The sequence below is a fragment of the Somniosus microcephalus genome, chromosome 5 (genome assembly GCF_052327205.1).
Source record: "Somniosus microcephalus isolate GS21.2 chromosome 5, FLI_Smic_1.0, whole genome shotgun sequence".
Taxonomy (NCBI): domain Eukaryota; kingdom Metazoa; phylum Chordata; class Chondrichthyes; order Squaliformes; family Somniosidae; genus Somniosus; species Somniosus microcephalus.
Genome location: NC_140991.1, coordinates 73148418 through 73292596, shown reverse-complemented (window position 1 = coordinate 73292596; position 144179 = coordinate 73148418).

Sequence of the window (144179 nt, the reverse complement as noted above, 5' to 3'; positions counted from 1 at the left end):
AGCTCATCTGCTGCTGAAACCCTCATCCAAGCCTTTGTTGCCTCTAGACTTGACTATTCCAACGCACTCCTGGTTGGCCTCCCACGTTCTACCCTACATAAACTTGAGGTCATCCAAAACTCGGCTGCCCGTGTCCTAACTCGCACCAAGTCCCATTCACCCATCACCCCTGTGCTCACTGACCTACATTGGCTCCCAGTTAAGCAACACCTCGACTTTAAAATTCACATCCTTGTTTTCAAATCCCTCCATGGCCTCTCCCCTCTCTATCTCTGTAATCTCCTTCAGCCCCACAACTATCCGAGATAGCTGCACTCCTCTAATTCTGGCCTCTTGAACATCCTCAATTTTAATCGATCAACCATTGGTGGTCATGCCTTCAGCTGCCAAGGCCCTCAGCTCTGGAATTCCCTATCTAAACTTCTCCGCCTCTCTTCCCTCCTTTAAGACGCTCCTTAAAACCTACCTCTTTGACCAAACTTTTGGCCATCTGCCCTAATTTCTCCTTATGTGGCTCAGTGTCAAATTTTGTTTTATAACAGTCCTGTGAAGCGCCTTGGGACATTTTACTACGTTAAAGGCACTATGTAAATACAAGTCCCAGACCTGAAACATTGACTCTGTTTCTCTCTCCACGGATGTTGCCTGGCCTGCTGAGTTTTTCCAGCGTATTCTGTTGTTATTATGTAAATACAAGTTGTTGTTGTATATCTTAAATATGTAAATGGCCAAAGATAAATGCTTAATAAAGAACTGCCACACCTTACGGCAAGGTTACTAAGTTTGTTTCTAGAGTATCACTGCCTTAGTTAAGTATGCTCATTGCAAGAGATTAGAATCACAATAATAACGATACATCACTTAAGGTATTTTTTGTTGGGCTGTATTGGTAAGGCTCGTCATTGTCCACACACCAAACAGAAATCAATATTTACTCACGCATTGCAATAAGGTTTCTTTTCGTATCCTTTGTACATTTTCATATTTAGGGTAATTCTGCAGCTCTCACAGTGGAAACATGCTTTGTGCCAGGCAAGAATTTCCAATATTTTGCATGACCAGAAATTCCAGTTGGAACACAGAGTCCAGCAATAATGCCAGTTACGAGCTGCACTCAGGAGTGGCAGTAAGGAGACCATCAGTGATTGGAGCCATAATATCTCCTGGGCAGATTTTTTCAGGCAGCAAACCAGCTGTTGCAGCATAAACGCACACTTCATCAGCTGATTTGCTCCCTGAGGGGTAAAACAGTATGTATTTGTGCACATCTTAAAGGAACGGTAGCGTGGTGGTAATATCACTGGGCTAGTAATCCAGAGGCCTGGATTAATGATCCAGACACAGCAATGGCACACCCAGCCCATTCGACCCTGCAAAGTCCTCCTCACCAACATCTGGGGACTTGTGCCAAAATTGGGAGTGCTGTCCCACAGACTAGTCAAGCAACAGCCTGAGATAGTCACACTCACAGAATCATACCTTTCAGCCAATGTCCCGAACTCCTCCATCACCATCCCTGGGTATGTCCTGTCCCACCGGCAGAACAGGCCCACCAGGGGTTGTGGCACAGTGGTATACAGTCGGGAAGGAGTGGCCCTGGGAGTCCTCAACATTGATTCCGGACCCCATGAAGTCTCATGGCTTCAGGTCAAGCATAGGCAAGGAAACCTGCTGATTACCAGCAACCGCCCTCCCTCAGCTGATGAATCAGTACTCCTCCATGTTGAACACCACTTGGAAGAAGCACTGAGAGTAGCAAGGGCACAGAATGTACTCTGGGTTGGGGACTTCAATGTCCATCACCAAGAGTGGCTTGGTCGCACCACTACTGACCGAGCTGGCCGAGTCCTGAAGAACATAACTGCTAGTCTAGGCCTGCGACAGGTGGTGAGAGAACCAACGAGGGAAAAACCTACTTGACCTCGTCCTCACCAATCTACCTGTCGCAGATGCATCTGTCCATGAGAGTATTGGTAGCAGTGACCACCACACAGTGATTGTGGAGACGAAGTCCCATCTTGACACGGAGCACACCCTCCATCGTGTTGTGTGGCACTACCACCATGCTAAATGGGATAGATTCAGAACAGACCTAGTAGCTCAAAACTGGGCATCCATGAGGCGCTATGGGCCATTATCAGCAGCAAAATTGTATTCCACCACAATCTGTAACCTCATGGCCTGGCATATCCCTCACTCAACCATTACCATTAAGCCAGGGGACCAACCCTGGTTCAATAAAGAGTGTAGAAGAGCATGCCAGGAGCAGCACCAGGCATACCTAAAAATGAGGTGCCAACCTGGGGAAGCTGCAACACAGGACTACATGCATGCTAGAAAGCGGAAGCAGCATGCTATAGACAAGGCTAAGCGATACCACAATCAACGGATCAGATCAAAGCTCTGCAGTCCTGCCACATCCAGTCGAGAATGGTGGTGGACCATTAAACAACTAACAGGAGGAGGAGGCTTCATGAATATCCCCATCCTCAATGATGGTGGAGCCCAGCACGTGAGTGCAAAAGACAAGGCGGAAGCGTTTGTAACCATCTTCAGCCAGAAGTACAGAGTGGATGATCCATATCGGCTTACTCCCGAGGGCCCCACCATCACAGAGGCCAGTCTTCAGCCAATTCGATTCACTCCACGTGATATCAAGAAATGGCTGAGCGCACTGGATACAGCAAAGGCTATGGGCCCCAACAACATCCCGGCTATCATGCTGAAGACTTGTGTTCCAGAACTAGCCGCGCCTCAAGCCAAGCTGTTCCAGTACAGCTACAACACTGGCATCTATCCAACAATGTGAAAAACTGCCCAGGTATGTCCTATCCACAAAAAGCAGGACAAATCCTATCCGGCCAATTACCGCCCCTTCACTCTACTCTCGATCATCAGCAAAGTGATGGAAGGTGTCATCGACAGTGCTATCAAGCGACACTTACTCACCAATAACCTGCTCACTGATGCCCAGTTTGGGTTCCGCCAAAGCCACTCTGCTCCCAACCTCATTACAGCCTTGGTCCAAACATGGACAAAGGAGCTGCATGCCAGAGATAAGATGATGGTCAAATGCTGCCTTGATGTCAAGGGCAGTCACTGAGTGTGGCATAAAGGAACCCCAGAAAAACTGAAGTCAATGGGAATTGGGGGGGGGGAACTTTCTACTGGCTGGAGTCATACCTAGCACAAAGGAAGATAGTTGTGGTGGTTGAAGGTCAATCATCACAGCCCCAGGACATCGCTACAGGAGTCCCTCAGGGCAGTGTCCTAGGCCCAACCATCTTCAGCTGCTTCATCAATGACCTTCCCTCCAACATAAGGTCAGAAATGGAGATGTTCGCTGATGACTGCACAGTGTTCAGCTCCATTCACAACTCCTCAGATAATGATGCAGTCCATGCCTGCATGCAACAAGACCTGGACGACGTTCAGGCTTGGGCTGATAAGTGGCAGATAACATTCGCGTCACAGAAGTGCCAGGCAATGACTATCTCCAACAAGCGAGAGTCTAACCATCGCCCCTTGACATTCAACGGCATTACCATCGCCGAATCCCCCACCATCAACATCCTGGGGATCACCATTGACCAGAAACTTAACTGGACCAGCCACATAAATACTGTAGCAACAAGAGCAGGTCAGAGGCTAGGTATTCTGCGGCGAGTGTCTCACCTCCTGACTCCCCAAAGCCTTTCCATCATCTACAAGGTACAAGTAAGGAGTGTGATGGAATGCTCTCCAGTTGCCTGGCTGAGTGCAGCTCCAACAACACTCAAGAAGCTCAACATCATCCAGGACAAAGCAGCCCGCTTGATTGGCACCCCATCCACCACCTTAAACATTCACTCCCTCCACCACCGGCATATCGTGGCTGCAGTGTGTACCATTTACAAGATGCACTGCAGCAACTCGCCAAGGCTTCTTCGGCAGCACCTCCCAAACCCGTGACCTTTTCCACCTAAAAGGACTAGGGCAGCAGGCGCATGGGAACACCGCCACCTCCAAGTTCCCCTCCAAGTTACACACCATCCTGACTTAGTATATCACCGATCCTTCATTGTTGCTGGATCAAAATCCTGGAACTCCCTACCTAACAGTATTGTAGGAGTACCTTCACCACAAGGACCGCAGCGGTTCAAGAAGGCGGCTCACCACCACCTTCTCAAAGGCAATTAGGGATGGGCAATAAATGCTGGCCTTGCCAGCAACGCCCACATCCCATAAACGATTAAAAAGAAAAGTTGCTGCTCTGGACTTGCTTATGTTTCTCATTTATAATTACTGTTCATAATTTACAGGTGCATTAACAAATGCAAGGTATTGCAAGATTACCTATTTTGCAATTAGTCTATGTCACAATGAACAGATAAGTTCACTATTTGCAACATATTTATTAATTATGAAAATTTGTTAGGGCATTAGCTTACCATCTGCTGTACAAAACTCTTAATTAGAGCAGGAAACAGACATCCCAAAGTAGAAGATTATCACATAGGAAAAAATCTTACACAACTTCTTTCATTTCCACCTAAGAATGGGAACAGCCATCAGGCTGCAATGTCCCCAAGAAGTAAATGACAGAAGAGTGGAAAACTGGCATTAGCAAGCCACTTTTTAACATTTAAACTGTGGGAACATTTGCCGCCATCCCATAATGCTAATTGGAGCTTCACATGAGGCAGCAAGTCACTTCACACATTCATTGAAAAAGTATTTAAAAAGTCACCCTAAACACAATATTCAGGGCACATTTTTCTGATCAGAGTTGGATTTTCGGATAACATAGGTATCTATGTAAAGCATCGCAGGAAGTGATTGAGGGTAAAATCAACTTGAGATTTCAACATGTTAGACAATCTCGTAAAATTCAAAAATCTCAAGATATTGAAGTTTAAATGGACTGAGCTTGCTTATTTTCTGTGGTGGAAGTCTCAGCAACCTTTTGCTCTTGTTTTTATTTCCCTCCTCCACATGGCATGGCTTGTTAATTTTATTTGCCTCGCACTCTCTCCTTTATTGTATGCAATATAGGAACATAGGAACAAGAGTAGGCCATTCAGCCCCTAGAGCCTGTTCTGCCATTTAATTTGGAGCGAGTTCCAGATTTCCACTACTCTTTGTGTGAAAAAATGCTTGCAGATTTCACTTCTGAATGGCTTAGCTCTGATTTTAAGATTATGCCCTTTAGTTCTGGATTCCTCCACCAAAGGAAATTGTTTCTCTATATCTACACTATTGAATCTCTTTTTCATTTTAAATACATGGATTAGATCACCCCTCAACCTTCAAAACTCAAGGAACGATGGGCTGAATGGCCTCCTCCTTCTGTGCCATAAATTTATATTATGATTCTATAAGGGAATACAAACCAAGTTTATGCAACCTCATAATTTAATCCTTTAAGCCCTAATGACATTCTGGTGAATCTGCACTGTAACTTTTCCAAGGCCAATATATCTTTCCAGATGTATATCCTTCCCGAGGTTCTTCAGGAATCTGAACGCAGTACTTCAGATGGGATCTGACCAAGGATCTGTACAACTGAAGCATCACTTGTTCACTTTTGAATTCCAAACCTCTTGAAATAAAGGCCAATATTCCATTAGCCTATTTGATTGCTTTTTGTACCCGTGCACTAACTTTTAAAGGAAGGACAGGACTTCCATTCATGTAACAACTTTTACATCCTCAGGATGCCCCAAAGCAGTATACAGCCAATTGAAGTACTTTTGAAGTGTAGTCCCTGTTGTAATCTAGGGAAACGCAGCAGGCAACCTGCGCACAACAAAGACCCACAAACAACAACCTACTTGACCTTGTGCTCACCAATCTACTTGTCGCAGATGCATCTGTCCATGATAGTATTGGTAGGAGTGACCACCGCACAGTCCTTTTGGAGACCAAGTCCCATCTTTACACAGTCCTTGTGGAGACCAAGTCCCATCTTCATACTGAGGACCACCTCCATCATATAGTTTGGCACTACCACTGTGCTAAGTGGGATAAATTAAGAACAGATCTGGCAGCTCAAAACTGAGCAGCCATGAGGTGCTGTGGGCCATCAGGAGCAGCAGCATTGTATTCCATCACAATCTGTAACCTCATGGCCGGGCCTATCACTCACTCTACCACCATCATCAAGCCAGATAATCAACCCTGATTCAATGAGGAGTGTATCATAGCATGCCAGGACCAGCACCAGGCTTACCTGAAAATTAAGTGCCAACCTGGTGAAGCTACAACACAGGACTACATACATGTTAAACAGCAAAAGCAGCATGCTATAGAGAGAGCTAAGCAAACCAACAACTAATAGATCAAGTTAAAGCACTGCAGTCCTGCCACATCCAGTAACAAATGGTGGTGGTCAATTAAGCAGCTAATGGAAGCAGGAAGATCCATGAACATCCCTGTCCTCAATGATGGCGGAACCCAGCAAGTAAGTGGAAAAGACAAGGCTGAAGCGTTCGCTAACATCTTCTTCTGAGTGAGTGATCCTTCTTGGCCTTCTTCTGAGATCCCCACCATCACAGATGCCGGTCTTTAGCCAACTCGATTCTCTCGACGTGAAATCAACAAGCGGTTGTGTGCATTGGATACAGCAAAGGTTGTAGGCCCCAACAACATCCCAGCTGCAGTGATAAAGACATGTGCCACAGAGCTAGTCTCTAGCCAAACTGTTCCACTACAGCAACAACACTGGCATCTACCCAACAATGTGAAAAATTGCCCAGGTATATCCTGTCCACCAAAAGCAGGCCGGTTTCTGTGCTGTACATTCTATGTAAATCCAACCCAGCTAATTACCATCCTATCAGCCTAATCTCAATCATCAGCAAAGTGATGGAGGAAGGAGTCATCAACAGTGCCATCAAGCAGCACTTACTCACCAATAACCTGCTCACTGGTGTTCAGTTTGAGTTTTGCCAGGACCACTCAGCTCCAGACCTTATGACAGCCTTGGTCCAAAGCTGAATTCCAGAGGTGAGGTGAGAGTGACAGGCCTTGACATCAAAGCAGCAGTTGACCAAGTGTGGCATCAAGGAGCCCGAGTAAAACTGAAGTCATTAGGAATCAGCGGGAAAACTCTCCAGTGGCTGGAGGCATACCAGGCACAAAGGAAGATGGTTGTGATTGTTGCAGGCCAATCATCTCAGCCTAAGACACCGCTGCAGGAGTTCCTCAGGACAGCATCCTAGGCCCAAGTAACTTCAGCTGCTTCATCAATGACCTTTCCTCCATCATAAGGTCAGAAGTGGGGATGTTCGCTGATGATTGCACAGGATTCTGCTCCATTTGCAATTCCTCAGATAATGAAGCAGTCCATGCCCGCATGCAGTAAGACCTGGAAAACATCCAGGCTTCAGCTTTTTTTTTTATTTGTTCCTGGGATGTGGGTGTCACTGGCAAGCCCAGCATTTACTGCCCATCCTTAATTGCCCTTGAGAAGGTGCTGGTGAGCCGCCTTCTTGAACCGCTGCAGTCCGTGTGGTGAAGGTACTCCCACAGTGCTGTTAGGGAGGGAGTACCAGGATTATGACCCAGCAACGATGAAGGATCGGCGATATATTTCTAAGTCAGGATGGTGTGCGACTTGGAGAGGAACTTGAAGGTGGTGGTGTTCCCATGCGCCTGCTGCCCTTGTCCTTCTAGGTGGAAGAGGTCGTGGGTTTGGGAGGTGCAGCAGAAGAAGCCTTGGCAAGTTGCTGCAGTGCATCTTGTAGATGGTATACACTGCAGCCATGGTGCACTGGCGGTGGAGGGAGTAAACGTTTAAAGTGGAAGATGGGGTGCCAATCAAGCGAGCTGCTTTGTCCTAGATGGTGTCAAGCTTCTTGAGTGTTGTTGGAGCTGCACTCATCCAAGCAAGTGGAGAGTATTCCATCACACTCCTTACTTGTACCTTATAGCTGGTGGAAAAGCTTTGGAGAGTCAGGAGGTGAGACTCTCGCCACAGAATACCCAGCTGACGCCCTCTTGTTGCCACAGTATTTATATAGCTGGTCCAGTTAAGTTTCTGGTCAATGGTGACCCCCCCCCGGATGTTGATGGTAATGCCGTTGAAAGTCAAGGGGCCGTAGCCATGGATTGGCGGGTAGCTAATGTTACCCCACTGTTCAAAAAGGGTGGTAGAGAGAAAACGGGGAATTACAGACCGGTAAGCCTGACATCGGTAGTGGGGAAAATGCTCAAGTCCATTATAAAGGATGTAATAACAGAGCACCTGGAAAAAAGTCAACATGGCTTTACAAAAGGTAAATTCTACTGGAATTTTTTGAGGATGTAACTGGTAAAATAGATAAGGGCGAACCAGTGGATGTGGTGTATTTGGATTTTCAAAAGGCTTTCGATAAGGTCCCGCATAAGAGATTAGTGTGTAAAATTAAGGCACATGGGATTGGGGGCAAGGTATTGACTTGGATAGAGAGCTGGTTGGCAGACAGAAAGCAAAGAGTTGGAATAAATGGCTCTTTTTCCGAGTGGCAGGCAGTGACTAGTGGGGTACCGCAGGGATCGGTCCTTGGACCCCAGCTATTCACAATATATATTAATGATCTGGACGAGGGAACTAGATGTAATATCTCCAAGTTCGCAGACCACACAAAGCTGGGTGGGCGTGTGTGCTGCGAGGAGGATGCCGAGAAACTCCAGTATGATTTGGAGAGGTTGGGTGATTGGGCAGAAGCATAGCAGATGCAATATAACGTGGATAAATGTGAGGTTATCCACTTTGGTGTCAAAAACAGGAAGGCAGATTATTATCTAAATGGCAATAGATTGGGAGAAGGGGAAGTGCAACGAGACCTGGGCGTCCTTGTGCACCAGTTGCTGAAAGTAAGCATGCAGGTGCAGCAGGCGGTTAAGAAGGCAAATGGTATGTTGGCCTTCGTAGCGAGAGGGTTTGAGTACAGGAACAAGGATGTCTTGCTGCAGTTGTACAGGGCCTTGGTGAGGCCACATCTTGAGTATTGTGTGCAGTTTTGGTCGCCTTATCTGAGGAAGGATGTTCTTGCCATGGAAGGAGTGCAGCGAAGATTCACCAGGCTGATACCTGGGATGGCAGGAATGACGTATGAGGAGAGATTGGGTTGATTGGGCTTATACTCGCTGGAGTTTAGAAGAATGAGAGGGGATCTCATTGAAACTTATAAAATTCTAACAGGACTAGACAGACTAGATGCTGGAAGGATGTTCCCGATGGCCGGGGAGTCCAGAACCAGGGGTCACAGTCTAAGGATAAGGGGTAAGCCATTTAGGACAGAGATGAGGAGGAATTTCTTCACCCAGAGAGTGGTGAACCTGTGGAATTCGCTGCCAAAGAAGGCAGTAGAGGCCAATTCATCAAATATATTCAAGAAGGCAGCACAGTGGCATAGTGGTTAGCACTGTTGCCTCACAGCGCCAGGGACCCGGGTTCGAATCCAGCCTTGGGTGACTGTCTATGTGGAGTTTGCACATTCTCCCCGTGTTTGCGTGGGTTTCCTCCGGGTGCTCCGGTTTCCTCCCACAGTCCAAAGATGTGCAGGTTAGGTTGATTGGCTATGATAAATTGACCCTTAGTGTTAGGGGGATTAAATACGTGGGGTTACGGGGATAGGGTGGGATATGTGTTGGTGTAGGGGTTACAGGGATCGGGTGGGATATGTGTCGGTGCAGGCTCGATGGGCCGAAATGGCCTCTATCTGCATTGTGGGGTTTCTGTGATTCTGTGAAGGAGTTGGATATATTTCTTAAGGCTAAAGGGATCAAGGGATATGGAGAGAAGGCAGGAACATGGTACTGAATTTGGATGATCAGCCATGATCTCATTGAATGGCGGAGCAGGCTCGAGGGGCTGAATGGCCTTCTCCTGCTCCTATCTTCTATGTTTCTATGTAGTTAGACACTTGTGTGGCACAAATGTTACTTGCCACTTATCAGCCCAAGCCTGAATGTTGTCCAGGTCTTGCTGGACTGCTTCATTATTTGAGAAGTTGCGAATGGAACTGAACACTGTGCAATCATCAGTGAACATCCCCACTTCTGACCTTATAATGGAGGGAAGGTTATTGATGAAACAGCTGAAGATTGTTGGACCTAGGACACTGCCCTGAGGAACTCCTGCAGCGATGTCCTGGGGCTGAGATGATTGACCTCCAACAACCACAACCATCTTCCTTTATGCTAGGTTTGACTCCAGCCAGTGGAGAGTTTTCCCCCAGATTCCCATTGACTTCAATTTTGCTAGGGCTCCTTGATGCCTGACTCGGTGAAATGCTTGGAATTATAGAGTCAGAGTGACAGGAGGCAGAGGGTGATGGTCGAAGGTTATTTTTGTGACTGGAATCCTGTGCCTAGTGGTGTACCGCAGGGATTGGTGCTGGGTCCTTTGCTGTTTGTAGTGTACATTAATGATTTAGATATGAATGTAGGAGGTATGATCAGTAAGTTTGCAGATGACACGAAAATTGGTGGAGTGGTAAATAGCGAGGAGGGAAGCCTCAGGCTACAGGACGATATAGACGGGATGGTTAGCTGGGCAGAACAGTGGCAAATGGAATTTAACCCTGAAAAGTGTGAGGTGATGCATTTTGGGAGGACTAACAAGGCAAGGGAATACACAGTGAATGGTAGGATCCTAGGAAGGACAGAGGATCAGAGGGATCTTGGTGTGCATGTACATAGATCCCTGAAGACAGCAAGACAGGTAGATAAGGTGGTTAAAAAGGCATATGGGATACTTGCCTTCATTAGCCGAGGCATAGAATATAAGAGCAGGGAGGTTATGATGGAGCTGTACCAAACGCTAGTTAGGCCACAGCTGGAATACTGTGTGCAGTTCTGGTCGGCACACTATAGGAGTGATGTGATTGCATTGGAGAGGGTGCAGAGGAGATTCACCAGGATGTTACCTGGGATGGAGCGCCTCAGCTATGAAGAAAGACTAAACAGGCTGGGGTTGTTTTCCTTAGAGCAGAGAAGGCTGAGGGGGGACCTGATTGAGGTGTACAAAATTATGAGGGGCATAGGGTAGATAGAAAGGAACTTTTCCCCTTAGTAGAGGGGTCAATAACCAGGGTGCATAGCTTTAAGGTAAGGGGCAGGAGGTTTAGAGGGGATGTGAGGAAAAACTTTCACCCAGAGGGTGGTTGGAATCTGGAACTCACTGCCTGAAAGGGTGGTAGTGGCAGGAACCCTCACAACATTCAAGAAGCATTTATGTGAGCACTTGAAACGCCACAGCATACAAGGCTATGGACCAAGTGCTGGAACATGGGATTAGAATAGACAGGGCTTGATGGCCGGTGCGGACACGATGGGCCGAAGGGCCTCTTTCTGTGCTGTATAACTCTATGACCCTATACTCCCTTGATGCCAAAGGCAGTCACTCTCACCTCACCTCTGGAATTCAGCTCTTTTGTCCATGTTTGGACCAAGGCTGTAATGAGGTCTGGAGCCGAGTGGTCCTGGCAGAACCCAAACTGAGCATTGGTGGGCAGGTTATTGGTGAGTAAGTGCCACTTGATGGCACTGTCAATGACACCTTCCATCACTTTGTTGATGATCGAGAGTAGACTGATGGAGCGGTAATTGGTCGGATTGGATTTGTCCTGCTTTTTGTGGCCAGGACATACCTGGGCAGTTTTCCACATTGTTGGGTAGATGCCAGTGTTGTAGCTGTACTGGAACAGCTTGGCTAGAGGCACAGCTAATTCTGGAGCACGAGTCTTCAGTACAACAGCCAGGATGTTGTCGGGGCCCATAACCTTTGCTGTATCCAGTGCGCTCAGCCATTTCTTGATATCACATGGGGTGAATCGAATTGGCGGAAGACGGGCTTCTGTGAGAAGGCGGCCGATATGGATCATCCACTCGGCACATCTGGCTGATGATAGTTGCAAATGCTTCAGCCCTGTCTTTTGCACTTGCGTGCTGGGCTTCGCCATCATTAAGGATGGGGATATTCATGAAGCCTCCTCCTCCCCCCATTAGTTGTTTGATTGTCCATCACCATTCACGACTGGATGTGACAGGACTGCAGAGCTTTGATCTGATCCGTTGATTGTGGGATCGTTTAGCGCTGTCTAGGGCATGCTGCTTTCGCTGTTTAGCATGCATGTACTCCTGTGTTGCAGCTTCCCCAGGTTGGCACTTCATTTTTAGGTACGCCTAGTGCTGCTCCTGGCATGCTTTTATGTACTCCTCATTGAATCCTTCGTAAACTTGAGGTGATCCAAAACTCGGCTGCCTGTGTCCTAACTCGCACCAAGTCACGTTCACCCATCATCCCTGTGCTTGCTGATCTACATTGGCTCCCGGTTAAGCAACGCCTCGATTTCAAAATTCTCATCCATGTTTTCAAATCCCTCCCTACCTCTGTAATCTCCTTCAGCCCCACAACCACCCCCCCCTGCGCTCCTCTAATTCTGCCCTCTTGAGCATCCCTGATTATAATCACTCAACCATTGGTGGCTGTGCCTTCTGTTGCCTAGGCCTGAAGCTCTGGAATTCCCTGCCTAAACCCCCTGCCTTGCTACCTCTCTTTCCTCCTTTAAGACACTCCTTAAAATCTAGCTCTTTGACCAAGCTTTTGGTCACCTGCCCCAATTTCTCCTTATGTGGCTCGATGTCAAATTTCTTTGTCTTTTAATACTCCTGTGAAGCGCCTTGGGGCATTTTACTACGTTAAAGGTGCCATATAAATACAAGTTGTTGTTGTTGTTGAACCAGGGTTGGTCCCCTGGCTTGATGGTAATGTGAGGGATATGTCGAGCCATGAGGTTGCAGATTGTGGTGGAATACAATTCTGCTGCTGCTGATGGCCCACAGCACCTCATGGATGCCCAGTTTTGAGCTGCTAGATCTGTTCTGAATCTATCCCATTCAGCACAGTGGTAGTGCCACACAACATAATGGACAGTGTCCTCAGTGTGAAGACGGGACTTCATCTCCACAAGGACTGTGTGGTGGTCACTGCTACCAATTCTGTCATGGTGCATCTGCAACAGGTAGATTGGTGAGGACGAGGTCAAGTAGGTTTTTCTCTGATGTTGGTTCTCTCACTATCTGCCCAGTCTGGCAGTTATGTCCTTCAGGACTCGGCCAGCTCGGTCAGTAGTGGTGCTACCGAGCCACTCTTGGTGATGGACATTGAAGTCCCCAACCCAGAGTACATTCTGTGCCCTTGCTACCCTCAATGCCAAGTAACATTTGCACCACACAAGTGTCAGGCAATGACCATCTTCAACAAGAGAGAGTCGAACCACTTCCCCTTGACATTCAATGGCATTGCTATCACCAAATTACCCACTGCCAATATCCTGGGGGTCGCCTTTGACCAGAAACTCAATTGGACCAGCCACATAAATGCTGTGGCTACTAGAGCAAGGCAGAGGCTGGATATTCTGCAGCGAGTGGCTCACCCCGACTCACTAAAGCCTGTCCACAAACTACAAGGCACAAGTCAAGAATGGGGTGGAATACTATCCACTTGCATTAAATGCTACGATTCTTGGTGCGCATTACAGACCACCAAACAGTGGAGATGAGATAGAAGGGTAGATTAGCAGACAATTTAGAAACAAATGTAAAAACAATAAGGCAATAATTTTGGCTGATTTTAACTATCCACGGGATAGACTGGAGTAAAGGTGATGCATATGGTCAAAATGGAGAACACTTTTTTAGAATGCAAACAGGACTGTTTCTTAGGCCAGTATATTTTTAGTCCAGCAAGGGAAGTAGAATTGCTTGATTTCATTCTTGGAAATAAGTGCAACAATTAACTGATGTGAGAGTAGGAGAATAATTTGGAAATAGTTATCATAACATAATCACACCCAGCTGACTTCCATGTCTCATAGATAGATAGAGAGAAAATTCCTTGCAAGCTAAGATTGGGAAAATAAAATGTAAGAGCTAATGACCATAACACTGATTACCAGTGTGGAAGGCCAACTTGGTTGTAGAGGTTTCTCTCCTGGCCAATAGTCTTTCCTCAACCAACACCAGTAAACACAGATTAACTGGTTGTGAATTTCATTGCAGTTTCTGGAACACTGCTGTGCACAAAATGGCTTCCATATTTGCTTTCATAATAATTGTGACTGAACTTCAAAGCAATTCATTCTTTGGAACATATTGAGGAACACTATAATGCACGTCCTTTCTTTCTCTGCAACATGTACACATGCAAATATTGGGAATAGAAGCTACTATTTGATTGAATGGCTTAAATTTCAGCTGACATTGGCCCAGAAATTCAGGTCGGGGGCTTCCCGCGGGTGCAAGCCCCCGACCTGCACTTACCTTGCGCGCCGGCCGTTGAGCTGTGGGCCCCGTGGAAATCCGATCCGGGGCCTGGTCCAGCTGCCGGCGCGCAGTGCTTGCGTATCCCAGGGGCGCAGTTAGTTCTATGCATCCCCTGGGATCACATGGGCCATGGGGAGCCAATTGGAGCAGGAAATGCTCCATTCATAAGTCTTGACAGGAAGTGCTGTCAAGACTTATAAATACTACGGCCCCAAAATAGCACTAAACCTTCAAATAAATTTTAAAAAACATCACATTTTTTAAATAAACTATAAATTACATGAAATAACTATTTTAAACAAGAATTTAAATTTTTGAAATTTTTTTTTTATATTCTAACGGGGCTAAAAATAAACTTACCTTGCTTTAAAGTATTTAAAAATAATAAACTTGTGGAAAAAATGTTTTAATTTTAATTAATTCACCACTTACCTTGTAAAAAGCAGGCCTTACGTCTGCTTTTTACATTTCTAAATTCTGTAGACTTACCCTCACGGAAAAACCTGTAAAAAAAAAACTAAGTTTGATGTGCACACGCAGCCTCCCCCGCGCACGCGTTCGACCTCTGAACCTCTTCGTTCAGAGGAACGGAAGTGCCGGTTTCCCGCGCATGCGCAGTGCATGCAGGAAACCGGCACTTCCATCGGGCCTACGGGTGAGTACCCCATGCGTACTCACCCGTGGAGACCCGAATTTCTGGGCCAATGTGACGAAATCCACAGACACTTAAACAGTGTTATCAATTCATCATGAATTAAACAGTTAAAAATGCCTCAAATCCGATAATTTAATCATTCAAAGATATAACATTTCTCTATGAGCCCAAACAGCTTGCAGAACTGGTTTAGACTTGTGAGAACTGTTTTGCATACTTCTGATGGCGCTGGAATGACTTTGTTGCTTTATTAATGCCCAAACTCTCGTATGCTGACCTACCATTTGACGGTTACTTTCTTCAAAAACTCTCTTGCCATATCAAGACTTAACTTTGCTTGGCATCCACTCCTCTTTCTACTTGTCTGACACTCTCATTTTTCTTGGAACAGGTTGCTGCTGGTGATCCAGCTTCATTGTACAAAAGAGCCCAATTTGGATTAAAGCAGCTCATAACCATAAACCAAGATCCCAATGCTGAACTCCAGTACCAACAACATTAAACATTCTACCTCAGTGTCACATGAGTCATCATCTCAGATTATGAGGATGTAACTGGTAGAATAGATAAGGGAGAACCAGTGAATGTGGTGTATTTGGACTTTCAGAAGGCTTTCGATAAGGTCCCGCATAAGAGATTGGCATGCAAAGTTAAAGCACATAGGATTGGGGGTAAGCTACTGACGTGGATAGAGAACTGGTTGGCAGACAGGAAACAAAGAGTTGGAATAAACAGGTCTTTTTCCGAGTGGCAGGCAGTGACTAGTGGGGTACCGCAGGGATCGGTGCTAGGACCCCAGCTATTCACAATATATATTAATGATGATCTAGACCAGCGAACTAGATGTAATTTCTCCAAGTTTGTAGATGACAGCGTGTGCGCTGTGAGGAGGATGCAGAGAAACAGAAGGAGATATCAAAAGCTTGGTCAATGAGGTAGGTTTTAAGGAACATCTTAAAGGAGGAGAGCGGGGTAGAAAGGCAGAGAAGTTTAGGTAGGGAATTCCAGAGCTTAGGGCCTAGGCTGTTGAAAGCACAGCTGCCAGTGGTGGAGCGATTAAAATCGGGGATGCGCAAGAGGCCAGAATTGGAGGAGCACAGAGATCTCGGAGGCTTTTAGATCAATAAAATACTATGAAAGATCAGGAACCGACAGAAATGGCAGCCTTAGCGCAGTGGTAGCCCTCTTGCCTCTGAGCCAGAAGGTCATGGAATCAAGTCCCACTCCAGAGAGTTGAGTGTATTATCTAGGCTGATACTTCAGTGCAGTATTGAGCAAGTGCTTATACTGTCAGAAATGCTGGCACTGATTTTAACTCCCTCCACCAGGTGGAATTCAGGCAGGGAATGGGGGTGGGTGGCAGTTAAAATGGACTGGGGGACTTACCAACTCCGTTCCCGCCCCGATCTGGCTGCCTGTAATGTTAAATTGCAGGCGGCAAGGACACTCGCTACAAGCAAGTGGGGTCCTCTATAAATATTCAGATCAAGTTCAATCATGTCATCAGGGCCTGATGTGCTATTTTAACTGGAGGCCTGAGCGGGAGAGCAACAGTTGTCTCCCCACCAGGCTAAACCTGCCAGGAGCAACATCGAGGGACAGAAGAGGCCCAGAAAGGTAAGTTTAAAAAACATTATTTTTAGTTTCCTTATAGTCCAGGAGGAGCAGGACTTCTCCAAACACTACAAGGAAACCTTGGGCCTCCCTTGCCATGGGCATGTCCCCCTCCTCCCGATTGCATAGTTCGGCAACTATACTGGTAATACAGGTCAACTATCCCTTATCCGCAATTCCGAAATTCGAAAATTTCGTGGAGCGTCACTCAGTGGGGAGATACTTAAACGGATGAGATTTCTTGTGCTTTAAAAAAACTGACCCTTAAATGTTCACAATACTTGTTGTATTCATACTTTGTATAAATTGTTGCAGTGAAATATTGTATATTTTTGATGAGTAAATTAGGTCAACAGTAAATCTGACTTTACAACGTTCTCCGTGAGCTGCATTGTTCGATGTGGCTTGTTTCTTTCAATGCACGGTATTTCCAGTGCAAAAGCTTGAGCAGCTTGCACGGGAGTTTGCAGATTACTGCGTGGCCGTGTGCAACTTTGAGGAAACATTGCTGTTAACTATTTCTTTATAGTAATCTGGTTACCTAGCCAGGTTTGCATCCAACACTAGTGGTGTAGTTGTAGGGTAAACCCGACGGCTGCCTCTTGTCCATTTACAAGCATCATCCGTTCTGAAATCCGAAAAATTCCGAATTCCGAAACACAGCTGGCCCCAAGGGTTTCGGATAAGGGATCTGTAGTGTCCGAGGATCAATAATACTCAGACTGCAGGAGAACAATAAAACAGGTATTTACTGAACAGAGAGTAATTCAAGACTGAAATACAGAAGCCTGCTATGGCTTTATATACAGGGGTGGTCACTGCCGGTACTGCAGTATAGAATCAGTTCTTCTCTTAAAGGCACATACACAACAATTCCCCCCCTTTTAGATAAACAGTACATAACATTCATTTAACAACTAAATAATAACCAATTACAATTACAATTTTCTCTGTACTATATACATCAACTGAAATAATCATTTATAAGTTCAGTCTTTGAGGAGGCTTCCTGATCCTGACTGGATAGCGCCTTTCTCGAGTATCCTGTTCTTGCGGCGGAGTTGATTCTGGTTCATTGTCATTGGTTGGTTCGTCAGCTTCCAATACCACTGCTTCAGAGGTAGACGCAATCTGTACTTCGGGTTGATTACCAGGTGCCCCTGCTCGTGGTATGGGTTTGGCTTGTTCCTGTGACTCTAGAATCTGGTCAGCATGGCGTCTCACGATGCTCTCTCCAACGTCCACTGTGTACATTAGTGGTCCCTGCTGTGTGCATATCGTTCCTGGCTGCCATTTTTCTGCTCGGTAGTCGCAGGCCAAGACTGGTTGCCCCATCTTGAAGCTCCTGGTTGGCTTCTCATTTATGTGCTGGAATTGCTTATCCTCAACATCTCGTCTTATGTTTGGTTTGAGCAAATCCAGGCGACATCTTAGCCTTCGGTTGAAGAACATTATGGCTGGAGCTTGGTTGGTGACTGCATGTGTCGCATTCTGGTAAGCAAACAAGAAATTACCCACCTTGTGTTGTAGTGGTATGTCGTCATTATGCATTGCCTTTATGGCCTTTTTAAAGGTCTGAACAAACCTCTCAGCCAATCCATTTGGTGGCTGGATGATATGGGGCAGATGTCTAATGTTTCACCCCATTATTCCTCAGAAACCTCCGGAAATCCTCGGACACAAACTGTGGCCCATTGTCGGAGCAAATCTGTTCTGACAAGCCATTCCTGGCGAAGATGGTCCGTAGGACTGCAATAGTTTTCTCCGTGGTGGTGGAGGACATTTTGATGACCTCTGGCCATTTCGAATGGGCGTCCACAGCGATTAGGAACATTGAGTCCATAAATGGACCAGCAAAATCAATGTGTATCCGTTGCCATGGAGATGAGGGCCACTCCCATGGATGTGGCGGGGCCTGTGGTGGAGCGTTTTGGACCTTCTGGCATCCTGTGCATCTCTTGGTCATATCCTCGATTTCTTTATCGATTCCCGGCCACCACACAAACGCCCTGGCTAGGCTCTTCATTTTTACCCCTCCCAGATGACCCTCATGAAGCTCATTGAGCACTCTATCTCTCAACTTGGGTGGAATTACCACTCGGGATCCACACATCAAGGTCCCCCGGCACACTGACAGCTGTTCTCTCCTTGGCGAGAATGCTGGCAACAGTGAGTCGTCATGTGCTGGCCATCCCTTCACCGTCAAATCATAGACCCGAGAGTGTGTCAGGTCATTTCGGGTTTCCTTCTCTATACTTGAGTTTGTAACAGGTAGACATTCGACTATGGTCGCATGGAATATCTCAACAGGGTCCACTGCAGGTGCGTCCTCTACCGTAGGCAACGGTAGGCGCGACAGCCCATCAGCGTTTCCATGCTGTTTCGTACCCTTGTACTCTATGTCGTACTGATGTGCCCCTAGAAAAAGTGACCATCTTTGCAGCCGTTGCGCCGTCATCACCGGAACGCCCTTCTTTGGGTTAAAAATGGAGACCAGGGGCTGATGATCAGTCAGTGGGGTGAATTTCTGCCCGTGCAGATAGTGATTGAACTTCTTCACCCCCCACACCAGGCTGAGGGCCTCCCTGTCAATCTGGGCGTAGTTATGCTCGGCTGAGGTTAACGAGCGCGACGCAAAGGCTATTGGCCTCTCTGAACCGTCAGGGAATTTGTGTGACAGCACCGCTCCGATGCCGTAGGGAGACACACCACATGCTAACCGAATCAGTAGTGTTGGATTGTAGTGGGCCAATACTTCTTTTGAAGTGATTAGGCATTTACATTTCTGAAAGGCACGCTTACACTCATCACTCCATTTCCATGTTACTCCAGTTTGCAGCAGGGCGTTCAGTGGGTGCAGAATTGTAGATAAATTCGGCAAGAACTTATGGTAGTAGTTCACCAACCCGAGGAACGACCTCAGTTGCGACACATTTTCCGGTGCTGGAGCCTTGACTACAGCCTCAATCTTGTCCGGCGACTTATGCAACCCTTCCTCATCAATCATGTGGCCACAATACGAGATTTGTCTCCTGAAGAACTCGCATTTGGGGTGGTTGGCTCGTAGCCCATATTCCTCTAAACTCGTGAGCACCTGCTCCAGGTTGGCAAGGTGTTCACTGTCATTTTCGCCCGTAACCAGGATGTCGTCCAAATAACACTGGGTCCCCGGGATCCCTTGCAGGACTTGTTCCATCGCCCTCTGCCAAATAGCCGGGGCTGATGCTACCCCGAATACCAGTCGATTGTACTGGTAAAGGCCTTTGTGAGTGTTTATCTTGAGGTATTTCCTAGATGCTTCTTCCACCTCCATTTGTAGATACGCTTGGGCCAGATCAATCTTTGTAAAGCGTTTCCCTCCAGATAGTGAGGCGAAAATATCTTCTATCCGTGGAAGTGGATATTGTACTGTGTGCAGGACTGGGTTCATAGTTACCTTGAAGTCCCCACAGATGCGAACCTTCTTTGGTTCCCCAGGCGTGCTGCTCAATGATTTCTTCATTACAGGAACAATGGGTGTGGCCCACTCGCTCCAGTCCACCTTGGACAGCACACCCGAACGCTCCAGGCTCTCCAGCTCTGCTTCAATGGCTGGGCGGATCGCGGAAGGCGGCCTGGCCTTAAAAAATTTTGGGTTTGCGTTATCTTTGATTTTTATCGTTGCCGTTACTCCTTTTAGAGTCCCAAGTCCTTGTTGGAACACCTCTTTCATGTCAGTTAGAATCTTTGACAGTCGTCCAGGTGTGACATCATCATCCTTTTTATCAGTCACAGTTAGCGCCTGAATGGAATGCCAATCCAATTGTATTTTTCGGATCCATTCACGTCCCAATAATGGTGGTCCTCCATCTGGTAGTATATATAGATACAGTTTCTGTGTTTCCTTGCCGTTGTATTCAACTGGCACCCTTATTTTTCCTCTGGGGTAGACTTTTTTGCCCCGTGTATGTCTTCAATACAATGGACGTGTCCTTCAAGGGTATGTGTGGGAATAGCCGCTCATAGTCTCGTCGATTCATGACAGTTAGGGCTGATCCTGTATCCAATTCCATCTTTACTTGGGACCCTGCTATCATGAGGGTGACCCAAATGGTTCGGTTATCCTCCTTTGCGATCACGTTGTGTAACTTTAGACAACTTAGTCTCCTGCTCCCGGAGTCATTATCACTCTCCTGATCTTCCGAACTACTGTCTGTAATTTTTTTTACTTTCTTGTACTTTTCCTTAGTAGTTCTTGTAGTGTTGGTTTTCTTTCCCGACCTGCAGACTCTTGCTATATGTCCCATTTTCCCGCATTGCCTGCATACTTTGTCCTTAAACCAGCAGTCCTTCTGATCATGGGTTGTTCTGCCGCAACAATAGCACTTTTCTGCTCCATACGCCATTTCGTTAGCGCTGTATTCTTGTGGTTTCTGTTGTATTTCTGCAGCTCCCCGTGCTGCTGCTTCGTAGGATACTGCCACGCTGAAAGCCTGTTCTAGCGTCAGGTCCTTTTCCGAAAGTAGTCGTTTCTGGGTTCCTTCACTCTGGAGCCCGCAGACAAACTTATCCCGTAAGGTGTCTGCCAGTCCTGCTCCGAACTGGCAGTGCTTCGATAACTTGCGTAGTTCCGTAAGATAGTCAGCATTGTTCTCATCTTTGTGCTGGTTTCTTTTATGGAACTTGAATCTTTCTGCTATCAGCAGCGGTGTAGGGTTTAGGTGTTCCTGTAAGATATTAACAATCTCTTCAAAACTTTTCTCCATTGGTTTAGCTGGGGTAATTAAATTCCGCAATAGGCCGTACGTTCTCGCGCCCATCAAATTTAATAATACTGACGCCTTCTTTCCATTGGCCACCTCATTGGCATTGCAGTACACTTCAATTCTTTCCACATACGTGGTCCAGTCTTCTACCTCGTTGTCGAAAGCAGTGATACTGCCACTCTTCGGCATCTTGGGTGATTTAAAATGGCGCCTCCCGCGCTTTTTCTTCTTCCCCAATGTAATAAAATGGCGCCTCCCGCGCTTTTCCTTCTTCCCCAATGGAATAAAATGGTGCCTCCCGCGCTTTTCCTTCTTCCCCTTGCTGCCACACTGCTCCTAGCGTTCTACAGGGTAATGACGGCGACCCGCGGCTTCGGCGCGTCTCACTTTTCCTTCCCCGCGTTCTATCCTCTCCACGCTGCCCTGTTCTTGAGCACCGACCGCGCCCTGTGTGCTCCACCCTCTCTCTCTCTCTTTTCCTCCCGACGACGCTGCACGGCCCCTTTGCAGAGTTGCTCGATCGAGCCCGAGCCCACCGCAGTCCAGAAGGGTCAGCGCACTACCTGCTACCAGCACGACTTGCTGGAACACCTCGACTGGGGAGCCAGGCCCAGCTCTCCACAGCCTCCCCTGCAACTCTCCGATGGATCCCTGGGCGGTTGCCCGCGGTCGACGCCCGCCGTTCTGACTTCAACCTCCACGAAGCTTCTCTTCAGGGAAAAGATCCCCGTGAGGTGATGCAGTACTGCAGGTGAGTTCAAACCTGCCCGTCGCCAGTGTAGTGTCCGAGGATCAATAAGACTCAGACTGCAGGAGAACAATAAAACAGGTATTTACTGAACAGAGAGTAATTCAAGACTGACGTACAGAAGCCTGCTATGGCTGTATATACAGGGGTGGTCACTGCCGGTACTGCAGTATAGAATCAGTTCTTCTCTTAAAGGTACATACACAACAGGATCGTGCACCTGTAATGTGAATAGTGTCACAACTTTCCTCTGCAACACCCTTTAGTTCCCTTTCCAGATCAAATAAGATGCCTTTCTCCTCCTTGTATAAACAGAGGTATAAAGCTTACTTACCACTTTTGCAGCTTGTGTAGCATCAATAGTGTTGCCTGCACCTGATCCCACTTTCAGTGGCCCCACTCCAACCCTTGTTTTTCTTTTTTCTCTTACTATAACTAAAAAACTTATTTATCTCTTGCCATATTCAAATCAATTTTTTTCTGCCATTCTATTGCCTTTTTTACATTCCTGGTGGATGGCTGTGGTTTGGTTGGCTGATGGTAGTGGTGGATAGTTGGCTTTTAGTAGCTGGTTGTCAATGTATAGATTGTACTGACTGGCTGTTGGTGATTTCTGTTTGGCTTCTGTTAGCTGTCTAACTTCTGATGGCTGGCTGACTAGCTGTGGTTTAACTGGCTGTGGTATTGCTGACTGATGGTGGATGGTGTAGTGTATGTACCTTTAAGGGGAGAACTACTTTTTACAGCTCCTGTATACTGTAGTACCGGCAGTGACCACACCTGTATATAAACCTTGAGTAGGGATCTGTATAGTTAGTTTTAGAGTAACCCTCATCCAGTAAACACCTGTTGATTGTTCCCTGCAGTCTCTTGTCTAATTATTGAAGGACACACAACATCAAAATACACGGATCTAACAGATGGATAGTTTCTTATAGCTGGCTGAAGGTTATGGAGGGTCACTTCTAGTGGCAGGCTGCTGCTGATAGATAGATGGGCCACAATTTTCAGGTAGCGCCCAAAACGATCATGAAGTCAGCAGGGCAGGTGTAAAGTTGGCAGAGCAGTAGTTCCGCCGGCCCATTCATGCTTGCAAGAGGCCCGAGCCATTTTAAGAACCAGGCCTCATCAGCATGCTACCAGTAGGTGCCCCTCTGTAACTTACTGTGACGACAGGATATCAACCAGCTCTTACGCTGAAAAAGCCAGCAAGTCGGGCCTATGTGGGAGGCTATCCGGGGGGTGGGGGTGGCCTCAATAGGGCTGGCAGCAGGCCGGAGTTTTTCGGGAGCCCAGCGAAGATAAATTGGAAAGTTTCTTGGGCCATTTTGTGAGCTGTCTCCATGGTCCTTTTAAGGGCAACTAGTTAGGCCACTCAATACCTGGTAGAAATGGGCGGAGTGTGCACTGACTCTGCCTATTTCTACTTGAAAATTGCAATCAGGGTCCTACAATGAGCGTAGGAGCCCGATTTGCATATTTAAGCTGCCTTCCACCTGCTTAAGGCGGGCTGCTCGGCCAATTATAGGCACACCTGAAATTTGCATCAGCCGGGCTTTGGGCGTCAATGGGGTAGCCGAGATGTATCAACTTTTTCCTGAGGGGGACAACAACTTCGTATATTTATTTGGCACTTTTTAATGTAGTAAAATGTTCCAAGGCCGCATAAGGAGCTATTAGGACAGATGACCAACAACTTGGTCAAAAAGCTAGGTTTTAAAGAGCATCTTAAAAGAGGAGAGGTAGGGAGACAAAGGTTTACTGCGAGAATTCCAGGTCTTAGGACCTAGGCAGCTGAAGGCACGGCCGCCAATGGTGGAGCGATTAAAATCGGGGATGTGCAAGAAACCAGAATTGAACGAGTGCAGAGATCTCGAAGCGTTGTAGGACTGGAGGAGGTTACAGAGTTAGGGAGGGGCGAGGCCACAGAGGGATTTGAAAATATGGATGAGAATTTTAAAATAGAGGCGTTGCCGGACCGGGAGTCAATGTAGGACAGCAAGCACTGGGGTGATTGATGAACAAGACTTGGTGCAAGTTAGAATATGGGGAGCAGAGTTTTGGATGAGCACAAGTTTATGGAGGGTGCAAGGTGGGAGGCCAACCAGGAGAACATTGGAATAGTCAAGTCTAGAGGTAACAAAGGCATGGATGAGGGTTTCAGCAGCAGATGAGCTGAGGCAGGGGCGGAGACGGTCGATTGTTATGGAGATGTAATAGGCAGTATTGATGATGGAGCAAATATGGGGTCGGATGTTCATCTCGGGATCAAATAGGACATCAAAGTTACAAACAGTCTCGTTCATCCTCAGACAGTGCCCAGGGAGAGGGATGGAGTCAGTGACTAGGGAACAAAGTTTGTGGCAGGGACTGAAGACAATGGCTTTGGTCTTCCCAATAATTAGTTGGAGGAAATTTCTGCTCATCCAATGCTGGATGTTGGACAAGCAGCGTGACAAATCAGAGGCAGTGGATAGGTCGAGAGCGGTAGTGGTGAGGCGTAGCTGCATGTCATCAGTGTACATGTAGAACCTGACATTGTGTTTTTGAATGATGTCATCCAGGAGCAGCATGTTAATGAGAAATAGGATGGAGCCAAGGATCGATCCGTGGGGGACTCCAGAGGTAACAGTGCAGGAGCGGGAAAAGAAGTCATTGCAGGAGACTCTTGACGTAATAAAGGCTCACTACGCACTTGGTTGTACATAAAGCAAGGCTTTAATCGACTTGTAACAAAACATGGAGGTCTAGTTAGTAGTCACTAGCTTCCTGTTTCCAGATTGTCTCTGGCCAAGTTGGGCCCACGCCCGAGTATTTATACTCCTCGGACGGCGCCCTCAGCTGGCCGTCCAGTAGTACTTCCTGAGTTACTTCTTGTAGCAGTTGCGATTTATGGCATTCTTCTTCCCTAAAAGTCTTCCTTTAACGGACTAGGCGGACCAAAAATAGCCGTAGTCATTTAGCTTTCTGCTTGTGACCGGAAGGCACGTCTCCTGGTCCCTGGGTCGCTTGGCCCGTACCGGTAAATCGGTAGAGTCCGTGTCATCTTGATTGTCCTGTGGAGGTCTGGGAATATCATGACTCCGGGTGCGGGTCCCCACAGGCGCAGAGCTGGTCTCATCCTGGGTCGTAGCCAGAGATTGTCCGGCATCCTGGTTTTGGGCGGCCATCCTACGGGGAGCGTTCGGCTCCCTGAGTTGATCTGGTAGCACTGCCGGCAGATACCTCGATGTCCCAGGTAGGGCGTCAACTTCATAGGGGTACGGAATGTTGACATCATCGTCGTGGGATCCTTCATCATTCGGGCCCGTGTGACCGGTTGGGCAGGGAGCCAGATCTCTGAGCGAGACAGTGGACTCCCAGCCATCTGGGTACCGCACATGCGCATACGTGGGGTTTACCTCCGTTAACTCCACCTCATCAATGAGAGGGTTGTTCTTGGCAGACCGGACGAACCTCCGGAGTAGCACAGGGTCTGGAGCCACCAACCATGACGGTAGAGATGTCCCATGTGTGGAGCGACGCCGGAACTTGAAGAATCGCTCATGAGGCGTGACATTAGTGGATGTGGAGAGAAGAGACCTGATAGAGTGTAACACGTCGGGGAGCACAGTTTCCCACTGCTGGTCTGGTAGGTTGCGTGACCTCAGTGCCAGACGGACAGCGTTCCAGATGATGGCATTGTATCGTTCAACCTGTCCGTTGCCGATTGGGTGATATGGTGTCGTCTTACTCGAGGTGATTCCCCGTTGGGAGAGATAACCTTTACGTTCACTCGACATAAAGGAGGGCCCCCGATCTGTGTGGATAAAATTGGCTGTCCCGCAAAGGGAAAAGACCTGATCGAGGCATTTAATTACCGTAGAGGTAAGCATATTAGGACAGGGGAAGGCAAAGGGAAAGCGTGAATACTCGTCTACCATCGTAAGTAGGTAGGTGTTCCGTGTCGACGAAGGCAATGGTCCTTTAAAGTCTATGCTGAGCCTCTGCATAGGCTGCATTGCATGTATGAGTAAGCCATCTGATGGGCAGAAGAATTGAAGAGCAAAATGCCCGTGTGAAGGTATCTGGGGCCACATTCTGCTTGCCGGGTCGGTAACGGATAGTATATCCAAAGGCGGCCAGCTCCATCCTCCAGAGTTGAATCTTACTATTTTTGATTTTCGTGCGCTACCGGTTATCCAACATGAAGGCCACGGAGCGCTGGTCAGTTATGAGCGTGAAATGACGCCGAGCAAGAAAATGACTCCATTGGCGTACAGCCTCGATGATGGCTGTAGCCTCCTTCTCGACGGGGGGGGGTAATGGAGCTCGCTACCCTGCAAGGTTCTGGATAGGAATGCCACGGGTCGACCACCTTGATTGAAGGTAGCCAAGATCGCCACCTCCGATGCATCGCATTCAACCACAAAAGGAAGGTTTTCATCAATGGAGCGAAGCGTGGCCTTCTTCAGCTGTCGTTTGAGGTGGTTGAAGGCAGAAATAGCCGTTGCTTCCAATGGAAAAGACTTTGCATGAAGCAGGGGCTGTATTTTATCGGAGAATTGAGGTATCCACTTTGCGTAATAAGCAAACATGCCAAGTGCCCGACGAAGAGAGCCGAGATTTGTAGGGGGAGGGAGCTCCTGAAGTGGACGAAGTCGCTCTGGGTCCGGTTTAATAACACCGTTGCCCACCCAGTAGCCAAGAATGTTCACCGATGGCACTGATTTGGATTCGTTTAACGTTAAGTGGCGACGACGGAGAATGTCAAAAAATCTCTGAAGATTGGCATCATGCTCCTTTTGATCATGGCCGGCAAGTGATATTGTCTAAATACGGAAAGGTATCCGTCAAGTTCTCTTGCCGAACTAGGCCATCCATTGCCCGTTGGAAGATGGCCACCCCATTGGTGACCCCAAATGGAAGGCGACGAAACTGATAAAGCCGACCATTGGCCTCAAAGACCGTATACTTTTTGTCAGAGTCTTTCAGCGGTACCTAATAGTATGCGTTCTTTAAATCGAAGGTTGAAAATACCTTGTATTTGGCAAGGTTGTTGACCATGTCATCTATGCGTGGTAGCGGGTAGGCACCCAGATCGGTATATTGATTAATAGTCTGCGAATAATCAATACACAGACGTTTCTTATGTTGTTTTAAAGGGTTTTTCACAACGACGACTTGAGCCCGCCAGGGAGATGAACACGGCTCGATAATACCGTCAGCTAAAAGGCGAGAGATTTCTGCCTCGATAAATGCTCGGTCGTCTTGGCTAAAGCGCCGCGATTTGGTAGCTATGGGTTTACAACGGGGGGAAGAGATTGGCAAACAGGGAGGGCTCACTGAGTAAGGTCGCCGAGAGCGCACAAAACGGCACCTTAGAAATGGTAAGCTCCGGCTTCGACCCTCCAAACTCAAAAGTGAGTCTTTTGTGCTGCTTCTGGAAGTTCTGTCCCAGAAGCACATCGCTGCATAAGTTTTCGAGTACTCCGAGCTGGGTGGAGAGATAAGTGCGGCCATTGAGGATGAGGTTGACAAGACAGAAGCCAGAAGAATTGGTGGTCAGAGTCGTCAGAGCCATTGCAATCTCCCTGTCCGAGGGATAAATGTGCAGTTTTAACCTGCTGACAGCCCGCTTACTGATGAAGCTGTCAGAGCTGCAGGAGTCGATTAACGCGCTTAGAGTGTGCCCATTTACTGAAACCTTCGTGGCTGCATGGGACAAACTTTAGGGAAAAACAGCTGTGATGGGAGATGGGGCAATTTTTCCTTTTGCAGCTGTAGCCTTAGCAGTGGTTCTTGGGGGAGGAGCAGTTCCATAGATAGCAGCTGTGAAGCTAACAGGAGCTCTTGACCGGTATACTTTAGAGGAGCAGCCTTTCTTGTTAGCAGAGGCCCATGACTGGCATACCTTGGAAAAGTGTCCTTTCTTGCCGCAATGATTGCAGGTCGCATTACGAGCCGGGCAAAATTTTCTGTAATGGAACATACCTCCACAAAAGAAACACTTTCTTCCTGATTGCCAGGATGCTGCTAGGGCGGGGTTGTCATCAGCAAAGGCCTCTAGGGTAGGGTTGTCGCCCGTTAGAGTAGAGTCATCATCAGCGGGGGAATCCGCCCGAGACCTATTGAAAGACTCATTAAAGGTGATAGCCGCCGCCCGTGCACGTGGCGGGAGATAAGTGGCTGCATTCTTCCTGGCCAAGTCCAGGGAACACACCTGGTCATAAGCAGCCCATAAATTGAGAGTTTTATTTTCCAGCAGGCGCTGACGTATAAAAGGGGACGCAATCCCATTGATAAAGGAATCGCGGATTAGTTCCTCTTGATACTGTTCAGCTGTAACCACTTTAAGGTTACAATCTTTGCTGAGCCTGCAAAGTTTCTGGAGGAATTCATCGAGTGATTCCCCAGGCTGCTGCCGAGTTGTGGCCAGTAGGTGTCGAGCAAAGATTTCATTCAGGGACTTGACATATAGCTGCTGTAAAATTTGGATAGCAGCATTGTAGTCTATACAGTCCTCAATATAATCATACACATGAGGGGATACGTAGTTAATAAGCATTCATAACTTATTAGGGGCATCCGCCCCACATTCTTCAAGAAAGTTGCTAAAGGTACGAAACCAATGCTTCCATACCTTCGCTGCCGCAGGTGCATTCGGGTCCAGGTCGAGACGAGCGGGTCTAAGGAGTTTTTCCATGATGGATCAGTTTCTTGCCCAAGTTCCTTTCTGCGGTTCGAGTTGCAGTTAGTTGTTCCGAATCACCCAAAGCGTGGAGACGATAACAAGTCGATTAAATTGACGTAATAAAGACTCACTACGCACTTGGTTGTACATAAAGCAAGGCTTTAATCGACTTGTAACAAAACATGGAGGTCTAGTTAGTAGTCACTAGCTTCCTGTTTCCAGATTGTCTCCGGCCAAGTTGGGCCCACACCCAAGTATTTATACTCCTCGGACGGCGCCCTCAGCTGGCCGTCCAGTAGTACTTCCTGAGTTACTTCTTGTAGAAGTTGCGATTTATGACAATTCTCTTGCTACAATTGGATAGCGAGGAATAGAACCCAGCGAGAGCAGTCCCACCCAGCTGGACGACGGAGGAGAGGCGTTGGAGGAGGATGGTGTGGGCAACCACATCAAAGGCTGCAGACAGGTCGAGGAGGGATAGTTTGCCACGATCACAGTCACGTAGGATGTCATTTGTGACTCTGATAAGGGTTGTTTCAGTGCTGTGACAAAGGTGGAAACCCGATTTGGAGGGGTTCAAACATGGAATTGTGGGAAAGATGGGCATGGATTTGGGAGGCGACAACATGACACAGAGTGGAACCATGCTACAGAGTCCCCTGGAATGTTATTCTTGGCCATGATGTACAGTATATCCACTTCTACAGTTATCATTACACCACTGCCTCAAAGTCAAAGCTCTGGAGAGAATATTTTCTGTTGAACTAGAGCAACACCTACCTGCCAAATTAATTTTACCTGGTTCTTTGCCCAGATTATTTTCTTGGAACTGGCAAGAGTGATTTATTTTGATATTCAAATCCTGCTGGTGGTTGTTGTGCTTGCTGTGCTACACTTGCCCTGGAAGTGCCTGAAAGTGGCACAATCCAGCATTCCACCATGGGGATCAGCACCCACGGGAATGTATCCAGGTAAATTGCTGGTGCTCAGCCCATCACTTTGAAGACTAAGTTAATTGAATTTTTTTTGATGAAATCACAGAGGTAATTCAAGAGATGTTTTATATATGGATCTTCAGAATGTGTCTGATAAGGTGCCACATATCAGGCTTACTGCAAAAATTAGACAACATGAATTAACAGCAATGTAGCTGAATGGTGAGAGAGATGGCTAGGGGGCAGAAAGCAAAGTCAGGATAAATGGATCATTATGAATTGATAGTATTACCCCAGGGATCTGCGCTGGGTGCTATTTTGTTTGCCATTATATATAACTGAATTGGACCTCGGCTCAAAAGGTTGGATATTGAAATTGCTGATGATACCAAATAGGAGTGCATGCCAAAGTTTAAAGAATGCAGCAGATTGCAGGGGCCATAGATGGGTTAGTGTCATGGGAAGACGGGTGGCAGGTCCACTTAAATGCAGAGCAATGGGATTTAATGCATTTTAAGAAACAAAAAGTGTAGGGCAGATTTTGTTCTTTGCCCTTAACATAGCAACATAGGAAGCATAATAACAGGAGCAGACCATTCAGCCCCTCGAGCCTGCTCTGCCATTCAATTAGATCATGGCTGATCTGCACACATCTCCATATCCTCGCCTTTGATCTGTCAATTTCAGTTTTGAAAATTTCAATTGACCCGGCATCCACAGCCTTTTCAGGAGAGAATCTCAGATTTCCACTAACCTTTTTGTGAAAAAGTGCTTCCTGATTTCACTCCTGAATGGCCTAGCTCTAATTCTAAGGAGAACAACCCCAGCTTCTCCAGTCTATCCACGTAACTGAGATCCCTCATCCCTGGAACCATTCTTGTCAATCTTTTCTGCACCCTCTCTAAGGCCTTCACATCCTTCCTAAAGTGCAGTGCCCAGAATTGGACACAACACTCCAGTTGTGGACGAACCAGTGTTTTATAAAGGTTCATCATTACTTCCTTGCTTTGGTACTCTATGCCACTATTTATAAAGCCAAGCATCCCATACACTTTTTTTTTTTAAACAGCTTTCTCAACCTGTCCTGCTACCTTCAACAATTTGTGCACATATATCCCCAGGTCTCTCTGTTCCTGCACCCCCTTTAGAATTATACCCTTTACTTTATATTGCCTCTCCTCGTTCTTCCTACCAAAATGTATCACTTCACACTTTTCTGTGTTAAACTTCATCTGCCACGAGTTCACCCATTCCACCAGCCTGTCTATGTCCTCTTGAAGTCTATCCCTATCCTCCTCACTGTTCACTAAAATTCCAAGTTTCGTGTCATCCGCAAATTGAGTTAGTGCTCTGTACACCTAAGTCCAAATCATTAATTAATATAAATAAATCAAGAGAAGCAGTGAACCTAGTACCGACCCCTGGGGAACACCACTGTATACCTTCCTCCAATCCGAAAAACAACCGTCCACCATTACTCTCTGTTTCCTGTCACTTAGCCAATTTTGTATCCATGCTGCCACTGTCCTTTTTGTTCCATGGGCTTCAACTTTGCTGGCAAGCCTATTATGTGGCACTTTATCAAACACCTTTTGGAAGTCCATGTACACCACATCAACCCTCTCAAAAAAATTCAATCAAGTTAGTTAAATACGATTTACCTTTAACAAATCCGTGCTGGCTTCCCTTAATTAATCCACACTTGTCTAAGTGACTGTTAATTTTGTATCTAAAAGATTCCCCACCACCGAGGTTAAACTGACTGGCCTGTAGTTGCTGGATTTATCCTTGCACCCTTTTTTGAACAAGGGTGTAACATTTGCAATTCTCCAGTCCTCTGGCACCACCCTGTATCCAAGGAGGATTGGAAGATTATGGCCAGTACCTCCGCAATTTCCACCTTTACTTCCCTCAGCATCTGGTCCTGATCACATCTCTACTTTAAGTACAGCTAGCCTTTCTAGTACCTCCTTTATAAGAACATAACATAAGAAATAGGAGCAGGAGTAGGCCATTTGGCCCCTCGAGCCTGCTCCGCCATTCAATAAGATCATGACTGATCTTCTACCTCAACTCCACTTTCCTGCACTATTCCCATATCCCTTGATTCCCTTAATAGCCAAAAATCTATCGATCTCTGTCTTGAATATCTTCTTCTCTTCTTAGGCAGTCCCTCAGAACCGAGGATGACTTGCTTCCGCATTAAAAATGAGTTCGCAAGTGACTGATGAGTTCAATGCGGGACCTACAGTCTCTGACACAGGTGGGGCAGACGGTGGTTGAAGGGGCGGGTGGGTGAGATGCTTGGGTTGATGTGCGCTGCTTGCGCTTGGCTTCCGCTTGCTCCTGGCGAAGAGACTCGAGGTGTTCGGCGCCTTCCCGGATGCTTCTCCTCCACTTTGTGCGGACTTGGGCCAGGGATTCCCAGGTGTCAGTGGGGATGTTGCACTTTTTCAAGGAGGCTTAACTTATCTGGAAGGAGAGCATGCAAGGGGATCTCAGAGACGCCGTAATTGTGACCATCTTCAAGAAAGGTGACAAGTCTGATTGCGGTAATTACAGAGGAGTTTCCCTGCTGTGTGCCAAAGGGAAAGTCATCGCAAGAATCCTTCTCAATCGCCTTCTCCCAGTGGCTGAAGAGCTCCTCCCAGAGTTGCAATGCAGATTCCGCCCACTAAGGAGCACAATGGACATGATCTTCACCGCGCAAAAAATTACAAGAGAAATGCAGGGAACAGCAGCAACCACTGTACATGGCCTTCTTTGATCTCACAAAGGCCTTCAACACTGTCAACCATGAGGGATTATAGAGTGTCCTCCTCAAATTCGGCTGCCCCCAAAAGTTTGTCACCATCCTCTGCCTGCTTCACGACGACATGCAAGCCGTGATCCTGACCAACGGCTCCACCACAGACCCAATTCACGTACGGACCGGGGTCAAGCAAGGCTGTGTCATCGCACCAATGCTCTTCTCGATCTTCCTTGCTGCAATGCTCCATCTCACCCTCAATAAGCTCCCTGCTGGAGTGGAGCTAATTTACAGAACAAATGGGAAACTGTTCAACCTCCGTCAGCTCCAGCCCAAATCCAAGGTTGTCGAATAACAGTGTGCAGACAACACTTGCGTCTGCGCTCACTCGGAGGTCAAACTCCAAACCATCGTCAACACCTTCACCGAAGCGTACAAGAGCATGAGCCTTACACTAAACATCCAAAAGACAAAGATCCTCTACCAACCTGCCCCCGCCACACAGTACTGCCCCCCCGATTATCAAAATCCACGACAATGCCTTGGACAACGTGGACCACTTTCCATACCTTGGGAGCCTACTGTCAACAAGGGCAGACGTCGATGACGAAAACCAACACCGCCTTCAGTGTGCCAGTGCAGCCCTCGGTCACCTGAGGAAGAGAGTGTTTGAAGACCAGGACCTCAAACCCGGCACTAAGCTCATGGTCTACAGAGCAGCAGTGATACCTGCCCTGCTGTATGCCTCAGAGACCATGTACAGCAGGCACCTCAAAGCACTGGAGTAGTACCACCAACGCTGCCTCTGCAAGGTCCTGAAAATCCATTGGCAGGATAGGTGCACCGACGTCAGTGTTCTCGCCCAGGTCAACATCCCCAGCATCGAAGCATTGACCACGCTCGATCAGCTCCGATGGGTGGGACACATCGTCCGCATGCCCGACATGAGACTCCCAAAACAAGCGCTCTATTCGGAGCTCTGACACGGCAAGAGAGCCCCAGGTGGGTAGAGGAAACGCTTCAAGGACACCCTCAAAGCCTCCTTGTCTTGAATATACTCAACGACTGAGCCTCCACAGCCCTCTGGGGTAGAGAATTCCAAAGATTCACCACCCTCTGAGTGAAGAAATTTCTCCTCATCTCAGTCCTAAATGGCCGACCCCTTATTCTGAGACCGTGACCCCTGGTTCTAGACTCCCCGACCAGGGGAAACATCCTCCCTGCATCTACCCTGTCAAGCTCTGTAAGAATTTTGTATGTTTCAATGAGATCACCTCTCATTCTTCTAAACTCTAGAGAATATAGGCCTAGTCTACTCAATCTCTCCTCATAGGACAATCCCCCATCCCAGGAACCAGTCTGGTGAACCTTCGTTGCACTCCCTCTATGGCAAGTATATCCTTCCTTAGGTAAGGAGACCAAAACTGTACACAATGCTCCAGGTGTGGTCTCACCAGGGCCCTATATAATTGCAGTAAGACGTCTTTACTCTTACACTCAAATCCTCTTGTAATAAAGCCCAACATACCATTTGCTTTCCTAATTGCTTACTGTACCTGTATGTTAACCTTCAGTGATTCGTGTACAAGGACACCCAGGTCACTCTGAACAACATTTCCCAATCTCTCACCATTTAAAAAATACTCTGCTTTTCTATTTTTCCTACCAAAGTGGATAACTTCACATTTCTCCACATTATATTCCGTTTGCCATGATCTTGCCCACTCACTTGGCTTGTCTATATCCCCTTGAAGCCTCTTTGAATCCTCCTCACAACTTACATTCCCACCCAGCTTTGTATCATCAGCAAACTTGGATATATTACATTTGGTCCCCTCATCCAAATCATTGACATAGATTGTGAATAGCTGAGGCCCAAGCACTGAACCTTGCGGTACCCCATTAGTTGCAGCGTGCCAACCCGAAAATGACCCATCTATTCCTAATCTTTGTTTTCTGTCCGTTAACCAATCCTCAATCCATGCTAGTATATTACCCCGAATCCCATGAGCCCTAATCCAAATACACCACATCCACTGGTTCCCCTTTATCTATTCTGCTAGTTACAATCTCAAAAAACAATTTGTCAAACACGATTTCCCTTTCATAAATCCGTGTTGACTCTGCCCAATCCTATTATTATTTTCTAAGTGCCCTTTTACCACATCCTTAATAATAGATTCAAGCATTTTCCCTACTATTGATGTCAGGCTAACTGGTCCGCAGTTTCCCGTTTTCTCTCTCCCTCCTTTCTTAAATAGTAGGGTTACATTTGCTTCCTTCCAATCCACGGGAAGTGTTCCAGAATCTATGGAATTTTGGGAAATGACAACCAATGCATCCACTATCTCTATAGCCAGCTCTTTCAAAATTCTAGGATGTAGGCCATCAGATCCAGGGGGTATTTCGGCTTTCAATCCCATTAATTTCTCCAGTACTATTTTTTTTACGAATACTAATTTCTTTCAGTTATTCATTCTCGCTAGACCCTTAGGGGGAAAAATTCGGTATCGCCCATTTTGGGGCGCTAATATCGGCCGGGCGCAAAGTTTAGCGCCCGGCGCTAATTATCACCTCCGACTGCAAAATTCACCTCTATCGCCCCTGGAGGTGATTTGAGCACTAAATCAGGCGCTACACACCTCTCTTAAGGTGCAAACGTCAGGGAGCAAGGCGCTACCTCAGAACGCTACCGAAGCTCAGGCGATGCCAATTACCATAGAAACCAGACACACTGGTGCCATCCAGTTCTTAAAGGGGAGGGGCCATCTTGCTGGCCAGCCACACCCTGCTCATTGCGGCCTTGAATCTCGGCCTGGAGAGACCTCAAAAGCAATTGTATTGGAAGCACTAATGGATAGGCCCAGGGAAAGAGCTCGGCGCTTAGGAACCTCAAAAGTGGTGCGGAGGGTCAAAACTCCTTAGGACAGCGTTAAAACCAAAAGTTTTGCTGACAAGCAAAGGCAGGAAGCACCCGCCTTTAAAGAGCGCTCCCCCAGCCCCTACCCAACTTGAAAACGTTCCCCTCTACCCGTCGTTCCTAGCGGCAGGCTCTAAGGCAGGGGGTGCGACTCAATATCCGGTCCGGGGCACTACCGTTGCACGCTTGACTGACGTCACGATCTGCGGGCGCAGGAGATCATGGTGGTGGTGTTTAGCGCCGCCGCAAAACGACTGGTCAATTTAGCGAGCAGCGCTAAAATCGCCGCGCTTGGGCGTTAAGTTCCTAGCGCCCCGTTAGTGCCCCTCGGAGATGCTAGCAGGTGCCGCTAACCAACCGAATTTTTCCCCCTTGGTTTTCCACTATTTCCCGGAAGTTTTTTGCGTCTTCTTCCGTGAAGACAGACACAAAAGGGGTGATTTTGCCAGCCCTGGGGAGGTGGGTATGGAGGCGGGACTGCCGGGAAAATGGCAGAATCTGGGGGCGGGTACCCATCCCGCCTCAGTGCCATCTTCCCAGGAGGCGGGTACCCGACCCTTGCCAGGACCCGTCACCTTGAGGCGGGAAGGGGATTACAGTCACTTAACTGCCTGTTAACAGGTAGTTAACAGACAGTTAAGAGGAATATCCCCATTTTTCCAACAGAAGTGCGGGCTTCCCGACATCGGGAAACCCCGCCAGGGTCAGCGAGGCAATCAGTGGGTCTGCAGGGGTGAGAGGGGCCAAAAAGTGCGCTGTAGAGGTGAGTGATGGGTGCAAGTGTGGAGAGGTAGTATGTGAGGTGAGTGAAAAGTCTTAGAAAAAGTTTCCTTGCCTTTGTTTCTTCCTGCAGGCTTCAATCGTTGGGGATCCGAAGGCTCCGGCATCTCCACGACAGAGAAGCCAGAATGGCTGCTGCATTCTCTGATGCAACAGCCATCTGCTTTCTGCTCAGGAAATAGGTTTGGTGAGCCTTGAGTACAAGAACTCACCAAACAACAGAGACTGTCACTGTTTGAAAGCTGTCAAACGATGACAATTCTTGACAGATGAAACGTCATACGTTGACTTTCTCTGTCACTGACTTTCCCTTAATTGGCCTGCTAAGCCCACTGGGTGGGCTTAACAAGGTCAATCAAGGGAAAATAGCGTGCGTTGGCCAGACGTCGATGGAGGTGGGACCAAAACCCGACAAGCAGCAGTCCCGCCTCCAACGCGCCCCATTGGCAAATTAATTTGTTTAATTTCTCTGCCATTTCTTTATTCCCCGTTATAATTTCTAGAGAGCCCCAGGTGGGCAGAGGAAACGCTTCAAGGACACCCTCAAAGCCTCCTTGAAAAAGTGCAACATCCCCACTGACACCTGGGAATCCCTGGCCCAAGACCGCACAAAGTGAAGGAGAAACAGTCGGGAAGGTGCCGAACACCTCGAGTCTCTTCGCCAGGAGCAAGCGGAAGGCAAGCGCAAGGAGCGCACGTCAACCCAAGTACCCCACCCAACCCCCCCTTCAACCACCATCTGCCCCACCTTTGACAGAGATTGTAGGTCCCGCATTGGACTCATCAGTCACCTGAGAACTCATTTTTAATGTGGAAGCAAGTCATCCTCGGTTCCGAGGGACTGCCTAAGAGGAGATAGATTATAATTTCTCCTGTCTCAGCCTGTAAGGGACCCACATTTACTTTCACTAATCTTTTCCTTTTTACATACCTATAGAAGCTTTTACAGTCTGTTTATGTCTCTCGCTAGTTTACTCTCATTCTATTTTCCCTTTCTTTATCAATTTCTTGGTCCTCCTTTGCTGAATTCTAATATATTCCAATCCTCAGGCTTACTACTCTTTTTGGCAACATTATAAGCCTCTTTCTTTGACCTAATAGTATCTTTAACTTCTCTTGTTAGCCACAGTTGGAACACTTTTCCTGTGGGGTTTTTGTGCCTTAAAGGAATGTATATTTGTTGTAAATTATGTATTAAATGCTAGCCATTGCTTGTCTACCATCATACCTTTTAATGTAGTTTCCCAATCTACCTTAGCCAACTCGCCCCTCATACCTACGTAGTTTGCTGTGTTTGGATTTAAGATCCTAGTTTCGGATTTAACTAAATCACTTTCAATTCTGGGTGTTATGCATAGGGATTGAATATAAAAGCAAGGAAGCATATTTGAATTTGTACAAGAATGCCTGGACAATGGTTGCAGAACATTATTGCTTGCAGTTCTGGGCATCCATTTACAGGAAAGACATTAGGAACATGGAAAGGGTTCAGTGAAAGGTTGTTTCCACTGGCTGGTAAATCATTAGCAAAGCTAAGGATTATCACTAGAAAAATGAAAGAGGGAGTTTTTTTTTACAAAGAGGATTATTAGAACATGGAAAGCCTTACCAGAGCTACCTATTGAGACAGAGACTACAGGGCAGATTCTGCTGCCCTTTCCTCAGCGCCAGCAGGAAACCCGAAGTGTGACACCCTAAGTGTGACATTCCTATTCAGCCCCAGGAACACAGGGATATCCTGTCCTGGACCACTTACATGTCTTTGAGTGCCCTGGTGCAGGCCCGCCCCCTATAAGAACATAAGAAATAGGAGCAGGAGTAGGCCAATCGGCCCCTCGAGCCTGCTCCGCCATTCAATAAGATCATGGCTGATCTGATCCTAACCACCAATCCACTATCATAGAACCATCTCCCGAATCTAACAGAATTAGACACACGAAATAGGAGCAGGATCAGGCTACACGGCCCCTGGGCCCGCTCCGCTACCCACAGGGCCATGACCGATCCGAACCTGGACTCATGTCCAAATTCCTGCCCGCTCCCCGTAACCCTTAATTCCCTTTACTTCTAGGAAACTGTCTATTTCTGTTTTAAATTTATGTAATGATGTAGCTTCTACAGCTTTTTGGGGCAGCATATTCCATGGACCTACCACCCTCTGAGTGAAGTAGTTCCTCCTCATCTCAGTTTTGAAAGAGCAGCCCCTTATTCTAAGACTATGCCCCCTAGTTCTAGTTTCACCCATCATCGGGAACATCCTCCCCACACCCACCCGATCCAACCCCTTCATAATCTTATATGTTTCAATAAGATCGCCTGGCGGGGCCCTGCAGTCATGAAAGTGGCAGAAAATTGAGCTTTAGCTGCAGGATCTTAGGCCTACAGCTGTGTCTTGGGGCTCAAAGTCGGAACCTTTTGACTGCCGATCTCCACTGACAGTTGGAACATCCTGACTGGATTTTAAAATTCCAGGGACAATTTTAAAATGTCAGTGCAATCCTGAACTGGAAATCTTCAGCCTGCCCCAGGACTCCCACAGATCCCATTGATCAGCAGGAATCTGGGGCATGCCCTTTGGGTGTCCTCTCTGTAACATTTGCATACTGAATTATCATTGGCCCGCCGGCATCTGTAAGGAATACCTATTATATTCACATGTGATCACATGCTGAGTTGTCATTGGCCTGCAGGCATCTGTAAGGACTGCTATTGTTTAGAAGACACAGGGGGTCCTAACTTCATCTTGTCCACACGGTGCTGTACTGTTGTGAGTCAGATCAGACCTGATGCTTCATTAAAAGAGTTTAAACTGTAATACTCCGTTGTCCTGCAATTTATTATTTTTGTACAAAGTGTGCAAAACAAGACATGGCGTCAGAACAGGGATTTGAAATGGACGTCGTTGGAGCTCCCACACCTCAAATGAATTGGGAATCTTTGAACTTACATAGAGAACGGAGCAAGTTCAAGCAACACGTGCAGTTGATGTTTTCGGGTCCACTGAAAAGCAAAGGGGAGGAAGAAAGATGCAGCTACCTACTCCTGTGGATCGAAGAAAAAGGGAGAGACATTTTTAACACATGGTCTCTCACCGCGGATGAAGCAAAGGTACTGAAAAGTTATTTTGACCGTTTTGAATCATACGTGATGCCCAAGACAAATACGATATTCGCTAGGTACAAGTTTCAGGAGAAAGTACAAGGAGCTAGTGAGCCGTTTGAACAGTTCGTGACTGAGTTAAAACTGCTGGTAAAAGACTGTGAATATGCCGATAAAGATGAGATGGTCAGAGACCGCATCGTGTTTGGAATACATTCAGCTAAAGTGAGAGAGAAACTTTTGAATGTTGGGTCCGGGCTAATGCTGGACAAAGCTATAGACATAGCTAGACCGCACGAGATAGCCCAAGCACAGTTGAAAACCATAACCGGCGCCACGAGCAGCTCGAGTGAACAGACAGTGCACACACCAAAGAACACTGCCCAGACAGCGTATTTCAGAACAGAAAGAACAGCGAGAGTTCTAAAAATGGGCGACACAGACATAAAATGCTTCAAAAACTGTGGATATTGTGGAAACAACTGGCATGGAGAAAAGGAGTACTGCCCTGCCAAAGGAAGGCAATGTACTAAGTGTGGTAAACGGAACCACTTTGCTAAAGTTTGCAAGACTGTTTGGAAAAGCAGTACACACAGTGAGTGACAGCCAAATGCCAGATAGAGAGCCAAATGCAGAGGAACTGTTTATTGATTCTGTGTCACAGAAAAAACAGATTTCAGAGACTGAGCAAGCTTATGCCGATATTGAGATAGGAAAACAGGGCAAAGAGCTTAAGTTTAAACTAGACACTGGATCTCAGGTTAATGTAATTCCTCTGAGTATCACAGCTTGAAGGATGAGTGTGAGTTACAGCCCACCTCACGCAGACTGACCGGCTATGGGGGTGAGCAGCTCATTGTAAAAGGCACATGCGTGATAAAATGCAAGTACAAAGAAAGCGACATGATGCTGGACTTTTACATTATTGACACTCAAGCACCTCCAGTGCTAGGTCTAAAGGCATGTTTAGACATGGACCTCGTCAAGCTAGTGCTATCATTGACAGCACCAGTTGATAAACAGACAGTCATGGAGGAGTTTGCTGACGTCTTCAAAGGAATCGGACTATTCCCAGGTGAATGCACTATTCACCTTGACCCAGCAGCAACCCCTGTGGTTTGCCCACTGAGAAGGATACCCCTTGCTCTACATAGTCGCCTGAAGGAGGAGCTGCAGAGCATGGAGAATACAAAAATCATCGTCCGGGAAACAGAACCGACAGAGTGGGTCAATGCGTTAGTAGTGGTTGAGAAACCACGTACAGGCAAGCTCAGAGTCTGTCTCGACCCCAGAGATTTGAACAAGGCTATCAAACGCCCTCACTACCCTCTACCAACGCTAGATGACATCACACCCAAGCTAGTGGGAGCACGTTACTTCAGTGTAATGGACGCACAATCAGGATACTGAACTATCAAGCTCACGGAAAAGTCATCTAAGCTAACAACGTTCAACACACCATTTGGACGCTACTGATTTCTGCCTTTACCATTTGGTCTTATCTCAGCTCAGGATGAATTCCAGCGGAAGATCGACGAAACCTATGAAGGCCTCGATGGAGTAGTTGCAATCGTAGACGACATCCTCATCTATGGCAGGAATAGAGAGGAACATGACAGGAACCTCCGTGCAATGCTACAAAGATCACGGGAGAAAGGTTCAACCCCGAGAAAAGCATAATCGGATCCACCGAGATCAGTTATTTCGGGCATCGCCTCTCAACTGATGGCATTAAGCCGGATCCAGAGAAAATCTCCGCCATCAAGAAGATGGAGCCGCCGAAGAACCGCGCAGAGCTAGAGACAGTACTAGGCATGGTTAACTACTTAGCCAAGTTTGCCCCGAGCCTCTCCGAAATCAACGCACCCATGCGTCAGTTGCTCAAACAATCCAATGAGTTCCTGTGGGACAAACAACATGACACAGCATTTCAGAAAATGAAAGACCTAATCACCAGAGAACAAGGACCAGTTCTTGCCTACTTCGACCCCAACAAAGAGCTCAGACTACAAGTGGACACGTCAAAGTACGGACTAGGCGCAGTATTACTGCAAGAAGGAAAGCCCATCGGCTACGCTTCCAGATCTCTCACAGACAGTGAAATCAACTATGCTCAAATCGAGAAAGAGCTATATGCAATTCTGTTTGGATGCAAGCATTTCCACCAATACATCTATGGCCGACAAGTCATTGTGGAATCCGACCACAAGCCCCTCGAGTCAATCATGAGGAAACCACTAGCCGCAGCCCCACCAAGGCTACAGAGAATGATCCTTCAGCTACAGAAGTATGACTTCACAATCATTCACCGTCCAGGCAAAGGCATTCCTGTCGCTGACACGCTCTCCAGAAAGTCTCTTAGCTACCAGGACAGCAGCCTCAGTGAAGGCATGGATGTGCAGGTGCACATGGTGTACAACAGCTTACCTGTGAGTGACTCAAAGCTGAAGGAGATCTGAGCAGAAACAGAGAAAGATGCACAACTCACACTGCTGAGCAAAGTCATACATGAAGGATGGCCTGAGGAAAGGAGGAAATGCCCTCAGAGCATATCTGAATTCTGGAACCACAGAGACGAAATGTCACAAATCAACAGAATCGTCTTCAAAGGGGAGAAAATCATCATTCCTACCAGTCTCAGAGAAGAGATGTTGACAAAAATTCACGCTGGACATATGGGCATGGAAAAATGCAAACAAAGAGCACGTGACATTATGTTTTGGCCCGGAATGTGCAAACACATTGAGGACATTGTCGGAAAATGTTCCATTTGTCTAGAACGCCGCCCATCAAATGTCAAAGAGCCCATGATACCTCACCGTATCCCAGACAGGCCCTGGCAGGTCGTCAGCTGCAAGCAAGTGCAGGCAAAACGTGTACAGAGACAGCAACACCAAAAGAGATACTATGACAGGTCAGCTAGACTACTGCCGCCGCTGCACAATAGAGTTATCCTTGACTTGTGAACTGTCAAAGGGTGTAGGCGGATCGCTGCCCTAAATAAAACTGTACATCGTTATTGAAACATTGAGATGTTTTCAGTGCTAGTTAAATGTTGAGTTTACTTATATGTTGATGCTACTGAGAACATTATGTCGAAGAAAGGTTCAAAAGTAATGCATAACATTTTTCTTTTAAAAGAAAGGGGACGTAACATTTGCATACTGAATTATCATTGGCCCGCAGGCATCTGTAAGGAATACCTATTATATTCACATGTGATCACATGCTGAGTTGTCATTGGCCTGCAGGCATCTGTAAGGGCTGCTATTGTTTAGAAGACCCAGGGGGTCCTAACTCCATCTTGTCCACACGGTGCTGTACTGCTGTGAGTCAGATCACGGACCTGATGCTTCATTAAAAGAGTTTAAACTGTAATACTCCGTTGTCCTGCAATTTATTATTTTTGTACAAAGTGTGCAAAACAAGACGCTCTCCTGGACCACCCAACCAGAAAATGAATCATAGAAAGGGCAGATGCTGGAAATGTCCCTCCGCCTCATCAACATTGCTGTATCAGGCTTGTGACCACTTCCCAGTCCTGCCCTGCCCCCCCCTCCCCTCCCCCCCCCCCCCCCCACAAAACAGGAAAGCCCCGTAAATCCTATGGCAATGATAAAGGGGAAGCGACCCAGTGCTTTTAGTCTCCATCTATTTTTCCTGATCTTTGCACCCGGGCAACTGAGCATTCCCTGGGGGCAAGGTTCAGCAAAATGGGTGTTTATATCATTATTTAATAGAGAAATGGATAAAGATTTGAATGGAAATAATATTAAAAGCAAAAGGGAAAGAAGGAAGCATTACAATAGATAGCCTCACTGAATGAGCTGGAACTTGCACAAGTGTGATGAACCAAATGTCCTTCTACTGTGCTGTAATTTCTATGATTCTTTATCTATAATACTGTAGTACATCCATGTAAATAATATTTATGCTTCGTCACTGTGAGTACAAAGTTAGTAAGAGCAAATAAAAAATAAGCTGCAGAAAAATAGTGGATGTTATTTTTAGCCTGTGATTGGAGGATATATAGACACCTGCAAACACTGAACTCCATTTATATATTTTTTGTACTGACGCCACCTAACTGTGTGCATAACTATTACAGGTTGTTTTATTTCACCCAGAGTTGGGTGTATTTTAATATTACATTTTCAATAGTTCAATACTAATTATAGCACTGCTTAGATGTCAAGTACATAGGAAAACAAGTGAAGTAACTGCTGCAAAAAAAATGTGGAAATTACAATTACTATTTTAAGCAAAGAGTTTTGTTAAGCTTAGATTACAAGAATTTTTAGGGGGAAAAAAGACATTAGACCAAACCAGCTTCCATTTTTTAATACATCTCAGTATCACCGTCTGACCGTATTCCTTAATTTCCTCTCTCTTGAGATTTCAACCATTGATGCTCTCAGTTTAATGGTTTTCCTCTGCAATGAATCTCATCTAATACATATTTTTGCCTTTTGTGCAAGAAGTTATGCCTGACTCCCTGGGTCGATCTTGACTTTGTGCGATCGTATAAAACGGGCGTTAGCAAATCAGCAGGCCCCGTTTTTGCATCTTTCCAGATATTTATTTGCATTGACTTCAAATTAAATAAAAATTGGGAGAGATATAGGCCAGAATACAGATGGGTTTGGAGCGTGGGGGCAGTTAAATTGTTAAAAATGGGATTCCTGACCTCATCCCGCCCACTTCCGGTTTTAACAAGCGAGATGGGGGGGGCAAGCGACCAACCAGCTCCCAGGGGGCGGTACGTCAATTTAAATATTACAATGAGGCTGGAAGCCTCTTTTTTAACCTCCATTTTGAATTCAACTGCATGTGGACGGGTTTCACACAATTCGTAAACCCAGCAGTTAAACAGAGGCGAGGTCTGCTGCATCCAGGAGGTAAGTGGCTTAATACCTACCTCCTGGATCCAGGGTCCCTGCCTAACCCATCCTCAATGGTCGGAGACCCCACCGCAATCCCCAACTGAGCCCCTGGCGATCCCTCCCCCAGACCGACCCCTCACTCTCTCTTTGCATCGGCAGGCCTACCCGCCTGCAGTCAGCCAGCCTTTCAATCTGGCTGGCTGCGGGGCAGGAAACCGAGGCCTCACATGCAAATCAGGCCCTGCTGTTAAAGTCAGCAGGGCCTGTGGGAAACTCAGCCTCCCAGGTTTCCCGCCCGCCTCGGAGGCACCCCGGCCCCAGCCCGCCTCCCTGGAGAAAATTCCAGCCATAAAATGAGCTACTGACTTGTTATCACCTGTTTTTACACCATTGCACAACGTCAAGACCTACCCCATGCTACAATTTTGGGTCTGTCTTAGATATTTTCTCAGGTCCAGTGGTGCTGGTCACTCTCAGAAGTGATCCCCATGTCTTAACTTCAGGACTGTGCGTGTACTGGCAGATACCACTGCATAACCTGAGGGCATAACAATGGTACCCCCTTGTAATCTGAACTGAATGTTGTGTCTTTCATGCATGCACTCGTGCACTTTTCCAATCTTTCAGTAGGTGGACTGAAACACTTTAGTGAGACGAGGACAGATACGAATCATTAAACAGCTTTCATTTTTTTACAGAAACAAGTGAATGTACATGGACAGTTATAATGAAAACGCACTTACTTCACTTAACTTCGAACCCCTCCTCCTGAATAAGAAAAATAAGAAGCCATGCCACACGATCCCACAGCAGTGAGCCAGCTTAACTCTTCCTGGTCAGCCTTCTGGTTCTGACCGTTTCAGTACTTAACATGAGCGAGTTTTCCCTTGCTAGCATGGCTTCTTTCTCACTGGACTCACTGATCTTGAATATGGATCTTTCTTTTGTTGCTAACCCTCCAGGAATTAAAGATGAATCTCCTGGACACTGCAACGATCAACACAGGAGAAAAATCATAGGGGCATTTAAAAAAGTTGTGTTTTTTTTTCATTGAATACTTTTGTTTATTAGTTGGAGGTGGGGGGGGGGGAAAGGCTATTTGATTGGGCGGGGCAGCTAGAGACTAGAGGTCATGTGATAATCTCCAGGAATACGTCCAATGTTGGCAACCGTGAGTCTGAGCTCAGGAAGTGGGTGGGCGGTCCCTGTGACTTCTTTCCCATTCAGTGATTGACCAGCAGACATGTCAGTAAAGCTGGTTACCTCCCCACTACAAGAGTGGATTTTCAGCACAGACCCCATATTGGGCTGTAATGAATAAGTTATCCCAATGATAATAGATCCAAATGTTCATAGGAACCTGTGATGAAATAACAAGTTAACCAGTGTCCCTGATCATGGTGTAAACACATCTTTGATGCCTAGCTCATTAACAGAAACACTCCTCTTTGACTCAGTGGTATAGCAGATTTTAAATCTGTGTGAAACCTTAATTTAAAGCACAGCACTAAAATGTATCTCATTTCCAATCCTTTCTGTGGAAAAATGCTCAAAAAACTCAATTTCACACTTCCATTCTTGTTCCTAACTTGTGATAGGGGACAGTATAGTTAGGGGGATAAATACTGTTCTCTGCAGCCGAGAGCGTGAGTCCCGAAGGCTATGTTGCCTGCCCGGTGCCAGGGTTAAGGACATCTCCTCTGGGCTGGAGAGAAACTTGGAGTGGGAGGGGGAGAATCCAGTTGTCATGGGCCACGTAGGCACCAATGACATAGGTAGGACAAAGAAAGAGGTTCTGCTGAGAGAGTATGAGCAGCTAGGGGCTAAATTAAAAAGCAGAACCACAAAAGTAATAATCTCTGGATTACTACCTGAGCCACGAGCGAATTTGCATAGGGTAAATAAGATCAGAGAAATGAACGAGTGGCTCAAAGACTGGTGTGGGAGAAATGGGTTTCGATTTGTGGGGCACTGGCACCAGTACTGGGATAAGAGGGAGCTGTTCCGTTTGGACAGGCTTCACTTGAACCATGCTGGGGCTAGAGTCCTGGCGAATCAAATAACTGGGGCTGTAGAAAGGGCTTTAAACTAAATAGTTGGGGGGGGTGGGGAGGATCCAGGTGAGCAGGACTTTAAAAAGTCAATGAGAAATGAGAAAACAATAGAGCAGGATAGAGATGGGGGAAATAATAACCAGAGTGTGACAAGAAGGGACAGAATGTTTAAAAATAAGAGTGTAACAGAAAATGGGGCCAAAACAAGGAGAAATGGTAAAAAGACAAAGTTAAAAACTCTATATCTGAATGCACGCAGCATTCGTAACAAGATAGATGGGTTGACGGCACAAATAGATGTATCTGATCGCCATTATAGAGACGTGGTTGCAAGGTGATCAGGGCTGGGAACTGAATATTCCAGGGTATCTGACAATTCGGAAGGACAATCAGAAAGGAAAGGGAGGTGGGGTGGCTTTGTTGGTAAAGGATGGGATCAGTGCAGTGGTGAGAAGTGATATTGGATCAGAAGATCAAGATTGTAAGCGGTTTTTGATCCTAGCCCAATTGCTAGACGGACAGTTCGAATCGCCCCCGCTTTACGAAAGTTCTATACCTGGGAATTATTATTCAGAGTGTAAATGAAATAAGTCATGGACAGGAATGTTCGGTGAAAAATCAAACTTATATTTATTTGGTCTAACATACACTGGCTAAAACATGCACTACTAAACGAAATCACTCTCTGTGGAGAATAAAATCGAGGTTACAAACAACATACATACAGTACAAAACTGGGCACTATAACAAGCAGTAATTCCCTTGTTGCTATGGTGGACTCTAATTCCACCCCGACCAACGAATTACCCAGTCGCATAAGCCCCTTCGCCTGGCTGAACCAAACAAAGCTCCCACCCCAGAATAGCCCAAAAACTTCACTTCTGAGAAAACTCTGAGCCCTTACAGCTCACGGGTTACCGGCTTGGGACACTCGAGACTGTGCTTACCCCCACACATGGTCGGTTTCGATCGCTCCACTCGTCAGCTTCTCTGGTACTTCTTGTTAGTTCGATCTTGTTGGAGCAGGGAGCGAGAGAGAGAGAGAGAGAGAGAGAGAGAAAGAATGGTGGAAGAGAATCTATCTTTTATAGGAGTCTGGCTACCCTTATCTTTCCCGCCAATCTTTGAAATCCTTTTGTTTCTTAGCACTCCGGTGCTTAATCAGTGATGAGTCGTCCTCGGACCCATGAGTATTGGATTAATGGCCCTATGTCTGGGACATATCTTTCGGTCTTTGTGTTGGGAAAAAAAAACTGGCTCCTTTTCGGCTGGCTGAGGCCAGTGGGTTCATTGTTCTGCTTCTCTTCTGAGATGGAGGTGAGAAGTGCTTTTGCATATTAGAGTGGCTTTCTAATAAGTTCAAGTTCAACAGCCCCCTTCCTTTTTCCAGGACTGTCAGGCGAACCCATACATTCTGGATGACTGACAGTTCTTTTGTCACAGCCAACTGCCATGCGTTCCCTGGAGTTTTAACAAACCAGTCCCCCACGCATTTGCACAGGGCAATCCCACCACAGGGAAAACACCCTCAGCCCATAAAGTCCACAAAAAAATTCTTGACCGAGTCCATTCTTCAAACAGAGACTTTGCGATCTCTTCAAGATGTAGAATCGGTTTGGGTGAAGATAAAAATAATAAAGGGAAAAAGTCTCTGGTGGGCGTAGTCTACAGGCCCCGAACAGTAGCAATACTGTTGAACAGAGTATAAATCAACAAATAATGGAGGCCTGTAAAAAAGGTACGGTAATAATCATGGGTGACTTTAATCTCCATATTGATTGGACAAATCAAATTGGCCATGGTAGTCTTGAGGAGGAGTTCATAGAGTGCATCCGGGATGGTTTCCTAGAACAGTATGTAATGGAACCAAACAGGGAGCAGGCTATCTTGGATCTGGTACTGTGTAATGAGACAGAATTAATAAATTATCTCATAGTAAAGGATCCTCTAGGAAAGAGTGATCATAACATGGTTGAATTTCAAATTCAGTTGGCGGGTGAGAAAGTTGTTTCTCAAACCAGTGTCCTGATCTTAAACAAAGGCAACTACAATGGCATGAGGGCAGAACTGGCTAAAGTGGACTGGAAACATAACTTAAAGGGTAAGACAGTTGAAATGCAGTGGCGGACATTTAAGGAGATATTTCATAACTCTCAACAAAAATATATTCCAGTGAGAAAGAAAGATTTTAAGAGAAGGGAGCACCATCCGTGGCTAACTAAGGAAGTAAAGAGTGGCATCAAATTGAAAACGAAGGCATACAATGTTGCCAAGATTGGTGGGAGACCAGAGGATTGGGAAATATTTAAAAACCTGCAAAGGATGACTAAAAAAATAAAGAGAGAGAAGATGAATTATGAGAGAAAACTGGCAAGAAACATTAAAACAGATAGTAAGAGCTTCTACAGGTATATAAAAAGGAAGAGGGTAGCTAAAGTAAACATTGGTCCCTTAGAGGATGAGACTGGAGAATTAACAATGGAGAACAGGGAAATGGCAGAGACTCTGAACAAATATTTTGTATCTGTCTTCATGGTAGAAGACACCAACAACATCACAAAAATGGATAATCAAGGGGCCACAGGGAGGGGGGAACTAAAGACAATCACTATCACTAAGGAAATAGGGATTAAAAGATGACAAGTCCCCTGGACCAGATGGCCTGCATCCCAGGGTCTTAAAAGAAGTGGCTGCAGAGATAGTGAATGCATTGTTTGCAATATACCAAAATTCCCTGGACTCTGGAGAGGTCCCAGCGGATTGGAAAACCCCGATTTAAGAAAGGATAAAGACAGAAAGCAGGAAGCTATAGACCAATTAGCCTAACATCTGTCATTGGGAAAATGATGGAGTCCTTCATTAAGGAAGCAGTAGCAGGGCATTTGGAAAATCATAATGCAGTCAAGCAGAGTCAGCATGGTTTTATGAAAGGGAAATCATGTTTACATCCTCAAAGAATTCCAGCAAATTTGTTAGTGAGCAGGGTGGACAAAGGTGAACTAGTAGATGCAGTGTATTTGGATTTCTAGAAGGCATTCGATAAGGTGCCACATAAAAGGTTACTGCAGAATTGGGGGTAATATATTAGCATGGATGGATAGAGAATTGGCTAACTAACAGAAAGCAGAGAGTCGGGATAAATGGGTCATTTTCCGGTTGGCAAACAGTAACTAGTGGGCTGCCACAGGGATCGGTGCTGGGGCCTCAAATATTTACAATCTACATTAATAACTTGGATGAAGGGACCGAGTGTAATGTAGCCAAGTTTGCGGATGATACAAAGATGGGTGGGAAAGCAAGTTGTGCAGAGGATTCAAATAATCTGCAAAGGGATATAGACATGCTAAGTGAGTGGGCAAACATTTGGCAGATGGAGTATAATATGAGAGAGTGTGAGGTTATACACTTTGGCAGGAAAAAAAAAGCAAATTATTATTTAAATGGAGAGAGATTACAAAATGCTACAGTTCAGAGGGACCTGGGGGTCCTTGTGCATGAAACACAAAAAGTTAGCATGCAGGTACAGCAAGTAATCAAAAAGGCAAATTGAATGTTAGCCTTTATTTCAAGGGGGTTGGAGTATAAAAACAGGGAAGTCCTGCTACAACTGTACAGGGTATTGGTGAGACCATACCTTGAGTACTGTGTACAGTTTTGGTCTCCTTATTTAAGGAAGGATATACTTGCATTGGAGGCAGTTCAGAGATGATTCACTAGGTTAATTCCAGAGATGAGGGGGTTGACTTATGAGGAAAGTTTGAGCAGGTTGGGCCTATACTCATTGGAATTTAGAAGAATGAGAGGTGATCTTATTGAAACATATAAGATACTGAGGAGGCTCGACAAGGTAGATGCAGAGAGTATGTTTCCCCTCGTGGGGAAACCTAGAACTCGGGGGCACAGTTTTAGAATAAAGGGTCGTCCTTTTAGAACTGAGATGAGGAGGAATTTCTTCTCTCAGAGGGTCGTAAATCTGTGGAATTCTCTGCCCCAGAGAGCTGTGGAGGCTGGGTCATTAAATACATTTAAGGTGGAGATAAACAGATTTTTGCAAGATAAGGGAGTGAAGGGTTATGGGGAGCAGGCAGGGAAGTGGCTTTGAGCCCAAGATCAGCCATGACCTTATTGAATGGCGGAGCAGGCTCGAGGGGCCAAGTGGCCTAATCCTGCTCCTATTTCTTATGTTCTTATGCTTAACTGGCATTTGAACCCTTCAGCCTATGCTCAGATTGCAAAATTTACCCTGTGATCTCCTTAATATGAGAGCATGAAGCCAAAGAGGGAATATATGTTAAATGGAAGAGTTGTACAACATGCTGATCAAGAGTGAGATTTGGGGAAAAATCCATGAAACCATCAGCAACGTGTCTGACTGCAGTGAAAATGTCAATAATGTACAGGGTTGTATTAGCAAAGCAACAAAGTAAAAATCAAAAGTAGTTATATTGTTGTTGTTTATGGTGTTGATCAGATATTTGCAGTACTGTATGCAGTTTTGATCACTTATTTGTAAGAAGGATATTCTGGGCCTTCAGAAGATATAAAGGCAAGCAATGATGATGACTCCAGATAACAGAAATTTAAGTTATGAAAAAGAATTAAAGAATTTGGGCTTATTTTCTCAAGAAAAGTGAAACCTTTCGGATGCCAAAATTGAAGCTTTTCAAAATTATGATGCGGATGAGCCAAACAAACTGAGCATATGTTCATTGTTTTAAAAGCATCAAATCTTTGATAACTATGTGTGTCATTATTTGCACTCAGCTCAGCTTCTCCTCCACCATTATTGGAAACCTAATCTGACTTAAACAAATTTGCCTTCAGTTCCTCATTGTATGGAAAATGTGCAGTAACATTACACACAGGATAAATTTGATTATAAGCATAGCTCTATTGATGTCAATTGGGTTCCCTTGAACGACTGGGCATGGCAACTTCGAGACAGTCCTAAGCATTTTCTTCATCCTTATTTTTGTATGCCGTGTGCAGTTTAGAGCACAGTACCTACACAATGCTAGTATTAAAAAAATTCTGGCAAAGGGCAATACATATCAGTTTGTACAAAAAATACATTGTAAACAATAGAATAACATTTGCCAGATTCATTCCTAAATTGCCTTATTTCATTTATAAATCTGAAAACAATTTTTATTTTGCACATTTATTTTTAAGTTAATTTATTTTTCAATATACACCAGATATTTTGATTTAACTTTTAACTTGAACTGCCTCAAAAGCTTGTTATTATTCTGGAAATGAGACACTGCACCCTCTCATTATAAACTTGTACCAAAGTGACTGAAGACTTGTAAAAATATATAAACTCTTCCATTATAACCAAGAAGATTTTTCTATAGTCTTATGGTTAACAGTATTTCCTCTCCCCCATCGATCATAATTTAAAGCACCCAAAAATGTCTCTATACATAATAGAGTCATAGAGTTATACAGCACAGAAAGAGGCCCTTCGGCCCATCGCATCCGCGCCGGCCATCAAGCCCTGTCTAATCTAATCCCATTTTCCAGCATTTGGTCCGTAGCCTTGTATGCTATGGCATTTCAAGTGCTCACCCAAATGCTTCTTGAATGTTGTGAGGGTTCCTGGCCTAGAAATTCAGTTGCGTCCGCCAGCCGTTAGCACCATAAGAGGGGTAGATTTCCAGCGCTAGGCACTTAGCGCCCGGGCGCAGGCCGATCTGCGCCTACGCCCAACTTCAGTTGACATTTAGCGCCGGCGCAAAGTGTTTGCGCCCGCTCAGCTGCGCGCGCAGCTTATGACGTCATTTCGTCGTGCAACGCTGTTTGTGCGCCCCAAACTGGAAATTCAGTGGCGCCCGCCCAATGTGGGCGTGGCGCTGTTAAGAACTGTGAAGTGGAACGCAGCAGAGGCCCTGCGGTCCTCGGGGAGCGCTAATTAAAGGGCACTTAGGCTGAACTATAAAGGCCAGCCATTTTGCTGCAATGACTTTAGTGCTTTGGATTTCTGGACAGAGACCAAGGAACAGACCTTCCTGATTTGGGACAACATAGGAGAGGTATTTTTGGCTTCTGGCCAGAGCTTGGAAATTTCACTCATTGTGATTTCACTGTTTGCAAGTTTATTATGGGGGCTGCATGGGGTTCCAACCCTCAGTTCCAGCATTATGTGCGAAGGGCTCGCAGACGCTGTGTGAGAGGGCCAGCCATGCCTAGACGCAGAGGGGCCATCAGGCGTCGGCAACGTAGGCCTTACCCACTCAGGGAATACCGGCAGCAGGTGTCCTATCTCACCATGACTGCCGCGCATTGTGTTAAGAGGCTGCGCTTCAGAAGGGAGGTGGTTGCAGAGATCTGCCAGCTGCTTCACAGAGATCTGCGTCCACAGCTGATGTGCAGGACGTCTCTGTCGGTGGAAGTGAAGGTCACAGTGGCTCTGAACTTTTATGCAAGCGGCTCATTCCAAGCCGCTGCTGGGGACATAGCGAACATTTCCCAGTTCGCCGTGCATCGCTGCATCCGGCAGGTCACCGATGCCCTTTTCGCAAGGAGACACCAATTCATCTCCTTCCCCATGACCCTAGAGAGGCAGGAGCAGCGTGCAGTCGGATTTGCCAGGATCGCCGACTTCCCCATGGTGCAGGGCGCCATTGACTGCACGCATGTGGCTATGCGGGCACCTATCGACAATGCCGAGGATTACCGCAACCGGAAGGGCTACCATTCCCTCAATGTACAGCTGGTGTGTGACCACAGGCAGCGCATCCTAGCTGTCAATGCCCGCTTTCCCGGAAGCAGCCACGATGCATTTATCCTGCGCCAGACTACTGTGGCTGACATGTTCGAGGCACAGCCTCCACCAAGGGGATGGCTTATTGGGGACAAGGGCTACCCTTTGTGTACATGGCTCATGACCCCGCTCCTCGCGCCCAGGACCCCTGCGGAGGAGGCATACAACGAAAGCCATCAAGCCACAAGGAACATCATAGAGCAAACGATTGGCGTCCTCAAGGAACGGTTCCGCTGCCTGGATCGATCCGGCGGCTCTCTACAGTATTCGCCGGATAGAGTCTCCCAGTTCGTCGTCGTTTGCTGCATGCTGCACAACCTGGCTATCCGCAGGACTCAGGCACTGCCACCTCACATTGGACCACCACCTCAGGAGGACGAGCAGGAGGACCATGAGGAGGAGGAGGAGGAGGAGGAGTACCAGCCCAGGAGGGAGCCACAAGGTCCAAGGGCCGTCCGCCGGCGGCTTATTGAATGACACTTCTAGGCCCCCTGTCAGGGAATGGCTTGTGGCAATGAACGCACCTGAATGCAGCCGCTCCGCAAGCCCTCAGCCGGTTAACGCAACAACCACTTGAAACATGACACCTGGACAAGCTGAATAAATAAAAAGCTTTATTTAACAAACTCAGGGCCCTTCCCACATGAAACAGAAAAACAGACAACACCCCCAAAAAACAGTCAAAAACATATCTCACTCCCACAACCTGGGGAGGAATAACAAAACTTGTCCATCCAATTGGCCTTCATCCTCGGCCTAACCAAGACAAACCCCCCCATACAGAACACAAACACCCCCATATAAAAAAACAGTTGCCTTCATCTCCGGCGTTAGCAAAATAAGCCCCCCCCCATACAGAACACAAACACCCCCATATAAAAAAACAGTTGGCAACACACTCTACTTGGTGTGCTGACAGGGTGAGTCCTTGTGCAGGCTTCTCCGGCCCCTGCCCGACCTGTTGCTCCGCCTCAACCTGGGCCCTGTGGGCGTTGCAAGGCTGGGGGAAGGCTCCTGAGGGGCACAATGCGTGACGGCAGATGCCCTTGGGGGTCGGCCTAGACGAGGTCCGGCCCTGGAGGGGCCGGCTGCTGACTGCTGCAGCTGTGGCTGGGCAGCATCAGTCTCTCCAGCAGCTCATCGCAGCTTGGCTGGGGGAGTGGCAGTGGCGGCTGCATCAATGGGGGCAAGCTGGCTGATGCCAGGCGCTCGCTGGTCGCCAGAGACACTGGCACTCGGCCGGGCTGGCACTGCAGCAAGTGCAGCAATCTGGTGAAGGCCAGACCGCTGTGCTGCAGCAGGGCGGCGGGTGCCCTGGCGATGCTTCCGTGACACAGCGAGTGTGGCAGAAGTGAGTGCCCGAACTGCCCTGGTCTGTGCCCGCATCAGATCAGCCAGTGTCTGCACGGCACCACTCATGAACTCTCGACTCGCGTCCTGTGCTGCCGCGAGTTGGTCGACACCCCTGGCCTGTGAGTCCCCGAAATCGGCCACACTATGAGTCAGGGACTCAATGGCCTGAGGCAACTGTCCCACAACCCCCATGAACTCGTTGTGGCGCCGCTCTGAGGCTGCGGACATTTCATCAAGGAGGCGCACCTCCTGGGCGAGGACCGTCTCCGGACTGGAGGCCGGACTCTCCCTCTGGGGAGAAGGCCGCCGAGCTGCCCAACCCTTCCCGCGTGCCTGGACGCCACTGGGCCCAGCAACTGCCCTCCCCTGCAACACTTCCCCCCTCTGGGGAGAAGGCCGCCGTGCTGCCCGACCCTTCCCGCGTGCCTGGACGCCACTGGGCCCAGCAACTACACCCCCCTGCAACACTTCCCCCCTCTGGGGAGAAGGCAGCCGTGCTGCCTGACCCTTCCCGCGTGCCTGGACGCCACTGGGCCCAGGAGCTACACCCCCCTGCAACACTTCCCCCTGGCCCTCCTCCAGGCAAGACGTGTCCCCTCCATTGCCATCCCCTGGCGCGGATGAGGGTTCCCCCGATGTGCCGCCTTCCTCTTGGTCCTCGTCATCCTCCTCTTCCGAGGGACTGGCACTCTCAGCTTCAGGGACCTCCTCCTCACCAGCTGAAAGCAGGAAGGCACAAGAGTAGCTTTAGAGTGAGGACAGGGCGTCAGCGAGGGAGGCATGATTGGTGGCATTATGCGCATTGGTCGGACAGTGGCAAAGGATGTAGATCTGAAGCGCAAGGGGAACGAGAGAGGTGCAAACGGTCATGTCCTTACCATTGGGGCCCAGCACAGGGTCGGCATCTCCAATAGCAACGGGGCCAACCATCCGGGCACACATGAGTCGAGCCACGCGCTCCTCCAGGTCACTGAGCTCCTGGAACTGGGCACGGCCTCCCCCGGTGACAGTCCGGCTCCTCAGATTCTGCGCCAGCTTGGCCTGCAAGAGAAAGGATGGCCTCTAAGTACAGTGTGGTGCCCTGTTGTTGTGTGCACTGCCTCCCATGGTCGAATAGCTTGGCCAGTGTGTAAAGTGCAGAAAGTGCTATTGATGATCATGCCAGTGCCATAGCTGCGGGAGGAGGGCTGGCCATTAGGCCTTTGAGGTCCCTTTGCCCATAATGTGAGGTGCACATGCAAGGATGAGGAGGACACTGGAAAGGGTACTCACCCTGACCAACCGAGTGAGGTCGTTGTACTTCTTGCGGCATTGGTCACCAGTCCTGGGGACATCGCTGTTGGCTGACACCCTCAGGGCGATTTCTCTCCAGGCTCTCCTGTACTGCCTCCTGGGAGCCTTCTTGCCACTGTCCGGGCACAAGATCGCTCTGTTCTTTTCCAACCCCCTAAGCAGCACCCTCAAAGCATGCTCTGAGAAGCGCTGCGTTCGTTCACGGGCCTTCTGCATGGCTTCAGGTGCTATTTGGGTCCACCAGCAGTGTTCAGGCCTAGCTGCAGGGCTCCACTATCCAGGGCGTGGCAGCAGACAAAGTCGACCCTTCCCCCTTTAAGAGCTGGCCGGCGTCAGGGTATCTGCCGTCAATCAAAACATGACCGCACCTGTGCTGCGCCCGGCCTCGGCGTTATCAGTCCGCACCGCCGGCTTAGCGCCTAAAGATAGGAGTGCAACGCCAGTTTCAGCGCTCGCCCAAACTCCTTGGCCAAAGCTACTGAATTTCGGCGAAGTGGCCTCCACTTTCCGGCGGGCGCTAACTTTAGCGCCCGCCCGACTTTACCGCCCCAAAAGTGGCTAGACTGAATTTCTAGGCCCCTGCCTCTACCACCCTTTCAGGCAGTGAGTTCCAGATTCCAACCAATAATGAGCACTATAGAAATATAAGTTGCTTCAGTACAATATTCTGCTTTTATAAATTACTTGCTAATTTTCATTTTATCCTAATTTCTAGTATGGCAATACCAAACATATAACCTAAAAAAAATTCTTTGATTTTGTGAACTACTGAGAAGCAAATTATCCCCGAGAACCGCTTTTAAATGTTGGCCCAGATTTTGCTGGAGCAGGGCATCTTAGGCATGCCCCATTAATTAGACTTTTTCCCTCACCCTTCAGCTTGAAAATGTTTTGCCCTGTAAGTTGCTGGAAGTGTGAGCTGATAATGCAGTGAGAGCAATGGGGCATCTGGGACCTTGGTGAACAATGGGACCAACAGTCTATCTCCTTAACCAATGAGATTTAAAGATTGAGGGGAAAAAAACAAAGGAATGGCGGAGAAAGAAATAGGGTGAATTAGAGTTAAATTAGGTACAGAAAGAGACTGAAAATAAAAAGTAATTAAAAAAATTAAAAGTTAAAATTTTAAAAATCTCTATAACAACAATTTACTACCTGTAGGAAAGAGCCTCCGCAGTTTAAATTGTTTCCTTTCTGGGCCAGTGAGGTTGATTGGCATTGCAGGAACATAAATGTCCTCATTAAAAAGGTACTTACGCTGTTAAGTAGCAGCCCCTAACTTTCTGCGGCGAGTTTAATTGGCAGTTAAATCGCAAATGCAGCAATTTCATGAAACTCATGGGGAGATTTAGGGTGAGCTGCTGTTTTCGCGAGGCTAATGGCAGAGCAGTGCTAGTTGTCCAGCAACTTGTGGCGATTCGCAATTTAAGCGGAATGTCTTCCTCGTAAAAAGTTGCTGGACAATTTACACATTAATAACAGCAAGCACCATTAAACTCGTCGTTATTTTGGCAGTAAAAGCGGAGCGGTTATATCATAAGATTGTTAAACTTAATGGCCGATGTTTGCCACGACGATGTACCGCCTCATCACAAAGCCAAAAGCTTATTGGAAAATCACTATTGTGCTGCCTGTGACTTTCCACAGGGGTCCTTCAGCGGGAGATTGAGAAGTGGCATAAATGACTAAAAAAAACACCGGTTCTCCAGGGTTTTCCTCCAAAGTTACAGTGGGAGATCAGCAGAGCCCCAGAGAAATTCAGGGTTATTGATTTTCATAGACAGAAAATCGTAGGCAATGCAAACATGGTTTTCAGATGTGCCAATGGAGGCCTCGCTGGTGCTGCAAAGTCTCGGCAAATTTCGGCCATCAACTTTAGCAAATTTGGAAAATTTCTATAAATCTGAGACAAAGGATATAATGAAACTGAATCAATAATTGCCTTGAAACTTATGAAGTTAATAAGGTGAGGATTTGTTTTAATGTGGCTATTTTTCAGTTATTTGCTGAGTAGATGTGACCTCTTTGGCAACTCTTTTCATTTCAAAAATGTTACTACTGTATTATATGATAGCATTGCTTCCTTAATAATGCCATCTGGTGGGCGAGCTCAAGATTTACATTCCCGAATGTCACAGGAAGAAAAATAACAACTAAAATATGATTGCATGGAATGTTGGGAAATGCTTCAAAAGTGCCTTTGTCAAGTACATGTCACAATAGTATGGAATATTATACATTAATATTTAAAAATTATTTCAATTTTGTGTTCAAACTCAGCGCTTTCATAAGAAAAATGTTCTATAATTCAGGAAACAATGGCAAACCTTACATCCTTACCTTCTGTCTTCTGTTAAGGTATAACGGGTGCAGGAAATGTGAAAAGGACGGCAAAACAACAAGCACTGAATAAAATAGAAAATTTCAGATAAGTCAGTAACAGTACCTGGTGGGTGGCAGTGTTGCTGTAGCTCAGTGGTAAAACTTACACCTGAGTCAGAAGGTCATGGGATCAAGTCCCACTCCAGACACTTGAGCACAAAATCTAGGCTGGTGCTTCAGTGTAGTCCTGAGGGAGCGTTGCACTGTCGGAGGTGCCATCATTCAGAGGAGACATCTGCCAACTCGGGTGGATGGAAAAGATCCCATGGCACTAATTTAAATAAGAGAAAGAGTTCTCCTGGTGCCCTGGCCAATATTTGTCCTTCAATCAACACCACTAAAACAAATTATTTGGTCATTACCACATTGCTGTTTGTGGGACCTTGCTGTGTGTAAATTGGCTGCTGCGTTTCCTACATCACAACAGTGAATGCACTTCAAAAGTACTTCATTGGCTGTAAAGCACTTTGGGACATCCTGAGGTCATGAAAGGCGCTATATAAATGGATTTTTTTTTAAATGTTGTTGCAGATGTAACAAAGAAAAACTTACCACGGTGATTCACAGAGGCATAAATGGACAATGACTCAAAGATGGAGATATTAGACGGGATGACCAAAAGTTTGGTCAAGAAGGTGGGTTTTTTAAGAGGGTCTTAGAGGAGAGGCAGGTGAAGAGGCAAAGGGGTTTAGGGAGGAACTTCCAGAGCTTAGAGCCCAAGTGGCTAAAGGCATAGCCGGCAACGGCGAGGCAAAGGGAGAGCAGAGATGTACAGGAGGCCAGAGTCAGAGGAACGTAGAGTTCAGTGGGGTGTAGGTTGTAGGCTGGACAAGGTTACAGAGATTGGGAAGGGCAAGGCTATGAAGGAATTTAAACATAAGGATGAGAATTTTAAATCTGAGCCATTAGGGGAGCTGGAGCCAAAATGCATTAGTGAAGACAGTAAGTAAAATATGAGTTCTACTGAATGAAATTATTTAGCAGAGTACATCAGGTTCAATTTGGTAATGGTTTTGTGATTGAATTAGATCATATATTTCTGTACTTTCCACAATTTGATTTTGTTATTCAGTGTTCCCTTAGACTATTGCCGGCTAAACACTTGGGTTTTGATGTGTTGCCTACAGCTTACTTCAACTCTAATGGATCTTTTTAGTGGAAATTGAAGGGCTGTTGCCACCTAACATCTGTAATCTGGGGATTCTGACAGAAATTCTAATTTCTTTACAGAGACAAGAGCAGGCTCGGCACTAGAGTGATGTTAATATCTTAAAAGACATATTGTTGTCAATGCATCAAATTTATTGTTAGGTGAAGTTGCAGTAATTTTCTGACTTTGTGCTTCCCGTGAGGAGCCTTGATCTCTGAGGCTACATATTGGAAATTGTGGTGCTGTGCACAATTTTCTGGCCACTTAAAATAATATGCTGTAAGTGCAAAATTAGAAGATTGCCCCCATGAAGTTTTATTCTGTCCCCATGCCAAATAACCAGCAAATGCATAATATGCCAAGCTTGATATTATATTCAGATTAAGAGGCACGATACAGAGGTACATAATCAGGTATCAATTGTCTATACAGTACTCAGTGGAAAAAGTATTATTAGAGTGAAGCAAATACTAAATGTGTATGGAATAAATATATTATTCAATAAGTAGCAGTTGTTTTAGCTTAAGTGACTACAGATGCATGTCTACACATAATGTCTTTGGCATTGTGCCTTGGACATTACTCCCCAATTGTATAATATACAAAATTGGAGGTCTGAATAATTTATCTAAAGAATTAATGGCCAACATTTGCTTTCAATATATTTCATGAGTGAGGCTGACCACAGAACTGACTGACAGAAAGTTATGAGTGAGTTATAAAAGTTTGCATTGCACAGAGTACAATCAAAACCATACTTGAACAATACTTAAATAATTTTTACACAGGTTATCTTAAAATTGGATTTTTACACTTTCAGGATGGGTGTTGGCAGACTTATTTCATAAGTGGCTAGATTCCTTTTTAGAATTTCAATATCTGGACAGTGCCCTTCTGTCCTTGGTCATTTCCATCATTATTTTGTAGTTTGACTGCCTGCTGTTAATATTGTTGAAGCTCCAGCACTGTCCTGAGAAAGGAAGCCTCATGATGTGCAATGTATCTGTTACGAGCTATCCTAAAGTCTGAGACGACTGCTCTGTTTCAGCTCTGATGTATCCATATTTGATAGTGTGGAAAAGGAGAAGCAGCGGGTGCCTAGATGGAGTAAAGAGGCAGAGGCTCAGACGAAGAGAAGCCTTTGGGAGAGGATTGAGCTGCTGTCCTTGGGAAGAAAAATATAGAATCTCATCATTCTTTATAGCAATCATCATAAAAAATGGATGTAACTGACAGGAATCGATGGTTTCTTTAATGTAGGATTCTTTTTCGGAAAACAAATGAAAATATTTAAATGTGAACTCTGCTAAAAGAAATCATGGGCTATTTATTAACAAATAAAGAGATGGGACCAGGCATTAATGAGGGCTAAACCAGCCTTCAGTAAGAAATTAGAACTTGCATTTCTGCAGTACCTTTCACGGCCTCAGGACATCCCAAAGTGCTCTACAGTCAATGAAGTACTTTTGAAGTGTAGTCACTATTGTAATGGAAGAAACGTGCCAGCCAATTTGCGCACAACAAGGTCCCACAAACCATGAAATAAATTACTAGATAATCTGTTTTAGGAGTTGTTTGAGGGATAAATGTTGGCCACAACATCAGGAGAACTTCCCTGCTCTTCATCGAATTGTGCCACAGAATCTTTCATGTCCACATGACAGGTTCTTGGTTTAATGCGTCGTCCGAAAGATGGCACCACTGACAGTGCAGCACTCCCTCAGTACTCTCCTGGCAGAAGGGTCGGGAGCCAGAGGACACAGATTTAAGGTGATTGGCAGAAAAACTTTTTTACGCAGTGAGTGGTTAGGATCTGGAACGCACTGCCTGAGAGGGTGGTGGAGGCAGACTCAATCGTGGCTTTCAAACGGGAGTTGGATAAGTACCTGAAGGAAAAAAATCTGCAGGGCTACTGGAAAATGGCAGGGGAGTGGGACTAGCTGAAGTGCTCTTACAGAGAGCGGGCACAGGCTCGATGGGTCGAATGGCCTCCTTCTGTGCTGTAACCATTCTATGATTCTACTGAAGTGCCAACCTAGATTATGTGCTCAAGTCTCTGAAGTGGGACTTGAACCCACAACCTTCTGGCACGCGTACATATTTATTTAGATCATACATGGATTTACATTTTCCTCTTGTATACAATTATGAACTGTATAAAACATTCTCAATTTATACCAATGACTATTTACATGACATTGTGTTAACTAGTTTGGAGTAAAACATAGTACAATTGATTAAACAATGTAATGGCAGAGCCTGGTTTGTTTATAGCTTCATTATCAAGATTGGGATATTTATCAACTAAAATTGTAAACTAGTTAACAAAAGGTAGATAGAAAATGAGGTTGAGCAGCTTTAATGTTAGCCAAACTAACAGCCATTATGTCCAGTAATGTCCACTCTTTCTGGAATTTAAAAGCATTTCATCCATTTTAGATTATTGCACTGTGTAATACTTTCTCCAGGGTGAAAGTTAATTTTTCAATATGACCTTTTATCTCTTCTGGCTCAAAGTCCATGGGGGAATTTTAACCTAAAAAAAAAAAGGGTGGGTTTGGAGTGTGGGGGTAGTTAAATTGTTAAAAGCCAAATTCCCGACCTGAACCCGCCACCAACCTGCCCACTTCTGGTTTTAACAGAGGTGGGACAGGAAGCAGGACGGGGGCGGGTGTCCAACCCGCTCCCAGGAGGCAGAAAGTCAATTTAAATATTATAAATGAGGCTGGAAGCCCCTTTTTTAACCTCCATTTTGTTTTTAACTGCATGTGGATGGGATTCACACAATTCGTGAAACCCAGCAGTTACAGCAAGGCGGGGACTGCTGCATCCAGGAGGTAAGTGCCTTTATACCTACCTCCTGGATCCAGGGTCCCTGCGCCAACCCACTCACTGCAATCGGAGACCTCCGGTGGCTGGCCACAATCTTCCCTTCACCCACCACCCCCACCATCCGGTGACGGCCACGATATCCCGGTGGCCAGTCACGATCTTCCCTTCACTGCCCCCACCCCCCGATCCCCTCTTTCCTCCCCCCACCCCCATCCTTTTAACGGACCAGCCCCCAGACAAACCCTCCCTCCCTCCTCCGCGCAGCCTAGTGCCACAGGCTTACCCGCCTCTCAATCTGGCTGGCTGCCGGTGGGAAGCCGAAGCCTTGCATGCATATCAGGCCCTGCCTCGGAGCCCCCCCCCCAGCCTTAAAATCCAGCTCAATGAAATTCCAATCACCACCAAATCAAACTGTGAATCAATGCCTTGTTTTACAAAAAAAAATTGTATGCCGAAATGACACCATGTGATACTAACACAAACATTTAACTTGTTAGTCTGAAGTTCTGCTCCCTGGTGTTTAAATCGAAGGAGGGTTAACAGCTCTGCTAAAACAGCAGGGAGCAGTTTTAGATGAATGCATTAATTTTTGTATTTTAGTATCACGTCATCATTTCAGCACCTATGCATTTACTTTATTAATAAAATGCAACATTTGTCTTTATGTGGTCTGCCCAAATCACAGAAATTAGCTGTTAAATTGTCAAGTTTTTAGTCATTAATTCTACAACTGTCTATCAATGTCACCGAATATAACAGCACAACAGCAAAAGTGCCACATCAGAAAGACACAATGTAAGAAGGCCTGGCATGGGGAGGGAAGTCAAGACATAGGAGTGCAGTTTTGGGAGTTCAGGCACTTGCTATCATCTTCATTACTGTGCTCTGCTTACAGTCATCGGGAACACAGCAGGACAAGCGGTGGAGCAGCCATGCTTAAGGAGTTCTCACAATATGCAGAGAGTGCCTAGAATTGCTGGGAAGATTAAGACAACTGACAAGACGATTTTCAAATACTTTGGCAGGGCGGGGGGGAGAAACACAAGAGTATAGGACCCATAGCTTATGAAAAAAGTGTCAAGGTTAGGGAAGATGTAGACATGGGTGAAAAATTAAACATGCTTTTTAGTTCAAGAGAAAAGGGCAGTACAGAGGCACTAGCAAAGTGGGTGTCTCAAGACTGTCAGATTGAGGGGTATAATAAAATTCATACCACTGAGTTGGTGGCTGAATAGGTGCATTAGTCCCAAATAGATAAAGCACCGGAACTGGATGGGGTTCACGCTAGGATTCCAAGTGAATTCAAGGCAGAACCACTGGCAGAAATATTTAGGGATTCGTTAGAAATGGGATGGTACTGGAGAACATCAAATGCAGTGCCTTATTTAAAAGGGATCGGAGGGATCCAGAGAACTATAGACCAGTTAGTCTCACATCAGTACCAGGCAAACTTCTAGAATCAATTATCAAAGACAAAATAATGGAGCAAATTGGTAAGACTTTGTATGAATTTACAAAGGGGAAGTCATACCAGAGCAATTTAATCAAAATTTTTGATTATGTAACAAAAGATGTGGACATGGGCAAGAATGTACATGTTACATACTTGGATTTTAGTAAAGCTTTTGATAAGGTACCTCAAAGAAAGTTAACAGACCTGACAGCAGTATGATGAGTGATAGAAAACAGAGGGTTTGTGTGAGTGTGAAGTATTCTGAATGGAGGAGTGTGATGAGTGGAGTCCCACTGGTCTTAGGACTGGTACTCTTTAATATCTATTATATATCATAGAATCTTACAGCACAGAAGGAGGCCATTTGGCCCATCGTGCCTGTGCCTTCTCTTTGAAAGAGCTGTCCAATTTAGTCCCACACCCCAGCTTTTTCCCCATAACCTACAAATTAGTCCTCTTCAAGTACATGTCCAAATGCCTTTTGAAATTTCCTATGGAATCCAAGAAAGACAAATAAGAACATAATAAATAGGGGCAGGAGTAGGCCATTTGGCCCCTCGAGCCTGCTCCGCCATTCAATAAGATTATGGCTGATCGCTACCAAAGGCAGTAGAGGCCAATTCATTAAATATATTCAAGAAGGAGTTGGATATATTTCTTAAGGCTAAAGGGATCAAGGGATATGGAGAGAAGGCAGGAATAGGGTACTGAATTTGGATGATCAGCCATGATCTCATTGAATGGTGGGGCAGGCTTGAGGGGCCGAATGGCCTACTCCTGCTCCTATCTTCTATGTTTCTATGTTTCTACCTCATCTCCACTTTCCTGCACTACCCCCATATCCCTTGATTCCCTTAATATTCAAAAATCTAACGATCTCTGCCTTGAATATACTCAATGACTGAGCATCCACAGTGCTCTAGGAGAGAGAATTCCAAAGATTCACAACCGTTTGAATGAAATTTCAGTGTAGTTTCTTAATGGCAAGAGAACAGGAGGTGTGCAGGAGCAAAGGGATTCGAGTGTCCAAGTACACAGATCATTAAAGCTGGTGCACAGGTACAAAAAGTAATCAAAAGGATAATGGAATGTTGGCCTATATCTCAAGGGTGCTGGAATACAAAGGGGAGCAAGTTATGCTTGAGTTGTACAGAGCCTTGTTCAGACTCCATCTGGAGTACTGTGTTCAGTTCTGAGCACTGTTCAGGAAGGATATATTGGCTTTGGAATGGGTGCATAGAATCATAGAATGATACAGCACAGAAGGAGGCCATTCAGCCCATCAGACCTGTGTCGGCTCTTTGTTGGAGCTATCCAATCAATCTCACTCCCCTACTTTTTCTCCATAAACCTATAAATTTTTCCTTTCAAGTATTTATCCAATACTCTTTTTTGAAAATTACTATTGAAACTGCTTCCACCACCCTTTCAGGCAGTGCATTCCAGATCACAACAACTCAATGTATCCTGTAGGGAGCCCACTGCGTATATTTCAAGAGTCTCACTCTGGGAAATGGACAGGTAGAACTGGAACTCCACCCTGACAGGATAATCCCAGCCATTATCTCACTGGGAAAACGCATGATAAAAGTATGTGTGTTATTACCTGTAGATAAACGATTTCCAATGTAATTAAGTGTCCTACTTTTGAACTAACATTATGTGACAGCCTAATGCTCCGTAATTAAGTTGTATAGAGTGTGAGTAAATAAGGCGAAATGCAAAGAAATACTGCAGCAATTCTGCATACAGTTGCAAGCTCTTGCCACTGGATGGCGATATGCCATGACCTGTGATCTGCTCCTTTTAGCTGGGGCATCATGCTGTGTGCTAAGGAAAAGTTGAAGTGTAATTTTAATATTTGTTTCATAAAATATTTTGCGGTAGCAATCCCATTCTGCCAAAATGACAGGGGCTCCTTGAACGTCTCTCAAAGTGCTCGAAACAGCTATTCTTCCCCCACCCCACATAGCTCAAAATAGCTGGTCCCAGTGTCTGTTCCTCTAAACCCCATTCTCTGTTCACCGGTTTAATTCCTTTATTAAATTTTCTCAAACCTGACCCTGCTCCACCTGTTGACAGTCACATATCCCTCGGAAGTCACTTCTGTCTTTGTTTGTGCAAAACCCCGAGATAATATCCTTTAGGGAAGAAAATCTGCCGTCCTTACCTGGTCTGGCCTATATGTGACCAGACCCACAGCAATATGGTTGACTCTTATCTGCCCTCTGAAATGGCCTAGAAAGTCATTCAGTTGTAACTAACCGCTACGAAACATAATGAGAATGAAACCGGACAGACCACCTGGCATTGACCTCGGCACCGGCTACGGACACGGCAACGTCACAGCCAGCCTACTCGACCCTGCCAAGTCCTCCTCACCGACATCTCAGGACTTGTGCCAAAATTGGGAGAGCTGTGCTACAGACTAGTCAAGCAACAGCCTGACACAGTCATACTCATAGAATCATACCTTTCAGCCAATGTCCCAAACTCCTCCATCATCATCCCTGGGTACGTCCTGTCCCACCGGCAGAACAGAAGCACCAGGGGTGGTGGCACAGTGGTATACAGTCGGGAAGGAGTGGCCCTGGGTGTCCTCAACATTGACTCCGGACCCTATGAAGTCTCATGACTTCAGGTCAAGCATGGGCAAGGAAACCTCCTTCCTCAGCTGATGAATCAGTACTCCTCCATGTTGAACACCACTTGGAAGAAGCACTGAGAGCAGCAAGGGCACAGAATGTACTCTGGGTGGGGGACATCAACATCCATCGCCAAGAGTGGCTCGGTAGCACCACTACTGACCGAGCTGGTCGAGTTCTGAAGGACATAACTGCCAGTCTGGGCCTGCAACAGGTGGGGAGAGAACCAACACGAGGGAAAAACCTACTTGACCTCGTCCTTACTAATCTACCTGTCACTGATGCATTTGTCCACGACAGTATTGGTAGCAGTGACCACCGCACAGTTATTGTGGAGACAAAGTCCCACCTTTACACTGAGGACACCCTCCATCGTGTTGTGTGGCACTACCACTGTGCTAAATGGGATAGATTCAGAACAGATCTAGCAGCTCAAAACTGGGCACCCAGGAGGTGCTGTGGGCCATCAGCAGCAGCAGAATTGTAGTCCACCACAATCTGTGACCTCACGGCTCGGCATATCCCTCACTCTACCATTACCGTCAATAAGGGGACCAACCCTGGTTCAATAAGGAGTGTAGAAGAGCATGCCAGGAGCAGCACCAGGCGTACCTAAAAATGAGGTGCCAACCTGGGGAAGCTGCAACACAGGACTACATGCAAGCTAAAAATCGGAAGCAGCATGCTATAGACAGGGCTAAGCAATCCCGCAATCAACAGATCAGATCAAAGCTCTGTAGTCCTGCCACATCCAGTCGTGAATGCTGGTGGACCATTAAACAACTAACGGGAGGAGGAGGCTCCATGAATATCCCCATCCTCAATGATGGTAGAGCCCAGCACGTGAGTACAAAAGACAAGGCTGAAGCATTTGCAACCATCTTCAGCCAGAAGTGTGGAGTGGATGATCCATATCGGCCTACTCCTGAGGTCACCACCATCACAAAAGCCAGTCTTCAGCCAATTCGATTCACTCCACCTGATATCAAGAAACAGCTGAGCACACTGGATGCAACAAAGGCTATGGGCTCAGACAACATCCCGGCTATCGTGCTGAAGACTTGTGCTCCAGAACTAGCTGCTTCTCTCGCCAAGCAGTTCCAGTACAGCTACAACACTGGCACCTATCCGACAATGGGGAAAACTGCCCAGGTATGTCCTGTCCACAAAAAGCAGGACAAATCCAACCCGGCCAATTACTGCCCCATCAGTTGACTCAATCATCAACAAAGTAATGGTAGGTGTCATCGACAGTGCTATCACGCGGCACTTACTCACCAAAAACCTGCTCACTGATGCCCAGTTTGGGTTCCGCCAAGACCACTCGGCTCCCGATCTCATTACAGCCTTGGTCCAAACATAGACAAAGGAGCTGAATTCCAGAGGTGAGGTGAGAGTGACTGCCCTTGATATCAAGGCAGCATTTGACCGAGTGTGGCATCAAGGAGCCCCAGAAAAACTGAAGTCAATGGGAATCGGGGGGGTGGGGGGGGGGACTTTCCACTGGCTGGAGTCACACCTAGCACAAAGGAAGATGGTTGGAAGTCAATCAGCACAGTCCCAGGACATTGCAGCAGGAGTTCCTCAGGGCAGTGTCCTAGGCCCAACCATCTTCAGCTGCTTCATCAATGACCTTCCCTCCAACATAAAGTCAGAAATGGGGATGTTCGTTGATGACTGCACAGTGTTCAGTGCCATTCATAGCTCCTCAGATAATGAAGCAGCCCATGCCTGCATGCAACAAGACCTGGACGATGTTCAGGCTTGGGCTGATAAGTGGCAGGTAACATTTGTGCCACAAGAATGCCAGGCAATGACTAGCTCAAACAAGCAAGAGTCTAACCACCTCCCCTTGACATTCAACAGCATTACCATCGTCAAATCCCGTACCCTCAACATCCTGGGGGTCACCATTGACAAGAAACTTAACTGGATCAGCCACATAAATAGAAACATAGAAGATAGGAGCAGGAGCAGGCCATTCGGCCCCTCGAGCCTGTTCCGTCATTTAATGAGATCATGGCTGATCATCCAAATTAAGTACCCTGTCCCTGCTTTCTCCCCATATCCCTTGATCCCTTTAGCCTTAAGAAATATATCAAACTCCTTCTTGAATATATTTAATAAGTTGGCCTCAACTGCCTTCTGTGGTAGAGAATTCCACAGGTTCACCACTCTCTGGGTGAAGAAATTCCTCATCTCAGTCCTAAATGGCTTACCCCTTATCCTTAGACTGTGACCCCTGGTTCTGGACTCCCCCGCCATCGGGAACATCCTTCCTGCATCTAGTCTGTCTAGTCCTGTTAGAATTTTATAAGTTTCAATGAGATCCCCTCTCATTCTTCTAAACTCTAGCGAATATAAGCCTAATCGACTCAATCTCTCGTCATACGTCATTCCTGCCATCCCAGGTATCAGTCTGGTGAATCTTTGCTGCACTCCCTCCATGGCAAGAACATCCTTCCTCAGATAAGGCGACCAAAACTGCACACAATACTCAAGGTGTGGTCTCACCAAGGCCCATTACAACTGCAGCAAGACATCCTTGCTCCTGTACTCAAATCCTCTCGCTATGAAGGCCAACATAACATTTGCCTTCTTAACCGCCTGCTGCACCTGCATGCTTACCTTCAGCGACTGGTGCACAAGGACACCCAGGTCTCGTAGCACTTCCCCTTTTCCCAATCTATTGCCGTTCAGATAATAATCTGTCTTCCTGTTTTTGCCACCAAAGTGGATAACCTCGCATTTATCCACATTATACTGCATCTGCCATGCATCTGCCCAATCACCCAACCTGTCCAAATTATACTGGAGTTTCTCGGCATCCTCCTCGCAGCACACACGCCCACCCAGCTTTGTGTCATCTGCAAACTTGGAGATATTACATCTAGTTCCCTCGTCTAGATCATTAATATATATTGTGAATAGCTGGGGTCCTAGCACCGATCACTGCGGTACCCCACTAGTCACTGCCTGCCACTCAGAAAAAGACCCGTTTATTCCAACTCTTTGCTTCCTGTCTGCTAACCAGTTCTCTATACAAGCCAGTACCTTACCCCCAATCCCATGTGCTTTAACTTTGCACGCCAAACTCTTATGCGGGACCTTATCGAAAGCCTTCTGAAAGTCCAAATACACCACATCCACTGATACTCCCTTATCTATTCTACCAGTTACATCCTCAAAAAATTCCAGTAGATTAGTCAAGCATGATTTACCTTTTGTAAATCCATGTTGACTTTGTCCGATCCTGTCACTGTTTTCCAAGTGCTCTGCTATTACATCTTTTATAATGGACTCTAGCATTTTCCCCACTGCCGATGTCAGGCTTACCGGTCTATAATTTCCCGTTTTCTCTCTACCACCTTTTTTGAATAGTGGGTTTACATTAGCTACCCTTCAATCCATGGGAACTATTCCAGAGTCTATAGAATTTTAGAAGATGACCAGCAATGCATCTACTATTTCTAGGGCCACTTCCTTAAGTACCCTAGGATGTAGATTATCAGGACCTGGGGATTTATCGGCCTTCAATCCCATCAATTTCCCTAACACCATTTCCCTACAAATACAGATTTCATTCAATTCCTCCCTCTCATTAGACCCTATGTTCCCCGAAATCTCTGGAAGGTTATTTGTGTCCTCCTTTGTGAAGACAGAACCAAAGTATGTATTTAATTGGTCTGCCATTTCTTTGTTCCCCATTATAAATTCCCCTGATTCTGACTGCAAGGGACCTATGCTTGACTTCACCAATCTTTTTCTCTTGATTTCAAGAAATGGCTGAAGACACTGGATACTGCAAAGGCTATGGGCCCTGACAACATTCCGGCAATAGTACTGAAGACTTGTGTAAGGGGTCATTTTAACGAGCTTGTGGTGTGCGAGATCGGTTTTTGATTTCACACTGCTCGTGAGCGGTTCCGAAGCGCTCCCCCCTCACCGGTTCTAGACACTGGGCTTATTGCCAGACCACCTTGATGTGTTGGCCCAACTTGTGACTCGGAAGACAAATGGATCAGGTGAGACAAGGTAAGTTTTAAATCAAAGGTATCTTTATTTTTAAGGAGAATAAAACATAGAGAATGAAGAAACAATGCAGACAAAAATCATGAACACGCCTCTCAATGGGAACTAAAATTTAACACACAAGAGTTACTTTGACTATCATAATACATCAATTCTAGATCAGCAATATAATAAAACGGGGGTGGAGAAAGCGCACGACACAACGAAGGATGAATAACACTCCTGAATTACAAAGCCCTTAATATTAAAAACCCTCCCGTCTAAAGTATACCTCAACTAGATCAGCTAGGTGGAATTGGGCCTTTATGCTCACCAGGGTTTAAAAAAAACTGTCCTTGACCTTGGTGCTCCTGTATCGTCCGGGATCTCCAATCTTCCTTATGGGACCGGCTCCTGAACCTGCTCTCCTGCTCGAACTTGTAGGCCCTCCGTGCTCCTCGAACCGTAATCGAACCTCTCCACTCGCTCTGCCTTTTGACCTCGTGTCTGTGTGAAAACTGTGTTTTTTTTAATGTCTCTTTTCCCCCAACAGTTATACTGTTTTCTTGCCCTTATCTTGGCACCAAATCAGGGGTTTTCTTTTGTTAAAGTAATGGGCAGGCTGCTTTGACAAAAGCGGGTACTTTATTTTAATGTCTTGTAAATGAAACTAATGGGATCTGTCCTGTGTCCCTCTGAGTTTGGTACAGATAATAGGTTTTGTCTGTGCTCTGCGATTTCAGAGATGGGTTTGCATTTTGCTAGCAATTAACACACCTTGAGGTGTATATACATTTGTTTTGACTTCGTTACTACTGTAACCATTTTACCATATCAATTGCAGTCAGTTCTGGAATCTTCTAATCGGTGGTGACTCAGGTTTCTTTAAGATACTGCAGTGGTATGTCCTTCTGAAATGAGTCATGTGATCTGCCAACTCCATCTTGTGTTCATAAAATGTGGCCATTTCAGGGGTTTTACAATGTAGACTGTATTTTCCTGGATTTTTGCGAATCCTACAGTCCCCCCTGTGATACAATGGTCATCTCAAATCGTCTTTAGTATCATGAATGTTTTAGGGGGAGCATAAATCCGTTTCCCCCCCACAACTGACCTTCCCCGTAGTTTACCTGACTATGGAGTGTACCTCGCACACGCACTTTCCTCATCCCGAAAACGGAGTTGAGTAGATATCCCCTACCAGAGAAACATTTATGCTATGTACAGACTCACCTTAGAGTCATAACCCAACGCAACACAATCTTTGTTATAATACACCAAAAACAGATGGAATAAAAACATTTAGCTACACGGGTGAGTCCCCGTTTATGCTGACATAATGGCCCCGCCAATTCCGCTGACTAGGGAACTCCCTGTCATGTCCCTTCCTCCTACACTGGACACAGACCAGGTACAGAACGATCCCTACCTGGCACACCACTAAGACGTGGGAAGCCAGTCTGACCCATGATGGGATCTTTATATTATCAAAAAGGTCCCACCATGGTGGAACCACTATGTCTTGGATTTTTGCCCCTATGTCGGTGGTTTTCTGCTCTAAAATAAAGAAGTGCTTCTGAGAGACAGTAACTGCTTTCAGCAGTTCGGTTAAATGTTCTGGGAGAGGGGGAATTGTGAAACCAAAGTGGGCCACATACTTCTGGAGATCGATGAAGTTCTCCTTAACAGTGAGGTGAACAGTGGATGGTTCAGGGATCGGGATAATCCGCAGCTGTGCCACTTGAACTACTGCCTCGGGTTTGAAACAGAAGCTGCTTTCACTGACCGCGCACCAGCCGTGCTGTCCGTGCCGGTAGTGAGACGCTGCAGTGGCGACACAATATGTCCCACCTCCTATGTATGCCACCTGTGGGGGAACATGGTCCTGTGCCATGGCTTCCATGGTGCAATTGATAGGCTTAGCGTCAGCAGAACTGAACCCGCTGTGGTGTTGAATAGGCATTCAAGTGCTGGGGACACAGGATTATGTGTGCTCCCTGGCTACGGCACCCCGAGAGGTCAGTCCCCATCATAGCATGCTCCCACTTAATGACGTAGGGTGGGACCTCTGCGAAACGGACGTGTGCTCCCCCCCGAATGACTCCAATGTTCACCACCCTATACACCGGCGCAGGTTGGGCCGCCCTACTCATTACTGGGATCCACACGACGACCCCCATGATGGTGTGGTTGGAGCGACAACAGTCCACCGGGACTGGGTAGGCCTCAGAAGCGAGCCGGAGCTGGCACGGACTCAACGCGTTCTCAAAGGGGTGGAGGGCTGCGAGGTGTTTGTTACTGATCCAGGAGGGGACCAAACCCTGTTTTAAGTCCTCCAGATTGCTGCGGCCCTCACCCAGCAACCATGCTCCGTATAGTACGCACATCTCATTCTGGGCAGCCTGATCTGAGGCGTTCCTGTCCTCCCTAATGAGAGCATTGACCGTCCGAGCCTGCTTCTCCAGCTCTGCTATGATTTCTTTTAAATGGAGAGTCATAGCCTGGTCCTCATGGAGCTCCGAACCCACCACCCGATTTTCGTCCGTGAGGATCCCCCTCAACTGGGTCCTTAACCCGTTAACCTGCCGTTGCAATTCGATGTCGTCCATACTATTTATGATGGACGACCCAGTGTTAAACCCTGTGAACCAGTTGTTCACGGCGCCCCTTCTTTGTCTCCCCAATCGCTCCCATTCCTTGTGGCCCTCGGTGTAGAGTTCGGTTCTATTGACCCCCGCGAAGTTAAACTCGTAAAACTTCTGCAGGGTCTCTTTCAGCAGGGCCTGATACAGCCTTGCCGTCTCTACGGGGCACCATTCCGGCAGGTGCACCTCGGTCAGGTTGAGGATGACCGAGGCCACCGCGTAATGGACCCCTTGATAGGCCATTTGGTCAGTGGGAACTAATACTAACCCGTTCCCTGGTCCCTTGGTGGTGGTGGGGCATCCCTCTGCTACCGTCCGTGGTGTCTGGGTCGTGGGCAGGGGCTGTCGGGGGTGGGTCACTAGCTCAGTGGCATTAACCGCGATTGGGGAGTAGGGGACCGCGCATGCGTCCAAGCGCGATTCCCAGTCTATCCCCCTCCCGTTATCTTGCCACTGGCTGTGGAAAATGATGGAAACACCTGTGGGGCAGACTTTCTCTGAACCCCACATACACACATAAATCCCCTGATCAGGTTCCCACCATTTATCCCAGCACACTGTCAACCCTCCCTGGTGAGTGTTGTTCCCTAACCTTTCCCACTTTCCTCTGGGGTTCCCCATGTCCCTGCTCAGTTTCATGAGCCACCACCACCTGTCCAGGGGGACGTACCCCCTGCAGGTTAGGCAAATACGTTTCCCCACAGTCACACTGATCCGCGTGGCCTGGATCTTGATCCGAGGACATGACAAAGAGACCTCCCCATATGTGAAGCCAGTTTCGCTTGAATATTTCGTGGCGTTCGAGCCCAGCCATCCGGGCCAGTTGCCCTCGTGGGTGTACCCAGCAACTTCCTCTGCTTCGCGCAGGCCCTGCCCGTCGTGGGCTAGAGGTGCAGTTTCCCCGGAGCATCCAAAGATACGGTGATCCTCCGTTTCTCCTCTCCAGGCGACGTTGAGGCCCACCAGGGCCGCGAGGATGATGCCTCTGACTGGCATCATCTTGTTATGATCTGGCGGAGAGATAAAAAAAAGGTTTCGAGCCGGGCTCCCTGGGCTCCTCGGCTTGGGTGCGGGGTGAGTGGGTCCCGCGACCCTAGCTCACTTAAAACTTGCCACATTCTACCGCTCCAAAGTGCTACCATACTTCCAGAAGACCACATTACTTATTTTCTAAAATTACAATAAACTAAACCTTATTACCCAAAACTATATAAATATATACATCTGCCACCCGTCTCCGGGTGGCCAGCTTATAATCTGCGGGGACCGTCGCAGGCCTCCCCCTGCTGCGTTCCCACATCGGTCTCAGCTGCTGGTCCCTGGCAGCCCGTGGCTGCTGGCTGTGGACCGTTTAAACTTCTCGCAGCTTTCTTCCGGGGGGACCCTCTTGTGAAAACCGGCGACCAAACCTTCTTCGGTTGCGGTTTTCTATTTGACCGTCTAAGGGTCACCACATATGAGGCTTCCTCGTAGGTCGGACCCTTGGCTGGAGTTTTGGCCCTGGCTGCAGTCCGTGGCTTCCCCACGACTGCCGGCTGTGGGCTTCCTCCCGCAGGCTCCGCCTCCCTAGGCTCTGGGTCAGCGGCAGGCACCTCCCCGCTACCTGGGACTCCAGGTTGAGAGTCTCCGCCCCCAGACGCCACCTCTCTAATGCTGCACTCGGGCAAGACCTAAGACCTCCGGCTCCTCCCCTTCACCGCAGTCGGGGGGCGGGACCTTCGTCCTCCGACTCGGCTTCCTTGTGACCAGGGACAGGACCTAGGACCTCCGGCTCCTCCCCTTCTGGGTGACCAGGGACAGGACCTAGGACCTCCGGCTCCTCCCCTTCTGGGTCCCAGAACAATGGGGGAGTCTCCCGTGTGGACGGGACAACTCCTCCCCTCACGCAGGCTGCTCGTTCAGCCTGTGTGACCTGCGGCTGCAGCTCCCCTGCAGTTTTTAATTCTTTGCTGCCTTTTTCAGCCCCCGCTGCCTGCTTCCTTGCCTCCGGCTTAAACAGCTTACATTGATTGATGTGAAACCATTTTGTGCGCCGGGGCAGTTTCACAGCATACACCATGGGGCTGGCCTGATCTACGATGCTGTAGGGACCCATGTAAAGTGGCTCAAAACTCCCCACACGGGCGAAGTTCCTTACCATCACGAGATCCCCTACCTCCCAGCGATGGGTTTTACTGGGCTCGAGCAGCATCCTATTTCCCTGGTGCTGCCTCCTCATGTTACCTGCGGCCCCCTCATAGATCCTTTGGAGGCGTTCAAGGAGCGTGCGGGCGAATTTGTCCCGATTCACCTCCCTTAGCTGCCCCTCCATTAGGACTGGGGCCAGGACATGGGTGGGGGTTCTCATGACCCTCCCGGTGCGGAGAGTACCCCGTACTCTTCGACTGGCTGGAGTGGATCCCCATGAGGACAAGAGGCAGGACTTCTGCCCACCTTTGGGGCGAACCCATTATCTCTTTCCTCATTTTTTCTTTTAAGGTGCGGTTCATCCGCTCCACAATCCCCGATGACTGTGGATTGTAGGCTACGTGCCATTTCCTCTGAATGCCCAGCAGCATCAGGGTGTTCTGCATTACTTGGCCGGTACATTGGCTTCCCTGATCGCATTCCACGAACTGGGGCAGTCCCCATCTCGAGAACACCTCCCGCACCAAGATTCTCGCAGTCCCTAACGCTGTGGCTGTTCGGCTGGGGAAGGCTTCAACCCATTTAGAGAACACGTCCACCAGAACGAGGTAGTACTTATAGCCTCCCTGGGTGGCGGGTAAGGGTCCGATATAGTCAATTTGGATTGACTGCCATGGTCCCTCTACCCTCCTAACGTGCCCCATCGGCACCTTCCTCCTGTGAGGATCGGGGTTATTTGCCGCGCACACAAGACAGTTCGCGCAAAACTCCTGGACGTCCTCCCGGAGTCCTGGCCACCATCCTGCTTGTTCCACCCGCTGCCAGGTGACCTCAGGCCCGGGGTGCCCTGCTCCTGGTCCCTCATGGGCCAATTGAAGGAATTCCCTCCGGTGCTGCTGAGGCACCACCCACTGCTCTTCTCTAAACAGCATCCCCTCTCTTATGGACAGGGATGCTGCACCATATGGGCCTTCCATTTTCTTCCCCTCGCTAACCGCGTTAAATACCCCTCTCACGGCAGGGTCCTGAGATTGGACCGATTTGAGGTCCGGGGCTAGCGCTACCCCTACACTCTTCTGGATCCCATCCCTGCCTTTTACAGCTGCCACTGGTCCGGACCCGTAGGGGTCCCAGAAAATGCTGGTCTGGGCACCCTCTCTCGCCAGTGCGTCAGCTCGCTGGTTCCCCTGACCGCGAGGTTCTGTGGAGGAGTGAGCCTTCACCTTGTGGATGAAGACCTCACCCTTCTCCCCCACGGCTGCCAGGATCTTCTCCAGCAGGGGCTTTACCACCAAGGGTCTCCCATCCGCGGAAGTGAATCCGCGACGGGACCAGATGGCCAGGTATTCGGTACACGAATTGCATGTAAACATGCTGTCTGAGCAAATCGTGTACGGGGTAGGGAAAACTTCGGGATGGGTAACCACATACGCCACAGCAGACAGTTCTGCCTGCTGGGCGCTCATGGTACTGGGGAGTTTAATCGCCAACGCAATGTCAGCCGTTGGGTCATACACTCCGAACCCCGTGAGCCGCTTTCCAGCGGATACTGTGCTGGAACCATCCACGTAAATCTCACGGCCGGTGGGATGTATCCCAGCCCGGAGACCAACGTCGACCTCCCATACCCCTTCAACGGAACATTGATGGGCTGTCCCAGGGTAAGCCAGGTTGGCGGCTAATCTGGGCTCGCACAGGCCTCATACCCGCAGATCCATTTGTGAGAGGAGTAGGGTCCAGTGCGCAATGCGGGCACTGCTTACTGTCCCATCCTTCATCCTCCCATCCAAAAGCATCTTGGTGGGCGTGTGGTGTGTGTAAGAGCCATAAAAGCTTAAGAAAATACTTTAAAATATTGGTTAAATAGCATAATACAGTTAATTTACCTGATTGACTTATTGTATTAAGAAACCCCCTATTTTCTTGCTCCAGTAGTATAGTCCGAGACACCCCCTTCATTCTTGCCACAATGGTACAGTCCCTAAGCCACACATGGTATGCAGCCATTTTACAGTTTAAACTCCACGTGGCTGAAGGTGGCAGAAGTTGTGAGGTTTGGAGCAATACAGTTTTTGACCGTGTTCGTTTATACATGTTTGCTTTGTAATTCCGTTTGTGAAGTGTTATAGTAAACAGTTTAAAAGACAAAGCTACGTTTGGGGACGTTTTATTTCGACACGCGTCTACTCGTTGTTAACAGCCCCACAGCTCAGTGGCTGCCTGTTTGGAAACTAAGAAGCGCCACTACATTAGTCAAAAACTAACTCCCTAAGAAGGAAAGGACGGAATTGTCGGCGAACGTATACATGAATGGTCACGGAGCCAGACGACAATATAAGAAAGCGAAGGTACAGTGACTGTTACTTGCTTTGTTCATTCTATTGAGAAGCTAAATAAGAGCTGCGGGTAAAATGGCCGAGGCCTTACGGAGCCAGGAGCTTCCCCCAGCCAGAAGGATTGCTGGCCAAAAGAGGGAAATAAAGCTCCCCCCAAAGGCAATGGAAGAGAAGTTACATAGAAGCATAGGTGCAAGGAAGGCTAAATTAGCTCAGATAACTGGAAAAATGAAGATAATTGATCGTCTCATGGAAGATAATGCTAATATTAAGAAAGCTGAAGACATAATGTATTACGGTTTCTCCAAGCTGCATGAAGAATTTAATGTACTCAATGAAGATGTATTAGCACTTCTGTCTGAAGAAGAGGGAAACGCTGATCAGCACAACTGGTTTGATCTTAAATCAACCAGCATTAAGGACTATATCAAGGCCACAGAACAGTGGATGTTAAAGATTCGTCAAGATGCTGATACAGCAGAGAAAGATAAAGTTGACGATGAAGTCGGACCAGACGATAGCATTTCAGAGACTTCCGCCAGACCGAGCAAAAATCGAAAAGAAGGTAGCTCTGTTTCTGGACGCAGGTCAGTCGCTTCTACCACAAGCTCGTCGCGACGCATGAGAGAGGAGGTTGAACGGGCGGCGTTGATGGCGCGCGCAGCATCTTTAGCGGAGAAGCAAGCTCTTGAACGGGAAGAGGCCCAACTGCAGGTCCAAGAGGCCCAACTGCAGGCCCAACAGGCCCAACAGGCCCAACTGCAGGCCCAAGTGCAGGCCCAACAGGCCCAACTGCAGGCCCAACAGGCCCAGGTGCAGGCAAAGAAAGAACAGCTGGAGATAAAAACAGCTATCGCGGTCTCAGATGCCAGGTTGAGTGCGTATGAAGATTATGAAGGCTCACGGGACGGCGGGAGCGAATACTGCCAGTCAATGTTGTCACATAGAGTTGGATCCAGGGCACCTTCAAGAGTTACAAGAGAGTCCGAAGGCAATCACCTGGCATTACAGCGTGGAAGAGTGGCCTCTCCACTAACAGGAGCACGTGATGCTACCCCAGACGTCAGACGGTCTAGACTAGACCCTGCTGATGACCACCAGAGGCCTGAAGACACAGGGAGAAGCCTATACCGAGTGATGCAACGTCAGAACGAAATTACAGAGATGCTTGTAAAACAACAGAATCTGTTTCGACTCCCTCAAAGGGACATACCAGTGTTCCAAGGCAACCCACTCAAGTATAAGCCCTTCATCAGATCCTTTGAACAAGCCATTGACTCCAAAACAGAGAGCAGCAGTGATAAGTTGTACTACCTGGGACAGTACACCAGTGGTAAACCACAAGACCTGGTCAGAAGCTGTGAACACATGAGACCGGACCGGGGATACATAGAAGCCAGGAAGTTGCTGCAGGAGCACTATGGTAACGAGCTGAAGATAGCCATTGCATATATTGAAAAGGCTACCAAGTGGCCACAGATCAGATCGGAGGACGGAGAGGCATTGAACGCATATGTTCTTTTCCTCATAGGATGTCGCAACACCATGGAGGATGTTGAATTCATGGAAGAGATGGACAATCCTACGACTATGAGAATCGTCATCTCTAAGCTTCCTTACAGGATGAGAGAACAATGGAGAAGAACAGCCTTTGAGATAATGGAGAGACGGAAAAGTAGAGCCAGGTTTGCAGACTTAGTGAATTTCATAGACAAACAGGCTAAAATTGCTAGGGACCCATTGTTTGGAAGCATCCAGGACGCCAGCCCGACCACCGATGGAAGAGTGAAAGCCAAGCCTGTTGAATCAAAGACTCTCAGGAAAGGTGGTTCCAGGGGAAGCAGCTTTGCAACTATCGTCACTCAGGCCGAGGAAGAAAGGCCCCAGAACTCATCTCCCAAAAAGAGCAGCACAGTGACGCCTGCTAATGCCTTTCAGAAGCCATGCTTATTCTGCCAGAAGAATCATACATTGGATTTCTGCAGCGACATCAAAGCACAGCCACATAAGGACAGAATCGAATTCCTGAAGTACAACGGCCTATGTTTTGGATGTCTCTCTCAGGGGCACCTGAGTAGAAACTGTAAGCAAAGAACAACATGCAGAGAGTGCACTCGGAAACATCCCAGTCTGCTGCATATCCATAAAGAAGAACAAGTCTCTAAGAAGAGTGAAGAAAACAATACCGACGAGAAGGTTGTTTCAAGTGCTCTGGTGTCGCTAGAACCAGAGACTTGTGGACTCACTGGGGCTGGTGACAGTGATTGTATTCTTGCCATCGTACCAGTAAAGATCAAGTCTAAGGGGAGCGAGAAGCTTGTGGAGACTTACGCCTTCATGGATCCAGGTAGTTCAGCAACGTTCTGCACAGAATCACTCATGCGACAGCTGAACGTTAGAGGCAGAAGAACAGAAATCCTATTACGCACCATGGGTCATGAGAAGTCAATGCAAAGTTATATCCTGTCAGACTTAGAAGTGTGTGGACTTGAAGAGAAGGACTTCATAGACCTGCCTAATGTTTTCACACAGAGGGAGATTCCTGTTAGAATAGGGAACTTAGCCCTGCAGAAGGATGTGGATAGATGGCCTTACCTAGAAAAGGTGCGTCTCCCATACATTGAAGCAGAAATTGGCCTATTAATTGGAACCAATGCCTACAAAACTATGGAGCCATGGCAGGTGATAAACAGCAAGGATGACGGACCCTACGCCGTCAGGACAGCCCTTGGATGGGTAGTCAATGGACCGGTAAGGAGAGATGATGGCAACAAGTCGAACAAGGAGGAACGACAAAATGTCACAGTTAATCGCATCTCTATCGCAAGCATTGAAGAGCTGTTGATACAGCAGTTCAACGCAGACTTTTCAGAACGCAGCTGTGAGGAAAAGACAGAGATGTCACAAGAAGACCATCAGTTCATGGATTTGATGACAAGGCCTACACAGTTCATTGATGGCCACTATCACATTGGTTTGCCACTGAGAAGACAGACCGCGAAGATGCCGAACAATCGCTGCATAGCAGAGCAACGCGCCATCAGTCTAAAGAGAAAGCGGAACAAGAACCCCGACTTTCACGAAGACTACAAAGGCTTCATGAGAAACATCATAGCGAAAGGCTATGCTGTAAAAGTGCCCGAGGAACAGTTGAACAGAGACGATGGAAGGGTCTGGTACATTCCTCATCACGGTGTGTATCACCCAAAGAAGAAAAAGATCCGTGTAGTGTTTGACTGCGCCGCCTCATTCAGAGGAACTTCACTGAATGACCAGCTGCTTCAAGGTCCTGACCTTACTAATACCCTCATTGGCGTCTTGACTAGGTTTAGACAAGAGCTCATTGCCATGATGGCAGACATAGAATCAATGTTCTACCAAGTCAGAATCCCTGATGAAGATGCTGATCTTCTGCGTTTCCTTTGGTGGCCAGATGGCGACGTTAGTCAAGCGATGGTGGAATGTAGAATGGCCGTACACTTGTTCGGAGCCACATCATCTCCCAGCTGTGCAAGCTACGCTCTCAGAAAAACTGCAGAAGATGGCAAAGGCAAAGCACCATCAGAGGCTGTGGAGACAATCTTCAGAAACTTTTATGTTGATGACTGTCTGAAGTCCATGTCAACAGAAGACGATGCCATCGCACTGTCAAGAGACCTTAGAACTCTGTGTTCGAATGGAGGATTCCATCTGACTAAGTGGATAAGCAACAGCAGAGCAGTTCTAGCTTCTATCCCAGAAAAGGAAAGAGCCACTGAAGTCAAAGATCTGGACCTGAGCCACGATGTCCTTCCTATCGAGAGAGCTCTTGGTGTACAATGGTGCATTGAGTCAGACACGTTCAACTTCAGGATAATGGTGAACGAAAGACCATCCACAAGACGAGGGATTCTCTCCGTGGTCAGTTCCATCTACGACCCTCTTGGATTCCTGGCACCATTCATTCTGCCGGTGAAGCTGATGCTACGAGAGCTGTGTAGAGACAAGAGAGGATGGGATGAAGATATCCCAGAAGGTCAAGCTCAGAGATGGCACAGATGGTTGACAGATTTGCAACAACTTTCTAGCTTCAACGTCAGTAGATGCATCAAGCCCGTGAGTTTTGGAGTTACAAAGACGGCTCAACTACATCATTTCTCGGACGCCAGTGAGGACGGCTATGGCACGGCTACTTACCTCTTGCTGACAAATCAACAGGGCCAGAAACATTGTGCCTTCCTCATGGGGAAATCCAGGGTGGCTCCGCTGAAGCAGGTCACCATCCCGAGACTGGAGTTGACGGCAGCGGTTGTTGCAGTTAAAGTTGACCAGGCGATGCGGAAAGAGTTACAGCTCCCACTAGAAGAATCTGTCTTCTGGACGGATAGCACGACGGTGCTGAAGTATATAGAGAATGAGAAGATACGCTTCAAGACCTTCGTAGCAAACAGAATCTCATCCATTAGAGAAGCTACACAACCATCTCAATGGAGGTATGTAAACACCTCATTAAACCCAGCAGATCAAGCCTCACGGGGATTGAAGGCTGAAAACTTCATGAGGAGTGAAACTTGGATACAAGGCCCAAGTTATCTGCTGGAAACAGAGAGATCATGGCCAGAAAGACCAGATATGCCAAGTCAGATTGCTGAAGATGACGTCGAAGTCAAGAGATCAGTCACAGTAAATCTCATAACTACGAAAGAGAACTTTGACACAGTGAACAAGCTTGTTAACCATTTCTCAGGATGGCACCAGTTGAGGAAAGCAGTTGCATGGTTTCTAAGGTTGAAAGAGTTGCTGCTACACCTGAGCGGTAAGAGAAAAGAGTACCGAGCCACTATCAGTCAGTCTGAAAGTAACCCCGATAAGCAGAGAATGCTTCTACAGCAGTATATGCATCAGCACAAGACCACATTGGGTAAGAATTCATTGACCGTGGAGGATTTGGCCAAGGCTGAGATGGAGATAGTTTGCTTCAGTCAAAGACAAAGATACCCAGAAGAAATTGAAGCTTTACAGCGAAATACTCCAATCAAGAAAGGTAGTCATATCTACAAGCTGGATCCTACACTGCAAGATGGAGTACTGAGGGTGGGAGGGAGACTAAACAAATCTGCTATGCCAGAGGAGGCCAAGCATCCTGCTATCCTTTCTAAGGACCTCCGGGTTGCTACTCTCATTCTTCAGCATATACACCAGAGTATTGGACACAGTGGGAGGAATCACGTGCTTGCGAAGCTAAGACAAAGATACTGGATTCCAGGAGCTAATTCTGTAATAAGAAAAATACTCTCTGAATGCATTGTCTGCAGACGGTTACACGCTAGAGCTGGGGAGCAGAAAATGGCAGACCTGCCTGAAGACCGTTTGTTACCAGACAAGCCCCCATTTACAAACGTAGGGGTGGACTATTTCGGGCCTTTCGAGGTAAAGCGAGGACGGAGCCTTGTCAAGAGATATGGTGTGCTTTTCACTTGTTTGACCATCAGAGCAGTTCATATTGAGGTGGCACACACGCTTGACACTGATTCCTGTATTAACGCCTTGCGGCGCTTTGTCTGTAGAAGAGGTCAGGTGTCCATTATGCGTTCTGATAATGGCACTAATTTCGTCGGAGCGGAGAGAGAACTACGGGAAGCTATTGAAGGTTGGAATCGGCTTAAAATACAGGAAGCCATGATGCAAACAGGAATTAAGTGGATCTTCAATCCTCCGGCTGCATCCCACCATGGAGGCGTCTGGGAAAGACAGATACGCACCGTAAGAAAACTACTCAGTTCTGTACTGAAGCAGCAAGCGCTCGACGACGAGGGACTCCAAACCGTTCTGTGCGAGGTCGAAGCCATCATTAATGACCGACCGATAACTAAGACATCAGATGATCCCAATGACCTCGAAGCCCTGACTCCGAACCACCTGTTGTTGTTGAAAACACAGCCAGCCATGCCCCCGGGAGTCTTCAAAAAGGAAGATCTGTATGCCCGTCGGAAGTGGAGGCAAGTTCAGTATATGTCAGACCTTTTCTGGACCAGATGGACAAGAGAATACTTACCTCTGCTACAGGAGCGTCAAAAATGGTCCAAAATAAAGAGGAACTTCATTGTCGGAGACATTGTCTTAATCGTGGATGATTCAGCCCCTAGAAATTCTTGGTTGATGGGAAAAATAATTAAGACCATGCCAGACTCCAGAGGCGTCGTTCGTCGCGTTTGTTTGCAAACCAAGACCAGTACCCTGGAAAGACCGATCACAAAGCTCTGCCTGCTACAAGAAGCAGCGTGAAAAGCTCCTGAACGAAAAAAGTGGACACTTATATTGTAAATATGTTGAACTCATTAGTTTATGACTCTTAATGTTTGAGTAATTGATACGCTTCATGTGCCTAGTCAATTAGGGGCCGGAATGTAAGAGCCATAAAAGCTTAAGAAAATACTTTAAAATATTGGTTAAATAGCATAATACAGTTAATTTACCTGATTGACTTATTGTATTAAGAAACCCCCTATTTTCTTGCTCCAGTAGTATAGTCCGAGACACCCCCTTCATTCTTGCCACAATGGTACAGTCCCTAAGCCACACATGGTATGCAGCCATTTTACAGTTTAAACTCCACGTGGCTGAAGGAGGCAGAAGTTGTGAGGTTTGGAGCAATACAGTTTTTGACCGTATTCGTTTATACGTGTTTGCTTTGTAATTCCGTTTGTGAAGTGTTATAGTAAACAGTTTAAAAGACAAAGCTACGTTTGGGAACGTTTTATTTCGACACGCGTCTACTCGTTGTTAACAGCCCCACAGCTCAGTGGCTGCCTGTTTGGAAACTAAGAAGCGCCACTACAGTGTGTGAGGAGGGTGATGGGGGAGGTGCCTGTGAAGATGGCGGATCTTTTCACAGCCCAGTGTGTGGCCAAGAGGTGCCGCTCACAGACCGAGTAGCTCCTCTCCACGTCGGTGAGCACCCTGGAGGAGTAAACCACGGGTCTCAGCTTGCCATGTCGCTCCTGGAGCAACACAGCACTCAGACTGTCCCCGCTGGCCGCCACCTCCAGGAAGAACTCCCTTCCCCCATCTATCGCTCCCAGGGCCGGTGCGGTCTGCAGCTTCCTTTTTAGGAGCTCGAACGCGGCCTGGCATCCTTCATCCCATGTCCACTCCACTCCCTTGTGCAGGAGTCGGAGTAGTGGGGCTGCCATGGCTGCATAGTCCTCCATGAAGTCTCGGCAGTACCCGGTTAGCCCTAGAAACGACCTCACACCCTTTATGGTGACGGGGACCGGTAACTCCTGTACCGCCTCCCTCCTAGCCCTATCGATGGCCCTTTCTCCGGCGCGGATGGTCAGCCCCAGGAACTTGACTTCCTTTTGACCGATCTGCGCTTTCTTTGGGTTGACTTTGAACCCCCTTCTGGTCAGTAGTTTCAACAGTTCAGCCAGCAGTGGGCCGTGCTCCCCGGCCGTGTCGGTAAACAGGAGCAGGTCATCCACGTACTGTACTAACTGAAGGGGCTGACTGAACTCCTTCAGGCTGTCCGCCATGCATTGGTGGAAAATGCTGGGACTATTGTGGAAGCCTTGTGGCAAGCAATTCCAGGTATACTGTTGCACTCTGAAAGTAAAGGCAAATTTATACTGGTCCTCCCTCCACACAGGGATCGACCAGAACCCATTGGAAATATCCAGCACCGTGAACGTGGTCGCGGATGCGGGGATACTCCCAATGAGGTCGGCCACTGCTGCCACTGTGGGGGCACATGTGGGGATGTTGCTGTTCAACACCCGATAGTCCACCGTGGCTCTCCAGGAATTGTCCGGTTTCTTAACCGGCCAAAGCGGAGAGTTCACATGGGTGGCTATAGGCCTCAGCACCCCCTGCTGTACCAGCGCTGATATGGCCACCTCCATATCAGCCTCTGCTTCCTTTGGGAAGTTGTACTGCCTTTGGGGCCGGGCCATGGGATCCCCATCTACCCTAACCTCAAAGCCAGCAACCCTCCCACAGTCGTGTTTGTGCGTGGCGAACGCACCTAACTGAGCCTGCACCTCGGCTCTAAATACTTCTGGGATACCCTCCATCATTTCACCGAGGTCGTAACTCCCTTTCGGCTTCATGGTACACAGGGTTCCCTTCCCATCCTTTCCCGGGATTACTACCACTCCACTTTCCTTTCCGGTGTTGGCCCCCCAAAGGCAATGGTTCCTGAGGTCCACGAGGACCCCATGGCCCACGATGAAGTCGGCCCCTAGGATCCCCTTCCCTCCCTCCGCATCCCATCTCGCCAGGACACATGTCCACTTTGTCTGGAGTGTGCCCAGGCGGATCGAGAGCGGCCTGGAGAACGCACCCGTCTGCTCCACCCCTGTGAACCCCGATAGGACGTATGGAACCCCGTTAGACAGAGGTGAGGTGGTGGGATTCTCCGTATGGATCACTGTGCATGAAGCTCCCGTATCCAACAGATAAGTCCCCGTTTCCTTTTCTACCTCCATCTGCACGAGCGGTCTCTTCCATCCGTCGTACTGGAGCGCACATAGATAGACGGGCTGCGCAGGCTCCAGTCATTGCGGGCCACTTTGGGAAGGGGTTGGGGGAACCGCTGGACCGGTGGTGGCTGCTATCTTTCCCTTAGTGAGGATCAATGACCTCACTGAAGCCAGCAGCACATCCAGCAGCTCTGGAGGGACAGTTGGCTCCGTCTCTCTCTCTGGGGCAGAGGTCGGGGGTGCGGCCGGGGCTTGGGCTGGGGCTGTGGGGACCTTTTCCCTTGTGTCCTTCCAGGGATTCTTACAGTCCCTGCGCCAATGCCCCTCCTTCCCGCAGCCATAGCACGTTTGTCGGCTTTGGTTGGGACGGCTCCCTTCCTGGCGCCACTCTTTACGGGGCTGGTCACCAGGCCTGACCTCACAAACCTTCCCGTTTTGCTGGGGTGTCTCACTATCCCTCCCATTTCTAAAGGTGACGGTGAGTTAGCGGATCACCGTCGCCTCCGTGGTCAGAGGGTTTTGGGGGTCAAACCAGGCCATTGCCTGCGTTCGAACGCGGGGCAGGGAGTTATTCATCAGGCACCTGAGCCAGTGGACTAACTGGTCCCCGTCCAGGTTCACTCGCGCCGGCATTCCCGGGCATGCACCCTGGTAGACTGGCCACAGCCTGTCTGCGAACGCCTGCGGGAATTCCCCGGAGAGCTGGACTGTTTTCTCCACCCGGGTGAACGGACTCCCCTCGTTCATCCCCATGGCCTCCAGGATCTCGTCCTTCAGCCTGCCATAATTTTCCTGACCCCTCTTACACCCATCGGGTAGCGTCTGGAGGAGATCGCTACCCAGGGAGAACATCATCATCTTGGCCTTCTCTGCCTCGTCGCAGTCGTTAACACAGGCCGCCTGCTCTATCTCCCTAAAGTGAAGAGAAGGGTCCCCCTTCATGGTGAGCTTGGGGATGTAGCTCACCATGGAGCGCAATTGTTGCGCACCGTGTGGCACCAGGAATTGGTTCTGGAGGTCTCCAGGTTCCCCGTCGTCACCGGGTGGTCCGTACCGCCGTTGTGTCACGGGGTACACCGGTCCCGGTCCCTGATTCTCTCTCGGGCTACCCTGGTCTACCTTGGATTCTTCATCCTCCACCCCCTCCTGATCCCAGACCTCTGGAAAACTAGGGGCTAGGGGTGGTGGCTGTGAAATCTCGGGTTCCCTAACCCGTTTTGTTCTGGGGGCTGCCTGCAGGACTTCCCTGCTTGGGTTACCGTTGAACTCAGCCTGGCCGACCTTGGGGCTAATGAGGCATATCATCCCCTTTGCCCTGGCCAATGCCAGATTCAGGCTTTCTATTTCCTGCCTACAGGGGCCGTGGTCTGCCTCCTCAAACCCTTGAGCGCAGGCCAGCTTATAGGCTGCTTTTACTTCGCCTACCTTTTCCTCCTGTGCCTTCAGTTCCCCTGTAAGGCGGCTAATCTCTGTTTTTAATCTCCTCTCTTTCTCCCTGGATTCTCTTGCCTGATACTCTATGTGTTCTACCCTGAACCTAGCGCTCCCCTCCAGCTCAGCTATCTTGCCCTCCAGCCTTTCTACCTTCCCCCGATGGTCCCGGACCATCGCTGCCCTCTCTTGGCTTATGGCCTCCAGAGCCACTAGCACCTTCCCTTCCGCTGCAACCTTTTCCTGCAGCTCCTGGGACAAATGCTTAATTTTGGTTTCCTTACTGGCCACCGCGTGGTCCAGTACCAGAACCTGCTTTTTATAGCACATAAGCCACACCACTTTTTCAATGCCCTTGCGGTACTCTTTACTAGCCGTCCACTGGGCAGCTGCCTTTAGGGGACGCTCGGCTCCTAACAGGTCATATACCCATTTTTTTGCTACATTTACTTTGCCACACACGTAGGAGGATAACCTGTCCTCCATAACATCTGTCTCACCCGAGTCTTTGTCCACCACACAAGGGTTCTGTAGCCAGTGTCCCATCTGGGTCGCCATTCTGTAAGGGGTCGTTTTAACGAACTTGTGGTGTGCGAGATCGGTTTTTGATTTCACACTGCTCGGGAGCGGTTCCGAAGCGCTCCCCCCTCACCGGTTCTAGACACTGGGCTTATTGCCAGACTACCTTGATGTGTTGGCCAAACTTGTGACTCGGAAGACAAATGGATCAGGTGAGACAAGGTAAGTTTTAAATCAAAGGTATCTTTATTTTTAAGGAGAATAAAACATAGAGAATGAAGAAACAATGCAGACAAAAATCATGAACACGCCTCTCAATGGGAACTAAAATTTAACACACAAGAGTTACTTTGACTATCATAATACATCAATTCTAGATCAGCGATATAATAAAACGGGGGTGGAGAAAGCGCACGGCACAACGAAGGATGAATAACACTCCCGAATTACAAAGCCCTTAATATTAAAAACCTTCCCGTCTCTACAGTATACCTCAACTAGATCAGCTAGGTGGAGTTGGGCCTCTATGCTCACCAGGGTTTTTAAAACTGTCCTTGACCTTGGTGCTCCTGTATCGTCCGGGATCTCCAATCTTCCTTATGGGACCGGCTCCTGAACCTGCTCTCCTGCTCGAACTTGTAGGCCCTCCGTGCTCCTCAAACCATAATCGAACCTCTCCACTCGCTCTGCCTTTGACCTCGTGTCTGTGTGAAACTGTGTTTTTTTTTAATGTCTCTTTTCCCCCAACAGTTATACTGTTTTCTTGCCCTTATCTTGGCACCAAATCAGGGGTTTTCTTTTGTTAAAGTAATGGGCAGGCTGCTTTGACAAAAGCAGGTACTTTATTTTAATGTCTTGTAAATGAAACTAATGGGATCTGTCCTGTGTCCCTCTGAGTTTGGTACAGATAATAGGTTTTGTCTGTGCTCTGCGATTTCAGAGATGGGTTTGCGTTTTGCTAGCAATTAACACACCTTGAGGTGTAAATACTTTTGTTTTGACTTCGTTACTACTGTAACCATTTTACCATATCAATTGCAGCCAGTTCTGGAATCTTCTAATCGGTGGTGACTCAGGTTTCTTTATGGTACTGCAGTGGTATGTCCTTCTGAAATGAGTCATGTGATCTGCCAACTCCATCTTGTGTTCATAAAATGTGGCCATTGCAGGGGTTTTACAATGTAGACTATATTTTCCTGGATTTTTGCGAATCCTACACTTGTGCTCCAGAACTAGCTGCGCCCCTAGCCAAGCTGTTCCAGTACAGCTACAACACTGGCATCTACCCGGCAATGTGGAAAATTGCCAAGTATGTCCTGTCTACAAAAAGCAGGACAAATCCGACCCGGCCAATTACTGTCCCATCAGTCTACTCTCAATCATCAGCAAAGTGATGGTAGGTGTCGTCGACAGTGCTATCAAGTGGCACTTACTCAGCAATAACCTGCTAACTGACGCCCAGTTTGTGTTCCGCCAGGGCCACTCAGCTCCTGACCTCATTACAGCCTTGGTCCAAACATGGACAAAAGAGCTGAACTCAAGAGGTGAGGTGAGAGTGACTGCCCTTGACATCAAGGCAGCATTTGATCGAGTGTGGCATCAAGGAGCCCTAGCAAAACTGAAGTCAATGGGAATCAAGGGGAAAACTCTCCATTGGTTGGAATCATACCTAGCACAAAGGAAGTTGGCTGTGGTTGTTGGAGGTCATTCATCTCAATCACATGACATCACTGCAGGAGTTCCTCAGGGCAGTGTCCTCAGCCCAACCATCTTCAGCTGTTTCATCAATGACCTTCCCTCCATCATAAGGTCAGAAGTGGGGATGTTCGCTGATGATTGCACACTGTTCAGCACCATTCCAGACTCGTCAGATACTGATGCAGTCCGTGTCCATATGCAGCAAGACCTGGACAACATTCAGACTTGGGCTGACAAGTGGCAAGTAACATTCGCACCACACAAGTGCAAGGCAATGACCATCTCCAACAAGCGAGACTCTAACCATCTCCCCTTGACATTCAATGGTATTACCATCGCTGAATCCCCCACTATCAACATCCTGGGGGTTACCATTGATCAGAAACTGAACTGGACCAGCCATATAAATACTGTGGCTACAAGAGCAGGCCAGAGGCTGGGAATTCTGCGGCGAGTGTCTCACCTCCTGACTCCCCAAAGCCTTTCCACCATCTACAAGGCACAAGTCAGGAGTGTGATGGAATACTCTCCACTTGCCTGGATGAGTGCAGCTCCAACAACACTCAAGAAGCTCGACACCATTCAGGATAAAGCAGCCCGCTTGATTGGCACTCCATCCACCACCTTCAACATTCACTCCCTCCACCACCGGCGCACTGTGGCTGCAGTGTGTACCATCTACAAGATGCACTGCAGCAACTCGACAAAGCTCCTTCAACAGCACCTTCCAAACCCACGACCTCTACCACTTAGAAGGACAAGGGCAGCAGACGCATGGGAACATCACCACCTACAAGTTCCCCTCCAAGCCACACACCATCCTGACTTGGACCTGTATCGCCGTTCCTTCACTGTCGCTGGGCCAAAATCCTGGAACTCCCTTCCTAACAGCATTGTGGGTGTACCTACACCATATGGACTGCAGCGGTTCAAGAAGGTGGCTCACCACCATCTTCTCAAGGGCAACTAGGGATGGGCACTAAATGCAGGCCTAGCCAGCGACGCCCACATCCCATCAATGAATTTTAAAAAAACATATCTATAGAAGCTTTTACAGTCAGTTTTTATGTTCCCCGCAAGCTTACTCTCATATTCTATTTTCCCTTTCTTAATTAATCCCTTTGTCCTCCTTTGCTGAATCCTAAACTGCTCCCAATCCTCAGGTTTGCTGCTTTTTCTGGCCAATTTATATGTCCTCTCCTTGGATCTTATGCTATCCCTAATTTACCTTGTTAGCCACGGTCGAGCCACCTTTTTTGTTTTATTTTTATGCCAAACAGGGAGGAACAAATTCTGTAGTTCATCCATGCGATCTTTAAATGCTTGCCATTGCCTATCCACCATCAACCCTTTAAGTAACATTCCCCAATCCATCCTAGTCAACACGCGCCTCACACCATCGTAGTTTCATTTATTTAAATTCAGGACCCTAGTCTCTGAGTCAACTACTTCACTCTCCATCTTAATGAAGAATTCTATCATATTATGATCGCTCCTCCCCAAGGGGCCTCGCACAACAACATTGCTAATTAATCCTTTCTCATTACATAACATCCAGTCTAAGATGGCCTGATCTCCAGTTGGTTCCTCGACATATTGGTCCAGGAAACCATCCCGTATACATTCTAGGGATTCTTCCTCCACAGTATTGTTACTAATTTGGTTAGCCCAATCTATATGTAGATTAAAGTCACCCATGATAACTGCTGTGCCCTTATTGCATGCGTCTCTAATTTCCCGTTTAATGCCATCCCCAACCTCAGCATTACTGTTTGGGGGTCTGTATACAACTCCCACTAACGTTTTCTGCCCCTTGGTATTTCTCAGCTCTACCCATACAGATTCCATATCATCAGAGCTAATATCCTTCCTTACTATTGTGTTAATCTCCTCTTTAACCAGCAATGCTACCCCACCTCCTTTTCCTTTATGCCTGTCCTTCCTGAATACTGAATACCCCTGGATGTTGAATTCCCAGCCTTGGTCACCCTGGAGCCATGTCTCCATAATTCCAATTACAGCATATCCGTTTACATCTATTTGTGCAGCTAATTCATCCACCTTATTGCGAATGCTCCTCGCATTAAGACACAAAGCCTTCAGGCTTGATTTTTTAACACTCTTAGTCCTTTTAGAATTATTATTTACTGTAGCCCTGTTTGATTTACGCCCTTGATTTCTCTGCCTTCCACTTTTGCTTTTCTCCCTCTTTCTTTTGTTTCTATCCTTGCTTCCCTTTCCTCTGTCTCTCTGCACAGGTTCCCAAACCCCTACCATCTTAGTTTAAACCCTCCCCAACAGCACTCGCAAACACTCCCCCTAGGACATCAGTCCCAGTCCCGCCCAGGTGCAAACCGTCCAGTTTGTACTGGTCCCACCTCCCTCAGAACCAGTTCTGTCCCAGGAATTTGAATCCCTCCCCCTTGCACCATTCCTCTAGCCACGTATGCATCTGAAATATTCTTCTATTTCTACTCTGACTAGCACGTGGCACTGGTAGCAATCCTGAGATTACTACTTTTGAGGTCCTATTTTTTAATTTACCTCCTAACTCCCTATATTCAGCTTTTAGGACCTCATCCCATTTTTTACCTATATTGTTGGTACCTATATGCACCACGACAACTGGTTCTTCACCCTCCCCCTCAAGAATGCCCTGCAGCCGCCCCCAGACATCCTTGACCCTTGCACCAGGGAGGCAACATACCATCCTGGAGTCTCGTTTGCGGCCGCAGAAACGCCTATCTATTCCCCTTACAATAGAATCCCCTATCACTATAGCTCTCCCAGTCTTTTTCCTCCCATCCTGTGCAGCAGAACCACCCATGGTACCAGGAAGTTGGCTGCTGCTGCCATCTCCCTCAATAATATCCAAAGTGGTATATCTGTTTGAGAGGGGAATGGCCACAGGGGACCCCTGCACTACCTGCCTGCGCCTACTACTCTGCCTGGTGGTCACCCATTCCCTTCCTACCTGTGCAGCCTTTACCTGCGGTGTGACCAACTCCCTAAACGTGCTATCCACGATGTCCTCAGCATCGCGAATGCTCCAGTATGTATCCATTCGCAGCTCCAGCGCCACAATGTGGTCTGTCAGTAGCTGCAGCTGGATACACATCCCGCACACATGGTCGTCTGTGGCAACAAGAGCAGGTCAGAGGCTAGGTATTCTGCTGTGTCTCACCTCCTGACACCCCAAAGCCTTTCCACCTTCTACAAGGCACAAGTAAGGAGTGTGATGGAATACTCTCCACTTGCCTGGATGAGTGAAGCTCCAACAACACTCAAGAAGCTCGACACCATCCAGGACAAAGCAGCCCGCTTGATTGGCAGCCCATCCACCACTTTAAACATTCACTCCTTACACCACCGGCGTAAAGTGGTTGAAGTGTGTACACCATCTACAAGATGCACTCCAGCAACTCACCAAGGCTTCTTTAGCAGCACCTCCCAAACCCGCGACCTCTTCCACCTAGAAGGGCAGCAGGCGCATGGGAACACCACCACCTCCAAGATCCCCTCCAAGTCACACACCATCTGGACTTAGAAGTATATCACCAATCCTTCATCATCGCTGGGTGTAACCGGTTTATGCATTGGCCAATTATTGTAAGTGGTTTCGCCCTGTTCGTAGCGAGCACGCAAACCCCCTTACTACAAGTTCTGGACAATAGGGATTACTGAGGACAGGTTTGAGCATGGACAGCGTTTTCGGGCTCACCCGTACAGTGTTTATTAAGGTTGACAAAAACCACTCCACTCGCATACAGTACGAGCGGTGTGAACACAACAGTACAGTTTAAAACAGTACAACCTTGACTTGTCCAACAAGCCCCTGCCGTGCTGACTTACCATGGCCTAAAAACACCCTCCCGTGAACTAAACTATCACAGGACCCTTCCAACGCTAAACCCCCTGTGGTTTGGTAGGAACATACAGGCACCCCCTCACACAGCTAAGTGATCTTGTGGGTGTGTAGGCTTGGCAATGCTCACCTAGATTGCCCTTTTGATCTTGCTTGCAGCTTCCTCCCGTACGTCTTGGCTACCTGGTTCCGTACCGGCCTTGCGGCATGCGAGTCTCAGCCTTAGTCGAAGTCCGTCTTGGTTGGAAGAGCAAGGCTCTACTCCTCTTGACGTTCCATTGTGTGGAGGGCAGGAGAGAGAGCTATCCAAACTGCTCTCTGATATACCCCTCCAATACACAGACCGCTTTCTGTGGTTTTAATGGACACCTGGCCTCAGGGAAGTGGTTTCCAAGCTTCCTCCCAAGTTTGGATGTTTTAGAACTCATTTCGATCTTCCAGCCGATTAACGAGCTCATCTGGACCAGAACAATGAGTCGTCAGCCTTGTTAATCAAGACTTGGGAGTCGGCCTCTCGGGCCATTGTTCCCAGGACAGTTTGTTTCCATACAACTGCAACCTGGTTAAGTGAGTCACCTTCAGCTTGGGTGGTTTTTCACTGCCTCACCCCCCAAACAGCCTGTCCAGTTTTTAATAAAGGTATATGTTCAAAATCCATGGAGTCTGTGCCGACTGCTTCATGGGTCAAAATCCTGGAACTCCCTCCCTAACAGCACTGTGGGAGTATCTTCACCACACGGACTGCAGCGGTTCAAGGCGGCGGCTCACCATCACCTTCTCAAGGGCAATTAGGGATGGGCAATAAATGCTGCCTTGCCAGCGACGCCCACAGCCCATAAACAAATTTTAAAAAATCAAACCCATGCAATCCAGCCTGATGTCTGTAGCTTGGTGGAATGAAGTCAATCCCTCTGCAGTAAAATCCAAATCTGAAGGACACTCGCTCCCATCAATGCAAAATTGGGGCCTGTTGGGAAAGGGAAGGCTGCCACCCACCCTCCCGTTCACCACCGAGACCAAAACTGGGGCCTGGTGGATGGCAGCCACCCTCACACTGGGACCAAAAAAATGGGGCCTCGTGAGGAAGGGATGGTTACCTGAGAACCCCTCTAAACATCCCTTTGTGCTGAGGCTCCCATCATGCCATGCAGATAGGGACCCTCCCCTGACCCCAGAAAGTTCACTGGCATCAGCAGTGTGAGTTCCTGGCAGGAACAATGCTAATAGAATTGCTGGGATTTCAGCACCACATTTTTTTCACGGTCAGAATCTGGATCAAAAGCGGCAATGCTGCTACTGTATAGAGCATTAGCCGGGTCACTCAATGTGCAGTTCTGCAGAGCAAACTACAGGAAGGATGTAACTGGAAAAGAATGCAGGGAAGAACTACCGGAATGATAGATGACCTACAAAATAAAACATATGAGGATAGGTTCAAAGAAATGGACCTTTTGTCGGAGAAGAGAAAACTGATGGGGAGATATGATTGAGGTTTTCAAATCAATAAAGGCTCAGGAATGTAGAGGATCAATCTTTTCTTGGTATGAGACAGCTGAACAAGGGGACAGATATATACTGAAAAGAGGCAGATTTAGGTGTAGTGTAAAGAAACATTACTGAGAGGGTGGTTGTCTTTTGGAATAGCTAACAAAGGAAGATTGTAGGGGCTAGTAGCTTAGGGGAGAAATGTTCTGAGACCTTGCAACACCAGCAAGGTCTTGCATGCAGCGGGTGACATATAGGAAAATCATGGGTGCGTTGCACGTGAATTTCCAGCCATTGTCATCAGTAATTTAGGTCCTCCTGGTGGCCTGGGTCTCATGATATTTTGCCCTACATCTCTTCAATTGGACAAGCATCTTGAACAGAAACATATTGTTGGATACAACTGCTACAACAGCCCAAAGGTGAACTAGATGAACTTAGACTTTCCAATCAAGTTACTTTGGCCCCTCGGTGTAGCTCAAGCAGACTTGGGCAGGAAATTCTTTGGTAGCTGTTAGACAGTATCCCTATTCTACCCTGCCACGTCCCCAGGATTTCCCACAGAAAATGACTGGGGCCGTACAATATATGGGCAGGGGTATTGTAATGACAGAAATAAGAGATCTGACATATTTTCCGTCATTTGCACCATAGCAACATTTTTTATGTTTCTATTAAAGTGATCAAGAGATATGGGGAGAAAGCAGGGACAGAGTACTGAATTTGGATGATCAGCCATGATCTCATTAAATGGCGGAGCAGGCTCAAGGGGCCGAATGGTCTACTCCTGCTCCTATCTTCTATGTTTCTATGTTTCCTTGGTGTCCAGCACTGCTATATGCGGGGAAGGTTGTATTTAAAAGTTAGCGGGGGTGAAATCAGACTTCAGTAGTAGCGCAAAAATGAGTGATAGCGAATCAGCACGCCGTTTTACACCCCGCCCGATTTTCTTTTCCATTGCCTGACTTGCACTCTTGTAGTGCACTCCCATGCCCAGGAATTTCAAATCCAACGACTTTCTCAAAAAGGCAATGAAAATGACTGACATAGGAAACAAAGGTACAGAGTGGTGCAGTAGAAAGTGCTGTTCTGAGTTTACTCTGCATTTGATCTCTTCTATTCCTGATCTCAGATCAACTCTGACACTATCTCCAAAAAATTGAGAAGTGTTCCATTGCTTAATCCTCGGTACCATGATCAGAAACAACAAAAAAGACATAAACCTAATCTAATGGCAGTGCAATGATAAAGTCTAAGGTGTATATTGTATGAGGGTTAGGAACATCAAAGTCTCTAACACACCAGTTTAAGTTTGCAGTCATAAACTCCCCTCAACTTATTTCAACTGAGGAACATAAAATTCCAACAAGAAAATTGGAATTTGTTTTCCTTGATCACAAAAGGTAATTTGTTAAAAACTTTTGATATCAATTTTAATATTCAAATCTAAATTAGACCTCGTTTCCTTGAATTCCCACATGACAACACTGTATGGGCCCATTACTCGAAAAGTTTAATGATTAAAACCAGTATGATAAGTGATAACTGACTGATGATTGTGGGAAGCGCTGAAGTGTTTTTATTAACTTTAGCCTAGTTGTTAGTCAGATTTTTATCCAGTTCCTACTCTTGAGGTATCTAATCAATGTTAATTTTTATGAGTCTCACATATATAAACCTGCTACGTTATGTTTGTGGGGGAGGAGGAATTCTCGAATCATAGAATGGTTAAAGCACAGGAGGCCATGTGCCAGCTCTCTGTAAGAGTACTCCAGCTAGTCCCACTCCCCCACCTTTTCCTCGTAGCCCAGCAAAATGTTTCCTTTTGAAAGCTATGATTGAGACTACCTCCACCAACCTTTCAGTCAGTGCATTCCAGATCTTAACCACTCGCTGCGTAAATAGTTTTTCCTTATGTCCCCTTTAGTTCTTTTGCCAATCACCTTAAATCTGTGTCCTCTGGTTCTCGACCCTTCCGCCAACAGGAATAATTTCTCTCTATCTACTTTTGTCTAGACCCCTCGATTTTTAACTCCTCGATCAAATCTCCTCTCAACCTTCTCTGCTCAAAGGAGAACAACCCCAGCTTCTCTCATCTATCTATGTAACTGAAGTCCCTCATCTAATCACCTGGGCAGAGCATATGGTAGAAAATAGGATGGCAATAGCAGGCATAATGGAGCTCACCTGATCTATCATCCATTAATTGAAGCTGGACAATTTTGAATTTGTCCTCTAGTTCTGCAATCACAGTTTACGTTAAATAACCTGTTGAATCTATGCTGCCTATGGCGACAACATTTGATAAATCTGGACTGCATCTCTCAGTCTTCTCCAATTTCAGTTCTGTGAGCCTCTTCATAATTTTGGCACAGAAATTACTTTCAGTGCACGAGAAATGCACTGACCCCATTACTAACTGAAATTATTACTTCCAGTCATAAATTTTTAAGTTACTTCCTATTTTGTGTGGAACCCTTCCCGCATGACCCATTCCGTTACTGCTTGTGAACTTTTCTGCAGCCAATGTTTACACAATGAGTCCTCCTAAGTAGCAATTATTAGGCACTTAACCAGTATTTAAAGGCTGAAAGTTCACTACAACAGCTGAAGAGCGAGTAATACCTGTCGGCGATGGCAGCTGTTGGGCAACAACTCAAAACATATTTCACAGACAAAAAAAAACCCCTGAAGGCGCTTGTGTCGTTGGCAATGCAGCCAGAGCACGGCCAGAAGATAACGTCACCGTGTAAATGGCAAACACGGGAGAGTTACTGACAGTGTCAATGCACTATCCAGGATCCGCTGGAAGTGGAAAACGTGCACCGGGGTCAGTCCTCGCCATTGATTTAAAGGGGCGTGCTGTGAGAAAAACACGCCAGCTGGACAGACAGGAAAATATTAAGGAAGCTTTAATCAGAGCAGGATGCCCAGCTGCAGGTACTTAGGCGAATTAAAGCAGAACCGTTTCCTATGCTAATTGCTGGCATGCAACATTCCAAGTATGTGTTGGTGGCATCGCCGGCTACAAGTGGTATTATCAGAAACTCAATGGGCGGAAAATCGTTGGTGTTGGCGCGCCCGTGAATTTCTTGGTGCGCGGCGGATGCTCCGCGAACGTAGAAAATGTCCGGCTCTTGCTCTTCCAGTAGTGGTCAGGTGGGGATCACGAGCGGGAAGGAGGGCCGATTTTAATCCTATTCGGTGGGTGGGAGTTAAAAAAAATCACCCAAGGCCCGGCGCCGCCGGCCACGAATTTTACGCAGGCTTCTGGACGGCCTTTAGACCTGGAGCTCGCAGTCGCTGTGATTTTCGCAGCAGACTGAAGCGGGCTGGGACATGCTGGTGGGGGAAATGCAGAGGCCCAAATGGATAAGTTTTTTTTAATGTTCCTTTTTGAGGGGGCAGGAGGATAGTTTAGACCTCTCTCTCTCTCTCTCTTCTCCTCACCCCCCCCCGACATTTCCTCCTCCTCCCCCCCCCCCACATTTCCTCCTCCTCCTCCTCCCCCCCCGCCACATTTCCTCCTCCTCCCCCCCCCCCGACATTTCCTCCTCCTTCCCCCCCCCCGACATTTCCTCCTCCTTCCCCCCCCCGACATTTCCTCCTCCTTCCCCCCCCCCGACATTTCCTCCTCCTTCCCCCCCCGACATTTCCTCCTCCTTCCCCCCCCCCCGACATTTCCTCCTCCTTCCCCCCCCCGACATTTCCTCCCCCCGACATTTCCTCCTCCTTCCCCCCCCCGACATTTCCTCCTCCTTCCCCCCCCCGACATTTCCTCCTCCTTCCCCCCCCGACATTTCCTCCTCCTTCCCCCCCCCGACATTTCCTCCTCCTTCCCCCCCCCGACATTTCCTCCTCCTTCCCCCCCCCGACATTTCCTCCTCCTTCCCCCCCCCCGACATTTCCTCCTCCTTCCCCCCCCCCGACATTTCCTCCTCCTTCCCCCCCCCCCGACATTTCCTCCTCCTCCCCCCCGACATTTCCTCCTCCCCCCCCGACATTTCCTCCTCCTCCCCCCCACATTTCCTCCTCCTCCCCCCCCCGACATTTCCTCCTCCTTCCCCCCCGACATTTCCTCCTCCTTCCCCCCCCCGACATTTCCTCCTCCTTCCCCCCCCCTGACATTTCCTCCTCCTTCCCCCCCCCCGACATTTCCCTCCTCCCCCCCCGACATTTCCTCCTCCTCCCCCCCCCGACATTTCCTCCTCCTCCCCCCCCCGACATTTCCTCCTCCTCCCCCCCCGACATTTCCTCCTCCTCCCCCCCCGACATTTCCTCCTCCTTCCCCCCCCGACATTTCCTCCTCCTCCCCCCCCGACATTTCCTCCTCCTCCCCCCCCCGACATTTCCTCCTCCTCCCCCCCCCGACATTTCCTCCTCCTCCCCCCCCGACATTTCCTCCTCCTCCCCCCCCGACATTTCCTCCTCCTCCCCCCCCGACATTTCCTCCTCCTCCCCCCCCCGACATTTCCTCCTCCTCCCCCCCCCGACATTTCCTCCTCCTCCCCCCCGACATTTCCTCCTCCTCCCCCCCCGACATTTCCTCCTCCTCCCCCCCCGACATTTCCTCCTCCTCCCCCCCCGACATTTCCTCCTCCTCCCCCCCCGACATTTCCTCCTCCTCCCCCCCCCGACATTTCCTCCTCCTCCCCCCCCCGACATTTCCTCCTCCTCCCCCCCCGACATTTCCTTCTCCTCCCCCCCGACATTTCCTCCTCCTCCTCCCCCCCCCGACATTTCCTCCTCCTCCCCCCCCCGACATTTCCTCCTCCTCCCCCCCCGACATTTCCTCCTCCTCCTCCCCCCCGACATTTCCTCCTCCTCCCCCCCGACATTTCCTCCTCCTCCCCCCCCGACATTTCCTCCTCCTCCTCCCCCCCCGACATTTCCTCCTCCTCCCCCCCCCGACATTTCCTCCTCCTCCTCCCCCCCCGACATTTCCTCCTCCTCCCCCCGACATTTCCTCCTCCTCCCCCCCGACATTTCCTCCTCCTCCTCCCCCCCGACATTTCCTCCTCCTCCCCCCCCGACATTTCCTCCTCCTCCCCCCCGACATTTCCTCCTCCTCCTCCCCCCCCGACATTTCCTCCTCCTCCCCCCCCCGACATTTCCTCCTCCTCCTCCCCTCCGACATTTCCTCCTCCTCCCCCCCCGACATTTCCTCCTCCTCCTCCCCCCCGACATTTCCTCCTCCTCCCCCCCCGACATTTCCTCCTCCTCCCCCCCCGACATTTCCTCCCCCCCCCGACATTCCTCCCCCCCCGACATTTCCTCCCCCCCCGACATTTCCTCCCCCCCCCCCGACATTTCCTCCCCCCCCGACATTTCCTCCCCCCCCCGACATTTCTCCTCCTCCCCCCCCCGACATTTCCTCCTCCTCTCCCCCCCCGACATTTCCTCCTCCTCCCCCCCCCGACATTTCCTCCTCCTCCCCCCCCGACATTTCCTCCTCCTCCCCCCCCCGACATTTCCTCCTCCTCCCCCCCGACATTTCCTCCTCCTCTCCCCCCCCCGACATTTCCTCCTCCTCCCCCCCCCCGACATTTCCTCCTCCTCCCCCCCCCGACATTTCCTCCTCCTCCCCCCCGACATTTCTCCTCCTCCCCCCCCCCGACATTTCCTCCTCCTCCCCCCCCCGACATTTCCTCCTCCTCCCCCCCCGACATTTCCTCCTCCTCCCCCCCGACATTTCCTTCCTCCTCCCCCCCCCGACATTTCCTCCTCCCCCCCCGACATTTCCTCCTCCTCCCCCCCCCCGACATTTCCTCCTCCTCCCCCCCCGACATTTCCTCCTCCTCCCCCCCGACATTTCCTCCTCCCCCCCGACATTTCCCTCCTCCCCCCCGACATTTCCTCCTCCCCCCCCGACATTTCCTCCTCCTCCCCCCCCCGACATTTCCTCCTCCTCCCCCCCCGACAATTCCTCCTCCTCCCCCCCGACATTTCCTCCTCCTCCCCCCCCGACATTTCCTCCTCCTCCTCCCCCCCGACATTTCCTCCTCCTCCCCCCGACATTTCCTCCTCCTCCTCCCCGACATTTCCTCCTCCTCCTCCTCCCCCCGACATTTCCTCCTCCTTCCTCCCCCCCGACATTTCCTCTCCTCCCCCCCCCGACATTTCCTCCTCCTCCTCCCCCCGACATTTCCTCCTCCTCCCCCCCGACATTTCCTCCTCCTCCTCCCCGACATTTCCTCCTCCTCCTCCCCCCGACATTTCCTCCTCCTCCCCCCCCCGACAGTTCCTCCTCCTCCCCCCGACATTTCTCCCCTCCCCCCCGACATTTCCTCCTCCTCCTCCCCCCCGACATTCCTCCTCCTCCTCCTCCCCCGACATTTCCTCCTCCTCCTCCCCCCGACATTTCCTCCTCCTCCTCCTCCCCCCGACATTTCCTCCTCCTCCCCCCCCCGACATTTCCTCCTCCTCCCCCCCGACATTTCCTCCTCCTCCCCCCTGACATTTCCTCCTCCTCCCCACCCGACATTTCCTCCTCCTCCCTCCACCCGACATTTCCTCCTCCTCCCCCCCCGACATTTCCTCCTCCTCCCCCCCGACATTTCCTCCTCCTCCCCCCTCGACATTTCCTCCTCCTCCCCCCCCCGACATTTCCTCCTCCTCCTTCCCCCCGACATTTCCTCCTCCTCCTTCCCCCCGACATTTCCTCCTCCTCCCCCCCCCGACATTTCCTCCTCCCCCCCCGACATTTCCTCTCCCCCCCCCGACATTTCCTCCTCCTCCTCCCCACCGACATTTCTTCCTCTCCTCCTTCCCCCGACATTTCCTCCTCCTCCCCCCCCCCGACATTTCCTCCTCCTCCCCCCCGACATTTCCTCCTCCCCCCCCCGACATTTCCTCCTCCTCCTCCCCCCCGACATTTCCTCCTCCTCCTCCCCCCGACATTTCCTCCTCCTCCTCCCCCCCGACATTTCATCCTCCTCCTCCCCCCCCCGACATTTCCTCCTCCTCCTCCCCCCGACATTTCCTCCTCCTCCCCCCCCGACATTTCCTCCTCCTCCTCCCCCCCGACATTTCCTCCTCCCCCCCCCGACATTTCCTCCCCCTCCTCCCCCCCCGACATTTCCTCCTCCTCCTCCCCCCCCGACATTTCCTCCTCCTCCTCCCCCCCCGACATTTCCTCCTCCTCCTCCCCCCCCCGACATTCCTCCTCCTCCTCCCCCCGACATTTCCTCCTCCTCCTCCTCCCCCCCCGACATTTCCTCCTCCTCCTCCCCCCCGACATTTCCTCCTCCTCCCCCCCCGACATTTCCTCCTCCTCTCCCCCCGACCATTTCCTCCTCCTCCTCCCCCCCGACATTTCCTCCTCCTCCTCCCCCCCGACATTTCATCCTCCTCCTCCCCCCCCGACATTTCCTCCTCCTCCTCCCCCCCGACATTTCCTCCTCCCCCCCGACATTTCCTCCTCCTCCTCCCCCCCGACATTTCCTCCTCCCCCCCCCGACATTTCCTCCCCCTCCTCCCCCCCCGACATTTCCTCCTCCTCCTCCCCCCCCGACATTCCTCCTCCTCCTCCCCCCCCGACATTTCCTCCTCCTCCTCCCCCCCCGACATTTCCTCCTCCTCCTCCCCCCGACATTTCCTCCTCCTCCTCCTCCTCCCCCCCCGACATTCCTCCTCCTCCTCCCGCCCCCGACATTCTCCTCCTCCTCCTCCCCCCCGACATTTCCTCCTCCTCCCCCCCCGACATTTCCTCCTCCTCCTCCCCCCCGACATTTCCTCCTCCTCCTCCCCCCCGACATTTCCTCCCCCCCACCCCCCCCGACCGACATTTTCTCTCTTCCCCCCCCCCCCACACCGACATTTCCTCCCCCCTTTCCCACACCCTCCCTGCACCGTCTTCCTCACTTTTTGGAAGCCAGCAACAACAACTTGTATTTATATAGTGCCTTTAACATAGTAAAACGTCCCACGGCTACTGCACAGGAGTATTTTACAGACAAAAAGTGACACCGATCCACATCAGGAGATATTAGGGCAGATGACCAAAAACTTTTCAAAGAGGTAGGTTTTAAGCAATGTCTTAAAGGAGGTAGTGAGGTGGAGAGGTTTAGGCAGGGGATTCTAGAGTTTAGGGCCTTGGCAACAGAAAGCACCACCACCAAGGTTGAGTGATTATAATAAGGGATGCTGAAGCAGGCAGAATTAAAGGAGCGCAGATATTTCTGGGCAGTGGGTGCTGAAGGAGATTAGAGATAGGAAGGGGCAAGGCCATGGAGGGATTTGAAAACAAGGATGAGAATTTTGAAATCGAGGTGCTGCTTAACCGGGAGCCAATGTAGGTCAGCGAGCACAGGGGTGATGGGCGAACGGGACTTGTTCTGGGTGGGAAGTTAACTGGCAGCGTGTTGATGTGGGCCTGGGAGTTAAATAGCCCAGGTCTAGATTTCTGCAGCAGCAGCAAGTGAACTTCCAATCCACCTTGCTGATGGGGCATTCGTCTAAAACCCTTCCAGAAGTTGTGGCAGATTTGATATCCGGTATAAATACAATGCTGGTGCTTTAAAGACATGAAGCTGACTTCATCGAACACAAAAATCTTTCTCACACACAGACTTCTGATCGGGAAATCACATTCGGGAACAAAGTGTTTTCTCACAACAGCTGCCATTGCAGTTCTTCATGCCCCTTGTGCCATTAAATCGGTAGAATCCTACTTCTTTCAAGAACCAGTGGTTTTAATTTTGGAACACTATCCCACTACTCAGTCAGTCCCTCTCCCCCACCACTGTGCTCCACTCATGGCCCCCTGCTGTGCTTGGCTTCCTCATCTTCAAATGGGATCACATAAGTACTACAACTGTGTCCTGTCCCCATGACCAATGCTACAGGAGATCACTTAGTATCCATTAAATTCAATCTGCTATTCCTTAGCAAATCTACTTCACATGGGCTTTTCTGTTTCAAGATTAAGGTTGGAGTTGTCAAGAATAAATCTTCCCAATTTTGGAGGATGGTTTCCTCTGTTCATTATTTGTAGCACAATTGTAAATGTGTCCTTCATATAAACATTCATTAATAACTTTGCTATGAATAATAAATAGAGGCAATCTTACCCCCGGTCAGTAATATGCATACCTAAGTAATGAAAACTGGATTGTTACAAATGTTCAATTCTTTTACATGCACAGCAGTGGTTTTGGAAATACCACATAATTTTACAAATTTGTGTTCTGTTATATGGTCATCCTAAACATTAATCATTAAAAAAAGGCAACCTAACAGAACCCCTCATCCATTCCAACATATATTTCCATGAATGTCACTCCCTTTGTTTCTATTAATCTGATTTTATTTTAAGTACAATGCTTCACTTTAATACGTTTATCAAATAAGTAATTGAGGTAGAATATGTGGGTGTTAACACAGTCAGCACAGAACGTTATGGTCCTTGGCTACATGACGAACAGGGACTAAAATCAAGGTCAGCTTTTTAAAAAGTGTTTTCTGACTGAAAAAACGTCCTTGAGTGCCAGACATGAATCAGTGTGTTTTGTATTAACCAAGGTGAAATAACATTATTTCCAGCAGTAGGCTAACACAGTATAACTGAGTATAAGATATTATAAACAGGTTTGATAGAATACATTAGTGCTGGGCTGGATTATGGGCACAATTATTACCATTGACATAATGTCAGGAAGTGTTTGTTTGCTTAACATAATGCAGGTTTGATTTTTGTCCTGAAGTAAATGGAGAACTCTCTAGAACCCGTGGCAGTAATACTTTCACCTGTTTAGAGTTTGTGCTATTCAGATTGGAGAGATGATGAGGGGACAGGAGGCTAGCTAAAAGAGAGAGCGCTGGTGCTAGGGAAAGAAAGACTTGCATTTATATAGTGACTTTCATGACCTCTGGATGTCCCAAAGTGCTTCACAGCCAATTAAGTACTTTTGAAATGTAGTCACTGTTGTAATGTGGGAAACACAGCAGCCAATAGCACACAGCAAGCTCCCACAAATAACAATATGATAATGACCAGATAATCTGTCTTTGTTATGTTGATTGACCAGGACACCGGTTATGTTATATTGACCAGGACACCGGTGATAACTCAGCTGCTCCTCTAAGAAATAGTGTCGTGGGGATCGTTTACGTCCACCTGAGAGAGCAGATGGGGCCTCGGTTTAACCTCTCATCCGCAAGACGGCACTTCCCACAGTGCAGTGCTCCCTCAGCACTGCACTGGAGTGCCAGCCTAGATTTTTGTGCTCAAGTCTCTTGAGGGGGTCTTGAACCCACAACCTTCTGACTCAGAAGCGAGAGTGCTACCCACTGAGCCACAGCTGACACCTCTGTAAGGAGGGATGGAGCATGTGACGCTGCATTCTCAGGAGGATTTTCCTCCTCCGAGGTCGCACCTTCTGCAGGGTCCAGGTGCTGTGAAGGACCTAGAGGAAAGGAACAAGAATTAGGATGGAATAAAAACAGAAAATGCTAGAGATACTCAGCAGGTCAGGCAGCATCTGTGAAGAGAGAAACAGAGTTAACGTTTCAGGTCGATGACCTTTCGTCAGACCTGGAAAAAAGCAGGAAATGGAACAGATTTTTAAACAAGTGTAGGGGCTGGGAAAGGGAGGAGGGGATTAAAGTACAAAAGGGAAGGTCTGTGATAGGCTAGAAGGGAGTGGAGGTTAAGAGGCATTAAGAGATATTCAAGGCAAAAGGAGATGGTAATGGGACAGGTTAAGAAACAAAGGGGATGGCTCTAAATGAAGTGTAAATTGTGCTGGCAGAATGAAAGACAGCTGCCATGTGGGAGAGAAGAAAAGAAGACAAACAAAAAGTTTGGATAAAAAATATATATATGATGGGGGCCAAGGTTATGATCTGAAATTGTGGAACTCTATGTTGATTCCAGAAGGCTGTAAAGTGCCTAATCAAAAGATGAGGTGCTGTTCCTCAAGCTTACGCTGAGCTTCAGTGGAATAATGCAAGAGGCCAAGGACGGTGAGGTCTGAGTGGGAATGGAACAGAGAATTAGTGACAGGTGACCGGAAACTCGGGGATCCCCCTTACGGACTGAACGGAGGTGTTCCGCAAAGCGGTCACCCAATCTGCATTTGGTCTCCCCAATGTAGAGGAGACCACATCGTGAGCAGTGAATACACAGTACACTAAATTGCGAGAACTACAAGTAAATCGCTTTATCACCTGGAAGGGGTGTTTGGGGCCCTGGACAGTGGGAAGGGGGGAGGTAAAAGGGCATCTGTTGCATCTCCTGTACTTGCATGGGAAGGTGCCGGGCGAAGGGGAAGGAGTGTTGGGGGTGATAGAGGAGTGGACCAGGGTGTCTCGGAGGGAGCAGTCTCTACGGAATGCTGAAAGGGGAGGTGAGGGGAAGATGTTTGGTGGTGGGATCACGCTGGAGGCGGCGGAAATGGCGGAGGATGATCCGTTGAATGTAGAGGCTGGTGGGGTGAAAGGTGAGGACAAGGGGAACTCTGTCGTGGTTCCGGGAGGGAGGGGCAGGGGTGAGAGCAGAAGTGTGGGAGATAGGACGGATACAGTCAAGGGCCGTGTCAACCACAGTAGAGGGGAATCCTCAGTTGAAGAAAAAGGAAGACCTGTCGGAAGCACTGGTATGGAAGGTGGCATCTGTAATGTATGTAATGTATATATACCTTAAGGGAGAGAACTACTTTTTACAGCTCCTGTATACTGTCGTACCGGCAGTGACCACACCTGTATATAAACCTTGAGTAGTGATCTGTATAGTTAGTTCTAGAGTAACCCTCATTCAGTAAACACCTGTTGAATCGTTCCCTGCAGTCTGTTGTCTGATTATTGAAGGACACAACATTAAGATACACGGATATAACATTGGCGACGAGGCAGATTCGAACCTACCATCACCTCCCAGGTATTCACTCCTGGAGAACAGTGGAAGAAGGTCGAGTCCAGAAGCACGGGCGTCGACCACGGGCAACCGCCCAGTCATCCAGCGGAGATTTGAGCATTGCAGGGGAGGCTGTCGAGAGCCAGGCTTGGCTTTCCAGTCACGGTGGTCCAGCGAAACGGGCTGGCAACAGGTACTGCGCAGACCCTTCCCGGACAGCGGCGGGCTGGAGCCCGACCAACCGGCACAGAAAAAGGCCGAGCAGCGTCGATGGGGGAGAGAGAGAGGGCAGAGCGCACAGGGCGCAGCTGGTGTTCAGGACCGAGCGGCGTCAACGGGGGAGAGAGACGAGAGAGAGCAGAGCGCAGCCGGTGTTCAAGGGCCGAGCAGCATCAACGGGGGAGAGAGGCGCGCAGGAAAACGTGAGGCGCTGCCATTGCCACGAGGACCGCAGAGAGCGGCGTTGGCAGCAGCGCAGGAGCAGCGCACGAAACCCACAGGGCGTCGCCATTTGCCACGAGGGCCGCCGAGAGCGGCGTTGGCAGCAGCGCGGGAGACGCCATTTTAAGCCGCAGCGGGGAAGAAAGGAAAGCGCGGGAGACGCCATTTTAAGCCAGTCTAACCACACCCAAAAATGCCGAAGAGTGGCAGTATCACAGCGTTCGACAATGAAGTCGAAGATTGGACGACATATGTCGAACGCATAGAAGTATACTGCAAGGCGAATGAAGTGCCAGATGACAAGAAAGCGCTGGTATTGTTGAATTCAATGGGTGCAAAAACATATGGCTTACTACGAAACCTAGTAACCCCAGAGAAGCCAGTAGAAAAGGATTTTGAAAACATAGTGTCAATCCTACAGGACCACTTAAACCCCACACCGCTGCCGATAGCAGAAAGATTTAAGTTTCACAAAAGGAACCAGCATAAAGATGAAAGTAATGCTGAGTATTTAACGGAACTGCGCAAACTATCGAAACACTGCCAGTTTGGAACGGGACTAGCAGATACTTTAAGGGACAAGTTTGTGTGTGGGCTTCAAAGTGAAGGAACCCAGAAACGGCGTCTATCAGAAAAGGATCTTACGCTGGACAAGGCTTTCAGCATTGCAGTATCACACGAAGCAGCAGCACGGGGCGCTGCAGAGATACAATGGAGACCGCAAGAATATGGCACAAATGAAATGTCATACGGAACAGTGAAGTGCTATCGCTGCGGCAGAACAACACACGACCATAATGATTGCTGGTTCAAGGACAAAGTGTGCAGACAGTGTGGAAAAGTAGGACACATAGCAAGAGTCTGCAGGTTGGGAAAGAAAACCAGCAGCAAGAAATCTCCACAGGAGAAGTACAAGAAGGTACATAAGGTGACGGAGAGTAGTTCAGATGAACAGAAGAGTGATACAGACTCCGGAAGCAAGGAGCTGGGTTGTCTGAAACTACATAATGTGATCAAAACGGAGGATCGCCAAACTATCTGGGTCACGCTCAAGATAGCAGGAGTCCAAGTGAAAATGGAATTGGACACAGGATCAGCCCTAACAGTCATAAACCGAAGGGACTACAAGCGGCTATCCTCACATATACCCTTGAGAGATACAAAGATTGTCTTGAAGACGTACACGGGGCAAAAAGTCTACCCCAAAGGAAAAATAAGGGTGAACGTTATATATAACGGCAAGGAAACACCAAAAATGGACCTATATGTATTGCCAGATGGAGGACCACCACTACTAGGACGTGAATGGATCCGGAAGATACAGCTAGATTGGCATTCCATACAAGCACTGACTGTAGATGCCAAAAAGGATGACGACGTCACACATGGACGACTGTCAAAAATGCTAACTGACGCACAAGAAGTGTTCCAGCAGGGACTCGGAACACTAAAAGGCATAACAGCGACGATCAAAATAGAGGAAAATGCAAGCCCAAAGTCTTTTAAGGCCAGACCGGTACCTTATGCGATCCGCCCAGCCGTCGAAGCAGAGCTGGAAGGTTTGGAACGTTCAGGAGTACTGTCCAAAGTGGACTGGAGCGAGTGGGCTACACCCATCGTTCCTGTAATGAAGAGGTCGTTGAGTAATACGCCTGGGGAACCAAAGAAGGTTTGCATCTGTGGGGACTTTAAGGTGACAGTGAACCCAGTCCTTCACACTGTACAATATCCGCTTCCGCGGATTGAAGATATTTTCGCCTCGCTATCTGGAGGGAAACGCTTCACTAAAATTGATCTGGCCCAGGCGTACCTGCAAATGGAGGTAGAAGAAGCCTCGAAACAGTACCTCACGATCAACATTCATAAAGGTCTCTACCAATACAACCGGCTGGTGTTCGGGGTAGCATCAGCTCCGGCTATTTGGCAAAGGGCAATGGAACAAGTCCTGCAAGGGATTCCAGGAACCCAGTGTTATTTGGACGACATCCTGGTCACGGGCAAAAATGACAGTGATCACCTCGCCAACCTGGAGCAGGTGCTCACTAGATTGAAGGAATATGGGCTCGGAGCTAATCGCCACAAATGCGAGTTTTTCCAGAAGCAGATCTCGTATTGTGGCCACGTTTTTGATAAAGAGGGGTTACATAAGTCCCCTGAAAAGATTGAGGCAGTAGTCAAGGCTCCAGCACCGGAAAATGTGTCACAACTGAGGTCGTTCCTCGGGCTGGTGAACTACTACCATAAGTTCTTGCCGAATTTGTCTACCGTACTACACCCACTGAACACCCTACTGCAAACGGGGGTACCATGGAAGTGGAGTGATGAATGTAAACGAGCTTTCCGGAAGAGCAAAGCATTGATCACATCAAAAGAAGTGTTGGCTCATTTCAACCCAGCACTACCAATTCAGTTGGCGTGTGATGCATCACCCTATGGCATTGGAGCGGTGCTGTCACACAAATTCCCAGACGGCTCGGAGAGGCCAGTAGCCTTTGCGTCTCGGTCACTAACCTCAGCCGAGCGTAACTACGCCCAGATTGACAGGGAGGCCCTCAGCCTAGTGTGGGGAGTGAAAAAGTTCAATCACTATCTGCACGGGCAGAAGTTCACCTTGCTGACTGACCACCGACCACTTGTCTCCATCTTTAATCCAAAGAAGGGCGTTCCGGTGATGACTGCGCAACGGCTACAAAGATGGTCCCTTTTTCTAGGGGCGTACCAATATGAAATCGAGTATAAGGGCACGAAACAGCATGGAAACGCTGATGGGCTATCACGCCTGCCACTGCCTACTGCGGAGGAAGCACCAGCAGTGGATCCTGTCGAAATATTTCATTCGACTCTAATTGAATGCTTGCCAGTATCTAACGCTGGTATAGAGAAGGAGACCCGAAATGACCCGACACTGTCTCGGGTATATGATTTGGCGGTGAAGGGATGGCCAGCACATGGCGACTCACTGTTGCCAGCATTCTCATCCAGAAGAGAACAGCTGTCAGTATGCCAGGGGACCTTGATGTGTGGATCCCGAGTGGTAATTCCACCCAAGTTCAGGGAGAGAGTGCTCAATGAGCTTCACGAAGGTCATCTGGGATGGGTGAAAATGAAAAGCCTTGCTAGGGCTTGTGTGGTGGCCGGGGATCGATCAGCAAATCGAGGACCTGACAAAGAGCTGCTCAGGATGCCAGAAGGTCCAAAATGCACCACCACATGCCCCTCTACACCCATGGGAGTGGCCCTCATCTCCATGGCAACGGTTGCATATTGATTTTGCTGGTCCATTCATGGACTCAATGTTTTTAATAGCCGTGGATGCGCATTCGAAATGGCCTGAGGTGATCAAAATGTCCTCCACCACCACGGAGAAAACTATTGCAGTCCTACGGACCATATTTGCCAGGAACGGCTTGCCAGAGCAGATTTGCTCTGATAACGGACCACAGTTTGTGTCCGAAGAGTTTCGAAGATTTATGAAAAGGAATGGGGTAAGGCATTACACATCCGCCCCGTATCATCCAGCCACAAATGGATTGGCTGAGAGGTTCGTACAAACCTTTAAAAAAGCAGTAAAGGCCATGTGCGATGACGAAATTCCACAGCAGCATAAGGTGGACAATTTCCTGTTAGCCTACAGAAATGCGACACGTGCAGTCACCAACCAGGCCCTGGCCATGATGTTCTTTAACCGAAGGTTGAGATCTCGTCTGGATTTGCTCAGACCAAATGTACGAAGAGATGTTGAGAGTAAGCAATTCCAGCACATCAATGAGAAGCCGACAAGGAGCTTCAATGTAGGGCAACCAGTCTTGGCCCGCGACTACCGAACAGAGAAATGGCAACCAGGAATGATATGCACACGGCAGGGGCCACTAATGTACACAGTGGATGTTGGGGAGAACATTGTGAGACGCCATGCTGACCAGATCCTAGAGTCACAGGAACGAGTCAACCCCATGTCTCGGCCATACGTACCTGGTGAGGAACCCGACGTACAGGTCGCATCTACCTCAGAAACAATAGCATTGGAAGCTGATGAATCAACTGACAGGGTGCTCGAATCGCCTCCGCACCAAGAGTGAGACACTCGGGAAAGGCGTTATCCAGAAAGAATCAGGAAGCCTCCCCAGAGACTGAATATATGAATGGACTATTTTCATATAACATTGTATATTAAAAATGTTAATTGTTAAATGAGTTATGGTACTGTTAATCTAAAAGGGGAGGAATTGTAATGTATGTAATGTATATATACCTTAAGGGAGAGAACTACTTTTTACAGCTCCTGTATACTGTAGTACCGGCAGTGACCACACCTGTATATAAACCCTGAGTAGTGATCTGTATAGTTAGTTCTAGAGTAACCCTCATTCAGTAAACACCTGTTGAATCGTTCCCTGCAGTCTGTTGTCTGATTATTGAAGGACACAACATTAAGATACACGGATATAACAGCATCGTCCGAGCAGATGCGGCGGAGATGGACAAACTGGGAGAATGGAATAGAGTCCTTAAAGGAAGTGGGAGGAAGTGTAATCCATGTAGCTGTGGGAGTCAGTGGGCTTGTGAATGTTTGTTAATAAACTATCCCCAGAGATGGAGACGGAGAAGTCGAGGAAGGGAAGGGAAGAGTCGGAGATGGTGAGTGAAGGGTAGAAATTGGAAGCAAAGTGGATGAAATTATCTAGCTCAGGGTGAGAGCAGGAAACGGCACCGATACAGTCATCAATGTATCGGATAAAGAGGTGAGGGAGGGGACCCGAGTAGGACTGGAAGAAAGAGTGTTCCACATATCCCACGAAAAGGCAGGCATAGCTAGGACCCATGCGGGTTCCCATAGCAACACCTTTGATTTGGAGGAAGTGAGTGGAGTCAATGTGAGAACAAGTTCAGCCAGGCAGAGGAGGGTGGTGGTGGATGGGGACTGGTTGGGCCTCTGTTCAAGGAAGAAGCGGAGCGCCCTCAGGCCATCCTGGTGGGGGATGAATGTGTAGAGGGATTGTACATCCATAGTGAAAAGGAGGTGGTTAGGGCCATGTGGTAAACCACGTTCACTATTGTATCACTGTTAGTAGTTAGCACTGTTCACCACTGTTCGTTATAACTGTATCACTGACCACTATTGTATCACGGTACGAGGTCGCCTCTTGCCACACTGCTATACCTGGGATGACCACTGCCGACTCCGCCTTGGCTCCACCCACCAGGCCAGGTATAAAGGTGAGCGACTGGCTGGTATTCCTCCTGCTTGGATCGGATCACCCACGAGAGTGGGCTCTGTTATTTAGTCAATAAAAACCTTTAGTCACCTTCGTAACTCTTCGCCTTTTATTGGAGGAATTGATAGGTATATCAATTTTATTGACTAAATTTAATGATGTCCAACAACGAGTCACAACCGGCGGAGGAGCCACCAGCGCAGCTCCCAGGAGCACAGCCACACCAGCCAGCTTGGCTGCGAGCCCTCAGACCGCCGTACCTGGACCTGAACCCACGAGCAGCAAACTCAGCCGCAGACTTTAAACACTGGCTGGTCTGCTTCGAATCATACCTGAGAGAATCCAGCGTCCCTCAGGCATCCAAACTAAGTGTCCTGCAGGCACAACTGAGCCCGAGAGTATACACTCTCATCGAGGACATGACTACCTACGAGACCGCCATCAACCTGCTGAAACAGAAGTACCGGACCCCGGTAAACTACATGTACGCTAGGCACCTCCTAAGATCACGGCCGCAACAGCCAGGAGAATCAGTAGCCGAATTCTCACAGGCGCTATATGCACTCGCCAGGAACTGTGAGTTTAAATCGGTGTCGGCAGCCGAAAATACTGAAGATAATATCCGCGACGCATTCCTGAAAGGCCTACGGTCCGAGTACTCACGGCAAAGACTGCTGGAAGCTAAAGACCTCAGCATGGAAAAAGCTGAAGCCCTCGCTATCTCCCTGGAAGTGGCCCACCAAGATCAGGAAGCATTCACCAGGTACTGCTCGCGACCCTGGGACTCGGGCCCGACCCCTACCACAGCACCCTTCCCAGCGCCGCCCCCGGGACCTACCTCTGCGTCGGCGTCCCGGACCCGACCGGCCCCGCCACCCCCGGCACCGGCCCCGACATCGGGCATCCGCGATCGGGCCGCCGGCTGTTTTTTTTGTGGCCAGGAGAAGCACCCGAGGTCGCGCTGCCCAGCCAAGAACTCCATATGTAAAACCTGCCTGAAGAAAGGCCACTTCTCCAAGGCCTGCAGGAGCGGATCCTCAGAGGCCAGCAGTGCCGCATGCGAACTATGGGGGCGGCCATCTTCGTTTAGGGCAACTGAGGCCAGCATCCCCACACATGAGTCATGGGGGCGGCCATCTTTGTTTAGGGCAACTGAGGCCAGCATCCCCACACATGAGTCATGGGGGCGGCCATCTTTGATTAAGGCAACCGACCCCAATAGTGCCTCATGGGGCCCTACCTCGTGGGAGACGCCATTTTACTCACCACGCCCGACCGCCTCGCCCGCAGATGACAACGACTCGCTCGGCTACACACTAGCTTCCGTCACCCTGGACCAAGCCCGCCCGCACCATCTGTCCAAGTCAATGATGGACATCAAAGTGAACGGCCACGCCACGACCTGCCTGTTCGACAGCGGAAGCACGGAGAGCTTCATCCACCCAGACACGGTGAGCCACTACTCCCTCTCTGTCCTACCAACGCGCAGCCGAATCTCGATGGCATCGAGGTCCCACGCCACGGACATCAGCGGCTACTGTGTCGTGACCCTGTCGGTTAAGGGCACGGAGTATAAAAACTTTAAACTCCTCGTCCTCCCCCATCTCTGCGCTGCCGTCCTACTAGGGCTGGACTTCCAATCCCACCTCCAAAGCGTAACCCTAGCATACGGTGGACCCCTCCCCCCACTCACCGTCAACAACCAGCAAACGTTAAACCGCCCACCGCGTAACACCTGCAGCCTCTCCACCCTCAAGGTCCCGCCACCCTCTCTGTTTGCTAACCTTACCCCTGACTGCAAACCCGTCGCTACCAAAAGCAGGCGGTATAGCGCCGGGGACAGAGCCTTCATTAGCTCTGAGGTGCGGCGCCTCCTGAAAGAGGGCATTATCGAGGGGAGCAGCAGCCCCTGGCGTGCCCAGGTCGTAGTCGTAAAGACCGGCGATAAAAACCGCCTGGTCATCGACTACAGCCAGACCATAAACAGATATACCCAGCTGGACGCATACCCCCTCCCCCGCATATCTGACATGGTCAATCAGATTGCACAGTATAAAGTATTCTCGACCATCGACCTGAAGTCGGCCTACCACCAACTCCCTATCCACCCTGAGGACCGCCAGTATACCGCCTTCGAGGCGAATGGGCGCCTATACCACTTCCTTAGGGTCCCCTTCGGTGTCACTAATGGGGTCTCGGTCTTCCAAAGGGAGATGGACCAGATGGTTGACCAGAACGAACTGCAGGCTACATTCCCCTACCTAGATAACGTCACTATCTGCGGCCGCGACCGGCAGGAACATGACGCGAATCTGGAGAAATTCCTCCGTACGGCCCAACGGCTGAACCTCACCTACAATAAGGAGAAATGCGTGTTTAACACCACGCGCCTTGCCATCCTCGGCTGCGTAGTGGAGAACGGAATCATCGGCCCCGACCCAGAAAGAATGCGCCCCCTCATGGAGCTACCCCTCCCCCACTGCCCTAAAGCACTTAGGAGAACCCTGGGGCTTTTCGCCTACTATGCCCAATGGGTACCCAATTACGCGGACAAAGCCAGACCCCTCCTGAAAGCCACTTCCTTCCCCCTCACGGAGGAGGCGTGCGCGGCCTTCTCCCTCATTAAGGGAGACATAGCCAAGGCCACGATGCACGCAGTGGACGAGTCCATCCCCTTTCAGGTGGAGAGCGACGCATCCGACTTCGCCTTAGCCGCCACCCTAAACCAGGAGGGGAGGCCAGTGGCCTTCTTCTCAAGGACCCTACAGGGCCCCGAGATCCGACATTCGTCGGTCGAGAAAGAGGCCCAGGCGATCGTGGAGGCAGTACGGCGCTGGAGGCACTACCTGGCAGGCAAACGATTTACCCTCCTCACCGACCAGCGTTCGGTGGCTTTCATGTTTAATAACAAGCTGAAGGGCAAAATCAAGAATGACAAGATTTTGAGATGGAGAATCGAGCTCTCCACCTACGATTATGAGATCTTGTACCGGCCAGGCAAGCTGAACGAATCCCCTGATGCCCTTTCACGAATGACATGCGCCAGCGCGCATATCGATAGGCTTCAGACCCTCCACGACCAGCTCTGCCACCCCGGAGTCACCAGACTCTACCATTTCATTAAGGCCCGCAACCTGACCTACTCCATCGAGGAGGTCAGGACCATGACCAGGAACTGCCAGACCTGTGCGGAGTGCAAACCGCACTTCTATAGGCCGGACCGAGCAAGCCTGATCAAGGCCACCCGCCCCTTCGAGCGCCTGAGCATCGACTTTAAGGGGCCCCTCCCGTCCTCTGACCGTAATGTGTACTTCCTCAACATCGTTGATGAGTACTCCCGTTTCCCCTTTGCCTTCCCCTGCCCCGACATGACCAGTAGCACGGTCATTAAGTGCCTGAATGCCCTCTTCGCCTTGTTCGGGTTCCCGAACTATATACACAGCGACCGGGGCTCCTCCTTCATGAGCGAGGAACTCCGGCAATTCCTCCTAGAGAGAGGTATTGCAGCAAGCAGGACCACCAGCTACAACCCCAGAGGTAACGGTCAGGTGGAAAGAGAGAACGCGACGGTATGGAAGGCCGTCCTCTTAGCCTTAAAGTCTAAGGGCCTCCCAACCTCCCGCTGGCAAGAAGTCCTCCCGACAGCGCTGCACTCCATCCGGTCATTACTTTGCACGGCCACTAACACCACCCCCCATGAACGAATGTTCGTTTTCCCCAGGAAGTCGACTACGGGAACCACTCTACCAACCTGGCTGACCGCCCCGGGGCCGGTCTGGCTGCGGAAACACGTGAGGACCCATAAAACGGACCCCCTGGTCGAGAGGGTGAACCTCCTGCACGCCAACCCCCAGTACGCCTACGTGGCGTACCCAGACGGGCGGGAGGACACTGTCTCCCTACGAGACCTCGCACCCTCAGCCGATCCGGAAACACCGCCACCACCCCCCCCAACCTCAGTCCAGGTAGACGGCATGCCGGAACCCCACGAGCCCTCGCCGACCACGCAAACACCAGCATCAACACCGGATAAGGCACCAGCACCGGATAAGGCAACACCACCGCTGCGGCGATCGGAGAGGCTTACGAAGCCTCCGGACAGACTGACCTACCAGAATTGGTAGTACACTTCACCCCGCCGGACTTAATTCTAAACAAGGGGTGAATGTGGTAAACCACGTTCACTATTGTATCACTGTTAGTAGTTAGCACTGTTCACCACTGTTCGTTATAACTGTATCACTGACCACTATTGTATCACGGTACGAGGTCGCCTCTTGCCACACTGCTATACCTGGGATGACCACTGCCGACTCCGCCTTGGCTCCACCCACCAGGCCAGGTATAAAGGTGAGCGACTGGCTGGTATTCCTCCTGCTTGGATCGGATCACCCACGAGAGTGGGCTCTGTTATTTAGTCAATAAAAACCTTTAGTCACCTTCGTAACTCTTCGCCTTTTATTGGAGGAATTGATAGGTATATCAGGCCAGGAAACTGGAAACTGTTAAAGTGGCGGAGGGCGTCGGAAGAGTTGCGGATGTAGATAGGAAGGGACTGGACAAGAATTAGGATGGCACTGAGAGGCTGGACATAGCAGGTGACAGTCTAGAGAATGCAGCTCAAAGTTGTGAAGCTGGCTGAATATTTGCTGAGGTAAATATTGGAATACAAGTAACACACAGACACCCTGCTCAGATAAGCCATCAGCCTCGCCTTCCTGATGCTCGTGGCTTTGCCCAAGCCACCAATCTCCAGGGCTTTGTACTTTGCTTGGGTGAGGGCTATGATGTGAGGTGGTACTCCTGCTGGTATTATGTGCTGTTTTGACCTGCAGAAAGAGAGGGGAAGGGTTAGCAAGTGGCTATAGAACAGTTCCCATGGATTGGAGGATAGCTAATGTTACCCCACTATTCAAAAAAGGTGGTAGAGAGAAAATGGGGAATTATAGACCGGTAAGCCTGACATCGGTAGTGGGGAAAATGCTAGAGTCCATTATTAAAGATGTAATAGCAGAGCACTTGGAAAACAGTGATAGGATCGGACAAAGTCAACATGGATTTACAAAAGGTAAATCGTGCTTGATTGATCTACTGGAATTTTTTGAGGATGTAACTGGTAGAATAGATAAGGGAGAACCAGTGGATGTGGTGTATTTGGACTTTCAGAAGGCTTTCGATAAGGTCTCGCATAAGAGATTAGCGTGTAAAGTTAAGGCACATGGGATTGGGGGCAAGGTACTGACTTGGATAGAGAACTGGTTGGCAGACAGGAAGCAAAGAGTTGGAATAAACGGGTCTTTTTCCGAGTGGCAGGCAGTGACTAGTGGGGTACCGCAGGGATCGGTCCAAGGACCCCAGCTATTCACAATATATATTAATGATCTAGACGAGGGAACTAGATGTAATATCTCCGTTTACAGACGACACAAAGCTGGGTGGGCGTGTGTGCAGTGAGGAGGATGCCGAGAAACTCCAGTATGATTTGGACAGTTGGGTGATTGGGCAGATGCAGTATAATGTGGATAAATGCGAGGTTATCCACTTTGGTGACAAAAACAGGAAGGCAGATTATTATCTGAACGGCAATAGATTGGGAGAAGGGGAAGTGCAAAGAGACCTGGGTGTCCTTGTGCACCAGTCGCTGAAGGTAAGCATGCAGGTGCAGCAGGCGGTTAAGAAGGCCAATGGTATGTTGGCCTTCGTAGCGAGAGGGTTTGAGTACAGGAACAAGGATGTCTTGCTGTAGTTGTACAGGGCCTTGGTGAGACCACACCTTGAGTATTGTGTGCAGTTTTGGTCGCCTTATCTGAGGAAGGATGTTCTTGCCATGGAAGGAGTGCAGCGAAGATTCACCAGGCTGATAACTGGGATGGCAGGAATGACGTATGAGGAGAGATTGGGTCGATTGGGCTTATACTCGCTGGAGTTTAGAAGAATGAGAGAGAGGATCTCATTGAAACTTATAAAATTCTAACAGGATAGACAGACTAGATGCAGGAAGGATGTTCCCGATGGCGGGGGAGTCCAGAACCAGGGGTCACAGTCGAAGGATAAGGGGTAAGCCATTTAGGACAGAGATGAGGAGGAATTTCTTCACCCAGAGAGTGGTGAACCTGTGGAATTCTCTACCACAGAAGGCATTTGAGGCCAATTTATTAAATATATTCAAGAAGGAGTTAGATATATTTCTTAAGGCTAAAGGGATCAAGGGATATGGGGAGAAAGCAGGGACAGGGTACTGAGTTTGGATGATCAGCCATGATCTCATTGAATGGCGGAGTAGGCTCGAGGGACCGAATGGCCTACTCCTGCTCCTATCTTCTATGTTTCTATGTGAGGGCTTGTACATATAGTGCATGTGGTGAGAACTGGAGAAGCAGCAAGATGGAATGGAGATGGGAAGGTGATGAAATATAAAGCCAAGTGTGTGGAATGTGAAGTGAGGAAAGAGTGCTGGGAGGAGTTGGTGGTTGTGCAAGTGGTAGGTTGTGAGAAGAGAACGCTGTTAATGTGTGGTGCGAAGGCAGCAAAGGAAGAGGTGAGTACATTTGGAAAGACAGGTGTTGCAGGGTTCCGTTGTGATTGGATGTTGAAGGATGTGATTGGTGGGGGGATGGAATTGTTGAGAGTGATGGGCGAGGGGGTGAAAGGAGTGTTGTCAGGTGTTGAGAAATGAAGAGCTGCACTCCCCCTTACTGCTCTTGTGAAGTCATTGAACCTCTTCCTACACTGAAGTCAGGTCATGGGGGGTCACACTGCTGGCACTAACCCTCTCAGCCACCCCTGTTAAGCCTGCTCGATAGTCACTCTGGGGATGCTCCTGCAGGTCCTGGGAGACAGTACCTTCATCCTCACCCTGACCCCCTCCACCAGGACCTCCAGGGAAGCATTTGTAAACCTGGGCAGCTCTGCGACTCATCACTGTGATAAGAATTCTGTTCACACTGTTCCAATGAGACACGAGATCAGGGAATGCCACCTCGCTTTAAGAGGTGCATTCCCACTTTAGATAGGCTTCAGGAGGCCCACCGGATATTGTGCTGTGAAAAATGGGCAGGTTGCCTGCTTCCGAACGCAATTGGACGGGCAGCCCCTCAATCATATTAAAATGAGGCCCGGTAGCTAAACTCGGCCGGACCTCACACCGGTGACATCATGGGGGCTTGCCGCTCATCCCATTCCCCCGTCTACCCGATTCCTACCCCGAGTTAAAATCAGGGCCAAAGTTTGACATTTCTGAGAACACAAAATTCAAATATTGCTTTACATTAGGAAACTGCTCTATCTCTGGAGCATGCAGCGTTACAGAGTGGGGGAAATAGTTGAATTTCTATTCGAGACGTTAAAAATTAGATTATGCAGTCCTTATCTGCAAGACTCTATTGCATTCTGATCAGTGATACACTGGCAGGGCAGTCACTTAATTGTATGAGCGTTATGTTCCAGACACAGACTCTTCCCCATAGAAGTATCCTTTATACTGAATGATTTTTTTATTGAAGGGAGTGCTTTAATTGTAGTTTATATTTAATGGAGATAAGCTCTTGCTTTCCATTAACAAACATCAGGAGTGGCATAAGTTTTATTTTGTGAACATAAATACATTAGTGTTCCTTGATCGAGGTACCAGAGGAGCTGTTGTATTTTCTCTGCTCTTTAAAACATATTGCTGGACTGACTACATTTTGCCCCTCATGATTGGGTCAGTGGCCCAATGCAAAATCAGTCTTGTCCACACTTCTCATTTTCATTTCAATTTTATTTATCACATAACTAAATACAAGAAGTGAAATCTAGTCAGTGAAATGCTTTTTTCTTGACGAGCCGAGAGCACCAAGCAGCAAGAACACTTAGCTGCCTGGTACGCACGGAGCCCGCAAGGTTACGTACTTCAGTAATAGCAGCAATAGTGAGCTAATCGAGAAATTCAATTACACGATAATGTGCTAATTGTCAACCCAGTTTGGTAATTCCTGTACCCTGGATTATTACCAATAATTGTATTGCTCAGCTATGAATATCAAATTGATAGAGATTGGAGCTGATTTGTCTTTCCCTGCCCCACCCTGGTGTTTTCCAAAGTCCTTGAAGCTCACACAAACTTGGCAAGTTCTTCGCAGAGCACAGATAATGTTCAACAACTTTTAAATACGCCACGCTATGTATGGAATTGTTACTCAATGCAGAAAATTGTTAATGTTATAGGGATCTTTCTCGTGCACACCAGATGTACATTGAGGGAATGATTCACGTTCTTGTTGAGAAAGTTCATTGTGTTCTGGAAAGGGCCCATATAGTGACATGGGTCCTGTTGACTGCGCCTTTGACCAGGGGAAACTCATCCAGTCTGTAAAAACTGCCAGCCCTCTCCAGCCCCCTCATATATTGATGAGCAAGATGCATAGGTAAGAAAATGAACAAGGCAGCCTGCACAAACACTGCATCAGTTACTATTTGCACATGTCCCCGAATGCTGCCCGATATACGAACAGACGAATGAACCAGTGGCATCAAAATTGAATAGTGAGTTTTACTGTCACTAGAATCATAAAATGTTACAGTGTAGGAATAGGCGTATTCCTAACAAATAACGGAGCTTGACTCGGAAGAACAAACAGGACTTTAATGTTGGATTAGATGAAATACAGCAAACAACGCAGATCGATGCAGGAGAGCCGTGGAACAGGTCTTTCCCCAGCGGGGACGCCACAAGGACTGAGTAGGTAGTCCTGTGGATTGCGTGATGACATCATCGCATTCTTCCCGCGCTTGGGTAATCACGTGACTTGCGTGATGACATCATCGCGTTTGCCCGCGCTTGGGACGGTCACGTGACTTGCGACGTGACGTCATCGCGTTTACCCGGCACTGCAACTGGCCGTTGCGGCCGAAGTCACGGGAGCGGGAGGCCGAGCTGGGCCGGCGGCCGTCGCGGGAGGCCGAGCTGGGCTGGCTCGCGTTTGCCCGCGTCATCGCGTTTGCCCGCGTCATAGCGTTCACCCACGTCATCGCGTTAAAGAGAATTATGTCCGGTAAGTAAGGGACACTCGGTGCGACCCCCCAGAATTCGCTTTAACGGTCGATGTCAAACGATGAGATGGTCTGACGAGCCCATCCGAACGACTCCTGTAGTCTCGAGACGGAGACTGTTGGGTGGCTGGCGGTCTGGCGGGCGGTCGTACTTGGGTTGGCGTAATGACGATGGGTGGTCGGTGGTCTCGGCGGTCGTGCTGTCTCAACTTGGTGGGCGAGGTCTAAATATGTGCCGGTCGTGACCGGATCCTTGCGTGCGTCATGGCGGATAAAACGTATCCAGCCTTGCGAAGGACCATGGCGTCATGGCGAATAAAACGTATTCAGCCATGCGAAGGACCATGGAAGCGTGTGACCTCTGTAGCCCGTGGTTCGAAGCGGGCGCCGGGGCGAAACAGCTGGCCGCGTCATAGAGACTGGCAGGTTGGGCAGACGCGGACCATGGCTCTGTCATTGTTGGGAAAAGGTTCCCAGTCTGATGAAATCTGCAGGAACGCCGAACGGGTGATCCAGGAGGAAAAAAACGTGGGTCTGGGCAGGTCGGTGAACTCGCCGACAGGTGAGCGAACTCTCCGGCAGTCGGGAACGCACGTAACGTTGCGTGCCGTAGTGCTACTACGGTAACACAGAAGAGAGTGAACCGTTGCTGCGTTGATCGGTGATGACAGCAATTTTCGCGTGGCAGATAGCGGCCGCGGGATGCCCATTGGACCCGTCCTCGATGGTCGCAGCATCAGTAGATGTTTGCTTTTGTTGAGGGGAAAACTGTAGAGAGGGCGACAACGCTTCTAGTTGTTGTTGATTGCGGTAGGGGGTAAAACTGCCGGGAGGGCAGCAACGCTTCCAGTTGTTGTTGATTTCAGTAGGGGGAAAAACTGCCGGGAGGGCGGCAACGCTTCGCTGTCGCGCAGAACTGCGCGCGGTAGATTACACAACCCAGCAGGCTGACGAGCTGGGGCGGGGGATGAGTCTTCGTGTTTCGCGAGGGATGGGTCCTCGTGGTTCGCGAGGGATGGGTCCTCGTGGGTCGTGAGGAGCGAGTCCTCGTGGGTTGCGAGGCGTGGTTTGCGAGGACTGAGTCCACGTGGCATCACCGGCGGGGCGCACTCCGATCTTGTGGGCCTGAAAAACCTGCAATACCCTCGCTTTGAGGGGTGTCATACTTGCTGTTTCGTTGGGGGACGTCGTGGGGGCGGACGATCCATGAGGCGGTAGAGCCGTCGAAAACGGAGTCCGTATCCAGGTACGTGGTCTGCGCCGTATCGATGTTGCACAGGACGAACGGGGCTTCTACCTTTATAAAGCACGAGGGCAATTGTTGCTCCCAGTGCTGCGGTAGCTGAGCGAAACGGCTGTAGCTTCCATGCGTGCTGCTTTCGTGAAAAACGTTCACGAAAAATCGGGGTCCGGCTGCGCTGCTTTCACAAAAAACGGGGTCACCAATGTAGGTATTGATCTCCCGTCCTCATGTCGTTGGTCACCAATTGTAGGAATTGGTGTTCGTCGGTTGTTGTTCGGCGTGCTCTTCTTCTGTGAAACCGTTCAGAGACTGTGTTCAGGCTGTGCGCTTCTACTGTGAAAAACATTCACGGAGACGGGGGTCACCAATGTGGGTATTGATGAATTCCCGTCCTCACGTCGTTGGGTCACCAATGTAGGAATACGCGTATTCCTAACAAATAACGGAGCTTGACTCGGAAGAGGCTGAGTAGGCAGTCCTGTGGATTGCGTGATGACGTCATCGCGTTCTTCCCGCGCTTGGGTAGTCACGTGACTTGCATGATGTCATCGCGTTTGCCCGCGCTTGGGACGGTCACGTGACTTGCGACGTGACATCATCGCGTTTACCCGGCACCCGGCACTGCAGCTGGCCGTTGCAGCCGAAGTCGCGGGCGCGGGAGGCCGAGCTGGGCCATCGCGGGAGCGGGAGGCCGAGCTGGGCCGGCTCGCGTTTGCCCGCGTCATCGCGTTAAAGAGAATTATGTCCGGTAAGTAAGGGACACTCGGTGGTACCGCTACAACAGCACAGAAGGATGCAATTCGGCCTGTCAAGCCCATGCTGGCTCTCTGCAAGAACACTTCAGCTAGTCCCACTCCCCTGCCCTTTCCCTGTAGCCCTACAATTTTTTTCCCTTCAGGTACTTATCCAATTCCCTTTTGAAAGCCACAATTGAGTCTGCCTCCACCACCCTTTCAGGCAGTGCATTCCAGATCCTAACCACTCGCTGCGTAAAAAAGTTTTTCCTCCTGTCACCTTTCGTTCTTCTGCCAATCACCTTAAATATGTGTCCTCTGGTTCTCAACCCTTCCGCTAGTAGGAACAGTTTCTCTCTATCTACTCTGTCTAGACCCCTCATGATTTTGAACACCTCTATCAAATCTCCTCTCAACCTTCTCTGCTCTAAGATGAACAACCCCAGCTTCTCTAGTCGATCCACGTATCTGAAGTCCCTCATCCCTGGACGGTCTGCACCTGGGCAGGACCGGGACTGATGTCCTTGGGGGAGTGTTTGCTAGTGCTGTGGGGGAGGGTTTAACCTAAAATGGCAGGGGGTTGGGAACCTGAGCAGGGAGACAAAGGAAAGGGAAACAAGGATAGAAGCAAAAGACAGGAATGAGAAAAACAAAGGTGGCAATCAGAGAAATCAAGGGTTTAAAACAAACATGGCCACAGTAAATAATAATTCTAAAAGGTCTAAGAGCGTTAAAAAAAACAAGCCTGAAGGCTTTGTGTCTTAATGCAAGGAGCATTCGCAATAAGGTGGATGAATTAGCAGCGCAAATAGAGGTAAATGAATATGATATGATTGGGATTACGGAAACATGGCTCCAGGGTGACCAAGGCTGGGAACTCAACATCCAGGGGTATTCAATATTCAGGAAAGATAGGCAAAAAGGAAAAGGAGGTGGGGTATCATTGCTGGTTAAAGAGGAGATTAACACAATTGTAAGGAAAGATATTAGCTCTGATGATGTGGAATCTGTATGGGTAGAACTGAGAAATACCAAAGGGCAGAAAACATTAGTGGGAGTGGTGTATAGATCCCCAAACAGTAATGCAGAGGTCGGGGATGGCATTAAAAGGGAAATTAGAGAAGCGTGCAATAAATGCACAGCAGTCATCATGGGTGACTTTAATCTACATATAGATTGGACTAACCAAATTAGTAACAATACTGTGGAGGAGGAATTCCTGGCGTGTATACGGGATGGTTTCCTGGACCAATATGTCGTGGAACCAACTAGGGATCAGGCCATCTTAGACTGGGTATTATGCAATAAGAAAGGATTAATTAGCAATCTTGTTGCGCGAGGCCCCTTGGGTCGGAGCGATCATAATATGGTAGAATTCTTCATTAAGATGGAGAGTGAAGTAGTTGACTCAGAGACTAAGGTCCTGAATTTAAATAAAGGGAACTATGATGGTATGAGACGCGAGTTGGGTAGGATTGATTGGGTAATGTCACTCAAAGGGTTGACGGTGGATAGGCAATGGCAAACATTCAAAGATCGCATGGATGAACTACAGAATTTGTTCATCCCTGTTTGGCATAAAAATAAATCAAAAAAGGTGACTCAACCGTGGCTAACAAGGGAAATTAGGGATAACATAATATCCAAAGAGAGGACATATAAATTGGCCAAAAAAAGCAGCAAACCTGAGGATTGGGAGCAGTTTAGGATTCAGCAAAGGAGGACAAAGGGATTAATTAAGAGGGGGAAAATAGATTATGAAAGTAAGCTTGCAGGGAACATAAAAACTGACTGTAAAAGCTTTTATAGATATGTGAAGAGAAAAAGATTGGTGAAGTCAAGCGTAGGTCCCTTACAGTCAGAGTCAGGAGAATTTATAATGGGGAACAAAGAAATGGCAGACCAATTAAATACAAATTTTGGTTCTGTCTTCACGAAGGAGGACACAAATAACCTCCCAGAGATGTCGGGGAATATAGGGACTAATGAGAGGGAGGAACTGAAAGAAATCAGTATGTGTAGGGAAATGGTGTTGGGGAAGTTGACAGGATTGAAGGCCGATAAATCCCCAGGGCCTGATAATCTACATCCTAGGGTACTTAAGGAAGTGGCCCTGGAGATAGTAGATGCATTGCTGGTCATCTTCCAGAACTCGATAGACTCTGGAACGGTACCCATGGATTGGAGGGTAGCTAATGTTACCCCACTATTCAAAAAAGGTGGTAGAGAAAAAGTGGGGAATTATGGACCGGTAAGCCTGACATCGGTAGTGGGGAAAATGCTAGAGTCCATTATAAAAGATGTAATAGCAGAGCACTTGGAGAGCAGTGACGGCATCGGACAAAGTCAACATGGATTTACAAAGGGTAAATCGTGCTTGACTAATCTACTGGAATTTTATGAGGATGTAACTGGTAAAATAGATAAGGGAGAACCAGTGGATGTGGTGTATTTGGACTTTCAGAAGGCTTTCGATAAGGTCCCGCATAAGAGATTAGCTTGCAAAATTAAGGCACATGGGATTGGCGGCAAGGTATTGACTTGGATAGAGAACTGGTTGGCAGATAGAAAGTAAAGAGTTGGAATAAACGGGTCTTTTTCCGAGTGGCAGGCAGTGACTAGTGGGGTACCGCAAGGATCGGTCCTTGGACTCTAGCTATTCACAATATATATTAATGATCTGGACGAGGGAATTGGATGTAGTATCTCCAAATTTGCAGATGACACAAAGCTGGGCGGGAGGGTATGCTGTGAGGAGGATGTCGTGAAACTCCAGTACGATTTGGACAGGTTAGGTGATTGGGCAGAAACATGGCAAATGCACTATAATGTGGATAAATGTGAGGTTATCCACTTTGGTGGCAAAAACAGGAAGGCAGATTATTATTTGAATGGCAATAGATTGGGAGAAGGGGAAGTGCAAAGAGACCTGGGTGTTCTTGTGCACCAGTCGCTGAAGGTAAGCATGCAGGTGCAGCAGGCGGTTAAGAAGGCAAATATTATGTTGGCCTTCGTAGCAAGAGGGTTCGAGTACAGGAACAAGGATGTCTTGCTGCAGTTGTACAGGGCCTTGGTGAGACTGCACCTTGAGTATTGTGTGCAGTTCTGGTCGCCTTATCTGAGGAAGGATGTTCTTGCCATGGAAGGAGTGCAGCAAAGATTCACCAGGCTGATACCTGGGATGGCAGGAATGACATATGAGGAGAGATTGTGTCGATTGGGCTTGTACTCACTGGAGTTTAGAAGATTGAGAGGGGATCTCATCGAAACCTATAAAATTCTGTCAGGCCTGGACAGACTAGATGTAGGAAGGATGTTCCCGATGGCCGGCGAGTCCAGAACTAGGGGTCATAGTCTAAGGATAAGGGGTAAGCCATTTAGGACTGAGATGAGGAGGAATTTCTTCACCCAGAGAGTGGTGAACCTGTAGAATTCTCTGCCACAGAGGGCGGTGGAGGCCAGTTCATTAAATATATTCAAGAAGGAGTTTCTTAAGGCTAAAGGGATCACAGGATATGGGGAGAAGGCAGGGACAGGGTACTGAGTTTGGATGATCAGCCATGATCTCATTGAATGGCGGAGCAGGCTCAAGGGGCCGAATGGCCTACTCCTGCTCCTATCTTCTATGTTTCTATGAACTATTTTCGTAAATCTTTTCTGCACCTTCTCTATGGGCTTCACACCCTTCCTAAAGTTTTGTGCCCAGAATTGGGCACAATACTCCAGTTGAGGCCAAACCAGTGTTTTATAAAGATTCATCATAACTTACTTCCTTTTGTACTCTATGCCTCTAATTATGAAGCCCAGTATTCCATATGCTTTTTTTTAACAGTTTCTCAACCTGCCCTGTCACCTTCAACGATTTGTGCACATATACCCCCAAGTCTCTCTGTTCATGCACCTCCTTTAGGATTGTACCCTTTTGTTTATATTGCCTCTCCTCGTTCTTCCTACCAAAATGTATCACTTCGTACTTTTCTGCGTTAAATTTCATCTGCCACTTGTCCGCCAATTTCACCAGTATGTCTGTCTTCTTGAAGTCTGTCACTATCCTCCTCACTGTTCACTATACTTCCAAGTTTTGTGTCATCTGCAAGTTTTGAAATTGTGCCCTTTACACCCAAGTCCAGTCCAAAAAACAACCATTCACCACTACTCTCTGTTTCCTGTCACTTAGCCAATTTTGTATCCGTGCTGCCACTGTCCCTTTTATTCCATGGGCTTCAACTTTGCTGGGAAGCCTATTATGTGGCACTTTATCAAACGCCTTTTGGAAGTTTATGTACACCACGTCAACCGCATTTCCCTCATCAACCCTCTCTGTTACCTCATCAAAAAACTCAATCAAGCTAGTTAAACACGATTTGCCTTTAACAAATCCGTGCTGGCTTTCCTTAAGTAATGCACACTAGTCCAAGTGATTTGTTAATTTTTTGTCCCTGATTATTGTTTCTAAAAGCTTCCCCACTACCGAGGTTAAACTGACTGGCCTGTAGTTGCTGGGTTTATTCTTGCACCCTTTTTTGAACAAGGGTGTACCTCAGCTATGTCCTCTGCCTCCATACGTAGATCTCCTTTTTGGTCCCTAATCGGCCCCACCCCTCTTACTACCCGTTTACTATTTATATGCCTACTTTTGAATACTTTTTTTATGATAGCTGCCAATCTATTCTCAAACTCTCTCTTTGCCCCACTTATTTTCTTTTTCACTTCTGCTCTGAACTTTCTATATTCAGCCTGATTCTCACTTGTATTCTCAACCTGACATCTGCCATACATGTTCTTTTTCTGCTTCATCTTACTCTCTATCTCTTTCGACAACCAGGGAGCTCTGACTTTGGTTGCCCTACCTTTTTCCCATCGTGGGAATGTACCTCGACTGTACCCGAACCATCTCCACTTTAAAGGCAGCCCATTGTTCGATTACAGTTTTGCCTGCCAATCTTTGATTCCAGTTTACCCGGGACAAATCCATTTGCCTTCCTCCATTTAAGTATTTTTACTCTAGATTTCTCCCTGTCCTTTTCCTTAGCTAATTTAAACCGTATGATACTATGATCACTGTTCCCTAAATGTTGCCCTACTGACACTTGCTCCACTTGCCCCACCTCATTCTCCAGAACCACATCCAGCAATGCCTCCTTCCTCGTTGGGCCGGAAACGTACTGATCAAGTAAGTTTTCCTGAATACACTTAAGAAATTCTTCCCCCTCTCTGCCCTTTACACTATTACTATCTCAGTCTATATTAGGATAGTTGAAGTCCCCTATTATCACTACTTTATAGTTCTTGCACCTCTCTGTAATTCCCCTGCAAATTTGCTCCTTTATATCCTTCCCACTGGAGGTGTTGGTACCTGTGGGTGGGGAATATATGTCGTCTGTACAAAAGAACAGACAGTACTTGCATTTACATAGCGCCTTTCACATCCTCAGGACGTCCTAAAGTGCTTCACAGCGAACGCTTTATTTTGAAGTGTAGTCACAGTTGTTAAATAGGCTTAACACCGCAGCCAATTTGCGCACAGCAAGGTCCCATAAACAGCAGTGAGATGAATTAATCTGTTTTCGTGTTGATCGCTGAGGGATAAATGTCAGCTAGGATACCAGGAGAACTCCCCTACTCTCCTTCGAATAGTGCCAGGCAATCTTTTACTTTTGAAAGACAGCACCTTTGACAATACAATGCTCTCAGTACTGCACTCAAGTGTCAACCTAGATTATGTGCTCAAGCCTTTGGAGTGGAATTTGAACCTATGGTCTTCTAACTCAGAGGCAAGAGTGCTGCCAGTAAGCCAAGCTATGGTGCTTGATTAGCCTGGCATCTCTGCATTGTTCCTCCTAATCCTCCTCCTCTTCCTCCTCATAACAGGGATAAAAGGAAATGCGCAAGGGAAACACCACAGTCTCCTGTGGTGAATGTATTCAGATGAAAAAAAAGGTACACAACACCAGGAGCAATGCTGAACCTATTAACAAGGCTGAGCTGCACAAAGCAGCAAAAAACATGTACTGAGCAGCAAAGTTTTACTGTCAAAAAATCCTCAGATGGTGGCCTTTAGCTACAGTTCCACCTGGCTACCGCTGCCTAGCAACCAGCAGTGCTTCTTTTACACAAGCATTCATTTAGAGAGGTGGGCCACAGGCATTAAAGGAAAGAAATGAAACATTCTACTGAAAACAGAAATTTAAACCAAATTTATATGCGGGATGGGAAATGCACCGATACTGCAGGCTGCCCATATTGTGGGCGGATGGAAATTTCAATGGGGTTTTTTACAGGCAGGAATTCGGCACTAGGCCTCCCTGACTCATTTTGCTCTTGCTGCCAACCCAAATCTGCCACAAAACGGGAGATAAAAGGGAGGAAAATCAAGGCCATTAGGCAATTAGGTCAAGCCAAGTCAAGTCAAGTTTAACCGCAGGTCTCAGTGGGTCAGGTCTCAGAGCTTGGTTTAAGAACACAAGATTTATGTGTGAGACTGAGAGCAGTTATGAGAGTGGGGGCTGGGTAGCACCTGACAGCAATTTAAATTACTGAACATTTTGTCTGCTAGTCCCAAATCTCTTGCTTTCCTCATCCAAACAGTTTTGTTTACTCCTTCTTCACTATTACTGCCATTTAATGAGCATACTCAGGTGAGAACTAATTACCTCCTGTAAATCATAATATTTTTAATTAATTTTATATAGATGATTAAAGCCCAGATTTTCCTCAGTGCCAGCAGGCGAGGACAGAAAACTGAATTGGGACCCTTTACGGCGGATCCCTTTCGCAATTTGCATCCACTGTGTTTTCTGACATCACTTCAGCTGCAAGAAGTAAATGCCCTCTGGCTGCCACGAGGTGCAGTTTAACCCTGGTGTCAACAGTCAGACAGGTGCATGAAACAAACAATAACATACCATGTGAGGCTTTTAGTCAGGTGCATGTATGTCAAGTTGTGAGTAAAGGCACACTTTCAGATGAAGGTTGGGAGTATACAAGTGTTGGGGATAGAGCAGGAAAGTGGAGTTGAGGTAGAAGATCAGTCATGATTTTATTGAATGGCTCGAAGGGCCGAAAGGCCTACTCCTGCTCCTATTTATTATGTTCTTATGTTACAGATCCTTCTGACCATTAATGGTAAGCTCTTGAAGAACTTCAGTTAAAAAAGCATACGGGACCCTGGGCTTTATAAATAGAGGCATAGAGTACAAAAGCAAGGAAGTTATGATGAACCTTTATAAAACGCTGGTTCGGCCTGAACTGGAATATCGTGTCCAATTCTGGGCACCACACTTCAGGAAGGATGTGAAGGTTTTAGAGAGGGTGCAGAAAAGATTTACAAGAATGATTCCAGGGATGAGGGACTACAGTTACGTGGATAGACTGGAGAAACATAGAAACATAGAGATAGGACCAGGAGTAGGCCATTCGGCCCTTCGAGCCTGCTCCGCCATTCAATGAGATCATGGCTGATCTTCGTCTGAGATCATAGCTGATCTTACCAGTTCAGTACCCCGTCCCCGCCTTTTCTCCGTAACCCTTAATCCCCTTAGCCTTCAGAAATATATCCAATTCTCTCTTGAAAATATTTATTGAATTAGCCTTCGCAGCCCTCTGTGGCAGGGAATTCCACAGGCTCACCACTCTTTGAGTGAAGAAATTCTTCCTCATCTCTGTTTTAAATGATTTGCCCGCTATTTTTAGACTGTGGCCCCTGGTTCTGTGCTCCCCGGCCATTGGAAACATTCTCTCTGAATTCAGCCTGTCCAGGCCTGCCATAATTTTATATGTTTCGATGAGATCCCCTCTCAATCTTCTAAACTCCAGTGAGTACAAGCCCAAACTATTTAATCTCTCTTCGTAGGTCATTCCCGCCATTCCAGGTATCAGCCTGGTGAATCGCCGTTGCACTCTTTCCATGGCAAGAACATCCTTCCGCAGATGGGGCGACCAAAACTGTACACAATACTCCAGATGCGGTCTCACCAGCACCTTGTACAGCTGTAGTAAGGTATCCCTATTCCTATACTCGAACCCCCTTGATATGAAGGCCAACATACCATTTGCCTTCTTAATCGCCTGTTGCACCTGCATGCTCTCCTTCAGTGACTGGTGCACAAGAACACCCAGGTCCCTCTGCACTTCCCCATCTCCCAATCTATTGCCATTTAGATAATAATCTACCCTCCTGTTTTTACCCCCAAAGTGGATAACCTCGCATTTATCCACATTATAGTGCATCTGCCATGTATCCGCCCATTCCCCCAACCTGTCCAAATCGCACTGTAGCCTCCTGACATCCTCATCAGAGCCCACCCCTCCTCCTAGTTTAGTGTCGTCAGCGAATTTGGAAATATTGCATCCAATTCCCTGATCCAGATCATTTATATATATTGTGAACAGCTGGGATCCCAGGACAGATCCTTGCGGCACCCCGCTGGTCACTGCCTGCCACTCCGAAAACGAGCCGTTTATTCCAACTCTCTGTTTTCTATCCGCCAGCCAGTTCTCTATCCACGTTAATACTTTGCCCCCAATCCCATGAGCCTTAATTTTGCATGATAATCTTTTGTGTGGAACCTTATCGAAGGCTTTCTGGAAGTCAAGGTACACCACATCCACTGGCTCTCCCCCATCTATTTTACCAGTTACTTCCTCAAAAAATTCCAGCAGATTAGTCAAACACGATTTACCCTTTGTAAATCCATGTTGACTCTGTCCGATCCTTTCCCCATTTGTCAAGTGCTCCGCTATTTTATCCTTAATAATGGACTCTAGCATTCTGCCCACAACCGATGTAAGGCTTACTGGTCTATAATTCCCTGCTTTCTCTCTACCCCCCTTTTTAAATATTGGGGTAACATTAGCTACCCTCCAATCCACGGGTACTGTTCCCGAGTCAATGGAGTTCCGGAAGATGATCCTTAGAGCATCTGCTATCTCCAGGGCCACCTCCTTAAGTACCCTAGGATGTAGTTTATCAGGCCCCGGAGATTTGTCGGCCTTCAGTCCCCTCAACTTACCCAGCACCATATCCCTAGAGATACTAATTTCTGTCAGCTCCTCCCTCTCATTAGTCCCTATGTTTGCCGATATTCCTGGGAGGTTATTTGTGTCCTCCTTTGTGAATACAGAACCAAAGTATGAGTTTAATTGGTCTGCCATTTCCTTATTCTCCATTATATATTCTCCCGAATCGGACTGCAAGGGACCGACTTGGGATTTTACCAGTCTTTTCCTCCTGATATACCGATAAAAGCTTTTGCAGTCTGTCTTTATGTTTGCTGCAAGTTTACTTTCGTATTCTATTTTCCCCTTCCTGATTAATCCCTTTGTCCTCTTTTGCTGTATCTTGTACTGCCCCCAATCTTCCGGTCTGGTGCTTTTTTTTGCCAGTTGATATGCCCTTTTTTTTGATTTTATGCTGTCCCTAATTTCCCTCGTTATCCACGGTTGAGTCACCTTTTTAGGTTTATTTTTGTGCCAAACCGGTATAAACATGTTCTGGAATTCTTCCATTCTATCTTTGAATGCTTGCCATTGTCTATCCACTGTCAATCCCCCCAGAAACACCACCCAATCAATCTTACCCAATTCCCGTCTCATACCCTCGTAATTCCCTTTATTTAAGTTCTGGACCTTAGTCTCTGATTCAATTTCCTCACTCTCCATCTCGACTGAGAGCTCGATCATATTATGATCGCTCTGACCCAAGGGGCCTCGTACAAGAAGATTGCTGATAAGTCCCTTCTCATTGCACAATACCCAGTCTAAAATGGCCTGATCTCGAGTCGGCTCCTCGACATATTGGTCCAGATAACCGTCCCGAAAACATTCCAGGAATTCCTCCTCCTCAGAAGCTGGGGTTGTTCTCCTTAGAGCAGAGAAGGTTGAGAGGAGATTTGATAGAGGTGTTCAAAATCATGAGGGGTCTAGGCAGAGTAGATAGAGAGAAACTGTTCCCATTGGCGGAAGGGTCGAGAACCAGAGGACACAGATTTAAGGTGATTGGCAGAAGAACCAAAGGCAACATGAGGAAAAACTTTTTTACACAGCAAGTGGTTAGGATCTGGAATGCACTGGCTGAAAGGGTGGTGGAGGCAGACTCAATCTTGGCTTTCAAGGGAATTGGATAAGCACCTGAAGGAAAAAAAAATTGCAGGTCTACAGGGAAAGGGCAGGGGAGTGGGACTAGCTGAAGTGTTCTTGCAGAGAGCCAGCACCGGCTCGACGGGCCAAATGGCCTCCTGTGCTGTAACCATTCTATGAGTCTGTGACACAGTGAGAGGACAATGGTTGTAAGTGGTAAGCATGCTTAGTACAATGCATTCATAGATGTTGTGGCTAATTCTTCTTTGCCTGATCTCGTAAGATTATTAGGGGTAATTTTCAGCTAACTCGCCGGGCGGGAAACCGATGGGATCAGATGAAACGGTGGTTTTACACTCCACCCAATATTACTCTCCATTAACTTCAGTGAACAAAAGAATCTGGTGGGGTGTAAAACTAGCGTTTGCTTTCGATCCCGTCCACTTCCCGATGGGTGGGTTATGTTACAATTGCCCCCATTAAAGTTCTTGTGATACTGAATAGCCATGCAGGGAAGTGAAGGTGGCGCTTACTGTAAGGGCACCCTCCCTGCACTCTGCCTGCGCTGTTCTCTTTGCCGACCTTCTTCCCCCGTGTCCCAAACAGAGCCTCGCTTCTCATCTGAATTTTGTTGCACAACACTTTGATGGAAGCCTTAGTAAATTTAGGGGCTCAGTTACCTGTACCTGAACTTTCATGATTTAAAAATCTGATTATCACAAACACTAATGCCTGGCCCTTTAGCTTGCTGCAGGCGTTTTAAGTGCTACAGCAGCCATTTCCCTTACCCTTCGCCAAAGGTAGCAAGAATGCTGGGAGCTGCCTAAGAAATTTTGATGGTGTTGATCCTGGCAAATTCGCCACGGCCAGTGTAGGGTCAGTCAGATGAGCGGAAATCCTGCCCCGGCACATTCCTGCCATCGATCACACAAAAAGGAAAATCTAAGCTACTATCTCAACAGCGCGTTACACTTTTTTCATGACTCACTGTTAACACCCACTACAAGTGTAAGTGTGATATAATGAAAATCTTTTATGAGTGAGAGAGTGCTGCTTGTAATCTCATTTATTTGCAGTCTGAACTATATTGATTGTCCTCTTCCCCTCCTCCATCTTCAGCAATGAGGGCCCCTTAAACTCAGTGGGCTATGTTCATCCATTCTCCTGGATGTCACACAGATTCCCCAAGAATTTCTTGTTTAGGCTCAGAAAGATCTGATTAGAGATAACACTACATTGTCTTCTAGTTTAATTAGAAGTAGCTTTTATATTTATTTATTTAATCTCAAGTAGTTTTGTTTAGTTGGTCAGAGATTCCTCCCTTGTGCCTCCAGCATGTTTCTTATGGCAGAGGTGAACTGAGCTTGTAAATGCAGTCAGCTAAGTAATCATTCTTGTCATCAAGTCAAAGAGGGAAAACATTATTCTCTCCAGGGAGTCCGTTAAGATAATTGTTCCGGTTATCATGAGCAGAAGGAATAATACTACTCACTCTAGGTAGTCTTAACATCAAACTGGTCCTTGTTTATATTGATAGAAGCTGCTACTCTGGTATCCCTGCTCTGATTCTACTTGATGACAGTATGCAGAGTTGCCCTTCTCTCATTTACGTTGCTATGCTCAGTGGGAGCTCTGCAAAAGTTGACCGCCCATCTCCAGCAATCCAGCCAAGATCAAAGTTTGTGTACATAATAGGGGTAATATTATTAAATTGCACTTCCAGTGTGCAGCGTCATCCACTGGGAGCTTGTATTGGGAATTTTTGTGTGCTCTTCACAATTTTCCAAGACATTTTGTGAAATTGCACCTAATGTGCCATAACATATTCGTGCAAATACCTTTACTTCCTCCTATTTTCTTTCCTTTTCTCCTTCAACAACAATAACTTGCATTTGTATGGTGCCTTTAATGTAGTAATCCTAAGGCTCTTCACAAGGCATAAAAGGAGGGGATACTCAGCCTTTGGGGAAACATTGGGCGAGGTGACTGAAATCTTGGTTGAAGAAATGTGGTCCTAGAAATTCATTGGCTCTGCAAGACTGCAACCATTTTACAGGCATAAAACAGGTGCCTAAGCATCCACCATGGCGGGCAGCGCAAGCGTGCCCGTCCCACACCAGAAGTGTACCACCCTATATGTTCGTCCTTGGCCGTCCAGGGCGCGCACCAGAAATATGTTAAATAGTAATTAAAATATTTGAATAGGGGTCCTAAATTTATTGTCTGACCCTTTTTTGAAATCAGGCTGCCCCAGTGCCCAACTTGCCACATGATATACTCACTCAGCAACTTGTGGCCCTAACAGGTAGCAAGGAACCTTCAGCAGCGCTGTTTAAAGGGCTGATCCACGACATACAAGTTGGTTGCTGGTTTGTCCTTTTAGTTTGCTGGTTAACTTTTGGGTGTTTTTTGGTCTTTCTTTCTCACTTCTGTAACTGATTTCTGACTTCTGAAAAGAAGTTTTGCTGGTGCTGCGCTGCTTTTGGCTGCTTTCAAAACAGTTTCACTGCAGTCATGGGAGGTCCGGTAGGGCTGCCTTTGGGGCTGGAGGATGAAGGGGAGCAGCCAAGAAGACAAGAGAGCGCGCCTGGAACAAGGTGGGAGGAGGAGGGCATTGCACAGGAGGTCCTACCCACTGTGGGTCTTCAGGGAGCACTTCTCCTACCTGAACTTCACTGAGGAGCAATGTATGAGGTGCATTTGCTTCACAAAGGAGGCTATCGCCAAACTATGTCACCTGCAGCAGTCACAACTCAAGCTTCAAGGCAGGCATGAACAGCACTGCTTGAGGCTGTCACGGTCACCGTGACCCTTAACTTTTATGCCACAGGCTCCTTCCAGGCAGCAGCAGGTCACTTCAGTGACATCTCATAGTTTGCAGTCCATCATTGTATCAGGGAGGTTACCGAGGCTCTCTACGCCAGGATGAAGTTACATCTCTTTACCTATGGACAGAGTAAAGCAGGACGATTGAGCACTGCAGGTTTCCCCAGGGCGCAAGTTGCTATAGACTGCACCCCATCACCATTCTGGCATCTTTCTGAATAGAAAGGAATTCAGTATCTAGATATCCAAAACTTTTTGTCGTCTGCTCCATAACATTGTCAACAATTGTTGACTGTTGAGGAGCACTAGGATAAGTAAATAAGCACAGAAGACAGGCACTAAGGGTTTGTACTAGGGTGATTCTTAATTTTAAAGCCATGATCTTATTGAATGGCGGAGCAGGCTCGAGGGGCCAAATGGCCTACTCCTGCTCCTATTTCTTATGTACAAAGTATTTCCCGAATGGCTACAGCTTGTGAGGTGGGAGGCTGCTGAGCTTCTGTTGAGGGCAATTCTGATGGCCATGGTGGGCGACTGAGAGCAGTTTTGGGTCTTGAGGGCCCGGCTGCAGACTGCAGCATCTCATCGTGGGCCGGGACAATCTGCTTCAGCAACAAGGGCCCTGGTGGAATGGGTGGCTGAGGAGTAGGCATGCTGTCATCCTGAGAGAGGACAGCAGGTGTCTCTCCCATGGAGCCATGGCCACTCTCCTGGGATTACACCTCTGCACTCCTACAGCTCTGTGCCAGCTCCTCAGTGGCCCAAAAGACTTTCTGCCCCCTTGTGGCAACATGATCTCCCTCCTCTTATCCACTGCCTGGACAAGGGCCTCCGGCATGGCATCAGAGAACCTGGATGCCCTGCCTGGACATCTTCCAACCATTTTTGTCAATTTCCAAAAATGTCCCTGTTGACTGTAGCTAGTGTGCACCTCCTTTAAGAGGTGCTGGCTGCCTTTAAGTGGCATCAGAGCCTCCTGATTTCCATTCCCGCCCCCGCAAACAGGTGTGCAGCCAATGAATAGCCCGGATAGCACTAACTGCATGCCTGAATCATTGTAATGAGGTCCCAGCATGAATTTCACATGGGCCCCGGAACTATAGGAGCAGGTGCGTGCAGCGTGCACCCTGCCAGGCGCAATCACATTTCTATGCCTTGGTTTGAGAAGGCTTTTAAAAGGAGGGAGTGAGAAGATTTTAGGAAGGGAATTCCAAACAGTGAGCTTACTGAAAACTGCCACCAGAGATGGAGTAAAGGAAGAGAGAGATGCACAGAAGGCCAGAGTCCGAGGATTGGAGAAAGTGGGAAGTGAGTGTAAGACCACAGCCATCTGAATTGCCCTCAGCGGAAGCTCAGCAGCTTCCCACCTCGCAAGCTGTAGCCACTGGGGAAATACTTTGTCGGAGTACTTGGATTGGAGAACGTGGGAGAAGGTTACAGAGGTTGGGGCAGCACACATGCACATGGTTATCAGCAGGGGTCACTGAGCAATCAGGAGCAAGAAACCTTGGTTGTCTTTCTTCTCTGTAGCCAGTGTTATTGGTATCAATTGTGGTATCTTTTCAAAGAAAATTTGCAAAACAATACCTAAAAGAAGTAAGTGTTCCTATGGCATTTCTATTTTTCCTATATTAACAGAGGTTTTAATCAGCCCGTGTTAAAATAGTGGACAGAGGATGCCAAATGAGTGCATTGAACAATTGTACACTAAAACATCAATTTCAGTCAGATGAAGGGTGCACACATGAACTGTCATAATTTGTCTTTTTTCTTTACAGATGCTGATTAACCTGCTGTGTATTTTCTTGTTCTTATTTCAGGTTTCCAGCATTTACAGTTTTTCCTTTTATATTTTAATTTCTACATTATGGACCTGCTATCAAGTGGCTGATAAATCATTGGTTAGACTTTTATTTTATATATTGATAAAACCCAGTCTTGATATGCTGCTGCCCTTATTCAGTTCCAGTTAGGTATTCTTTTTACTGGATCATCATTCACGAGCAACCTGCTTTTGAGTTTTCAGCATCTGTGAGAAAACTGAATTCTCGAAACGCTGTCTAAACTGGAATTTAAGCATCATTTCTAACTTCAGCTCCCCACAGAAGACTTATTTTTTCAGAAAGATAGGCGTTTCAGTAGTCAAAAAATAAAAGCTTGAGGTATAATCCTAGTGAGCCTAAGAGTGCAGTTTGAACCTCCGTGTTTCCTGAATGAATGAATAGGAATCTTAAAATGACAGCTGAGTATATGAGCTGGACGTTCAGGTAAACTTAAAACAATTTGGATCCTAATGATCCCTATGCTGTATGCAACAAAAAATTTGTAATGCCAATAATGGACACTAACAATATAGTTAATTATGACTGACTACAGGCACTGAAAGAAGTAAATGGATGACTGCCTCTATAGAACTTAAGGTATGTGAATTTAGATTAAATTACTGTTGTGCATCGACTGAAATTGAATTTAAAAGCAGAATATTCCTCTGTTTATTAATGGTAAAAATAAATTTAGGCAATCTTATCCAGTTCTGGGTGGGCCCACAGCACAAAACTACCCCTAATTTGGCAAAGATGCCACAGAATAGCTAGTGTGGGAAATGGGAAAATTCACACTGTTGCAGTAGGCACTGCTCTTTTGAGAGTGGAGCTGAAGCAGATTGTTGGACAGTGTAGATGGAGCTATGCTCACCTGGCAGTGCTTGATCCGAACATTGGATGCTTCACATGGAAAATGTCGCATTCCCCCACACTTAATTCTCTCCCTTCGATGAGCAAAAAAATTCACAATGTATTAAAAATAACCAGAAACTGATTACAATGGGTGACTTGTCAGTAAAATGTTACACTTTGCTTCAACACATTGGGTACAATGATTGGGTACAATGCATGGACTATAATAGTTACTTTCAGCCTTGATTCCCCAATTCAGCCTTTTAATTCAGTGTGTTCAGTAGTCAACTCAGAAATTCATTTGTTAACTTGGTGTTAGCTGCTACACACATTAAAAGGCGGATACTTTACTATGGTTCCACATACTGTTTCCTAGACATTGAACTCTTAGATTCTATTTTAATTTTGCAAGGCAACCTTTTAAAAACAGATCAAAAATGAAAATTAGTAGAACATTTGAATCAGTGATTAATGTAATTTAATTAAACTTTAACAGACTTCAAAGCAGACATGGGGGCAGCGGAGCAACAGAGACGAGATCTGGGGCAGCAGGAGCAGCGGAGACAAGGGCTTCGATATCAACCCCCTGCCCCCTCTGCGGTGGAGTGGTGGGGTAAAGACTTAAATACGGGGAACATGTCTCCAACATGCACACGCTTGGCGCCTTTTTTACGGCTATGGGGGTGTCCGAGTGTCCCACCTTGGGGAGGCAAGACGCTTAATTAACATATTTAAATCAGGCTCCCACAGTGCAATTGGGAGCCCGATTTAAAATTGACTGCTGCTGCACTGGTTTCCCAGGGTTCGGGAAACCTGGCAGTGAAAGGGAGGCAGGAGCTGCTGGCTCCACAAGGTAAGAGCCTCTTTCAGCACTTCTTGTCGGCCAGGAGGAGCAGGACTGCTCCCCCCAAGCCCCTAAAGGAAGCCTTCGGCCTCCCCCCTCCCGATCGCGGCCTCTCTACCCCCTCCTGATTGTTGGGCCTCTCTTTTTCCGCCCCCACCCACCCCAGCTATTGCCGGGGACCGTCCCCAAGGGTCCCCAGCAGTGCCCTTCTACTGCTGGTACTCCCGCCCGCAGGCCAGGCTGACCATTTGAGAGGCTTAGTCCCAGAACAGGAGGAGACTCTGCCAGTCTGCTGAGGTCATTGGCAGAGAGAGGGCATGCAACATTGGAGATGATCACACTGGAGGCCACACACAGCAGAGTGTTAGAACATTTTCCCTTTTCTCTTTTTTAACTTAACTGTCTCATTCACACACTCAGCATGACAACCTGGTGGTGCAATGCTAATCATCTGCAACTACTTACCCTTGGCATTACAAGCTTGTCCCTCTCCTGTTTTTCTAGATGCATCAGACAAGTTGAAGTCAAATAGACTGAGGGGGAGAACCCTCCCAAAGATGCATCATCACTCACTCTCACTCTCCACGTGGTGTAGATAGTGAGTTACAGGGCTCTACACTGGGTGATTCACCAAGCACTAGTCAGCCGCAGCAAGTGCAGGTGGAAAGGATGGCTCAGGGCAAGCTTGCATTCCATGAATTTTTTCAGAGTATTCCTGTAGTAGCTAGTGCCATTGTTGGTTAGCATGAATATCAATGTTGGTCTTTGGGCAGCTGCAGATTATTTGAGGATGGGAAGAATAGGAGATGGTCAACATCACTGTTAATGCAGGGGAACAAAGATTGTTCACTGTTCAATGAGTTGCTGCTAGCCATCCTCTGTCATCAGTGTCTTCTCTCTCATCATACTGAAGGCCTTTGTCCAATGGTGACTTCATGTGTTGTCCCAGTTGTAGAGCAAAGTTATGCAGCATACAGCAAGCCACTGTATGTGGGCGGTTATGCAGGAAGCACAAAAACACAAAAGGAAAAGTGGCCCAACCATGGCTAACAAAAGAAATTAAGGATAGTATTAGATCCAAAGAGGAGTCATATAAAGTTGCCAGAAAAAGTAGCAAGCCTGAGGATTGGGAGCAGTTTAGAGTTCAGCAAAAAAGGACCAAGAGATTGATTAAGAGGGGAAAAATAGAGTATGAGAGTAAACTTGCAAGGAACATAAAAGCGGAATGTAAAAGCTTCTACAAGTATGTAAAAAGAAAAGGATTAGTGAAGACAAATGTAGGTCCCTTACAGTCAGAAACAGGAGAATTTATAATGGGGAACAAGGAAATGGCTGAGCAATTAAACAAATACGTTGGTTCTGTCTTCACGGAAGAGGACACAAATACCTTCCCAGAAATGCTAGGAAGGTCTAGTGAAAAGGATGAATTAAAGGAAATTAGTATTAGTAAAAAAAAGTGCTGGAGAAATTAATGGGACTGAAAGCCGATTAAACCCCAGGGCCTGATAATCTGCATCCCAGAGTACTAAGAGGTAGCCATGGAAATAGTGGCTGCATTGGTTTTCATCTTCTAAAATTCTATAGATTATGGAACAGTTCCTGCAGATTGGAGGGTGGCAAATGTAACCCCACTATTTAAAAAAGGAGGGAGAGGGAAAACAGGGAACTACAGACCAGTTAGCCTAACATCAGTAGTAGGGAAAATGCTAAAGTCTGTTATAAAGGATGTGATAACAGGACACTTGGAAAATATCAATGGGATTAGACAAAGCCAGCATGGATTTATGAAAGGGAAATCGTGTTTGACAAACCTACTGGAGTTTTTTGAGGATGTAACTGGTAGAATAGTTAAGGGAGAACCAGTGGATGTGGTATATTTGGATTTTCAGAAGGCTTTTGATAAATTCCCACATAAGAGGTTAGTGTGCAAAATGAAAGCACATGGGATTGGGGGTGATATACTGGCATAGATTGAAAATTGGTTAACAGACAGGAAACAGAAAGTAGGAATAAATGTGTCTTTTTCGGGGTGGCAGGCGGTGACTAGTGGGGTACCGCAGGGATCCGTGCTTGGGCCCCAGCTATTCACAATATATATCAATGATTTGAATGAGGGAACCAAATGTAATATTTCCAAGTTTGCTGACGACACGAAACTAGGTGGGATTGTGAGTTGTGAGGAGGTTGCAAAGAGGCTTCAAGGCGACTTAGACAAGTTGAGTGAGTGGGCAAATACATGGCAGATGCAGTATAACGTGGATAAATGTGAAGTTATCCTCTTCGGTAGGAAAAACAGAAAAGCAGAGTATTCTTTAAATGGTGATAGATTGGGAAATGTTGATGTACAAAGGGACCTGGGTGTCCTTGTACACCAGTCACTGAAAGCAAACATGCAGGTGCAGCATGCAGTTAGGAAGGCAAATGGTATGTTGGCCTTCATTGCAAGAGGATTTGAGTACAGGAGCAAGGATGTCTTCCTACAGTTATACAGGGCCTTGGTGAGACCACACCTGGAGTACTCTGTGCAGTTTTGGTCTCCTTCCCTAAGAAAGGATATACTTGCCATAGAGGGAGTGCAGCGAAGGTTCACCAGACTGATTCCTGGGATGGCAGGACTGTCTTATGAGGAGAGATTGGGGCGACTAGGCCTGTATTCACTAGAGTTTAGAAGAATGAGAGGGGATCTCATTGAAACATATAAAATTCTGACAGGGCTAGACAGACTGGATGCAGGGAGGATGTTTCCCCTGGCTGGGGGGGTCTAGAACGAGGGGCCAGAGTCTCAGGATAAGGGGTAGGACATTTAGGACTGAGATGAGGAGACATTTCCTCACTCAGAGGGTGGTGAACCTGTGGAATTCTCTACCACAGAAGGCTGTGGAGGCTAAGTCACTGAGTATATTTAAGAAGGAGATAGATAGATTTCTAGTCACAAAAGGCATCAAGGGGTATGGGGAGAGAGCGGGAATATGGTATTGAGATAGAGGATCAGCCATGATCATATTGAATGGCGGAGCAGGCTCGAATGGCCTACTCCTGCTCCTATTTTTCTATATTTCTATGAAGCCATCAGATCTGTCCAGCCAGTGAATTGTTGCTTGACTCCAATGGTCTGCTTGATGGGGGCTCTAGTTGACCTGTAGATCTGATTGTAGTGCAGTTTGGCCACCTGTCATGGGTTCCTGAAAAGTGTCATGAGCCAAGTATGCAGGGGATAGGACTTTGCCCCTGCACAGCATGAGAGGCTGGCCGCGTGGGGACAAGAGTGGTGGGATGGAGGATTGATGCAATATAAAAGAACTGTGGCAGCAGGCGCAGACCTGCACGATGTGATTGCACACCAGTTGCTCAACAATGGAGTAGAAGCCTTTGTGATTAATGAAGGGAGTGGAGTCATATGAAGGAACTCACAGGTTGACGTAGGTTCAATCAATGAGGCCCTGACTTGGGGGGAATCTGTGTGATCCCCAGAGCCCCACCCTGCTGCTTCTGGATATCCATGGGGAAAGTGATGAAAGTTCTTGCTCTTGCAAAAATGGTATGTCACCTGCTTAGTGCAGGCATGAACTTCAGACTTACTGATGTTACTGATATCCCCTGTGGCACCCTGGAAGGAGCTGGAGGCAATGAAAGTTCAGAGTTGCAGTAACCTTGACTACAACAGGCAACACTGCTAGCTGTGGCAGTTAGTTGCAGGTCTCATTGCAGACAGCAACACAACTCTGACAGCCTTTCTAAAGAAGCAAAGCCTCTTTATGCACAGCTCCTCAGAGAGCTGCAGGTATGTTGTCCTGGATCTGTACACGCTGCTTCGAGGGTGATGATTCCAGCGAGCTCGCCGCCTTGTATTTGCTTTCCTTGCAGCTGCAGCTCTGTTTGCTCCTTTGCCCTGCTGTTGCTCCTTCTCCTCCTTTTGGCAGAGTGGAACTACTAGAAGGACCCCCACGTAGAAAAAAAATGTATTGCCAGAAACCCTGTAAGAGTTCAGAATATTCTACAGCAACTACAAGCACTCGGAAATTAAGTAGCAAAAGAACCACTATGTAATACAAATAAAATGTCTCCCAAAAAATGTTACTCGAGAGCAGCTGAGGATCATTTTAACTATCACTGGAAATTGCCACCTTCTGACTCGAACCACCTACATTTTGTAGGCGGGATCAGGAACTGGTTTGAGCAACGCAGGCAGAGATGAAATTGGTGTCAGGCGTCATAACTCCTGACCCCGACTTCCATTTACTAATAAGGCCCTTGCCTTGTTTCCAGCAGGAGCTCTAGCAGGTGTCAATAAGCAACATGTCAGTGCTTCAAATCTTCCCATAATTGTGGTCCTGCTACTGTCCCATTTTTAGGCATAAACCTAAAAAAGCAGATTTTTTAGAGATGCTCTTGGACTTTAAAATTATGAGAGAACAACTAAAGCAAATGGATTGGAGGGGGAATATTGTCAATACTTCACTGAGGACCAGTGAAACACCTGCGCATAAATTTAGTGCTGCTACTACCCCATTTGTAGGCACAAAATGGGGCAGGCGGGAGTTGAAAATTGCCTCCATTAAGTTAAAAATCTTAACCCATGGGATTTGGGAAGTACATAAGAACATAAGAAATAGGAGCAGGAGTAGGCCAATCGGCCCCT